Genomic DNA, 144,179 nt, shown 5'->3' on the forward strand with positions numbered 1-144,179 from the left:
AGGTTTGGTATTAGAAGCATTGAGATATCAAGTCTCATGGTATAAGAAGGGTCTCAGAATTGGAATGGGAAGGAGTTGGATATCACACCTCAAGTTATAGGAAGGGTCTCAGGATTGGAATGGGAAGGAGTTTGATATCACATCTCATGCCATAGTATGGGTCTCAGGTTTGGTAGAAGCATTGGGATATCACATCTCATGCTATCGGAAGGGTATCAGTATTGGATTTGGAAGAAGTTGGATATCCCATCTCATGCTATAGGAAGGGTCTCAGGTTGGAATGGGAAGGAGTTGGATATCACATTTCATGTTATAGGAAGGGTCTCAGGATTGGAATGGGAAGGACTTGGATATCATATCTCATGCTATAGGACGGGTCTCAGGTTTGTTATTAGAATCATTGAGATATCATATTGCATGCTGTAGGAAGGGTCTAAGGATTGGAATGGGAAGGACTTGGATATCACATCTCATGCTATAGATAGGCTCTTAGGTTTGGAATGGGAAGGAGTTGGATATCACATTTCATGTTATAGGAAGGGTCTCAGGATTGGAATGGGAAGGACTTGGATATCATATCTCATGCTATAGGACGGGTCTCAGGTTTGTTATTAGAATCATTGAGATATCATATTGCATGCTGTAGGAAGGGTCTAAGGATTGGAATGGGAAGGACTTGGATATCACATCTCATGCTATAGATAGGCTCTTAGGTTTGGAAAGGGAAGGAGTTGGATATCACATTTCATGTTAGAGGAAGGATCTCAGGTTTGGTATTAGAAGCATTGAGATATCACATCTCATGCTATAGGAAGGGTCTCAGGATTGGAATGGGAAGTAGTTGGATATCACATCTCATGCTATAGGAAGGGTCTCAGGTTTGGTATAAGCATTGAGATATCACATCTCATGCTATAGGACGGGTCTCAGGATTGGAATGGAAGGAGTTGGATATCACATCTCATGTTATAGGAAGGATCTCAGGTTTGGTATTAGAAGCATTGAGACATCACATCTCATGCTATAGGAAGGGTCTCAGGGTTGGAATGGGAAGGAGTTGGATATCACATCTCATCCAATAGGAAGGGTCTCAGGTTTGGAATGGGAAGGAATTGGATATCACATCTCATGTTATAGGAAGGATCTCAGGTTTGGTATTAGAAGCATTGAGATATCACATCTCATGCTATAGGAAGGGTCTCAGGATTGGAATGTGAAGGATTTGGATATCACATCTCATGCTAAAGGAAGGGTCTCAGGTTTGGTAGAAGCATTGAGATATCAGGTCTCTGCTATCGGAAGGGTCTCAGGATTGGATTGGGAAGGAGTTGGATATCCCTTCTCATGCTATAGGAAGGGTCTCAGGATTGGAATGGGAAGGATTTGGATATCACATCTCTTGCTATAGGAAGGGTCTCAGGATTGGAATGGGTAGGAGTTGGATATTACTTTCTTGCTATAGGAAGGGTCTCATGTTTGGAATGGGAAGCAGTTGGATATCACATATGCTATAGTTAGTGTCTCAGGTTTGGAACGGGAAGGAGTTGGATATCACATCTCATGTTATAGGAAGGGTCTCAGGTTTGGTATAAGCATTGAGATATCACATCTCTGCTATCGGAAGCGGCTCAGGATTGGAATGGGAAGGAGTTGGATATCCCATCTCATGTTATAGGAGGAGTCTCTGGTTTGGTATTAGAATCATTGAAATATCACATCGCATGCTGTAGGAAGGGTCTAAGGATTGGAATGGGATGGACTTGGATATCACATCTCATGCTATAGGTAGGCTCTCAGGTTTGGTATAAGCATTGAGATATCACATCTCATGCTATAGGAAGGGTCTCAGGATTGGAATGGGAAGGAATTGGATATCACATCTCATGCTATAGGAAGGGTCTCAGATTTGGTATAAGCATTGAGATATCACATCTCATGCTAAAGGAAGGGTCTCAGGATTGGAATGGGAAGGAGTTGTATATGACATCTCAGGCCATAGGAAGGGTCTCAGGTTTGGTATAAGCATTGAGATATCACATCTCTGCTATCGGAAGGGTCTCAGGATTGGAATGGGAAGGAGTTGGATATCCCATCTCATGTTATAGGAATGGTCTCAGGTTTGGTATTAGAAGCATAGAGATATCACATCTCATGCTATAGGAAGGGTCTCAGGATTGGAATGGGAAGGACTTGGATGTCACATCTCATGCTATAGGGAGGGTCTCAAGTTTGATATTAGAAGCGTTGAGATAACAAATCTCATGATATCGGAAGGGTCTCAGGATTGGAATGGGAAGGAGTTGGATATCACATCTCATGATAAAGGAAGGGTCTAAGGTTTGGAAGGGGAAGGATTTGGATATCACATCTCATGTTATAGGACGGGTCTCAGGTTTGGTATTAGAAGCATTGAGATATCAAGTCTCATGGTATAAGAAGGGTCTCAGAATTGGAATGGGAAGGAGTTGGATATCACACCTCAAGCTATGGGAAGGGTCTCAGGATTGGAATGGGAAGGAGTTTGATATCACATCTCATGCCATAGTATGGGTCTCAGGTTTGGTAGAAGCATTGGGATATCACATCTCATGCTATCGGAAGGGTATCAGTATTAGATTTGGAAGAAGTTGGATATCCCATCTCATGCTATAGGAAGGGTCTCAGGTTGGAATGGGAAGGAGTTGGATATCACATTTCATGTTATAGGAAGGGTCTCAGGATTGGAATGGGAAGGACTTGGATATCATATCTCATGCTATAGGACGGGTCTCAGGTTTGTTATTAGAATCATTGAGATATCATATTGCATGCCGTAGGAAGGGTCTTAGGATTGGAATGGGAAGGACTTGGATATCACATCTCATGCTATAGATAGGCTCTTAGGTTTGGAAAGGGAAGGAGTTGGATATCACATTTCATGTTAGAGGAAGGATCTCAAGTTTGGTATTAGAAGCATTGAGATATCACATCTCATGCTATAGGAAGGGTCTCAGGATTGGAATGGGAAGTAGTTGGATATCACATCTCATGCTATAGGAAGGGTCTCAGGTTTGGTATAAGCATGGAGATATCACATCTCATGCTATAGGACGGGTCTCAGGATTGGAATGGAAGGAGTTGGATATCACATCTCATGTTATAGGAAGGATCTCAGGTTTGGTATTAGAAGCATTGAGACATCACATCTCATGCTATAGGAAGGGTCTCAGGGTTGGAATGGGAAGGAGTTGGATATCACATCTCATCCAATAGGAAGGGTCTCAGGTTTGGAATGGGAAGGAATTGGATATCACATCTCATATTATAGGAAGGATCTCAGGTTTGGTATTAGAAGCATTGAGATATCACATCTCATGCTATAGGAAGGGTCTCAGGATTGGAATGTGAAGGATTTGGATATCACATCTCATGCTAAAGGAAGGGTCTCAGGTTTGGTAGAAGCATTGAGATATCACGTCTCTGCTATCGGAAGGGTCTCAGGATTGGATTGGGAAGGAGTTGGATATCCCTTCTCATGCTATAGGAAGGGTCTCAGGATTTGAATGGGAAGGAGTTGGATATCACAACTCATGTTATAGGGAGGGTCTCAAGTTTGATATTAGAAGCATTGAGATAACAAATCTCATGATATCGGAAGGGTCTCAGGATTGGAATGGGAAGGAGTTGGATATCACATCTCATGATAAAGGAAGGGTCTAAGGTTTGGAAGGGGAAAGATTTGGATATCACCTCATGTTATAGGACGGGTCTCAGGTTTGGTATTAGAAGCATTGAGATATCAAGTCTCATGGCATAGGAAGGGTCTCAGAATTGGAATGGGAAGGAGTTGGATATCACATCTCAAGCTATAGGAAGAGTCTCAGGATTGGAATGGGAATGAGTTTGATATCACATCTCATGCCATAGTATGGGTCTCAGGTTTGGTAGAAGCATTGGGATATCACAATTCATGCTATTGGAAGGGTATCAGTATTGGATTTGGAAGGAGTTGGATATCCCATCTCATGCTATAGGAAGGGTCTCAGGTTGGAATGGGAAGGAGTTGGATATCACATTTCATGTTATAGGAAGGGTCTCAGGATTGGAATGGGAAGGACTTGGATATCATATCTCATGCTATAGGAAAGCTCTCAGGTTTGGAAGGGGAAGGAGTTGGATATCACATTTCATGTTAGAGGAAGGATCTCAGGTTTGGTATTAGAGGCCTTGAGATATCACATCTCATGCTATAGGAAGGGTCTCAGGTTTGAAAGGGGAAGGAGTTGGATATCCAATCTCATGTTATAGGACTGGTCTCAGGTTTGGTATTAGAAGCATTGAGATATCACATCGCATGCTGTAGGAAGGTTCTCAGGTTTGGTATTCCAAATCTGAGACCCTTCCTATAGCATGAGATGTGATATCCAACTCCTTCCCATTCCAATCCTGAGACCCTTCCTATAGCATGAGATGTGATGTCTCAATGCTTCTAATACCAAACCTGAGATCCTTCCTATAACATGAGATGTGATATCCAACTCCTTCCCATTCCAATCCTGAGACCCTTCCTATAGCATGAGATGTGATGTCTCAATGCTTCTAATACCAAACCTGAGAACCTTCCTACAGCATGCAATGTGATATCTCAATGCTTCTAATACCAAACCTGAGACCAGTCCTATAACATGAGATTGGATATCCAACTCCTTCCCCTTCCAAACCTGAGACCCTTCCTATAGCATGAGATGTGATATCCAACTTCTTCCCATTCCAATCCTGAGACCCTTCCTATAACATGAGATGTGATGTCTCAATGCTTCTAATACCAAACCGGAGATCTTTCCTATAACATGAGATGTGATATCCAACTCCTTCCCATTCCAATCCTGAAACCCTTCCTATAGCATGAGATGTGCTATCTCAATGCTTATACCAAACCTGAGACCCTTCCTAAAGCTTGAGATGTGATATCCAACTCCTTCCCATTCCAATCCTGAGACCCTTCCAATAGCATGAGATGTGATATCTCAAGGCCTCTAATACCAAACCTGAGATCCTTCCTCTAACATGAAATGTGATATCCAACTCCTTCCCCTTCCAAACCTGAGAGCCTTCCTATAGCATGAGATATGATATCCAAGTCATTCCCATTCCAATCCTGAGACCCTTCCTATAACATGAAATGTGATATCCAACTCCTTCCCATTCCAACCTGAGACCCTTCCTATAGCATGAGATGGGATATCCAACTCCTTCCAAATCCAATACTGATACCCTTCCAATAGCATGAGATGTGATATCCCTATGCTTCTACCAAACCTGAGACCCATACTATGGCATGAGATGTGATATCAAACTCCTTCCCATTCCAATTCTGAGACCCTTCCTATGCCATGAGACTTGATATCTTAATGCTTCTAATACCAAACCTGAGACCCGTCCTATAACATGAGATGTGATATCCAGATCTTTCCCCTTCCAAACCTTAGACCCTTCCTTTATCATGAGATGTGATATCCAACTCCTTCCCATTCCAATCCTGAGACCCTTCCGATATCATGAGATTTGTTATCTCAATGCTTCTAATATCAAACTTGAGACCCTCCCTATAGCATGAGATGTGACATCCAAGTCCTCCCCATTCCAATCCTGAGACCCTTCCTATAGCATGAGATGTGATATCTCAATGCTTCTAATACCAAACCTGAGACTCTTCCTATAACATGAGATGGGATATCCAACTCCTTCCCATTCCAATCCTGAGACCCTTCCGATAGCAGAGATGTGATATCTCAATGCTTATACCAATCCTGAGACCCTTCCTATGGCCTGAGATGTCATATACAACTCCTTCCCAATCCAATCCTGAGACCCTTCCTATAGCATGAGATGTGATATCTCAATGCTTATACCAAATCTGAGACCCTTCCTATAGCATGAGATAGGATATCCAACTCCTTCCAAATCCAATACTGATACCCTTCCAATAGCATGAGATGTGATATCCCAATGCTTCTACCAAACCTGAGACCTATACTATAGCATGAGATGGGATATTCAACTCCTTCCAAATCCAATACTGATACCCTTCCAATAGCATGTGATGTGATATCCCAATGCTTCTACCAAACCTGAGACCCATACTATGGCATGAGATGTGATATCAAACTCATTCCCATTCCAATCCTGAGACTCTTCCTATAGCTTGAGATGTGATATCCAACTCCTTCCCATTCCAATTCTGAGACCCTACCTATGCCATGAGACTTGATATCTCAATGCTTCTAATACCAAACCTGAGACCCGTCCTATAACATGAGATGTGATATCCAAATCTTTCCCCTTCCAAACCTTAGACCCTTCCATTATCATGAGATGTGATATCCAACTCCTTCCCATTCCAATCCTGAGACCCTTCCGATATCATGAGATTTGTTATCTCAATGCTTCTAATATCAAACTTGAGACCCTCCCTATAGCATGAGATGTGACATCCAAGTCCTCCCCATTCCAATCCTGAGACCCTTCCTATAGCATGAGATGTGATATCTCAATGCTTCAAATCCCAAACCTGAGACCCTTCCTATAACATGAGATGTGATTTCCAAATCCTTCCCCTTCCAAACCTGAGACCCTCCCTTTAGCATGAGATGTGATATACAACTCCTTCCCATTCCAATTCTGAGACCCTTCTGATAGCATGAGATGTGATATCTCAATGCCTCTAATACCAAACCTGAGATCCTATCTCTAACATGAAATGTGATATCCATCTCCTTCCCTTTCCAAACCTGAGACCCTGCCTATAGCATGAGATGTGATATCCAAGTCCTTCCCATTCCAATCCTGAGACCCTTTCTATAGCATGTGATGTGATATCTCAATGCTTATACCACACCTGAGACCCTTCCGATGGCATGAGATGTCATATACAACTCCTTCCCATTCCAATCCTGAGACCCTTCCTATAGCATGAGATGTGATATCTCAATGCATATACCAAACCTGAGACCCTTCCTATAGCATGAGATGTGATATCCAACTTCTTCCCATTCCAATCCTGAGACCCTTCCTATAACATGAGATGTGATGTCTCAATGCTTCTAATACCAAACCTGAGATATTTCCTATAATATGAGATGTGATATCCAACTCCTTCCCATTCCAATCCTGAGACCCTTCCTATAGCATGAGATGTGATATCTCAATGCTTATACCAAACCTGAGACCCTTCCTATAGCTTGAGATGTGATATCCAACTCCTTCCCATTCCAATCCAGAGACCCTTCCTATAGCATGAGATGTGATATCTCAAGGCCTCTAATACCAAACCTGAGATCCTTCCTCTAACATGAAATGTGATATCCAACTCCTTCCCCTTCCAAACCTGAGAGCCTTCCTATAGCATGAGATATGATATCCAAGTCCTTCCCATTCCAATCCTGAGACACTTCCTATAACATGAGATGTGATTTCTCAATGCTTCTAATACCAAACATGAGATATTTCCTATAATATGAGATGTGATATCCAACTCCTTCCCATTCCAATCCTGAGACCCTTCCTATAGCATGAGATGTGATAGCTCAATGCTTATACCAAACCTGAGACCCTTCCTATAGCTTGAGATGTGATATCCAACTCCTTCCCATTCCAATCCAGAGACCCTTCCTATAGCATGAGATGTGATATCTCAAGGCCTCTAATACCAAACCTGAGATCCTTCCTCTAACATGAAATGTGATATCCAACTCCTTCCCCTTCCAAACCTGAGAGCCTTCCTATAGCATGAGATATGATATCCAACTCGTTCCCATTCCAACCTGAGACCCTTCCTATAGCATGAGATGGGATATCCAACTCCTTCCAAATCCAATACTGATACCCTTCCGATAGCATGAGATGTGGATGTGATATCCCAATGCTTCTACCAAACCTGAGACCCATACTATGGCATGAGATGTGATATCAAACTCCTTCCCATTCCAATCCTGAGGCCCTTCCTATAGCTTGAGGTGTGATATCCACTTCCTTCCCATTCCAATTCTGAGACCCTTCTTATACCATGAGACTTGATATCTCAATGCTTCTAATACCAAACCTGAGACCCGTCCTATAACATGAGATGTGATATCCAAATCCTTCCCCTTCCAAACCTCAGACCCTTCCTTTATCATGAGATGTGATATCCAACTCCTTCCCATTCCAATCCTGAGACCCTTCCGATATCATGAGATTTGCTATCTCAATGCTTCTAATATCAAACTTGAGACCCTCCCTATAGCATGAGATGTGACATCCAAGTCCTTCCCATTCCAATCCTGAGACCCTTCCTATAGCATGAGATTTGATATCTCTATGCTTCTAATACCAAACCTGAGACCCTTCCTATAACATGAGATGGGATATCCAACTCCTTCCCATTCCAATCCTGAGACCCTTCCGATAGCAGAGATGTGATATCTCAATGCTTATACCAAACCTGAGACCCTTCCTATGGCCTGGGATGTCATATACAACTCCTTCCCATTCCAATCCTGAGACCCTTCCTATAGCATGAGATGTGATATCTCAATGCATATACCAAATCTGAGACCCTTCCTATAGCATGAGATGTGATATCCAATTCCTTCCCATTCCAATCCTGAGACCCTTCTTATAGCATGAGATGTGATATCTCAATGCTTATACCAAACCTGAGAGCCTACCTATAGCATGAGATGTGATAACCAAGTCCATCCCATTCCAATCCTTAGACCCTTCCTACAGCATGCGATGTGATATCTCAATGATTCTAATACCAAACCAGAGACTCGTCCTATAACATGAGATGGGATATCCAACTCCTTCCCATTCCAATCCTGAGCCACTTCCGATAGCAGAGATGTGATATCTCAATGCTTATACCAAACCTGAGACCCTTCCTATAACATGAGATGTGATATCCAACTCCTTCCCGTTCCAAACCTGAGACACTAACTATAGCATATGTGATATCCAACTTCTTCCCATTCCAAACATGAGACCCTTCCTATAGCAAGAAAGTAATATCCAACTCCTACCCATTCCAATCCTGAGACCCTTCCTATAGCAAGAGATGTGATATCCAAATCCTTCCCATTCCAATCCTGAGACCCTTCCTATTACATGAGATGTGATATCCAACTCCTTCCCATTCCAACCTGAGACACTTCCTATAGCATGAGAGGGGATATCCAACTCCTTCCCAATCCAATCCTGAGACCCTTCCGATAGCAGAGATGTGATATCTCAATGCTTATACCAAACCTGAGACCCTTCCTATAGCATGAGAAGGGATATCCAACTCCTTCCCAATCCAATCCTGAGACCCTTCCGATAGCAGAGACGTGATATCTCAATGCTTCTACCAAACCTGAGACCCTTCCTTTAGCATGAGATGTGATATCCAAATCCTTCACATTCCAATCCTGAGACCCTTCCTATAGCATGAGAAGGGATATCTCAATGCTTCTAATACCAAACCTGAGATCCTTCCTATAACATGAGATGTGATATCCAATTCCTTCCCATTCCAATCCTGAGACCCTTCCGATAGCAGAGATGTGATATCTCAATGCTTATACCAAACCTGAGACCCTTCCTATGGCCTGAGATGTCATATACAACTCCTTCCCATTCCAATCCTGAGACCCTTCCTATAGAATGAGATGTGATATCTCAATGCTTATACCAAATCTGAGACTCTTCCTATAGCATGAGATGTGATATCCAACTCCTTCCCATTCCAATCCTGAGACCCTTCCTATAGCATGAGATGTGATGTCTCAATGCTTCTAATACCAAACCTGAGATCCTTCCTATAACATGAGATGTGATATCCAACTCCTTCCCATTCCAATCCTGAGACCCTTATGAAAGCATGAGATGTGATATCTCAATGCTTCTAATACCAAACCTGAGATCCTTCCTACAACATGAGATGTGATTTCCAAATCCTTCCCCTTCCAAACCTGAGACCCTCCCTTTAGCATGAGATGTGATATCCAACTCCTTCCCATTCCAATCCTGAGACCCTTCTGATAGCATGAGATGTGATATCTCAATGCCTCTAATACCAAACCTGAGATCCTACCTCTAACATGAAATGTGATATCCATCTCATTCCCTTTCCAAACCTGACACCCTGCCTATAGCATGAGATGTGATATCCAAGTCCTTCCCATTCCAATCCTGAGACCCTTCCTATAGCATGTGATGTGATATCTCAATGCTTACACCAAACCTGAGACCCTTCCTATGGCATGAGATGTCATATACAACTCCTTCCCATTCCAATCCTGAGACCCTTCCTATAGCATGAGATGTGATATCTCAATGCTAATACCAAAACTGAGACCTTTCCTATAACATGAGATGTGATATCCAACTCCTTCCCATTCCAATCCTGAGACCCTTCCTATAGCATGAGATGTGATATCACAATGCTTATACCAAACCTGAGACCGTTCCTATAGCTTGAGATGTGATATCCAACTCCTTCCCATTCCAATCCTGAGACCCTTCCTATAGCATGAGATGTGATATCTCAAGGCCTCTAATACCAAACCTGAGATCCTACCTCTAACATGAAATGTGATATCCAACTCCTTCCCCTTCCAAACCTGAGAGCCTTCCTATAGCATGGGATATGATATCCAAGTCCTTCCCTTTCCAATCCTGAGACCCTTCCTATAACATGAAATGTGATATCCAACTCCTTCCCATTCCAACCTGAGACCCTTCCTATATCATGAGATGGGATATCTCAATGCTTCTAATACCAAACCTGAGACTCTTCCTATAACATGAGATGGGATATCCAACTCCTTCCCATTCCAATCCTAAGACCCTTTCGATAGCAGAGATGTGATATCTCAATGCTTATACCAAACCTGAGACCCTTCCTACGGCATGAGATGTCATATACAACTCCTTCCCATTCCAATCCTGAGACCCTTCCTATAACACGAGATGTGATATCTCAATGCTTATACCAAACCTGAGACCCTTCCTCTAGCATGAGATGTGATATCCAACTCCTTCCCATTCCAATCCTGAGACCCTTCCTATAGCATGAGATGTGATATCCAACTCCTTCCCATTCCAATCCTGAGACCCTTCCTATAGCCTGAGATCTGATATCTCAATGCCTCTAATACCAAACCTGAGATCCTTCCTCTAACATGAAATGTGATATCCAACTCCTTCCCTTTCCAAACCTGAGAGCCTATCTATAGCATGAGATGTGATATCCAAGTCCTTCCCATTCCAATCCTGAGACACTTCCGATAGCAGAGATGTGATATCTCAATGCTTATACCAAACCTGAGACCCTTCCTATAACATGAGATGTGATATCCAACTCCTTCCCGTTCCAAACCTGAGACCCTTCCTTTAGCATGAGATGTGATATCCAGCTCCTTCCCATTCCAATCCTGAGACACTTCCGATAGCATGCGATGTGATATCTCAATGCTTCTAATATCAAAACTGAGACCCTCCCTATAGCATGATATGTGATATCTAAGTCCTTCCCATTCCAATCCTGAGACCCTTCCTATAGCATGAGATGTGATATCTCAATGCTTCTACCAAACCTGAGACCCTTCCTTTAGCATGAGATGTGATAACCAACTCCTTCCCATTCCAATCCTGAGACCCTTCCTATAGCATGAGATGTGATATCGCAATACTTCTAATACCAAACCTGAGATCCTTCCGATAACATGAGATGTGATATCCAAATCCTTCCCCTTCCAAACCTGAGACCCTCCCTTTAGCATGAGATGTGATATCCAACTCCTTCCCATTCCAATCCTGAGAACCTTCTGATAGCATGAGATGTGATATCTCAATGCTTCTATACCAAACCTGAGATCCTTCCGATAGCATGAGATGTGATATCTCAATGCTTCTAATACCAAACCTGAGATCCTTCCTATAAAATGAGATGTGATATCCAAATCCTTCCCCTTCCAAACCTGAGACCCTCCCTTTAGCATGAGATGTGACATCCAACTCCTTCCCATTCCAAACCTGAGAGCCTTCCTATAGCATGAGATGTGATATCCAAGTCCTTCTAATTCCAATAATGAGTTGGATATCACATCTCATATTATAGGAAGGGTCTTAGGATTGGAATGGGAAGAAGTTGGATATCACATCTCATGCTATAGGAAGGGTCTCAGGTTTGGTATAAGCATTGAGATATCACATCTCATGCTATAGGAAGGGTCTCAGGATTGGAATGGGAAGGAGTTGTATATGACATCTCATGCCATAGGAAGGGTCTCAGGTTTGGTATAAGTATTGAGATATCACATCACATGCTATAGGAAGGGTCTCAGGATTGGAATGGGAAGGACTTGAATATCACATCTCATGCTATAGGCAGGGTCTCAGGTTTGGAAAGGGAAGGAGATGGATATCACATTTCATGTTAGAGGTAGGATCTCAGGTTTGGAATTAGAGGCATTGAGATATCACATCTCATGCTATCAGAAGGGTCTCAGGATTGGAATGGGAAGGAGTTGTATATCACATCTCATGCTAAAGGGATGGTCTCAGGTTTGGTAGGGGAAGGATTTGGAAATCACATCTCATGTTATAGGAAGGATCTCAGGTTTGGTATTAGAAGCATTGAGATATCACATCTCATGCTATCGGAAGTATCTCAGGTTTGGTATTAGAGGCATTGAGATATCACATCTCATGCTATCATAAGGGTCTCAGGATTGGAATGGGAAGGAGTTGGATATCACATCTCATGTTATAGGAAGGATCTCAGGTTTGGTATTAGAAGCATTGAGATATCACATCTCATGCTATAGGAAGGGTCTCAGGATTGGAATGGGAAGGAGTTGGATATCACATCTCATGCTATAGGAAGGGTCTCAGATTTGGTATAAGCATTGAGATATCACATCTCATGCTATAGGAAGGGTCTCAGGATTGGAATGGGAAGGAGTTGGATATCACATCTCATGCTATAGGAAGGGTCTCAGGTTTGGAACGGGAAGGAGTTAGATATCACATCTCATGTTATAGGAAGAGTCTCAGGTTTGGTATAAGCATTGAGATATCACATCTCTGCTATCGAAGGTGTCTCAGGATTGGGATGGGAAGGAATTGGATATCACATCTCATGCTATAGGAAGGGTATCAGGTTTGGAACGGGAAGGAGTTGGATATCCCATCTCATGTTATAGGACAGGTCTCAGGTTTGATATTAGAAGCATTGAGATATCATATCTCTGCTATTGGAAGGGTCTCAGGATTGGAATGGGAAGGACTTGGATATCAGAATTCATGTTATAGGAAGGGTCTCAGGTTTGGTATTAAAAGCATTGAGATATCACATCTCATGCTATAGGAAGGGTCTCAGGATTGAAATGGGAAGGACTTGGATATCACATCTCATGTTATAGGAAGGGTCTCAGGTTTGGTATTAGAAGCATTGAGATATCACATCTCATGCTATAGGAAGGGTCTCAGGAATGGAATGGGAAGGACTTGGATATCACATCTCATGATAAAGGAAGGGTCTAAGGTTTGGAAGGGGAAGGATTTGGATATCACATCTCATGTTATTGGACCGGTCTCAGGTTTGGTATTAGAAGCATTGAGATATCAAGTCTCATGGTATAGGACGGGAGTTTGATATCACATCTCATGCCATGGTATGGGTCTCAGGTTTTGTAGAAGCATTGGGATATCACATCTCATGCTATCGGAAGGGTATCAGGATTGGTTTTGGAAGGAGTTGGATATCCCATCTCATGCTATAGGAAGGGTCTCAGGTTGGAATGGGAAGGAGTTGGATATGACATCTCATGTTATAGGAAGGGTTTTAGGATTGGAATGGGAAGGACTTGGATATCACATCTCATGCTGTAGGAAGGCTCTCAGGTTTGGAAAGGGAAGGAGTTGGATATCACATTTCATGTTAGAGGTAGGATCTCAGGTTTGGTATTAGAGGCATTGAGATATCACATCTCATGCTATCAGAAGGGTATCAGGATTGGAATGGGAAGGAGTTGGATATCACATCTCATGCTAAAGGGAGGGTCTCAGGTTCAGAAGGGGAAGGATTTGGATATCACATCTCATGTTATAGGAAGGATCTCAGGTTTGGTATTAGAAGCATTGAGATATCACATCTCATGCTATCGGAAGGATCTCAGGTTTGGTATTAGAAGCATTGAGATATCACATCTCATGCTATAGGAAGGGTCTCAGGATTGGAATGGGAAGGAGTTGGATATCACATCTCATGATAAAGGAAGGGTCTAAGGTTTGGAAGGGGAAGGATTTGGATATCACATCTCATGTTATAGGACGGGTCTCAGGTTTGGTATTAGAAGCATTGAGATATCAAGTCTCATGGTATAGGAGGGGTCTCAGAATTGGAATGGGAAGGAGGTGGATATCACATCTCAAGCTATAGGAAGGGTCTCAGGATTGGAATGGGAAGGAGTTTGATGTCACATCTTATGCCATAGTATGGGTCTCAGGTTTGGTAGAAGCATTGGGATATCACATCTCATGCTATTGGAAGGGTATCAGTATTGGATTTGGAAGGAGTTGGATATCCCATCTCATGCTATAGGAAGGGTCTCAGGTTGGAATGGGAAGAAGTTGGATATCACATTTCATGTTATAGGAAGGGTCTCAGGATTGGAATGGGAAGGACTTGGATATCATATCTCATGCTAAAGGAAGGCTCTCAGGTTTGGAAGGGGAAGGAGTTGGATATCACATTTCATGTTAGAGGAAGGATCTCAGGTTTGGTATTAGAGGCCTTGAGATATCACATCTCATGCTATAGGAAGGGTCTCAGGATTGGAATGGGAAGGAGTTGGATATCACATCTCAAGCTATAGGAAGGGTCTCAGGTTTGGTATAAACATTGAGATATCACATCTCATGCTATAGGAAGGGTCTCAGGATTGGAATGGGAAGGAGTTGGATATCACATCTCATGTTATAGGAAAGATCTCAGGTTTGGTATTAGAAGCATTGAGACATCACATCTCATGTTATAGGAAGGGTCTTAGGATTGGAATGGGAAGAAGTTGGATATCACATCTCATGCTATAGGAAGGGTCTCAGGTTTGGTATAAGCATTGAGATATCACATCTCATGCTATAGGAAGGGTCTCATGATTGGAATGGGAAGGAGTTGTATATGACATCTCATGCCATAGGAAGGGTCTCAGGTTTGGTATAAGCATTGAGATATCACATCACATTCTATATGAAGGGTCTCAGGATTGGAATGGGAAGGACTTGGATATCACATCTCATGCTATAGGCAGGGTCTCAGGTTTGGAAAGGGAAGGAGATGGATATCACATTTCATGTTAGAGGTAGGATCTCAGGTTTGGTATTATAGGCATTGAGATATCACATCTCATGCTATCAGAAGGGTCTCAGGATTGGAATGGGAAGGAGTTGTATATCACATCTCATGCTAAAGGGAGGGTCTCAGATTTGGAAGGGGAAGGATTTGGAGATCACATTTCATGTTATAGGAAGGATCTCAGGTTTGGTATTAGAAGCATTGAGATATCACATCTCATGCTATCGGAAGTATCTCAGGTTTGGTATTAGAGGCATTGAGATATCACATCTCATGCTATCATAAGGGTCTCAGGATTGGAATGGGAAGGAGTTGGATATCACATCTCTTGTTATAGGAAGGATCTCAGGTTTGGTATTAGAAGCATTGAGATATCACATCTCATGCTATAGGAAGGGTCTCAGGATTGGAATGGGAAGGAGTTGGATATCACATCTCATGCTATAGGAAGGGTCTCAGATTTGGTATAAGCATTGAGATATCACATCTCATGCTATAGGAAGGGTCTCAGGATTGGAATGGGAAGGAGTTGGATATCACATCTCATGCTATAGGAAGGGTCTCAGGTTTGGAACGGAAAGGAGTTAGATATCACATCTCATGTTATAGGAAGAGTCTCAGGTTTGGTATAAGCATTGAGATATCACATCTCTGCTATCGGAGGTGTCTCAGGATTGGGATGTGAAGGAATTGGATATCACATCTCATGCTATAGGAAGGGTATCAGGTTTGGAACGGGAAGGAGTTGGATATCCCATCTCATGTTATAGGACAGGTCTCAGGTTTGATATTAGAAGCATTGAGATATCACATCTCTGCTATTGGAAGGGTCTCAGGATTGGAATGGGAAGGACTTGGATATCAGAATTCATGTTATAGGAAGGGTCTCAGGTTTGGTATTAGAAGCATTGAGATATCACATCTCATGCTATAGGAAGGGTCTCAGGATTGAAATGGGAAGGACTTGGATATCACATCTCATGTTATAGGAAGGGTCTCAGGTTTGTTATTAGAAGCATTGAGATATCACATCTCATGCTATAGGAAGGGTCTCAGGAATGGAATGGGAAGGACTTGGATATCACATCTCATGATAAAGGAAGGGTCTAACGTTTGGAAGGGGAAGGATTTGGATATCACATCTCATGTTATTGGACCGGTCTCAGGTTTGGTATTAGAAGCATTGAGATATCAAGTCTCATGGTATGGGACGGGAGTTTGATATCACATTTCATGCCATGGTATGGGTATCAGGTTTTGTAGAAGCATTGGGATATCACATCTCATGCTATCGGAAGGGTATCAGGATTGGATTTGGAAGGAGTTGGATATCCCATCTCATGCTATAGGAAGGGTATCAGGTTGGAATGGGAAGGAGTTGGATATGACATCTCATGTTATAGGAAGGGTCTCAGGATTGGAATGGGAAGGACTTGGATATCACATCTCATGCTGTAGGAAGGCTCTCAGGTTTGGAAAGGGAAGGAGTTGGATATCACATTTCATGTTAGAGGTAGGATCTCAGGTTTGGTATTAGAGGCATTGAGATATCACATCTCATGCTATCAGAAGGGTATCAGGATTGGAATGAGAAGGAGTTGGATATCACATCTCATGCTAAAGGGAGGGTCTCAGGTTCGGAAGGGGAAGGATTTGGATATCACATCTCATGTTATAGGAAGTATCTCAGGTTTGGTATTAGAAGCATTGAGATATCACATCTCATGCTATCGGAAGGATCTCAGGTTTGGTATTAGAAGCATTGAGATATCACATCTCATGCTATAGGAAGGGTCTCAGGATTGGAATGGGAAGGAGTTGGATATCACATCTCATGTTATAGGAAGGATCTCAGGTTTGGTATTAGAAGCATTGAGATATCACATCTCATGCTATAGGACTGGTCTCAGGATTGGAATGGGAAGGAGTTGGATATCACATCTCATGCTAAAGGAAGGGTCTCAGTTTTGGTAGAAGCATTGAGATTTCACATATCATGCTATAGGAAGGGTCTCAGGATTGGAATGGGAAGGAATTGTATATCACATCTCATGCTAAAGGGAGGGTCTCAGGTTTGGAAGGGGAAGGATTTGGAAATCACATCTCATGTTATAGGAAGGATCTCAGGTTTGGTATTAGAAGCATTGAGATATCACATCTCATGCTATCGGAAGTATCTCAGGTTTGGTATTAGAGGCATTGAGATATCACATCTCATGCTATCATAAGGGTCTCAGGATTGGAATGGGAAGGAGTTGGATATCACATCTCTTGTTATAGGAAGGATCTCAGGTTTGGTATTAGAAGCATTGAGATATCACATCTCATGCTATAGGAAGGGTCTCAGGATTGGAATGGGAAGGAGTTGGATATCACATCTCATGCTATAGGAAGGGTCTCAGATTTGGTATAAGCATTGAGATATCACATCTCATGCTATAGGAAGGGTCTCAGGATTGGAACGGAAAGGAGTTAGATATCACATCTCATGTTATAGGAAGAGTCTCAGGTTTGGTATAAGCATTGAGATATCACATCTCTGCTATCGGAGGTGTCTCAGGATTGGGATGGGAAGGAATTGGATATCACATCTCATGCTATAGGAAGGGTATCAGGTTTGGAACTGGAAGGAGTTGGATATCACATCTCATGCTATAGGAAGGGTCTCAGGTTTGGAACGGAAAGGAGTTAGATATCACATCTCATGTTATAGGAAGAGTCTCAGGTTTGGTATAAGCATTGAGATATCACATCTCTGCTATCGGAGGTGTCTCAGGATTGGGATGGGAAGGAATTGGATATCACATCTCATGCTATAGGAAGGGTATCAGGTTTGGAACGGGAAGGAGTTGGATATCCCATCTCATGTTATAGGACAGGTCTCAGGTTTGATATTAGAAGCATTGAGATATCACATCTCTGCTATTGGAAGGGTCTCAGGATTGGAATGGGAAGGACTTGGATATCAGAATTCATGTTATAGGAAGGGTCTCAGGTTTGGTATTAGAAGCATTGAGATATCACATCTCATGCTATAGGAAGGGTCTCAGGATTGAAATGGGAAGGACTTGGATATCACATCTCATGTTATAGGAAGGGTCTCAGGTTTGGTATTAGAAGCATTAAGATATCACATCTCATGCTATAGGAAGGGTCTCAGGAATGGAATGGGAAGGACTTGGATATCAAATCTCATGATAAAGGAAGGGTCTAAGGTTTGGAAGGGGAAGGATTTGGATATCACATCTCATGTTATTGGACCGGTCTCAGGTTTGGTATTAGAAGCATTGAGATATCACATCTCATGCTATCGGAAGGATCTCAGGTTTGGTATTAGAAGCATTGAGATATCACATCTCATGCTATAGGAAGGGTCTCAGGATTGGAATGGGAAGGAGTTGGATATCACATCTCTTGTTATAGGAAGGATCTCAGGTTTGGTATTAGAAGCATTGAGATATCACATCTCATGCTATAGGACTGGTCTCAGGATTGGAATGGGAAGGAGTTGGATATCACATCTCATGCTAAAGGAAGGGTCTCAGTTTTGGTAGAAGCATTGAGATTTCACATATCATGCTATAGGAAGGGTCTCAGGATTGGAATGGGAAGGAGTTGGATATCACATCTCATGCTATAGGAAGGGTCTCAGGTTTGGTATAAGCATTGAGATATCACATCTCATGCTAAAGGGAGGGTCTCAGGTTCGGAAGGGGAAGGATTTGGATATCACATCTCATGTTATAGGAAGTATCTCAGGTTTGGTATTAGAAGCATTGAGATATCACATCTCATGCTATCGGAAGGATCTCAGGTTTGGTATTAGAAGCATTGAGATATCACATCTCATGCTATAGGAAGGGTCTCAGGATTGGAATGGGAAGGAGTTGGATATCACATCTCATGTTATAGGAAGGATCTCAGGTTTGGTATTAGAAGCATTGAGATATCACATCTCATGCTATAGGACTGGTCTCAGGATTGGAATGGGAAGGAGTTGGATATCACATCTCATGCTAAAGGAAGGGTCTCAGTTTTGGTAGAAGCATTGAGATTTCACATATCATGCTATAGGAAGGGTCTCAGGATTGGAATGGGAAGGAGTTGGATATCACATCTCATGCTATAGGAAGGGTCTCAGGTTTGGTATAAGCATTGAGATATCACATCTCTGCTATCGGAAGGGTCTCAGGATTGGAATGGGAAGGACTTAGATATCACATCTCATGCTATAAGGAGGGTCTCAGTATTGATATTAGAAGCATTGAGATATCACATCTCAAGCTGTCGGAAGGGTCTCAGGATTGGAATGGGAAGGAGTTGGATATCACATCTCATGCTATAGGAAGGGTCTCAGGTTAGGAACGGGAAGGAGTTGGATATCACATCTCATGTTATAGGAAGAGTCTCATGCTAAGACCTGATAGACCCTTCCTATAACATGAGATGGGAATATCCAACTCCTTCCCATTCCAATCCTGAGACCCTTCCGATAGCAGAGATGTGATATCTCAATGCTTATACCAAACCTGAGACCCTTCCTATAGCATGAGATGTGATATCCAACTCCTTCCCATTCCAATACTGAGACCCTTCCTATAGCATGAGATGTGATATCTCAATGCTTCTAATATCAAACTTGAGACCCTCCCTATAGCATGAGATGTGATATCCAAGTCCTTCCCATTCCAATCCTGAGACACTTCCTATAGCATGAGATGTGATATCTCAATGCTTCTAATACCAAACCTGAGACTCTTCCTATAACATGAGATGGGATATCCAACTCCTTCCCATTACAATCCTGAGACCCTTCCGAAAGCAGAGATGTGATATCTCAATGCTTATACCAAACCTGAGACCCTTCCTATGGCATGAGATGTCATATACAGATCCTTCCCATTCCAATCCTGAGACCCTTCCTATAGCATGAGATGTGATATCTCAATGCTTATACCAAACCTAAAACCCTTCCTATAGCATGAGATGTGATATCCAACTCCTTCCCATTCCAATCCTGAGACCATTCCTATAGCATGAGATGTGATATCCAATGGCTCTAATATCAAACCTGAGATCCTTCCTCTAACATTAAATGTGATATCCAACTCCTTCCCTTTCCAAACCTGAGAGCCTACCTATAGCATGAGATGTGATATCCAAGTCCTTCCCATTCCAATCCTTAGACCCTTCCTACAGCATGCAATATGATATCTCAATGATTCTAATAACAAACCTGAGACCCTTCCTATAACATGAGATGGGAATATCCAACTCCTTCTCATTCCAATCCTGAGACCCTTCCGATAGCAAACATGTGATATCTCAATGCTTATACCAAACCTGAGATCCTTCTTATAACATGAGATGTGATATCCAACTCCTTCCCATTCCAATCCTGAGACACTTCCTATAGCATGAGATGTGATATCTCACTGCTTATACCAAACCTGAGACCCTTCCTATAGCATGAGATGTGATATCCAAGTCCTTCCCATTCCAATCCTGAGACACTTCCTATAGCATGAGATGTGATATCTCAATGCTTCTAATACCAAACCTGAGACTCTTCCTATAACATGAGATGGGATATCCAACTCCTTCCCATTACAATCCTGAGACCCTTCCGAAAGCAGAGATGTGATATCTCAATGCTTATACCAAACCTGAGACCCTTCCTATGGCATGAGATGTCATATACAGATCCTTCCCATTCCAATCCTGAGACCCTTCCTATAGCATGAGATGTGATATCTCAATGCTTATACCAAACCTAAAACCCTTCCTATAGCATGAGATGTGATATCCAACTCCTTCCCATTCCAATCCTGAGACCCTTCCTATAGCATGAGATGTGATATCCAATGGCTCTAATATCAAACCTGAGATCCTTCCTCTAACATTAAATGTGATATCCAACTCCTTCCCTTTCCAAACCTGAGAGCCTACCTATAGCATGAGATGTGATATCCAAGTCCTTCCATTCCAATCCTTAGACCCTTCCTACAGCATGCAATATGATATCTCAATGATTCTAATAACAAACCTGAGACCCGTCCTATAACATGAGATGTGATATCCAACTCCTTCCCATTCCAATCCTGAGACACTTCCGATAGCAGAGATGTGATATCTCAATGCTTCTAATACCAAACATGTGACCAGTCCTATAACATGAGATGGGATATCCAACTCCTTCCCGTTCCAAACCTGAGACCCTTCCTATAGCATGAGATGTGATATCCAACTCCTTCCCATCCCAATCCTGAGACACTTCCGATTGCAGAGATTTGATATCTCAATGCTTATACCAAACCTGAGACTCTTCCTATAACATGAGATGTGATATCCAACTCCTTCCCGTTCCAAACCTGAGACCCTTCCTATAGCATGAGATGTGATATCCAACTCCTTCCCATTCCAATCCTGAGACCCTTATGATAGCATGAGATGTGATATCTCAATGCCTCTAATACCAAATCTGAGATTCTTCCGATAGCATGAGATGTGATATCTCAATGCTTCTTATACCAAACCTGAGATCCTTCCTATAACATGAGATGTGATATCCAAATCCTTCCCCTTCCAAACCTGAGACCCTCCCTTTAGCATGAGATGTGATATCCAACTCCTTCCCATTCCAACCTGAGACCCTTCCTATAGCATGAGATGGGATATCCAACTCCTTGGAATTCCAATCCTGATACCCTTCCGATAGCATGAGATTTGATATCCCAATGCTTATACCAAACCTGAGACCCATACTATGGCATGAGATGTGATATCAAACTCCTTCCCATTCCAATCCTGAGACCCTTCCTATAGCTTGAGATGTGATATCCAACTCCTTCCCATTCCAATTCTGAGACCCTTCCTATACCATGAGACTTGATATCTCAATGCTTCTAATACCAAACCTGAGACCCGTCCTATAACATGAGATGTGATATCCAAATCCTTCCCCTTCCAAACCTTAGACCCTTCCTTTATCATGAGATGTGATATCCAACTCCTTCCCATTCCAATCCTGAGACCCTTCCGATATCATGAGATGTGATATCTCAATGCTTCTAATATCAAACTCGAGACCCTCCCTATAGCATGAGATGTGATATCCAACTCCTTCCCATTCCAATCCTGAGACCCTTCCGATAGCAAACATGTGATATCTCAATGCTTATACCAAACCTGAGATCCTTCCTATAACATGAGATGTGATATCCAACTCCTTCCCATTCCAATCCTGAGACACTTCCTATAGCATGAGATGTGATATCTCACTGCTTATACCAAACCTGAGACCCTTCCTATAGCATGAGATGTGATATCCAACTCCTTCCCATTCCAATCCTGAGACCCTTCCTATAGCATGAGATGTGATATCTCAATGCTTCTAATATCAAACTTGAGACCCTCCCTATAGCATGAGATGTGATATCCAAGTCCTTCCCATTCCAATCTTGAGACACTTCCTATAGCATGAGATGTGATATCTCAATGCTTCTAATACCAAACCTGAGACTCTTCCTATAACATGAGATGGGATATCCAACTCCTTCCCATTGCAATCCTGAGACCCTTCCGATAGCAGAGATGTGATATCTCAATGCTTATACCAAACCTGAGACCCTTCCTATGGCCTGAGATGTCATATACAACTCCTTCCCATTCCAATCCTGAGACCCTTCCTTTAGCATGAGATGTGATATCTCAATGCTTATACCAAATCTGAGACCCTTCCTATAGCATGAGATTTGATATCCAAATCCTTCCCATTCCAATCCTGAGACCCTTCCTATAGCATGAGATGTGATATCTCAATGCTTATACCAAACCTGAGAGCCTACCTATAGCATGAGATGTGATATCCAAGTCCATCCCATTCCAATCCTTAGACCCTTCCTACAGCATGCGATGTGATATCTCAATGATTCTAATACCAAACCAGAGACTCTTACTATAACATGAGATGGGATATCCAACTCCTTCCCATTCCAATCCTGAGCCGCTTTCGATAGCAGAGATGTGATATCTCAATGCTTATACCAAACCTGAGACCCTTCCTATAACATGAGATGTGATATCCAACTCCTTCCCGTTCCAAACCTGAGACACTAACTATAGCATATGTGATATCCAACTCCTTCCCATTCCAAACATGAGACCCTTCCTATAGCAAGAAAGTAATATCCAACTCCTACCCATTCCAATCCTGAGACCCTTCCTATAGCAAGAGATGTGATATCCAAATCCTTCCCATTCCAATCCTGAGACCCTTCCTATAACATGAGATGTGATATCCAACTCCTTCCCATTCCAACCTGAGACACTTCCTATAGCATGAGAAGGGATATCCAACTCCTTCCCAATCCAATCCTGAGACCCTTCCGATAGCAGAGATGTGATATTTCAATGCTTATACCAAACCTGAGACCCTTCCTATGGCATGAGATGTGATATCCAACTCCTTGCCATTCAAATCCTGAGACCCTTCCTATAGCATGAGAAGGGATATCCAACTCCTTCCCAATCCAATCCTGCGACCCTTCCGATAGCAGAGACGTGATATCTCAATGCTTCTACCAAACCTGAGACCCTTCCTTTAGCATGAGATGTGATATCCAAATCCTTCACATTCCAATCCTGAGACCCTTCCTATAGCATGAGATGTGATATCTCAACGCTTCTAATACCAAACCTGAGATCCTTCCTATAACATGAGATGTGATATCCAATTCCTTCCCATTCCAAACCTGAGACCCTTCCTATTGGATGAGATGTGATATCCAACTCCTTCCCATTCCAACCCTGAGACCCTTCCTATAGCATGAGATGTGATGTCTCAATGCTTCTAATACCAAACCTGAGATCCTTCCTATAACATGAGATGTGATATCCAACTCCTTCCATTCCAATCCTGAGACCCGTCCTATAGCATGAGATGTGATATCTCAATGCTTATACTAAACCTGAGACCCTTCCTATAGCATGAGATGTGATATCCAACTACTTCCCATTCCAATCCTGAGACCCTTCCTATAGCATGAGATGTGATATCTCAATGCTTCTAATACCAAACCTGAGATCCTTCCTCTAACATGAAATGTGATATCCAACTCCTTCCCTTTCCAAACCTAAGAGCCTATCTATAGCATGAGATGTGATATCCAAGTCCTTCCCATTCCAACCCTTAGACCCTTCCTACAGCATGCAATATGATATCTCAATGATTCTAATAACAAACCTGAGACCCGTCCTATAACATGAGATGTGATATCCAACTCCTTCCCATTCCAATCCTGAGACACTTCCGATAGCAGAGATGTGATATCTCAATGCTTATACCAAACCTGAGACCCTTCCTTTAGCATGAGATGTGATATCCAGCTCCTTCCCATTCCAATCCTGAGACACTTCCGATAGCATGAGATGTGATATCTCAATGCTTCTAATATCAAAACTGAGACCCTCCCTATAGCATGATATGTGATATCTAAGTCCTTCCCATTCCAATCCTGAGACACTCCCTATAGCATGAGATGTGATATCCAACTCTTTCCCATTCCAATCCTGAGACCCTTCCTATAGCATGAGACATGATATCTCAATACTTCTAATACCAAACGTGAGATCCTTCCGATAACATGAGATGTGATATCCAAATCCTTCCCCGTCCAAACCTGAGACCCTCCCTTTAGCATGAGATGTGATATCCAACTCCTTCCCATTCCAATCCTGAGACCCTTCTGATAGCATGAGATGTGATATCTCAATGCTTCTAATACCAAACCTGAGATCCTTCCGATAGCATGAGATGTGATATCTCAATGCTTCTAATACCAAACCTGAGATCCTTCCTATAACATGAGATGTGATATCCAAATCCTTCCCCTTCCAAACCTGAGACCCTCCCTTTAGCATGAGATGTGATATCCAACTCCTTCCCATTCCATTCCTGAGACCCTTCTGATAGCATGAGATGTGATATCTCAATGCCTCTAATACCAAACCTGAGATCCTACCTCTAACATGAAATGTGATATCCAACTCTTTCCCCTTCCAAACCTGAGAGCCTTCATATAGCATGAGATGTGATATCCAAGTCCTTCCCATTCCAATCCTGAGACCCTTCCTATAGCTTGAGATGTGATATCCAACTCCTTCCCATTCCAATTCTGAGACCCTTCCTATACTCTGAGACTTGATATCTCAATGCTTCTAATACCAAACCTGAGACCCGTAATATAACATGAGATGTGATATCCAAATCCTTCCCCTTCCAAACCTTAGACCCTTCCTTTATCATGAGATGTGATATCCAACTCCTTCCCATTCCAATCCTGAGACCCTTCCGATATCATGAGATGTGATATCTCAAAGCTTCTAATATCAAACTTGAGACCCTCCCTATAGCATGAGATGTGATATCCAAGTCCTTCCCATTCCAATCCTGAGACCCTTCCTATAGCATGAGATGTGATATCTCAATGCTTCTAATACCAAACCTGAGACCCTTCCTATAACATGAGATGGGAATATCCAACTCCTTCCCATTCCAATCCTGAGACCCTTCCGATAGCAGAGATGTGATATCTCAATGCTTATACCAAACCTGAGACCCTTCCTATGGCATGAGATGTGATATCCAACTCCTTGCCATTCAAATCCTGAGACCCTTCCTATAGCATGAGAAGGGATATCCAACTCCTTCCCAATCCAATCCTGAGACCCTTCCGATAGCAGAGACGTGATATCTCAATGCTTCTACCAAACCTGAGACCCTTCCTTTAGCATGAGATGTGATATCCAAATCCTTCACATTCCAATCCTGAGACCCTTCCTATAGCATGAGATGTGATATCTCAATGCTTCTAATACCAAACCTGAGATCCTTCCTATAACATGAGATGTGATATCCAATTCCTTCCCATTCCAAACCTGAGACCCTTCCTATTGGATGAGATGTGATATCCAACTCCTTCCCATTCCAACCCTGAGACCCTTCCTATAGCATGAGATGTGATGTCTCAATGCTTCTAATACCAAACCTGAGATCCTTCCTATAACATGAGATGTGATATCCAACTCCTTCCATTCCAATCCTGAGACCTGTCCTATAGCATGAGATGTGATATCTCAATGCTTATACCAAACCTGAGACCCTTCCTATAGCATGAGATGTGATATCCAACTACTTCCCATTCCAATCCTGAGACCCTTCATATAGCATGAGATGTGATATCTCAATGCTTCTAATACCAAACCTGAGATCCTTCCTCTAACATGAAATGTGATATCCAACTCCTTCCCTTTCCAAACCTAAGAGCCTATCTATAGCATGAGATGTGATATCCAAGTCCTTCCCATTCCAATCCTTAGACCCTTCCTACAGCATGCAATATGATATCTCAATGATTCTAATAACAAACCTGAGACCCGTCCTATAGCATGAGATATGATATCCAAGTCCTTCCCATTCCAATCCTGAGACCCTTCCTATAACATGAAATGTAATATCCAACTCCTTCCCATTCCAACCTGAGACCCTTCCTATAGCATGAGATGGGATATCCAACTTCTTCCAAATCCAATACTGATACCCTTCCGATAGCATGAGATGTGATATCCCAATGCTTCTACCAAACCTGAGACCCATACTATGGCATGAGATGTGATATCAAACTCCTTCCCATTCCAATCCTGAGACCCTTCCTATAGCTTGAGGTGTGATATCCATCTCCTTCCCATTCCAATTCTGAGACCCTTCTTATACCATGAGACTTGATATCTCAATGCTTCTAATACCAAACCTGAGACCCGTCCTATAACATGAGATGTGATATCCAAACCCTTCCCCTTCCAAACCTTAGACCCTTCCTTTATCATGAGATGTGATATCCAACTCCTTCCCATTCCAATCCTGAGACCCTTCCGATATCATGAGATTTGTTATCTCAATGCTTCTAATATCAAACTTGAGACCCTCCCTATAGCATGAGATGTGACATCCAAGTCCTTCCCATTCCAATCCTGAGACCCTTCCTATAACATGAGATGTGATATCCAACTCCTTCCCATTCCAACCTGAGACACTTCCTATAGCATGAGAAGGGATATCTAACTCCTTCCCAATCCAATCCTGAGACCCTTCCGATAGCAGAGATGTGATATCTCAATGCTTATACCAAACCTGAGACCCTTCCTATGGCATGAGATGTGATATCCAACTCCTTGCCATTCAAATCCTGAGACCCTTCCTATAGCATGAGATGAGATATCTCTATGCTTATAATACCAAACCTGAGACCCTTCCTATAACATGAGATGGGATATCCAACTCCTTCCCATTCCAATCCTGAGACCCTTCCGATAGCAGAGATGTGATATCTCAATGCTTATACCAAACCTGAGAACCTTCCTATGGCCTGAGATGTCATATACAACTCCTTCCCATTCCAATCCTGAGACCCTTCCTTTAGCATGAGATGTGATATCTCAATGCTTATACCAAATCTGAGACCCTTCCTATAGCATGAGATGTGATATCCAATTCCTTCCCATTCCAATCCTGAGACCCTTCCTATAGCATGAGATGTGATATCTCAATGCTTATACCAAACCTGAGAGCCTACCTATAGCATGAGATGTGATATCCAAGTCCATCCCATTCCAATCCTTAGACCCTTCCTACAGCATGCGATGTGATATCTCAATGATTCTAATACCAAACCAGAGACTCTTCCTATAACATGAGATGGGATATCCAACTCCTTCCCATTCCAATCCTGAGCCGCTTCCGATAGCAGAGATGTGATATCTCAATGCTTATACCAAACCTGAGACCCTTCCTATAACATGAGATGTGATATCCAACTCCTTCCCATTCCAAACCTGAGACAATAACTATAGCATATGTGATATCCAACTCCTTCCCATTCCAAACATGAGACCCTTCCTATAGCAAGAAAGTAATATCCAACTCCTACCCATTCCAATCCTGAGACCCTTCCTATAGCAAGAGATGTGATATCCAAATCCTTCCCATTCCAATCCTGAGACCCTTCCTATAACATGAGATGTGATATCCAACTCCTTCCCATTCCAACCTGAGACACTTCCTATAGCATGAGAAGGGATATCCAACTCCTTCCCAATCCAATCCTGAGACCCTTCCGATAGCAGAGATGTGATATCTCAATGCTTATACCAAACCTGAGACCCTTTCTATGGCATGAGATGTGATATCCAACTCCTTCCCAATCCAATCCTGAGACCCTTCCGATAGCAGAGACATGATATCTCAATGCTTCTACCAAACCTGAGACCCTTCCTTTAGCATGAGATGTGATATCCAAATCCTTCACATTCCAATCCTGAGACCCTTCCTATAGCATGAGATGTGATATCTCAATGCTTCTAATACCAAACCTGAGATCCTTCCTATAACATGAGATGTGATATCCAATTCCTTCCCATTCCAAACCTGAGACCCTTCCTATTGGATGAGATGTGATATCCAACTCCTTCCCATTCCAACCCTGAGACCCTTCCTATAGCATGAGATGTGATGTCTCAATGCTTCTAATACCAAACCTGAGATCCTTCCTATAACATGAGATGTGATATCCAACTCCTTCCATTCCAATCCTGAGACCCGTCCTATAGCATGAGATGTGATATCTCAATGCTTATACCAAACCTGAGACCCTTCCTATAGCATGAGATGTGATATCCAACTGCTTCCCATTCCAATCCTGAGACCCTTCCTATAGCATGAGATGTGATATCTCAATGCTTCTAATACCAAACCTGAGATCCTTCCTCTAACATGAAATGTGATATCCAACTCCTTCCCTTTCCAAACCTAAGAGCCTATCTATAGCATGAGATGTGATATCCAAGTCCTTCCCATTCCAACCCTTAGACCCTTCCTACAGCATGCAATATGATATCTCAATGATTCTAATAACAAACCTGAGACCCGTCCTATAACATGAGATGGGATATCCAACTCCTTCCCATTCCAATCCTGAGACACTTCCGATAGCAGAGATGTGATATCTCAATGCTTATACCAAACCTGAGACCCTTCCTATAACATGAGATGTGATATCCAAATCCTTCCCGTTCCAAACCTGAGACCCTTCCTTTAGCATGAGATGTGATATCCAGCACCTTCCCATTCCAATCCTGAGACACTTCCTATAGCATGAGATGTGATATCTCAATGCTTCTAATATCAAAACTGAGACCCTCCCTATAGCATGATATGTGATATCCAACTCCTTCCCATTCCAATCCTGAGACCCTTCCCATAGCATGAGATATGATATCTCAATACTTCTAATACCAAACGTGAGACCCTCCCTTTAGCATGAGATGTGATATCCAACTCCTTCCTATTCCAATCCTGAGACTCTTCTGATAGCATGAGATGTGATATCTCAATGCTTCTAATACCAAACCTGAGATCCTTCCGATAGCATGAGATGTGATATCTCAATGCTTCTACCAAACCTGAGACCCTTCCTTTAGCATGAGATGTGATATCCAAATCCTTCACATTCCAATCCTGAGACCCTTCCTATAGCATGAGATGTGATATCTCAATGCTTCTAATACCAAACCTGAGATCCTTCCTATAACATGAGATGTGATATCCAATTCCTTCCCATTCCAAACCTGAGACCCTTCCTATTGGATGAGATGTGATATCCAACTCCTTCCCATTCCAACCCTGAGACCCTTCCTATAGCATGAGATGTGATGTCTCAATGCTTCTAATACCAAACCTGAGATCCTTCCTATAACATGAGATGTGATATCCAACTCCTTCCATTCCAATCCTGAGACCCGTCCTATAGCATGAGATGTGATATCTCAATGCTTCTAATACCAAACCTCAGATCCTTCCTCTAACATGAAATGTGATATCCAACTCCTTCCCTTTCCAAACCTAAGAGCCTATCTATAGCATGAGATGTGATATCCAAGTCCTTCCCATTCCAACCCTTAGACCCTTCCTACAGCATGCAATATGATATCTCAATGATTCTAATAACAAACCTGAGACCCGTCCTATAACATGAGATGGGATATCCAACTCCTTCCCATTCCAATCCTGAGACACTTCCGATAGCAGAGATGTGATATCTCAATGCTTATACCAAACCTGAGACCCTTCCTATAACATGAGATGTGATATCCAAATCCTTCCTGTTCCAAACCTGAGACCCTTCCTTTAGCATGAGATGTGATATCCAGCACCTTCCCATTCCAATCCTGAGACACTTCCTATAGCATGAGATGTGATATCTCAATGCTTCTAATATCAAAACTGAGACCCTCCCTATAGCATGATATGTGATATCTAAGTCCTTCCCATTCCAATCCTGAGACCCTCCCTATAGCATGAGATGTGATATCCAACTCCTTCCCATTCCAATCCTGAGACCCTTCCTATAGCATGAGATATGATATCTCAATACTTCTAATACCAAACGTGAGATCCTTCCGATAACATGAGATGTGATATCCAAATCCTTCCCCTTCCAATCCTGAGACCCTCCCTTTAGCATGAGATGTGATATCCAACTCCTTCCTATTCCAATCCTGAGACCCTTCCTATAGCATGAGATGTGATATCTCAATGCTTCTAATACCAAACCTGAGATCCTTCCTCTAACATGAAATGTGATATCCAACTCCTTCCCTTTCCAAACCTAAGAGCCTATCTATAGCATGAGATGTGATATCCAAGTCCTTCCCATTCCAACCCTTAGACCCTTCCTACAGCATGCAATATGATATCTCAATGATTCTAATAACAAACCTGAGACCCGTCCTATAACATGAGATGGGATATCCAACTCCTTCCCATTCCAATCCTGAGACACTTCCGATAGCAGAGATGTGATATCTCAATGCTTATACCAAACCTGAGACCCTTCCTATAACATGAGATGTGATATCCAAATCCTTCCCGTTCCAAACCTGAGACCCTTCCTTTAGCATGAGATGTGATATCCAGCACCTTCCCATTCCAATCCTGAGGCACTTCCTATAGCATGAGATGTGATATCGCAATGCTTCTAATATCAAAACTGAGACCTCCCTATAGCATGATATGTGATATCTAAGTCCTTCCCATTCCAATCCTGAGACCCTCCCTATAGCATGAGATGTGATATCCAACTCCTTCCCATTCCAATCCTGAGACCCTTCCTATAGCATGAGATATGATATCTCAATACTTCTAATACCAAACGTGAGATCCTTCCGATAACATGAGATGTGATATGCAAATCCTTCCCCTTCCAATCCTGAGACCCTCCCTTTAGCATGAGATGTGATATCCAACTCCTTCCTATTCCAATCCTGAGACCCTTCCTATAGCATGAGATGTGATATCTCAATGCTTCTAATACCAAACCTGAGATCCTTCCTCTAACATGAAATGTGATATCCAACTCCTTCCCTTTCCAAACCTAAGAGCCTATCTATAGCATGAGATGTGATATCCAAGTCCTTCCCATTCCAACCCTTAGACCCTTCCTACAGCATGCAATATGATATCTCAATGATTCTAATAACAAACCTGAGACCCGTCCTATAACATGAGATGGGATATCCAACTCCTTCCCATTCCAATCCTGAGACACTTCCGATAGCAGAGATGTGATATCTCAATGCTTATACCAAACCTGAGACCCTTCCTATAACATGAGATGTGATATCCAAATCCTTCCCGTTCCAAACCTGAGACCCTTCCTTTAGCATGAGATGTGATATCCAGCACCTTCCCATTCCAATCCTGAGGCACTTCCTATAGCATGAGATGTGATATCTCAATGCTTCTAATATCAAAACTGAGACCCTCCCTATAGCATGATATGTGATATCTAAGTCCTTCCCATTCCAATCCTGAGACCCTCCCTATAGCATGAGATGTGATATCCAACTCCATCCCATTCCAATCCTGAGACCCTTCCTATAGCATGAGATATGATATCTCAATACTTCTAATACCAAACGTGAGATCCTTCCGATAACATGAGATGTGATATGCAAATCCTTCCCCTTCCAATCCTGAGACCCTCCCTTTAGCATGAGATGTGATATCCAACTCCTTCCTATTCCAATCCTGAGACTCTTCTGATAGCATGAGATGTGATATCTCAATGCTTCTAATACCAAACCTGAGATCCTTCCGATAGCATGAGATGTGATATCTCAATGCTTCTAATACGAAACCTGAGATCCTTCCTATAACATGAGATGTGATATCCAAATCCTTCCCCTTCCAAACCTGAGACCCTCCCTTTAGCATGAGATGTGATATCCAACTCCTTCCCATTCCATTCCTGAGACCCTTCTGATAGCATGAGATGTGATATCTCAATGCCTCCAATACCAAACCTGAGATCCTACCTCTAACATGAAATGTGATATCCAACTCTTTCCCCTTCCAAACCTGGGAGCCTTCCTATAGCATGAGATGTGATATCCAAGTCCTTCCCATTCCAATCCTGAGACCCTTCCTATAGCTTGAGATGTGATATCCAACTCCTTCCCATTCCAATTCTGAGACCCTTCCTATACTATGAGACTTGATATCTCAATGCTTCTAATACAAACGTGAGACCCGTAATATAACATGAGATGTGATATCCAAATCCTTCCCCTTCCAAACCTTAGACCCTTCCTTTATCATGAGATGTGATATCCAACTCCTTCCCATTCCAATCCTGAGACCCTTCCGATATCATGAGATGTGATATCTCAAAGCTTCTAATATCAAACTTGAGACCCTCCCTATAGCATGAGATGTGATATCCAAGTCCTTCCCATTCCAATCCTGAGCCCCTTCCTATAGCATGAGATGTGATATCTCAATGCTTCTAATACCAAACCTGAGACCCTTCCTATAACATGAGATGGGAATATCCAACTCCTTCCCATTCCAATCCTGAGACCCTTCCGATAGCAGAGATGTGATATCTCAATGCTTATACCAAACCTGAGATCCTTCCTATAACATGAGATGTGATATCCAACTCCTTCCCATTCCAATCCTGAGACACTTCCTATAGCATGAGATGTGATATCTCACTGCTTATACCAAACCTGAGACCCTTCCCATAGCATGAGATGTGATATCCAACTCCTTCCCATTCCAATCCTGAGACCCTTCCTATAGCATGAGATATGATATCTCAATACTTCTAATACCAAACGTGAGATCCTTCCGATAACATGAGATGTGATATCCAAATCCTTCCCCTTCCAAACCTGAGACCCTCCCTTTAGCATGAGATGTGATATCCAACTCCTTCCCATTCCAATCCTGAGACCCTTCTGATAGCATGAGATGTGATATCTCAATGCTTCTAATACCAAACCTGAGATCCTTCCGATAGCATGAGATGTGATATCTCAATGCTTCTAATACCAAACCTGAGATCCTTCCGATAGCATGAGATGTGATATCTCAATGCTTCTAATACCAAACCTGAGATCCTTCCTATAACATGAGATGTGATATCCAAATCCTTCCCCTTCCAAACCTGAGACCCTCCCTTTAGCATGAGATGTGATATCCAACTCCTTCCCATTCCATTCCTGAGACCCTTCTGATAGCATGAGATGTGATATCTCAATGCCTCTAATACCAAACCTGAGATCCTACCTCTAACATGAAATGTGATATCCCACTCTTTCCCCTTCCAAACCTGAGAGCCTTCCTATAGCATGAGATGTGATATCCAAGTCCTTCCCATTCCAATCCTGAGACCCTTCCTATAGCTTGATATGTGATATCCAACTCCTTCCCATTCCAATTCTGAGACCCTTCCTATACTATGAGACTTGATATCTCAATGCTTCTAATACAAACGTGAGACGCGTAATATAACATGAGATGTGATATCCAAATCCTTCCCCTTCCAAACCTTAGACCCTTCCTTTATCATGAGATGTGATATCCAACTCCTTCCCATTCCAATCCTGAGACCCTTCCGATATCATGAGATGTGATATCTCAAAGCTTCTAATATCAAACTTGAGACCCTCCCTATAGCATGAGATGTGATATCCAAGTCCTTCCCATTCCAATCCTGAGACCCTTCCTATAGCATGAGATGTGATATCTCAATGCTTCTAATACCAAACCTGAGACCCTTCCTATTACATGAGATGGGAATATCCAACTCCTTCCCATTCCAATCCTGAGACCCTTCCGATAGCAGAGATGTGATATCTCAATGCTTATACCAAACCTGAGACCCTTCGTATGGCATGAGATGTGATATCCAACTCCTTGCCATTCAAATCCTGAGACCCTTCCTATAGCATGAGAAGGGATATCCAACTCCTTCCCAATCCAATCCTGAGACCCTTCCGATAGCAGAGACGTGATATCTCAATGCTTCTACCAAACCTGAGACCCTTCCTTTAGCATGAGATGTGATATCCAAATCCTTCACATTCCAATCCTGAGACCCTTCCTATAGCATGAGATGTGATATCTCAATGCTTCTAATACCAAACCTGAGATCCTTCCTATAACATGAGATGTGATATCCAATTCCTTCCCATTCCAAACCTGAGACCCTTCCTATTGGATGAGTTGTGATATCCAACTCCTTCCCATTCCAACCCTGAGACCCTTCCTATAGCATGAGATGTGATGTCTCAATGATTCTAATACCAAACCTGAGATCCTTCCTATAACATGAGATGTGATATCCAACTCCTTAAATTCCAATCCTGAGACCCGTCCTATAGCATGAGATGTGATATCTCAATGCTTATACCAAACCTGAGACCCTTCCTATAGCATGAGATGTGATATCCAACTACTTCCCATTCCAATCCTGAGACCCTTCCTATAGCATGAGATGTGATATCTCAATGCTTCTAATACCAAACCTGAGATCCTTCCTCTAACATGAAATGTGATATCCAACTCCTTCCCTTTCCAAACCTAAGAGCCTATCTATAGCATGAGATGTGATATCCAGGTCCTTCCTATTCCAATCCTTAGACCCTTCCTACAGCATGCAATATGATATCTCAATGATTCTAATAACAAACCTGAGACCCGTCCTATAGCATGAGATATGATATCCAAGTCCTTCCCATTCCAATCCTGAGACCCTTCCTATAACATGAAATGTGATATCCAACTCCTTCCCATTCCAACCTGAGACCCTTCCTATAGCATGAGATGGGATATCCAACTTCTTCAAAATCCGATACTGATACCCTTCCGATAGCATGAGATGTGATATCCAAGTCCTTCCCATTCCAATCCTGAGACCCTTCCTATAGCTTGAAGTGTGATATCCAACTCCTTCCCATTCCAATTCTGAGATCCTTCTTATACCATGAGACTTGATATCTCAATGCTTCTAATACCAAACCTGAGACCCGTCCTATAACATGAGATGTGATATCCAAATCCTTCCCCTTCCAAACCTTAGACCCTCCCTATAGCATGAGATGTGACATCCAAGTCCTTCCCATTCCAATCCTGAGACCCTTCCTATAACATGAGATGTGATATCCAACTCCTTCCCATTCCAACCTGAGACACTTCCTATAGCATGAGAAGGGATATCTAACTCCTTCCCAATCCAATCCTGAGACCCTTCCGATAGCAGAGATGTGATATCTCAATGCTTATACCAAACCTGAGACCCTTCCTATGGCATTAGATGTGATATCCAACTCCTTGCCATTCAAATCCTGAGACCCTTCCTATAGCATGAGATGTGATATCTCTATGCTTCTAATACCAAACCTGAGACCCTTCCTATAACATGAGATGGGATATCCAACTCCTTCCCATTCCAATCCTGAGACCCTTCCGATAGCAGAGATGTGATATCTCAATGCTTATACCAAACCTGAGAACCTTCCTATGGCCTGAGATGTCATATACAACTCCTTCCCATTCCAATCCTGAGACCCTTCCTTTAGCATGAGATGTGATATCTCCATGCTTATACCAAATCTGAGACCCTTCCTATAGCATGAGATGTGATATCCAATTCCTTCCCATTCCAATCCTGAGACCCTTCCTATAGCATGAGATGTGATATCTCAATGCTTATACCAAACCTGAGAGCCTACCTATAGCATGAGATGTGATATCCAAGTCCATCCCATTCCAATCCTTAGACCCTTCCTACAGCATGCGATGTGATATCTCAATGATTCTAATACCAAACCAGAGACTCTTCCTAAAACATGAGATGGGATATCCAACTCCTTCCCATTCCAATCCTGAGCCGCTTCCGATAGCAGAGATGTGATATCTCAATGCTTATACCAAACCTGAGACCCTTCCTATAACATGAGATGTGATATCCAACTCCTTCCCGTTCCAAACCTGAGACACTAACTATAGCATATGTGATATCCAACTCCTTCCCATTCCAAACATGAGACCCTTCCTATAGCAAGAAAGTAATATCCATCTCCTACCCATTCCAATCCTGAGACCCTTCCTATAGCAAGAGATGTGATATCCAAATCCTTCCCATTCCAATCCTGAGACCCTTCCTATAACATGAGATGTGATATCCAACTCCTTCCCATTCCAACCTGAGACACTTCCTATAGCATGAGAAGGGATATCCAACTCCTTCCCAATCCAATCCTGAGACCCTTCCGATAGCAGAGATGTGATATCTCAATGCTTATACCAAACCTGAGACCCTTCCTATGGCATGAGATGTGATATCCAACTCCTTCCCAATCCAATCCTGAGACCCTTCCGATAGCAGAGACGTGATATCTCAATGCTTCTACCAAACCTGAGACCCTTCCTTTAGCATGAGATGTGATATCCAAATCCTTCACATTCCAATCCTGAGACCCTTCCTATAGCATGAGATGTGATATCTCAATGCTTCTAATACCAAACCTGAGATCCTTCCTATAACATGAGATGTGATATCCAATTCCTTCCCATTCCAAACCTGAGACCCTTCCTATTGGATGAGATGTGATATCCAACTCCTTCCCATTCCAACCCTGAGACCCTTCCTATAGCATGAGATGTGATGTCTCAATGCTTCTAATACCAAACCTGAGATCCTTCCTATAACATGAGATGTGATATCCAACTCCTTCCATTCCAATCCTGAGACCCGTCCTATAGCATGAGATGTGATATCTCAATGCTTCTAATACCAAACCTCAGATCCTTCCTCTAACATGAAATGTGATATCCAACTCCTTCCCTTTCCAAACCTAAGAGCCTATCTATAGCATGAGATGTGATATCCAAGTCCTTCCCATTCCAACCCTTAGACCCTTCCTACAGCATGCAATATGATATCTCAATGATTCTAATAGCAAACCTGAGACCCGTCCTATAACATGAGATGGGATATCCAACTCCTTCCCATTCCAATCCTGAGACACTTCCGATAGCAGAGATGTGATATCTCAATGCTTATACCAAACCTGAGACCCTTCCTATAACATGAGATGTGATATCCAAATCCTTCCTGTTCCAAACCTGAGACCCTTCCTTTAGCATGAGATGTGATATCCAGCACCTTCCCATTCCAATCCTGAGACACTTCCTATAGCATGAGATGTGATATCTCAATGCTTCTAATATCAAAACTGAGACCCTCCCTATAGCATGATATGTGATATCTAAGTCCTTCCCATTCCAATCCTGAGACCCTCCCTATAGCATGAGATGTGATATCCAACTCCTTCCCATTCCAATCCTGAGACCCTTCCTATAGCATGAGATATGATATCTCAATACTTCTAATACCAAACGTGAGATCCTTCCGATAACATGAGATGTGATATCCAAATCCTTCCCCTTCCAATCCTGAGACCCTCCCTTTAGCATGAGATGTGATATCCAACTCCTTCCTATTCCAATCCTGAGACCCTTCCTATAGCATGAGATGTGATATCTCAATGCTTCTAATACCAAACCTGAGATCCTTCCTCTAACATGAAATGTGATATCCAACTCCTTCCCTTTCCAAACCTAAGAGCCTATCTATAGCATGAGATGTGATATCCAAGTCCTTCCCATTCCAATCCTTAGACCCTTCCTACAGCATGCAATATGATATCTCAATGATTCTAATAACAAACCTGAGACCCGTCCTATAACATGAGATGGGATATCCAACTCCTTCCCATTCCAATCCTGAGACACTTCCGATAGCAGAGATGTGATATCTCAATGCTTATACCAAACCTGAGACCCTTCCTATAACATGAGATGTGATATCCAAATCCTTCCCGTTCCAAACCTGAGACCCTTCCTTTAGCATGAGATGTGATATCCAGCACCTTCCCATTCCAATCCTGAGGCACTTCCTATAGCATGAGATGTGATATCGCAATGCTTCTAATATCAAAACTGAGACCCTCCCTATAGCATGATATGTGATATCTAAGTCCTTCCCATTCCAATCCTGAGACCCTCCCTATAGCATGAGATGTGATATCCAACTCCTTCCCATTCCAATCCTGAGACCCTTCCTATAGCATGAGATATGATATCTCAATACTTCTAATACCAAACGTGAGATCCTTCCGATAACATGAGATGTGATATGCAAATCCTTCCCCTTCCAATCCTGAGACCCTCCCTTTAGCATGAGATGTGATATCCAACTCCTTCCTATTCCAATCCTGAGACCCTTCCTATAGCATGAGATGTGATATCTCAATGCTTCTAATACCAAACCTGAGATCCTTCCTCTAACATGAAATGTGATATCCAACTCCTTCCCTTTCCAAACCTAAGAGCCTATCTATAGCATGAGATGTGATATCCAAGTCCTTCCCATTCCAACCCTTAGACCCTTCCTACAGCATGCAATATGATTTCTCAATGATTCTAATAACAAACCTGAGACCCGTCCTATAACATGAGATGGGATATCCAACTCCTTCCCATTCCAATCCTGAGACACTTCCGATAGCAGAGATGTGATATCTCAATGCTTATACCAAACCTGAGACCCTTCCTATAACATGAGATGTGATATCCAAATCCTTCCCGTTCCAAACCTGAGACCCTTCCTTTAGCATGAGATGTGATATCCAGCACCTTCCCATTCCAATCCTGAGGCACTTCCTATAGCATGAGATGTGATATCTCAATGCTTCTAATATCAAAACTGAGACCCTCCCTATAGCATGATATGTGATATCTAAGTCCTTCCCATTCCAATCCTGAGACCCTCCCTATAGCATGAGATGTGATATCCAACTCCATCCCATTCCAATCCTGAGACCCTTCCTATAGCATGAGATATGATATCTCAATACTTCTAATACCAAACGTGAGATCCTTCCGATAACATGAGATGTGATATGCAAATCCTTCCCCTTCCAATCCTGAGACCCTCCCTTTAGCATGAGATGTGATATCCAACTCCTTCCTATTCCAATCCTGAGACTCTTCTGATAGCATGAGATGTGATATCTCAATGCTTCTAATACCAAACCTGAGATCCTTCCGATAGCATGAGATGTGATATCTCAATGCTTCTAATACCAAACCTGAGATCCTTCCTATAACATGAGATGTGATATCCAAATCCTTCCCCTTCCAAACCTGAGACCCTCCCTTTAGCATGAGATGTGATATCCAACTCCTTCCCATTCCATTCCTGAGACCCTTCTGATAGCATGAGATGTGATATCTCAATGCCTCTAATACCAAACCTGAGATCCTACCTCTAACATGAAATGTGATATCCAACTCTTTCCCCTTCCAAACCTGGGAGCCTTCCTATAGCATGAGATGTGATATCCAAGTCCTTCCCATTCCAATCCTGAGACCCTTCCTATAGCTTGAGATGTGATATCCAACTCCTTCCCATTCCAATTCTGAGACCCTTCCTATACTATGAGACTTGATATCTCAATGCTTCTAATACAAACGTGAGACCCGTAATATAACATGAGATGTGATATCCAAATCCTTCCCCTTCCAAACCTTAGACCCTTCCTTTATCATGAGATGTGATATCCAACTCCTTCCCATTCCAATCCTGAGACCCTTCCGATATCATGAGATGTGATATCTCAAAGCTTCTAATATCAAACTTGAGACCCTCCCTATAGCATGAGATGTGATATCCAAGTCCTTCCCATTCCAATCCTGAGACCCTTCCTATAGCATGAGATGTGATATCTCAATGCTTCTAATACAAACGTGAGACCCGTAATATAACATGAGATGTGATATCCAAATCCTTCCCCTTCCAAACCTTAGACCCTTCCTTTATCATGAGATGTGATATCCAACTCCTTCCCATTCCAATCCTGAGACCCTTCCGATATCATGAGATGTGATATCTCAAAGCTTCTAATATCAAACTTGAGACCCTCCCTATAGCATGAGATGTGATATCCAAGTCCTTCCCATTCCAATCCTGAGACCCTTCCTATAGCATGAGATGTGATATCTCAATGCTTCTAATACCAAACCTGAGACCCTTCCTATAACATGAGATGGGAATATCCAACTCCTTCCCATTCCAATCCTGAGACCCTTCCGATAGCAGAGATGTGATATCTCAATGCTTATACCAAACCTGAGATCCTTCCTATAACATGAGATGTGATATCCAACTCCTTCCCATTCCAATCCTGAGACACTTCCTATAGCATGAGATGTGATATCTCACTGCTTATACCAAACCTGAGACCCTTCCCATAGCATGAGATGTGATATCCAACTCCTTCCCATTCCAATCCTGAGACCCTTCCTATAGCATGAGATATGATATCTCAATACTTCTAATACCAAACGTGAGATCCTTCCGATAACATGAGATGTGATATCCAAATCCTTCCCCTTCCAAACCTGAGACCCTCCCTTTAGCATGAGATGTGATATCCAACTCCTTCCCATTCCAATCCTGAGACCCTTCTGATAGCATGAGATGTGATATCTCAATGCTTCTAATACCAAACCTGAGATCCTTCCGATAGCATGAGATGTGATATCTCAATGCTTCTAATACCAAACCTGAGATCCTTCCGATAGCATGAGATGTGATATCTCAATGCTTCTAATACCAAACCTGAGATCCTTCCTATAACATGAGATGTGATATCCAAATCCTTCCCCTTCCAAACCTGAGACCCTCCCTTTAGCATGAGATGTGATATCCAAGTCCTTCCCATTCCATTCCTGAGACCCTTCTGATAGCATGAGATGTGATATCTCAATGCCTCTAATACCAAACCTGAGATCCTACCTCTAACATGAAATGTGATATCCAACTCTTTCCCCTTCCAAACCTGAGAGCCTTCCTATAGCATGAGATGTGATATCCAAGTCCTTCCCATTCCAATCCTGAGACCCTTCCTATAGCTTGATATGTGATATCCAACTCCTTCCCATTCCAATTCTGAGACCCTTCCTATACTATGAGACTTGATATCTCAATGCTTCTAATACAAACGTGAGACGCGTAATATAACATGAGATGTGATATCCATATCCTTCCCCTTCCAAACCTTAGACCCTTCCTTTATCATGAGATGTGATATCCAACTCCTTCCCATTCCAATCCTGAGACCCTTCCGATATCATGAGATGTGATATCTCAAAGCTTCTAATATCAAACTTGAGACCCTCCCTATAGCATGAGATGTGATATCCAAGTCCTTCCCATTCCAATCCTGAGACCCTTCCTATAGCATGAGATGTGATATCTCAATGCTTCTAATACCAAACCTGAGACCCTTCCTATTACATGAGATGGGAATATCCAACTCCTTCCCATTCCAATCCTGAGACCCTTCCGATAGCAGAGATGTGATATCTCAATGCTTATACCAAACCTGAGACCCTTCGTATGGCATGAGATGTGATATCCAACTCCTTGCCATTCAAATCCTGAGACCCTTCCTATAGCATGAGAAGGGATATCCAACTCCTTCCCAATCCAATCCTGAGACCCTTCCGATAGCAGAGACGTGATATCTCAATGCTTCTACCAAACCTGAGACCCTTCCTTTAGCATGAGATGTGATATCCAAATCCTTCACATTCCAATCCTGAGACCCTTCCTATAGCATGAGATGTGATATCTCAATGCTTCTAATACCAAACCTGAGATCCTTCCTATAACATGAGATGTGATATCCAATTCCTTCCCATTCCAAACCTGAGACCCTTCCTATTGGATGAGTTGTGATATCCAACTCCTTCCCATTCCAACCCTGAGACCCTTCCTATAGCATGAGATGTGATGTCTCAATGATTCTAATACCAAACCTGAGATCCTTCCTATAACATGAGATGTGATATCCAACTCCTTCCATTCCAATCCTGAGACCCGTCCTATAGCATGAGATGTGATATCTCAATGCTTATACCAAACCTGAGACCCTTCCTATAGCATGAGATGTGATATCCAACTACTTCCCATTCCAATCCTGAGACCCTTCCTATAGCATGAGATGTGATATCTCAATGCTTCTAATACCAAACCTGAGATCCTTCCTCTAACATGAAATGTGATATCCAACTCCTTCCCTTTCCAAACCTAAGAGCCTATCTATAGCATGAGATGTGATATCCAGGTCCTTCCTATTCCAATCCTTAGACCCTTCCTACAGCATGCAATATGATATCTCAATGATTCTAATAACAAACCTGAGACCCGTCCTATAGCATGAGATATGATATCCAAGTCCTTCCCATTCCAATCCTGAGACCCTTCCTATAACATGAAATGTGATATCCAACTCCTTCCCATTCCAACCTGAGACCCTTCCTATAGCATGAGATGGGATATCCAACTTCTTCAAAATCCGATACTGATACCCTTCCGATAGCATGAGATGTGATATCCCAATGCTTCTACCAAACCTGAGACCCATACTATGGCATGAGATGTGATATCAAACTCCTTCCCATTCCAATCCTGAGACCCTTCCTATAGCTTGAGGTGTGATATCCAACTCCTTCCCATTCCAATTCTGAGACCCTTCTTATACCATGAGACTTGATATCTCAATGCTTCTAATACCAAAACTGAGACCCGTCCTATAACATGAGATGTGATATCCAAATCCTTCCCCTTCCAAACCTTAGACCCTTCCTTTATCATGAGATGTGGTATCCAACTCCTTCCCATTCCAATCCTGAGACCCTTCCGATATCATGAGATTTGTTATCTCAATGCTTTTATATCAAACTTGAGATCCTCCCTATAGCATGAGATGTGACATCCAAGTCCTTCCCATTCCAATCCTGAGACCCTTCCTATAGCATGAGATGTGATATCTCTATGCTTCTAATACCAAACCTGAGACCCTTCCTATAACATGAGATGGGATATCCAACTCCTTCCCATTCCAATCCTGAGACCCTTCCGATAGCAGAGATGTGATATCTCAATGCTTATACCAAACCTGAGACCCTTCCTATGGCCTGAGATGTCATATACAACTCCTTCCCATTCCAATCCTGAGACCCTTCCTTTAGCATGAGATGTGATATCTCAATGCTTATACCAAATCTGAGACCCTTCCTATAGCATGAGATGTGATATCCAAATCCTTCCCATTCCAATCCTGAGACCCTTCCTATAGCATGAGATGTGATATCTCAATGCTTATACCAAACCTGAGAGCCTACCTATAGCATGAGATGTGATATCCAAGTCCATCCCATTCCAATCCTTAGACCCTTCCTACAGCATGCGATGTGATATCTCAATGATTCTAATACCAAACCAGAGACTCTTACTATAACATGAGATGGGATATCCAACTCCTTCCCATTCCAATCCTGGGCCGCTTCCGATAGCAGAGATGTGATATCTCAATGCTTATACCAAACCTGAGACCCTTCCTATAACATGAGATGTGATATCCAACTCCTTCCCGTTCCAAACCTGAGACACTAACTATAGCATATGTGATATCCAACTCCTTCCCATTCCAAACATGAGACCCTTCCTATAGAAAGAAAGTAATATCCAACTCCTACCCATTCCAATCCTGAGACCCTTCCTATAGCAAGAGATGTGATATCCAAATCCTTCCCATTCCAATCCTGAGACCCTTCCTATAACATGAGATGTGATATCCAACTCCTTCCCATTCCAACCTGAGACACTTCCTATAGCATGAGAAGGGATATCCAACTCCTTCCCAATCCAATCCTGAGACCCTTCCGATAGCAGAGATGTGATATCTCAATGCTTATACCAAACCTGAGACCCTTCCTATGGCATGAGATGTGATATCCAACTCCTTGCCATTCAAATCCTGAGACCCTTCCTATAGCATGAGAAGGGATATCCAACTCCTTCCCAATCCAATCCTGCGACCCTTCCGATAGCAGAGACGTGATATCTCAATGCTTCTACCAAACCTGAGACCCTTCCTTTAGCATGAGATGTGATATCCAAATCCTTCACATTCCAATCCTGAGACCCTTCCTATAGCATGAGATGTGATATCTCAATGCTTCTAATACCAAACCTGAGATCCTTCCTATAACATGAGATGTGATATCCAATTCCTTCCCATTCCAAACCTGAGACCCTTCCTATTGGATGAGATGTGATATCCAACTCCTTCCCATTCCAACCCTGAGACCCTTCCTATAGCATGAGATGTGATGTCTCAATGCTTCTAATACCAAACCTGAGATCCTTCCTATAACATGAGATGTGATATCCAACTCCTTCCATTCCAATCCTGAGACCCGTCCTATAGCATGAGATGTGATATCTCAATGCTTATACTAAACCTGAGACCCTTCCTATAGCATGAGATGTGATATCCAACTACTTCCCATTCCAATCCTGAGACCCTTCATATAGCATGAGATGTGATATCTCAATGCTTCTAATACCAAACCTGAGATCCTTCCTCTAACATGAAATGTGATATCCAACTCCTTCCCTTTCCAAACCTAAGAGCCTATCTATAGCATGAGATGTGATATCCAAGTCCTTCCCATTCCAACCCTTAGACCCTTCCTACAGCATGCAATATGATATCTCAACGATTCTAATAACAAACCTGAGACCCGTCCTATAACATGAGATGTGATATCCAACTCCTTCCCATTCCAATCCTGAGACACTTCCGATAGCAGAGATGTGATATCTCAATGCTTATACCAAACCTGAGACCCTTCCTATAACATGAGATGTGATATCCAAATCCTTCCCGTTCCAAACCTGAGACCCTTCCTTTAGCATGAGATGTGATATCCAGCTCCTTCCCATTCCAATCCTGAGACACTTCCGATAGCATGAGATGTGATATCTCAATGCTTCTAATATCAAAACTGAGACCCTCCCTATAGCATGATATGTGATATCTAAGTCCTTCCCATTCCAATCCTGAGACACTCCCTATAGCATGAGATGTGATATCCAACTCTTTCCCATTCCAATCCTGAGACCCTTCCTATAGCATGAGATATGATATCTCAATACTTCTAATACCAAACGTGAGATCCTTCCGATAACATGAGATGTGATATCCAAATCCTTCCCCTTCCAAACCTGAGACCCTCCCTTTAGCATGAGATGTGATATCCAACTCCTTCCCATTCCAATCCTGAGACCCTTCTGATAGCATGAGATTTGATATCTCAATGCTTCTAATACCAAACCTGAGATCCTTCCGATAGCATGAGATGTGATATCTCAATGCTTCTAATACCAAACCTGAGATCCTTCCTATAACATGAGATGTGATATCCAAATCCTTCCCCTTCCAAACCTGAGACCCTCCCTTTAGCATGAGATGTGATATCCAACTCCTTCCCATTCCATTCCTGAGACCCTTCTGATAGCATGAGATGTGATATCTCAATGCCTCTAATACCAAACCTGAGATCCTACCTCTAACATGAAATGTGATATCCAACTCTTTCCCCTTCCAAACCTGAGAGCCTTCCTATAGCATGAGATGTGATATCCAAGTCCTTCCCATTCCAATCCTGAGACCCTTCCTATAGCTTGAGATGTGATATCCAACTCCTTCCCATTCCAATTCTGAGACCCTTCCTATACTCTGAGACTTGATATCTCAATGCTTCTAATACCAAACCTGAGACCCGTAATATAACATGAGATGTGATATCCAAATCCTTCCCCTTCCAAACCTTAGACCCTTCCTTTATCATGAGATGTGATATCCAACTCCTTCCCATTCCAATCCTGAGACCCTTCCGATATCATGAGATGTGATATCTCAAAGCTTCTAATATCAAACTTGAGACCCTCCCTATAGCATGAGATGTGATATCCAAGTCCTTCCCATTCCAATCCTGAGACCCTTCCTATAGCATGAGATGTGATATCTCAATGCTTCTAATACCAAACCTGAGACCCTTCCTATAACATGAGATGGGAATATCCAACTCCTTCCCATTCCAATCCTGAGACCCTTCCGATAGCAGAGATGTGATATCTCAATGCTTATACCAAACCTGAGACCCTTCCTATGGCATGAGATGTGATATCCAACTCCTTGCCATTCAAATCCTGAGACCCTTCCTATAGCATGAGAAGGGATATCCAACTCCTTCCCAATCCAATCCTGAGACCCTTCCGATAGCAGAGACGTGATATCTCAATGCTTCTACCAAACCTGAGACCCTTCCTTTAGCATGAGATGTGATATCCAAATCCTTCACATTCCAATCCTGAGACCCTTCCTATAGCATGAGATGTGATATCTCAATGCTTCTAATACCAAACCTGAGATCCTTCCTATAACATGAGATGTGATATCCAATTCCTTCCCATTCCAAACCTGAGACCCTTCCTATTGGATGAGATGTGATATCCAACTCCTTCCCATTCCAACCCTGAGACCCTTCCTATAGCATGAGATGTGATGTCTCAATGCTTCTAATACCAAACCTGAGATCCTTCCTATAACATGAGATGTGATATCCAACTCCTTCCATTCCAATCCTGAGACCTGTCCTATAGCATGAGATGTGATATCTCAATGCTTATACCAAACCTGAGACCCTTCCTATAGCATGAGATGTGATATCCAACTACTTCCCATTCCAATCCTGAGACCCTTCATATAGCATGAGATGTGATATCTCAATGCTTCTAATACCAAACCTGAGATCCTTCCTCTAACATGAAATGTGATATCCAACTCCTTCCCTTTCCAAACCTAAGAGCCTATCTATAGCATGAGATGTGATATCCAAGTCCTTCCCATTCCAATCCTTAGACCCTTCCTACAGCATGCAATATGATATCTCAATGATTCTAATAACAAACCTGAGACCCGTCCTATAGCATGAGATATGATATCCAAGTCCTTCCCATTCCAATCCTGAGACTCTTCCTATAACATGAAATGTGATATCCAACTCCTTCCCATTCCAACCTGAGACCCTTCCTATAGCATGAGATGGGATATCCAACTTCTTCCAAATCCAATACTGATACCCTTCCGATAGCATGAGATGTGATATCCCAATGCTTCTACCAAACCTGAGACCCATACTATGGCATGAGATGTGATATCAAACTCCTTCCCATTCCAATCCTGAGACACTTCCTATAGCTTGAGGTGTGATATCCAACTCCTTCCCATTCCAATTCTGAGACCCTTCTTATACCATGAGACTTGATATCTCAATGCTTCTAATACCAAACCTGAGACCCGTCCTATAACATGAGATGTGATATCCAAATCCTTCCCCTTCCAAACCTTAGACCCTTCCTTTATCATGAGATGTGATATCCAACTCCTTCCCATTCCAATCCTGAGACCCTTCCGATATCATGAGATTTGTTATCTCAATGCTTCTAATATCAAACTTGAGACCCTCCCTATAGCATGAGATGTGACATCCAAGTCCTTCCCATTCCAATCCTGAGACCCTTCCTATAACATGAGATGTGATATCCAACTCCTTCCCATTCCAACCTGAGACACTTCCTATAGCATGAGAAGGGATATCTAACTCCTTCCCAATCCAATCCTGAGACCCTTCCGATAGCAGAGATGTGATATCTCAATGCTTATACCAAACCTGAGACCCTTCCTATGGCATGAGATGTGATATCCAACTCCTTGCCATTCAAATCCTGAGACCCTTCCTCTAGCATGAGATGTGATATCTCTATGCTTCTAATACCAAACCTGAGACCCTTCCTATAACATGAGATGGGATATCCAACTCCTTCCCATTCCAATCCTGAGACCCTTCCGATAGCAGAGATGTGATATCTCAATGCTTATACCAAACCTGAGAACCTTCCTATGGCCTGAGATGTCATATACAACTCCTTCCCATTCCAATCCTGAGACCCTTCCTTTAGCATGAGATGTGATATCTCAATGCTTATACCAAATCTGAGACCCTTCCTATAGCATGAGATGTGATATCCAATTCCTTCCCATTCCAATCCTGAGACCCTTCCTATAGCATGAGATGTGATATCTCAATGCTTATACCAAACCTGAGAGCCTACCTATAGCATGAGATGTGATATCCAAGTCCATCCCATTCCAATCCTTAGACCCTTCCTACAGCATGCAATGTGATATCTCAATGATTCTAATACCAAACCAGAGACTCTTCCTATAACATGAGATGGGATATCCAACTCCTTCCCATTCCAATCCTGAGCCGCTTCCGATAGCAGAGATGTGATATCTCAATGCTTATACCAAACCTGAGACCCTTCCTATAACATGAGATGTGATATCCAACTCCTTCCCGTTCCAAACCTGAGACACTAACTTTAGCATATGTGATATCCAACTCCTTCCCATTCCAAACATGAGACCCTTCCTATAGCATGAAAGTAATATCCAACTCCTACCCATTCCAATCCTGAGACCCTTCCTATAGCAAGAGGTGTGATATCCAAATCCTTCCCATTCCAATCCTGAGACCCTTCCTATAACATGAGATGTGATATCCAACTCCTTCCCATTCCAACCTGAGACACTTCCTATAGCATGAGAAGGGATATCCAACTCCTTCCCAATCCAATCCTGAGACCCTTCCGATAGCAGAGATGTCACATCTCAATGCTTATACCAAACCTGAGACCCTTCCTATGGCATGAGATGTGATATCCAACTCCTTCCCAATCCAATCCTGAGACCCTTCCGATAGCAGAGACGTGATATCTCAATGCTTCTACCAAACCTGAGACCCTTCCTTTAGCATGAGATGTGATATCCAAATCCTTCACATTCCAATCCTGAGACCCTTCCTATAGCATGAGATGTGATATCTCAATGCTTCTAATACCAAACCTGAGATCCTTCCTATAACATGAGATGTGATATCCAATTCCTTCCCATTCCAAACCTGAGACCCTTCCTATTGGATGAGATGTGATATCCAACTCCTTCCCATTCCAACCCTGAGACCCTTCCTATAGCATGAGATGTGATGTCTCAATGCTTCTAATACCAAACCTGAGATCCTTCCTATAACATGAGATGTGATATCCAACTCCTTCCATTCCAATCCTGAGACCCGTCCTATAGCATGAGATGTGATATCTCAATGCTTATACCAAACCTGAGACCCTTCCTATCGCATGAGATGTGATATCCAACTGCTTCCCATTCCAATCCTGAGACCCTTCCTATAGCATGAGATGTGATATCTCAATGCTTCTAATACCAAACCTGAGATCCTTCCTCTAACATGAAATGTGATATCCAACTCCTTCCCTTTCCAAACCTAAGAGCCTATCTATATAGCATGAGATGTGATATCCAACTCCTTCCCATTCCAACCTGAGACACTTCCTATAGCATGAGAAGGGATATCCAACTCCTTCCCAATCCAATCCTGAGACCCTTCCGATAGCAGAGATGTGACATCTCAATGCTTATACCAAACCTGAGACCCTTCCTATGGCATGAGATGTGATATCCAACTCATTCCCAATCCAATCCTGAGACCCTTCCGATAGCAGAGACGTGATATCTCAATGCCTCTACCAAACCTGAGACCCTTCCTTTAGCATGAGATGTGATATCCAAATCCTTCACATTCCAATCCTGAGACCCTTCCTATAGCATGAGATGTGATATCTCAATGCTTCTAATACCAAACCTGAGATCCTTCCTATAACATGAGATGTGATATCCAATTCCTTCCCATTCCAAACCTGAGACCCTTCCTATTGGATGAGATGTGATATCCAACTCCTTCCCATTCCAACCCTGAGACTCTTCCTATAGCATGAGATGTGATGTCTCAATGCTTCTAATACCAAACCTGAGATCCTTCCTATAACATGAGATGTGATATCCAACTCCTTCCATTCCAATCCTGAGACCCGTCCTATAGCATGAGATGTGATATCTCAATGCTTATACCAAACCTGAGACCCTTCCTATCGCATGAGATGTGATATCCAACTGCTTCCCATTCCAATCCTGAGACCCTTCCTATAGCATGAGATGTGATATCTCAATGCTTCTAATACCAAACCTGAGATCCTTCCTCTAACATGAAATGTGATATCCAACTCCTTCCCTTTCCAAACCTAAGAGCCTATCTATAGCATGAGATGTGATATCCAAGTCCTTCCCATTCCAACCCTTAGACCCTTCCTACAGCATGCAATATGATATCTCAATGATTCTAATAACAAACCTGAGACCCGTCCTATAACATGAGATGGGATATCCAACTCCTTCCCATTCCAATCCTGAGACACTTCCGATAGCAGAGATGTGATATCTCAATGCTTATACCAAACCTGAGACCCTTCCTATAACATGAGATGTGATATCCAAATCCTTCCCGTTCCAAACCTGAGATCCTTCCTTTAGCATGAGATGTGATATCCAGCACCTTCCCATTCCAATCCTGAGACACTTCCTATAGCATGAGATGTGATATCTCAATGCTTCTAATATCAAAACTGAGACCCTCCCTATAGCATGATATGTGATATCTAAATCCTTCCCATTCCAATCCTGAGACCCTCCCTATAGCATGAGATGTGATATCCAACTCCTTCCCATTCCAATCCTGAGACCCTTCCTATAGCATGAGATATGATATCTCAATACTTCTAATACCAAACGTGAGATCCTTCCGATAACATGAGATGTAATATCCAAATCCTTCCCCTTCCAATCCTGAGACCCTCCCTTTAGCATGAGATGTGATATCCAACTCCTTCCTATTCCAATCCTGAGACTCTTCTGATAGCATGAGATGTGATATCTCAATGCTTCTAATACCAAACCTGAGATCCTTCCGATAGCATGAGATGTGATATCTCAATGCTTCTAATACCAAACCTGAGATCCTTCCTATAACATGAGATGTGATATCCAAATCCTTCCCCTTCCAAACCTGAGACCCTCCCTTTAGCATGAGATGTGATATCCAACTCCTTCCCATTCCATTCCTGAGACCCTTCTGATAGCATGAGATGTGATATCTCAATGCCTCTAATACCAAACCTGAGATCCTACTTCTAACATGAAATGTGATATCCAACTCTTTCCCCTTCCAAACCTGAGAGCCTTCCTATAGCATGAGATGTGATATCCAAGTCCTTCCCATTCCAATCCTGAGACCCTTCCTATAGCTTGAGATGTGATATCCAACTCCTTCCCATTCCAATTCTGAGACCCTTCCTATACTATGAGACTTGATATCTCAATGCTTCTAATACAAACGTGAGACCCGTAATATAACATGAGATGTGATATCCAAATCCTTCCCCTTCCAAACCTTAGACCCTTCCTTTATCATGAGATGTGATATCCAACTCCTTCCCATTCCAATCCTGAGACCCTTCCGATATCATGAGATGTGATATCTCAAAGCTTCTAATATCAAACTTGAGACCCTCCCTATAGCATGAGATGTGATATCCAAGTCCTTCCCATTTGAATCCTGAGACCCTTCCTATAGCATGAGATGTGATATCTCAATGCTTCTAATACCAAACCTGAGACCCTTCCTATAACATGAGATGGGAATATCCAACTCCTTCCCATTCCAATCCTGAGACCCTTCCGATAGCAGAGATGTGATATCTCAATGCTTATACCAAACCTGAGATCCTTCCTATAACATGAGATGTGATATCCAACTCCTTCCCATTCCAATCCTGAGACACTTCCTATAGCATGAGATGTGATATCTCACTGCTTATACCAAACCTGAGACCCTTCCCATAGCATGAGATGTGATATCCAACTCCTTCCCATTCCAATCCTCAGACCCTTCCTATAGCATGAGATGTGATATCTCAATGCTTCTAATATAAAACTTGAGACCCTACCTATAGCATGAGATGTGATATCCAAGTCCTTCCCATTACAATCCTGAGACACTTCCTATAGCATGAGATGTGATATCCAACTCCTTCCCATTCCAATCCTGAGACCCTTCCTATAGCATGAGATATGATATCTCAATACTTCTAATACCAAACGTGAGATCCTTCCGATAACATGAGATGTGATATCCAAATCCTTCCCCTTCCAAACCTGAGACCCTCCCTTTAGCATGAGATGTGATATCCAACTCCTTCCCATTCCAATCCTGAGACCCTTCTGATAGCATGAGATGTGATATCTCAATGCTTCTAATACCAAACCTGAGATCCTTCCGATAGCATGAGATGTGATATCTCAATGCTTCTAATACCAAACCTGAGATCCTTCCTATAACATGAGATGTGATATCCAAATCCTTCCCCTTCCAAACCTGAGACCCTCCCTTTAGCATGAGATGTGATATCCAACTCCTTCCCATTCCATTCCCGAGACCCTTCTGATAGCATGAGATGTGATATCTCAATGCCTCTAATACCAAACCTGAGATCCTACCTCTAACATGAAATGTGATATCCAACTCTTTCCCCTTCCAAACCTGAGAGCCTTCCTATAGCATGAGATGTGATATCCAAGTCCTTCCCATTCCAATCCTGAGACCCTTCCTATAGCTTGAAATGTGATATCCACCTCCTTCCCATTCCAATTCTGAGACCCTTCCTATACTCTGAGACTTGATATCTCAATGCTTCTAATACCAAACCTGAGACCCGTAATATAACATGAGATGTGATATCCAAATCCTTCCCCTTCCAAACCTTAGACCCTTCCTTTATCATGAGATGTGATATCCAACTCCTTCCCATTCCAATCCTGAGACCCTTCCGATATCATGAGATGTGATATCTCAAAGCTTCTAATATCAAACTTGAGACCCTCCCTATAGCATGAGATGTGATATCCAAGTCCTTCCCATTCCAATCCTGAGACCCTTCCTATAGCATGAGATGTGATATCTCAATGCTTCTAAAACCAAACCTGAGACCCTTCCTATTACATGAGATGGGAATATCCAACTCCTTCGCATACCAATCCTGAGACCCTTCCGATAGCAGAGATGTGATATCTCAATGCTTATACCAAACCTGAGACCCTTCCTATGGCATGAGATGTCATATACAACTCCTTCCCATTCCAATCCTGAGACCCCTCCTATAGCATGAGATGTGATATCTCAATGCTTATACCAAACCTGAGACCCTTCCTATAGCATGAGATGTGATATTCAACTTCTTCCCATTCCAATCCTAAGACCCTTCCTATAACATGAGATGTGATGTCTCAATGCTTCTAATACCAAACCTGAGATCTTTCCTATAACATGAGATGTGATATCCAACTCCTTCCCATTCCAATCCTGAGACCCTTCCTATAGCATGAGATGTGATATCTCAATGCTTATACCAAACCTGAGACCCTTCCTATAGCTTGAGATGTGATATCCAACTCCTTCCCATTCCAATCCTGAGACCCTTCCTATAGCATGAGATGTGATATCTCAAGGCCTCTAATATCAAACCTGAGATCCTTCCTCTAACATGAAATGTGATATCCAACTCCTTCCCCTTCCAAACCTGAGAGCCTTCCTATAGCATGAGATATGATATCCAAGTCCTTCACATTCCAATCCTGAGACCCTTCCTATAACATGAAATGTGATATCCAACTCCTTCCCATTCCAACCTGAGACCCTTCCTATAGCATGAGATGGGATATCCAACTCCTTCCAAATCCAATACTGATACCCTTCCAATAGCATGAGATGTGATATCCCAATGCTTCTACCAAACCTGAGACCCATACTATGGCATAAGATGTGACATCAAACTCCTTCCCATTCCAATCCTGCGACCCTTCCTATAGCTTGAGATGTGATATCCAACTCCTTCCCATTCCAATTCTGAGACCCTTCCTATACCATGAGACTTGATATCTCAATGCTTCTAATACCAAACCTGAGACCCGTCCTATAACATGAGATGTGATATCCAAATCCTTCCCCTTCCAAACCTTAGACCCTTCCTTTATCATGAGATGTGATATCCAACTCCTTCCCATTCCAATCCTGAGACCCTTCCTATAGCATGAGATGTGATATCTCAATGCTTCTAATACCAAACCTGAGATCCTTCCGATAGCATGAGATGTGATATCTCAATGCTTCTAATACCAAACCTGAGATCCTTCCTATAACATGAGATGTGATATCCAAATCCTTCCCCTTCCGAACCTGAGACCCTCCCTTTAGCATGAGATGTGATATCCAACTCCTTCCCATTCCAATCCTGATACCCTTCTGATAGCATGAGATGTGATATCTCAATGCCTCTAATACCAAACCTGAGATCCTACCTCTAACATGAAATGTGATATCCAACTCCTTCCCTTTCCAAACCTGAGAGCCTTCCTACAGCATGAGATGTGATATCCAAGTCCTTCCCATTCCAATCCTAAAACCCTTCCTATAACATGAGATGTCATATCCAACTCCTTCCCATTCCAACCTGAGACCCTTCCTATAGCATGAGATGGGATATCCAACTCCTTCCAAAACCAATCCTGATACCCTTCCGATAGCATGAGATGTGATATCCCAATGCTTCTACAAAACCTGAGACCCATACCATGGCATGAGATGTGATATCAAACTCCCGTCCTATACCATGAGACTTGATATCTCAATGCTTCTAATACCAAACCTGAGACCGGTCCAATAACATGAGATGTGATATCCAAATCCTTCCCCTTCCAAACCTTAGACCCTTCCTTTATCATGAGATGTGATATCCAAGTCCTTCCCATTCCATTCCTGAGACCCTTCCTATAGCATGAGATGTGATATCTCAATGCTTCTAATACCAAACCTGAGACCCTTCCTATAACATGAGATGTGATATCCAAGTCCTTCCCATTTCAATCCTGAGACCCTTCCTATAGCATGAGATGTGATATCTCAATGCTTCTAATACCAAACCTGAGACCCTTCCTATAACATGAATTCTGATATCCAAGTCCTTCCCATTCCAATCCTGAGACCCTTCCAATAGCAGAGATGTGATATCTCAATGCTTCTAATATCAAACCTGAGACCTGTCCTATAACATGAGATGGGATATCCAACTCCTTCCCATTTGTAGGGTATTTTGTGGAGATTTGGGGCCTGACGGTATTTTATTACCGCCGAAAAATAACTTAGCAATAATCACTCTTTGTATTCAGATTTGGCCATGTGCAACAATAATACAATGGACATGCATTATTTCAGCACCCAGATCTGCATATTTGGTATACGTGGTTGGTGGTATTTTGGTGAGAATAATTCCCTTGTTTTATTTGTGGCCCCAATGTCCAGAATCCCTTATCTTTGCTTAGATTTTTCGTGTGATCACTAGAGAGACCTCAGACCTGCATTCTAGGAATACCACATTTTCCAGTGATAGTGTTGGTGTGCCACCATGGGCGAACTCACTGACTTATTTACGACAGAGAGCTATATGTGGTAGTCTTGTGGTAATTTCCACTACCTTATATACGGTAGGGAGCTATGTTCAGAGAGTCTCTCTTCCCGTTGGCTCATGTACCTCCAACAAGCTATGCTACAGTCACTCACAATTATTCATACTGATTTTGACATGCACACATCTGTCTTAAAATGACCATTGCACTGTTTAAAAATCTCCCCACATCATCAGCATTGTAATGGTAAACAATAAACATCACCCGTCTGTTTTCAAATATTTTTCTGTATTATAAAAGTTGTATTTAAACCCGATCTCATTCTTTACAGAAATAAAATGGTACAGTCAAAGCATTGTCTGTGACACACTGCAAAGATAGTGGCGGAGAACATAACTCAAATTGCAACATTAACACTTGATTAAGACACGCACAGGAATCCTACACTGACTGCATATTACCGTACACACTCAGCTCCCACACTTCTCATTACCTTATCTTTTTAGTTGTTCTCTTTGTGAATGTGGCTCTCTTGGATTAACTCCAGCAAAAAGGAACGCTTGCCTTCTCAAACCGGGGTCATTGCCTGGAATTCTCAGCTTTTGCAGATAGGAATGCCTCAGCCAGTGGAAAGGTCCTTCTTTCAGCTCTCCCCAATCTCGACTGCAGCAGGACACAGGAATCTGCATTCAGTCAGGAGCAGCACAGCCAGGTCTTCTCCCCAATAGTGCAGAAAGATGTCTCTGTCTTTTTCCCTGATACTGCCCACTAAAACTTTCCTCTCAGCCCTCTGTATGACGTGTCCCAATGAAATCCATCATCTCTCATCCTCCTACTCTTCAACAATAGCTTTGCTTATACATTTGCAATTGTTGCAAATCTGACTTCCTTCTTCCTGCAGTTACTGTGCACAAAAACACGGAGAATCAGGCAGAGAAGAGAAGAAAAAAATCTGCACACGCATTTAAATGGTTTTCAGAGTATGCCTAATTCTGCAGTGGAGAACACATTTTATTAGTGGGTTATGTTAAATAAGGTTTTATTAGTCAGGTTAATTGTTAATAGGTTAGCTGTTAATTTTCAAATGTGTCTCTAGCAATATAGGCATTTCAGGTGAAAAATAGTGTGCATTTTTAAATGAGCACGTGTGCTTTTAACTGTAAAAATAGATTTGCATCTTATATGTTAAAATCGTTTTTGACTGAATAGCCTGTCTTTCCTTGTTAATCTGGTAACCCATATAGCAATGCACCGCACCCTTGTGGTGGTGCTGCAAAAAAAATGTGCTACTTGTGCAGTATTACTGTACTCTGTACTGTAACACGCCAAATATCCTTACATATACCCTCCTTTTGTTTTTAGAACTTGGCTATAATCCAAGCCAATTCCTAAAAACAACTTGTTCTATTTTTTTTTACAATATAGCAATCCAACAAAATGAATATTCATGTGCATCAATGAAAATTTGCAATCAACATTTCATCTGAGTCCATCAGTTCATAAAATGTTCCACATTTGCCTTCTCAGTGGAAGTGGCATTACTTTAAGTTTAAATTTTCCAAGTCAATTAAAAACAATGAAATAAAACAACTAACTAAAACAAATAAGTAATATAACAAGTTAAAATAAATAATTAAAATAATAAATACGTGGAACTTCATATGCCGGAACTTTTGCTTTGTCTCTTTTGGTATGTCCCGACCAGCGATGTTATTCGGTCCATTCGAGTACTCTTTCATCTTGGCAATCTTGAATCCACAGTAGTCATCTCTTTTGGCATTCCGGTTATTTTGTCTTCACCTCCACCTGGAGGCAGGCATCTTTTGGTCTTCATCCAGGGGACTCCAGGACTCCATCGTCTCCCGTGGCCTCTGATCCCGGAACCTCCGACCAAATAATGTTAATTGTCTAAATCAAAATAGAAAATAAACAGATTAAGTACATAGCACAATACTAACTTCATCCTTTTGCCAAAAATAAAACATGCTTGGTAAAAATATTTCGTTTTTTTTTTCTTTCTTCTGAAATTAAACACAAGTTAAAAGAAAACAAACACATATAAAACAGCATTCAATATTTAATACACTTTCTCTCTGCACACCAACCACGAGCTTCCGTTATATGTGCATTTATTTATTTATTTATTTATTTATTTATTTATATTATATATTTTTACATATATTACAGTGTTTATGTGCCATCATAACAATCAACTTTTTTTTAACTTCTTTGTCACTGCCTCCTGATTACACCCATTTATTTTCTCCTTTTTTGTTCAAGGGACTTTATCTGTCTCTACATGCTCAAGCTGCCTGATCTCATGTCTGGGATGGCATGGTTTGATTTGATTTACATGGACAAACTGCTCTATTGCTGTTTCACCTTCATTTTTCAAAATTTTATACACTACAGGAGAGACCTTATCTATAATCCGAAATGGCCCCTGCCAGGCCGCTAGAAATTTAGAATTTTTCTGTTTACTTTTTCCAAAATGAAACTTGTACACCTGATCCCCTACACTGTATTCCTTTACTGATGTCTTTTTATCATAATATGACTTTGCACTGTCAGCAGCTCTTTCCAGATTTCTCTGCACAAAAGCAAATGCATGTTGCAAATGCCTCCTCAGTTCATCAATATATTCATGAACTGTGGATGCACTCACTAGAGTTTGCTCATGTGTTCTGTATAGTAGGTGTTGTGGTAACACCATTTTCCTACCTGTCAAGACCTCATGGGGGATAACACCTGTTGCTTTGGCAGGAGTCGACCTGATTGCCATCAGAACCAACGGTAAACGTAAATCCCAGCTGGAACCTGCTTCTGCCACAAATTTCTTTAAAATATCCACAACAGACCTATTGCTTCTTTCAACTGTACCTGAAGACGCCGCCCGATATGCGATATGTAGTTTCCTTTTTACACCTAGTATTTGCCATACCTTACTCATTAGAGTACTTGTGAAATGACTTCCTCTGTCTGACTCAATTCTTTGTGGCAACCCAAACCTTGAGAACACATGGTTCACCAGTAATGTGGCTGCTGTTTGCGCACTACAATCTGGTGCAGGAATGCACTCAATCCACTTCAACATCAAACATACCACACTCAAAATATAACGGTGTCCCCTGCTCGACCTTTTTAAAGGACCTACATAGTCTATTTGCAAATCTGACCATGGGAGAGTTAGGCCTCTTTTCATCAATGGTGCTCTATGCATTGGTGAAGCAGGTTTAAATTGGGCGCATACTAGACATCCTCTAGTATATAATTCCACATCTTGGGACATATGTGGCCAGTAAGCATAATCTTTTAGTATTTCTAATGTTTTTTGTGAACCTCTATGGCCTGCAGTTATGGCATCATGTGCATGGTGTAGCATTAGTCCTCTGAATGAAAGGGGTACTACCCACTGTATTTGCCCTGTTATGGACTCTCTAATCATGAGTCCATCCTGTAATCTAATTCGTGTTTTGTTCTTTAATAACACCCTCAACTCTTCTTTTCCCATACAATCATTTTCTGTTAAAGGATTTTGTTCAGGATCTATCAAATGATTATAATAGATTCCCAAAATTTGATCATTCTTTTGTGCCTCAATCAAATCTTGGTCTGGCGTGTCATGACTCCACTGCACCACCGGTTGATCTATCTCCTTTGGTGCTTTAGAACGTGTCACTGCATCAATTTGTATTTCACCCATTAAATAATCAATATGTAGCAATTCTCCCATCACAGCCCCAATCTTAGCCAGATGGTCTGCCCTATCATTTCCCTCCTTATCCTCTCCTGGTGTTTTTAAATGCCCACGAATTTTTCTCCAGTATATTGTTAAATTATTTTCTGACACCAATTTGTCTCTGGCTTGTTTCATTTTTCCATGTTTAAGTGGCTTTTTGTTGTATGTAACCATGCCTCTTGCTTTCCAACCAGGCAAATACTCCACAAAGCTATTCCGTGCATAGTCAGAATCAGTCACCAGGACAATTTCACTGAATTTTTTATCAACTGCAGTAGCAATTGCTTTATAGATGGCTGCCAATTCCGCCACCTGACTGCTCCTATCTCCAATCCTCATCCCTATACTAGGAACGCCTTCACATTTCAACCAGACATTTCCTATTCCTGCCACTAATTGTTTATTACTGTCATTTTCAATGTGAAAAGCACAACCATCCACATATACAGTTGGCAAATCCTTGCATGTTTTTTCATCAAAAGCTTTGTGTGGTGATTGTTCAAATTCCTGTAAACTAGCTTCCACTTCCATTTCATTTGGTATTTGTTCAGCTGCACAGTCATGTAAGTCAGCTAACCCTTGAGCAATTGGGCTCTTTTTATTTTGTCCATATCTTACTTCTACGGGAAAACCTTGTAATGCCAGCGTCCATGAAGTGATTCTGGATTGCGCTAGATTGCCTGATCTAATTCTTTTACTCTCTAAAAATTGCAAAGGTTGATGATTTGTTTCAATAATCACCTTTTCTCCCTGAACAATGGGGCGAAAATGTTGTAGCGCCCACACAGTGGTTAATAGGGCCTTCTCACATTCATTAAATTTCATTTCAACTTGGGAAAATGCCTTACTTGCATATGCAATGGTTTTGGGATTCGAATCGTGTTTTTGTGATAACACTGCTGACATACAATGTTCAGAAAAGCCTATTTCTATAAAGAAATCCCTGTCCTTTATGGGGTATGCTAAACATGGTGCCTTTACAAGACATTCCTTCAATCTAGCCACTGCATCAGACTGCTCTCTTTCCCATCTCCAGGGAGTATTTAGTTTAAGCAGTTTAGTCAATGGTTGAGTGATTTCTGCATAATTCTCAATGAACTTTCTGTTATAGCCTGTCATCCCTAATAAACTTTTTACTCCTTTCACATTTTTAGGATCTTTTAATCTTTGTATGGCCTCTATTTTCTTCCTTTGTGGATTTAGCCCATGTTCAGTCACTTCATGCCCTAGAAAGTTCACTTTTTTCTTGCACCATTGTGCTTTTTGCAAAGATACTTTGGCGCCTGCTTTCTGCAATTGGCCAAGCACATGTCTTATTTCATCAAAATGGCTTTTAAGGTTTTCATTTTTTATCAGGACATCATCCTCATAAACTAGTGTTCCTCTTTCCGCTGCATCCGGCATGGCCTTTCTCAAAAATATGCCAAATTCACTCCCACTATTGATGTACCCGAACGGAGCTCTAAGCCAGGCATATCGAGTCCTGTCAAATGTAAAGGAAAATAGGTGTTGTATCTCCTCTGCCAATGGCACACACCAATATCCAGATGTGAGATCTAACGTGGTAAATACATTTGAACCATGTATCTGAGCTAGGCCCTGATCAATGAATGGTAGTGGCCATCTAGATACTGGTACTCTTTTATTTAACTCTCTTAAGTCTGCACACAGCCGCCATTGACCATTTGGCTTTAACACACCTAAAATAGGCGTATTGGATGTGCTATGAATGGGCCTGATTATTCCCCGTGATTCCAAATTTTTAATAATCTCTGCCAATGATTCTAAACATGCCAGCGGTAGTCTATACTGGCGTACAAACACTGGATTTCTGCTACAACCTTCTGGTAGTGTGGCCACATGTAAATCAGTTAAACCACAATCATAAGCATCTTTTGCAAATACATCCTTAAACTCCATAAATATTTCCCTCAGGTCGTCTCTATCCTTATCGCTGTCGCATGCATCCGCTAAGGAGATCTGCTCTTCTACCATTCTGGAAAATTCTGGAAACTCTTCTGGTAAAGGAATCTCAGCGCTTTCCTCTAACTGTGTGGCTGTGTCTTTTTGTAGAGCTGCCACTTTTAAATATTTTGGCATATCAGCTTCCACTTCAATGGGCTGATTTCCTGTTTCATTTTCATTTAAATTAAATATTATGCAATCCTCTTGATGGCAGCACACTGTCTCATTTGAATCATAAGGATACACAGAATGAATTTTAAATATTCCTTTGGGCTGAGAGTCCAGGTGTTCTGGCAACTCGCCCTTGGCATCTACATATTTTTCAGGAATATTCCCAATCACCATGTTATTTAAATCTGCCGTATAATGTGATTTTTGTATGGCCATTCCTAATGGGGAGTTTTCCTCTAAATGAATATCCTGACAACCTTTATTATTTACCATGATTTTTACAGATCCCTCACCAATGTCTACCAATGGAATGTATTCATAATCCAGGCCTTGCTGTTTTATGGATTCATTCAGGCATACAAATGCATCAGAGCCTTTCATCTGCTGCCCATTTTTGCATTTCAGTGTTATTGCAAACTGTTTTGTAAATGCAGGAATAATAGTATCTTTCCTTATTTGTAATTCGATGGCATAAGGAACCAGTTGTGCACAATGATAAGCCCTTCTTTTGTCTTCAAATTCAGGTGCCGGCCCACCTAGGCGTGACCATATTTTTTGATTAAGGAAATCTAACACCATACACATTCTGTGCATGATGTCATTGCCCATGTAAAATTCATTTTGTGCTCCATTCACTATCCATACATTATGGTAAATTGTTTTCTGCCCAATGCTAATTTTAAGCATGCATCTGCCTGCAATTCGGTTTTCAAAGTCTGGACTGTCCAACCCAGAAACATATTGGTTTTCAATCCTAAATTTCGGGATTTCTTCCCTCTCCATAATTTTTTGCAACAATTTCTCATTAATGAAACTCCTTTCATGTTCAAGTGCTAAAGTGGCTTTTATTGTTTTAAGATAATCATTTATACCAACGTGAACCCATGGTTGCTCATCTTCCATGTGTATTTCTGCCAGAGTGGTAATGTGTTTTTCTGAATCTGTTTTAGGAACAATATTCTGTTTGCATGTATTCTCTTTTAAGTAGAAACGTAATGTGTGCTCATCTATGGCAGTCTGCCAATCTTTCCTTGGGTCCAAGTATATTTGTACAGGTAGTTTTTCATTGTCGCTCTGATCTTTGTCTTGACACATTAATATAACAGTGACACTAGGTATGCAGCTATTCTGGAGATATACCTCCACAGCATCATTTGTTTTGGCAACGGTGTGACATTCATTTATATTGCTGTTTTGTGATTTTAGTTTCTTAGGCCTCAATGGTTTTTTGGTTAAGGACCACAGCACTCCATTCACCCCATCTATGAGAGGAGACAATCTTTTCAGGCAATCTGTCCCCATCAGAAATGGAATTTCACAAATAGATGTGATCAATACCTCTTGTTTCATTCTGTGCTTTCCTATTTTTATGTCAACCTCAGTTACACCTATGATGGGCACCTCCTCCCCATTAAAGTTATGCACTGGGCCTTGATTTGCCTTCACTGTGATCTGACTCTGTGGAGGCCTCCCTTCATTGATACTCTTTACCAGCTCCTTGGACATAATTGTGGCCTGTGCGCCAGTGTCAATCATAGCAAAGGTGTGGCACTTTTCTTCTACAGTGATGGGTGCATAATATCTGTCCTCAACTTCCTCTAATACACATAAGAAATGTGAATTCTTACTGATTTCAGGGCTCACCTTTCTCAGGTCTTTTTCACTTTTGGCTAAGCACATTGGTAAATGAAAAGACATTTTTCCCTCCTTTTTACCCATTTCTGTGCGAGATATTTTATTCATTTCTCCATGTTCAGAGGTTTTTTGGAGTGTGGCCACTGTTCGACCATCCATCTGGGTAGCATCAGAGACCACATTACAATCCTCCAACTGAACATGTGTAACAACATCATTCAGCAATTTGTCATTTTTTAATTCTGTGCATTTGTGATCATTTAGTGTAATACCAGCCCTTTCAGCCTCTTCAAAAATATGTGGCTCAAAGAATTCTTCAGGTGATTGACTTGTACCCTCCTTGTGAGTATTTCCTTTTTCTGTCTGTGTTTGGTCATTGTTTTGATTGCCCAGGGAAGGAGCTATGGCATCCCCACTTACTCCCTGTTCACTGGTATTCCCCATGCATGAGTCATTTTTCTTAAATCTGTTCCTTTGTTCTTTTGGAATTCCTAATGTTTCTTTTTCATTTGTGCAAATCTTTACTGTTTTATTTAGCTCTAAGTTAAACCGTACCTCTTTTTTAGAAGTATTTGCACTTTCTGTCACAATTTCATTTACTGGTACTTTCATTTTTAATCCATTAGGCATCTCAGAGTCGTTATGTGTTAAGACGGATTTCTGAACTCTGTCCTGGTGGCGCAGAGGTTCAGAAGGCCAACCTAATTACTTGGAACAGGGTAACCTCTGGACAAGCCAGACCAATCAAGGTAGCGATCGCGGCGGTCAAGACTAGGTCTCAAGAGGGGTGAGGGTGACTGAAAGCCCGCAATGAGCACACAAAGCAAGAGCGCTTACAAACTACTCCAAACAGTTGTTTATATCAAAAATAGATACACATTTATTATAAGGCCTTGAAACTAATAACTACAGTAAAAGCAGCAATATACAACGATATTAAACCAACACATACACTATCCACCCAATATATATACAGAATACACAGTTTCACAGCATTAGCAGCACGAAATATGTTATCCACCTGCAGGGGAAGGAAAACAGGCAGTGCGAACCAATGCGTGTGATATGTCCGCCTTCTGAGGCCCCTAACTGGATGGTAGTCCAATCCCTACGAAGAGTGGAGCCTAGCGCTCAAAAGTACCTGCACACGCCGGTGCCAATGGGCAGAAGGTGAAGCTCTTCGGAGGACGTTGAACAGCTCTGTAGGGAGCTCTAATGAAGGAGAACACGGTCCGCGACTCTAGCGCAGCCTCCACTGTGAGGCAGAAGCAGGGCGCGAGTACGGACAAGGGGTGCTGTATTCACAGCGGGGAAAAGCAAGGGGCACTGCAGGAGGGCGACCAGATCCTAGCTAATCTACTCACCGGTCCCCGAAGCAAGCAGGCCCGAGCTTCTCCTCGATAGATGCAGCTTCTGGCAGGTTCTGAAGAGCAGGGAACGTCTCGTCGTCGTGCAGAGTAAAAAGACGTCCCGATCGAAGAAACAAGCACAGTTTTGTCGCCACAGCAGGGCAACGGAACGGCCGGGTGTATTCAAGCCAAACGAGCACTGCTCACCTCTAGCTTAGGACTGCTAAGCAAACGAAGCGTGTGAGCATGCCCCGGACTCAGAATACCACCCAACCTGTCGGCGATTACAGAGCAGGCCTCCTTAGTAAGCTGGTCAGTCAACTGGATGGCCCAGAGACACTTCCGAAGGCTTACAGCAGGAGTTGATGAAGGTGCCGGGAATAGCTGGTCCTGCTATTCCAATAGGTCGAAGCGCCAGTACAGGCCTTCTTGTTCGATCTTAGGTGGAAAGGGCTTCACCGGACGACAGCAATGAGGAGCAGAAGTTCTTCAGGGGGTCACCAGCGATTCCTCGGTCCAGCCTCGTGTTCGCAGGATACTTGGCTCCTGTATCCCTGGGTTCGTAAGAACTCAGGAGATCGACATGGTAGTGGTGTTTCCAGCTCCCTCTTATCCACGGTTCCCTTCGCGCCAAAACGGAGGGGAGCCAATGGGAGATCCGCTCATCAACACACATACCATACGTGGACCAATCACGGACCACAGTGGTCCCAGGCATTCACACCACCCTAGACTCTCTGGCACCCAGGATGTGTATTGGGACCAGACAGCCCAGCCCACATCCTGGGGGCACTCAAACGACATGTAGAAGCCCGCGAAAGCAACCGTGTTTCGCGGGAAACTACATGCCCAAATAAGGAAGGCCCCGGGTCGCCTGACCCGGGGGAAGGTAAAGGGAGCAAGACGGACAGTGGACGAGACAAAGGAGCCTCGTGGTCCGGCCATTTTGGGTAGCCGGGCCACCCTTTTGTGTTCGCGGCAAAAAGGTGCTCAGAACGGCAAAAGGAGCTCAAAATAAACCAAATGATCGCTGCCACCAGCCCAGTCCCTGAATGACTTGCACCGATCCAAAAACCATCCTACAAGAGTGTCTAGGGTCTGTAGAAGGCTAGAGACCCAAGAGAGCTGTAACTTAGCTTACAGTGCCCTCTTGTGTCGTGTTGCACTAAAATGGCGACACGATAAAAGAAACTACGGGAAACAGCGTTCCCCGGTACTGACTGTCTTAAGGGCATGTCAGTTTCCCCGTAAGAAAGGAGCGAAAGCCCAGAGGAGTACGGCAGAAGGCTGTACTTCTCTGGCAAAGTCAAGAAAACAGGTTGAAAACAATAGCAAAAAGTTTAGGGGTTGCCACATGGAAGGAAAGTTCCCTACAATAACGAAATCTTTCCTAACACTCGCCCCTCCCAGACTATGGACAGGGGGAACTAATCCACCCCTGGATGAGTCTCTTGTTCAGGTCGGTAAAACATTCTGGACAACCCATCAGCATTGCTATGTTGGACACCTGGCCTATGCTCAATAGTGAAGTCGAAGCCTTGTAGACTTATGGACCACCTAAGCAACTTTGGATTCTCCCCCTTCATGTTCATTAGCCACTTTAACGGCTTATGGTCAGTCTGCACAGTGAAGTGGGTCCCATAGAGGTAGGGCCGCAGCTTCCTTAGGGCCCACACAACAGAGAAACATTCTTTCTCTACCGTGGACCATCTGAGCTCTCTGTCCTTAAGCTGGCGACTAATAAAACCGATAGGGTGTTCCTTACCCTTCTCATCTACTTGTGATAGTACAGCTCCTATCCCAGTGTCAGAGGCATCCGTCTGCACGATAAAAGGTCTTTGATAATCAGGGGCCCTGAGCACAGGGGCCTGGCACAAGGAGTCTTTCAAGCCATTGAAGGCCTTCTCACACTCGTCAGTCCAAGTTACCTTCTTGGGTTTCTTCGGAGTTGTGAGGGCAGTCAGAGGAGCAGCTATGGTGCCATAGTCTGCCACAAAATTGCGGTAATAACCCGTGAGTCCTAAGACGGCTCTCACTTGGGTTTGCGTAGTGGGGGTAGGCCAGTCTTGTACCGCTGGTACCTTACTGGATAGAGGCTGTCTCCTCCCTCCACCTACTTCATGTCCAAGGCAAACCACTGAGCCTTGTCCATTTTGGTGAGGGGCCACTCGGACACCCTCAAAAGAGCTTTCTGAAGGACTGCTTTGGAACAGGTCAGGGAGAGGTTCAGACTCCTCTTCCTCAACGTCTGAAGCCAATAGCAGTGCTGCGATTTCGCCGCTTGGGACGAAAGCCTTCAGCCTATTCACGTGAAACACTTTTAGAGCCTGTCCAGGCCTTCCAAGGTCCACTGAATAGCTAACCTCACCCAGGGGCTCCACCACTGGGTAAGGGCCTGACCATTTGTCCTGTAAAGCTCGAGGCCTTATGGGATTCACGATCAGGACTTGCTGGCCATGTGTAAAGTTGATGAGGGAAGCTTTCTGGTCGTACCAATGTTTCACCAGCGCTTGCCCTGCCTTCAATTTAGCACTAGCCAAGCCCATCAGAAGTACCATCCGTTTTCTGAGCCCTAGCACATAATCAACTACATTGGTAGTAACAGGGGGAGTGGGCATCTCCCATCCCTCCTTGACAATGGCTAAGGGTCCCCGTACGGGATGACCGAACAGAAGTTCGAAGGGGCTGAAGCCAACACCCTCCTGTGGTACCTCTCGGTAGGCAAACAGCAAGCATGAAACAAGAAGATCCCATTTTCTTCTCTGAGGCTCCTCCAGAGCCCCAATCATGCTTTTTAACGTCCTGTTAAGACGCCCCCCCAGACCATCGGTCTGGGGGCGGTATGCAGAAGAGAACCTGTAGGTGACCCCACATTCTTTCCACATAGCCTGCCTATACTTCGACATAAAGTTGCTGCCATGATCCGACACAACTTCTTTAGGGAAGCCAACCCTAGTAAACATGCCGAGTAAAGCTTCTGCAACTGGCTTGGCAGTTACAGTTGTAAATGGGACGGCCTCAGGATACCTGGTTGCATGGTCGACCAGCACCAGGATAAACCTATTGCCTGAGGATGTTTGCGGGTCAAGGGGACCAACCATGTCGATCCCTACCCTTTCAAATGGTACCCCCACAACTGGGAGCGGTACCAACGGAGCTTGGATTGTCGCGCCAACCTTACCAGACAACTGGCAGGAGGCACAACTCCTGCAGTGACTTTCTACTTGCACCCCCATCTTGGGCCAGTAGAAGTGCATGGATAACCTTTGCTTGGTCCTCCTCATACCAAGGTGACCAGCAAGGTGAACGACATGCGCCAACTGCAGGAGGAAGGGCCTAACAGCAAGGGAAACCACCAACCTCCTATGGTCTCCTTCTGTAGACTCTGTGGGCTCACTATACAGGAGTCCACCTTCCTGGTAAATCCTTTGCAACCCAGGAGGTTCACCCTCAAGCTGGGAGCAGGCCTGTCTCCTTAGGCCTTCCAGAGATGGGCACTCACGTTGGCCCTTACTGAAGTCGTCCCTATCAGGACCTCCTTCAACTAACAAGTCTTTTAGTTCAGGATGGTCGTTGGGGTCGAACACTTCAGGCATCGCCACCTCCTCGTCAGGCTCGGGCGATTGACCAACTCCCTCCACCGCAGTGGTAGGCGAGCTCGGGGGAATATTCTCTTTCCCCCGTCGGGACTTGTTGACTCCTTTCGCCTTGGGTTTCCCCTTCGGCTGGGGCGGCGTATTGGACTTGGCCAATGCTGCCCGTGCTTGAGACCGTGTGTAGGGTCTTTCGGCAGTGTCTCCTACGAGCCCTAGAGCTCTGAGATCATTGCCCAACAAGACCTTTCCCGGGACGTTTCTCTGAATGCTCACTGGAATCCTAACTGCTGTACCATTTAAAGTTAGATTAACAGGGATCACGGGAAACATACGGAGGGGGCCGTCAGCCAACTTAGTGGGCATCAGAGTAGCTCTGGCAACTTCCTCTGAGTCTACCAAGGTAGAATCCACTACAGTTCGACTGCACCCACTATCCCTAAGAGCTGGAGTATCCACTCCATTGATCAGCACACTGTCTTTAAAGTAGTGCTTGGTATTATCCGGAATCCTAGCATACGCCTCTGCGACTTTAGGCTCCCAGGAACCCAGGGACACTAAAACTACCTCAGCCTCTATTCCGCTGGGAAATGAGTCTGAGGAGAAGGATGCTCCTGTAATCTCTTCTTCCTCGTAGGAGGAGAAGGCCAGATTAGCGGAGTGGACCCCCAAAGGTCTAACCTTACAACGGGGATCCCCCTTCACATGGTCAGTTGCTCCACAAGAAAAACAAGCCCCATTGGGTCTGTTTACGTAGGGAGGCTTATTATAACCAGAGTTCTGTTTCGGAGGCGAACCTCCGCTACCCTGTGAGTTCTCGGATGGCTTACCCTTATTTTTCTTTTCGTGGCCCTTATGGGAAGAAGATTTAGCAGATTCCCCACCCTCCACATCTTTGGACTTTTTCCCTTCCTCCTGCTTACCAGGATGAGTTTTGTCCTTATGGGACACTCGATGTGACACCCATAAGTCTGCTGCAATGGCCAGCTTCTTAGGATCTATCTCCTTCGAATCGGCCAAATGCTGCTTAAGCTCCGGGGAAGAAGAAGCAAAAATGTGTTCCAGCATGACCAGATTGATCATGCCTTCGAAGGTAGAAACCTTATAACCTTCAACCCAGCCAGTCAAGTTTTTCAGGGACTCAGCTACATACGACACCCAAGTACCACCTTCCTTTTTCTTATACTCTCTAAACCTTTTCAAATATTGGGTCGGAGTCTTCCCAAACTTTAAAATGAGAGTCTGCTTCAACATTGCAAAATCAGCGCGCTCAGCCTTCGACATTTCCATAATGGCACTGCAACCAGAATGGGGCAGTCTGCTGAGTAACCATGCAATCTTATCCGCATTATCAACCTCTTGAACCTCGCATGCATACTCAAACGCATTTAACCAGTCCATAATGTCATTTCGTTCCTCATACACACTGAGCAGATCTTTTGGAAACCGTGGATGAGAGGAAGCCCCAGAACCATGTCCAGGACCCTTGGACCCATTTGCGAACTGAAGCTTGGCCAGTTCCAACTGGTGATCCCTGTCTTTTTGTTTTTCTGCCTGGTCGATTTTCAGTTTGGCTATGCTGAATTCAAGCTCCTGCTGCCTAAACCGCAGCTCTTGCTTCTTGAATTCAAGCATAGCCTCCCCATCAACACTGGCAGAGGAAACGTTAGACATTACATCCTCCCTGTCCTCGTGGTCGTGATGGATCAGTGCAGCGGCAGAACCGTCGGTTCTGCCAGTGAGAGCAGCCCCACCACCTTCTGCACTGTCCTCGGAAGTTATAGCGTCAAGCTGCGCTTCTTGCCACGCCACGATTCTCTGGATCATTTCCAATTTAGTGCCTTGAGAGGAAACCCCTCTCTCCGCACACATCTTCTTCAATGTTTCAGATTTCGAAGCATTTAAGGTTAATAAAGTATTCGTTTCCATACTGTCGATAGGACTATGGCCTTTTTAACGTTATATTCAATACTTTACTGCGTGTCCTGGTTGGAATAACCTGAAAACGCCTTAGCTCGTGCGCAACACTGGATACCTTCAGTCGTATCCCACCGCTGTACACCAATTTGTTAAGACGGATTTCTGAACTCTGTCCTGGTGGCGCAGAGGTTCAGAAGGCCAACCTAATTACTTGGAACAGGGTAACCTCTGGACAAGCCAGACCAATCAAGGTAGCGATCGCGGCGGTCAAGACTAGGTCTCAAGAGGGGTGAGGGTGACTGAAAGCCCGCAATGAGCACACAAAGCAAGAGCGCTTACAAACTACTCCAAACAGTTGTTTATATCAAAAATAGATACACATTTATTATAAGGCCTTGAAACTAATAACTACAGTAAAAGCAGCAATATACAACGATATTAAACCAACACATACACTATCCACCCAATATATATACAGAATACACAGTTTCACAGCATTAGCAGCACGAAATATGTTATCCACCTGCAGGGGAAGGAAAACAGGCAGTGCGAACCAATGCGTGTGATATGTCCGCCTTCTGAGGCCCCTAACTGGATGGTAGTCCAATCCCTACGAAGAGTGGAGCCTAGCGCTCAAAAGTACCTGCACACGCCGGTGCCAATGGGCAGAAGGTGAAGCTCTTCGGAGGACGTTGAACAGCTCTGTAGGGAGCTCTAATGAAGGAGAACACGGTCCGCGACTCTAGCGCAGCCTCCACTGTGAGGCAGAAGCAGGGCGCGAGTACGGACAAGGGGTGCTGTATTCACAGCGGGGAAAAGCAAGGGGCACTGCAGGAGGGCGACCAGATCCTAGCTAATCTACTCACCGGTCCCCGAAGCAAGCAGGCCCGAGCTTCTCCTCGATAGATGCAGCTTCTGGCAGGTTCTGAAGAGCAGGGAACGTCTCGTCGTCGTGCAGAGTAAAAAGACGTCCCGATCGAAGAAACAAGCACAGTTTTGTCGCCACAGCAGGGCAACGGAACGGCCGGGTGTATTCAAGCCAAACGAGCACTGCTCACCTCTAGCTTAGGACTGCTAAGCAAACGAAGCGTGTGAGCATGCCCCGGACTCAGAATACCACCCAACCTGTCGGCGATTACAGAGCAGGCCTCCTTAGTAAGCTGGTCAGTCAACTGGATGGCCCAGAGACACTTCCGAAGGCTTACAGCAGGAGTTGATGAAGGTGCCGGGAATAGCTGGTCCTGCTATTCCAATAGGTCGAAGCGCCAGTACAGGCCTTCTTGTTCGATCTTAGGTGGAAAGGGCTTCACCGGACGACAGCAATGAGGAGCAGAAGTTCTTCAGGGGGTCACCAGCGATTCCTCGGTCCAGCCTCGTGTTCGCAGGATACTTGGCTCCTGTATCCCTGGGTTCGTAAGAACTCAGGAGATCGACATGGTAGTGGTGTTTCCAGCTCCCTCTTATCCACGGTTCCCTTCGCGCCAAAACGGAGGGGAGCCAATGGGAGATCCGCTCATCAACACACATACCATACGTGGACCAATCACGGACCACAGTGGTCCCAGGCATTCACACCACCCTAGACTCTCTGGCACCCAGGATGTGTATTGGGACCAGACAGCCCAGCCCACATCCTGGGGGCACTCAAACGACATGTAGAAGCCCGCGAAAGCAACCGTGTTTCGCGGGAAACTACATGCCCAAATAAGGAAGGCCCCGGGTCGCCTGACCCGGGGGAAGGTAAAGGGAGCAAGACGGACAGTGGACGAGACAAAGGAGCCTCGTGGTCCGGCCATTTTGGGTAGCCGGGCCACCCTTTTGTGTTCGCGGCAAAAAGGTGCTCAGAACGGCAAAAGGAGCTCAAAATAAACCAAATGATCGCTGCCACCAGCCCAGTCCCTGAATGACTTGCACCGATCCAAAAACCATCCTACAAGAGTGTCTAGGGTCTGTAGAAGGCTAGAGACCCAAGAGAGCTGTAACTTAGCTTACAGTGCCCTCTTGTGTCGTGTTGCACTAAAATGGCGACACGATAAAAGAAACTACGGGAAACAGCGTTCCCCGGTACTGACTGTCTTAAGGGCATGTCAGTTTCCCCGTAAGAAAGGAGCGAAAGCCCAGAGGAGTACGGCAGAAGGCTGTACTTCTCTGGCAAAGTCAAGAAAACAGGTTGAAAACAATAGCAAAAAGTTTAGGGGTTGCCACATGGAAGGAAAGTTCCCTACAATAACGAAATCTTTCCTAACATTATGCAATATTATATCAGAGCAATCTGTCATTTTGGCACTGCAGTTATCATGAGTACTTAGTCACTTTTCGGAAGCCCCCCGGTCATTGCTATGGCCATCAGCCCCCTCTTTGGAAGGTTGTTTTTGCGCTGTATAGAGTTTTCCTATTTGCTCAGCTAACATTTTCACTTGGGCCTCAAGGCACTGGAACCTTTCCATCTCTCTAGGATCCTCTTTCTGTGGCCTAGGTCGATATTGGTTGTTTTCCCCCTGATTGGATCTATTCTGATACCTCTCAGGTGATTGATACCGGTTGGGATGGTTTCTGAACTCTTGATTCATTTGTGGAGGGGAGCGGGTTGCACCCATCCTTTGATTATAGTCCCTTGGTGGGGAATCATTGTACTGGCGTGGACTGTAGTTCACGTTTTGCCTCATGTCCTGTCTCTCAGATTGTGGGTACTGGCCCCTATGTTGATTTCCATTATCAGTAAATCGATCCACATATCGGGGCCTATCCTGATTACCATATATCATGGTGTTGGGATCAAACCTACTCTGTGTCCCCAATGACTGGTAGGGACCATCATTTCTTTGATCTTGATTTTGTCTCTGGTTATTGTTCATACCTGCCATATCAGACCGGTATCTTACCCGGGGTCTATCCCCTAAGTACCTAGGGCTGATGTAGCTCTCTCTACTACTAGGATCATGTGTTTGGAACATTGGTACAGGAAATGGCGATCTTTGTTGATTACCCCTTTGCTCAGGTGTCACATTTTTACCTTGACTTTGAGCAGACTCAAGGGACATTTTGGCTGACCTGATTTCCATTACTGTGGCTGAGGGTTCTTTAGATTTAGGCCTAGTATCTTTCATTTTATCACTTTCTCTACCCTGACAATAGAGTACCTCATATAGCTTGGTGCTTTGATGTACAATCCATTCAAGAGACTTGTCACGGTCAAATTCACGGACCAATTGGGATATGATGTCTTTCTGTAGCCCATAGAAGTATGCAGTTTTAAACTCATTGGAATTTGAGTCAAAAGATACATCAAAGTGAGAGAATGCTCTTTTTAAGTCTTGTAAAAATTGGCGAGGGGATGTATTAGGTCCAGCAGTAATTGTGTACGCGACTTTCTTTGCCTCCTGCAATGACTGAAAAGGAGAAAAATGACACCTAATTTCTTTTTCAAACTCCAGCCATGTCATATTCTGCTGTTCATTTAATCCCCTTATGATGCTGGCCGTCGGGGCATCTAAAGTTAAATGAAAATATTGTCTGTACTGTTCCTTAGGTATCTGGAGTGCTTTAAAAATGTCATGCACCGCTTCTAAGTGATCCTCAATGCAGCATTCACCTCCCTTTTTAAATGGTTTGATCAGGGCTTTAATGGATTTCATTATTTTTATGGGGCTACTTGTTGCAATACATGGAATGGCACTATTTTGTGAGTCAATCCTGTTTTCAGGTGTATGAGATTGGTGACTGCCCCCAATGGGAGTATCAAATCCCCCAAGGGCGCTGCAACCAAGTTCAGTCACCGGCCCAGTCACTGGGGCACTAGCTCTTTGGGCAGAGCTAGAATTCACCTCCACTCCATTGAATGTGGTACCCTGCCGCCTCTCCTGGGACCTGGGAATGCACATTTGCTGTTCTAAGTCCTTACACTTTTTAAGGAGTCTGGTTGCTTCATTCTGCAAATAATTATTTTCATCGCTCATTTTATTAATCGCCTCCTGCATGTCACACATTTGCATTTGGCATTCATTGAACTCTTTATTTCTTTTGTCTCTTTCTTGGATCATTTTAATCATTTCTTGTTCTGCACTCTGGAGATCACCTTCTTTTTCGCAATGTTCTTTTTGTAAAATCTGCATTTTATCCTGCCTAATGTGATCCACTAAGGCTTTTAAGTGTGTCAATTCTTGCTCACTATCTTCAAATTGTTTCTTGCTTTTGGATAACTGAGTATCAAAGTCTCTGCATTTTAATTGCATGTCTTTTTGGCATACATCCAATTCTGCTCTCAACATTTCCTGATTTTTACTTGCCCCCTCTAATTCAGTCTTTAACCTGTTAATTAGCTGAGTATCATTCTCTTGCATTCGCAGGGACTTGTTTAAAATAAACCATATTTTGCCGCATAGCCGTATTAAACAGTCTTTCTCTGCACTTTTATCGGCTGCATTCAATAATCTTGTAAGGCAGACCTGAATTATGCTGCCTTCTGCAAAAATATTGTCCAGTTTTTCTTTCTGCACCTCACCCTGAAGGCGGTTACTCCATTCTAACGTGCTATTCGAAGACCAATTCCCATGTGCAAATAACTTTGCCTCTAAATATTGCACTAGATCTGAGAATGTGGTTTCCCTTTGTGACATTCTGGAATTCGTTTTTAGTGGCACACTGCTATTATAAAATGGGTTCCCTTTAATGTGCAAATGGCAGTGTGAGACACGCTTGCCACGCCCAGTAGGTACTCTATGATCACTTTCCCGGCCAACGCACCATAAATATGTAGGGTATTTTGTGGAGATTTGGGGCCTGACGGTATTTTATTACCGCCGAAAAATAACTTAGCAATAATCACTCTTTGTATTCAGATTTGGCCATGTGCAACAATAATACAATGGACATGCATTATTTCAGCACCCAGATCTGCATATTTGGTATACGTGGTTGGTGGTATTTTGGTGAGAATAATTCCCTTGTTTTATTTGTGGCCCCAATGTCCAGAATCCCTTATCTTTGCTTAGATTTTTCGTGTGATCACTAGAGAGACCTCAGACCTGCATTCTAGGAATACCACATTTTCCAGTGATAGTGTTGGTGTGCCACCATGGGCGAACTCACTGACTTATTTACGACAGAGAGCTATATGTGGTAGTCTTGTGGTAATTTCCACTACCTTATATACGGTAGGGAGCTATGTTCAGAGAGTCTCTCTTCCCGTTGGCTCATGTACCTCCAACAAGCTATGCTACAGTCACTCACAATTATTCATACTGATTTTGACATGCACACATCTGTCTTAAAATGACCATTGCACTGTTTAAAAATCTCCCCACATCATCAGCATTGTAAGGGTAAACAATAAACATCACCCGTCTGTTTTCAAATATTTTTCTGTATTATAAAAGTTGTATTTAAACCCGATCTCATTATTTACAGAAATAAAATGGTACAGTCAAAGCATTGTCTGTGACACACTGCAAAGATAGTGGCGGAGAACATAACTCAAATTGCAACATTAACACTTGATTAAGACACGCACAGGAATCCTACACTGACTGCATATTACCGTACACACTCAGCTCCCACACTTCTCATTACCTTATCTTTTTAGTTGTTCTCTTTGTGAATGTGGCTCTCTTGGATTAACTCCAGCAAAAAGGAACGCTTGCCTTCTCAAACCGGGGTCATTGCCTGGAATTCTCAGCTTTTGCAGATAGGAATGCCTCAGCCAGTGGAAGGGTCCTTCTTTCAGCTCTCCCCAATCTCGACTGCAGCAGGACACAGGAATCTGCATTCAGTCAGGAGCAGCACAGCCAGGTCTTCTCCCCAATAGTGCAGAAAGATGTCTCTGTCTTTTTCCCTGATACTGCCCACTAAAACTTTCCTCTCAGCCCTCTGTATGACGTGTCCCAATGAAATCCATCATCTCTCATCCTCCTACTCTTCAACAATAGCTTTGCTTATACATTTGCAATTGTTGCAAATCTGACTTCCTTCTTCCTGCAGTTACTGTGCACAAAAACACGGAGAATCAGGCAGAGAAGAGAAGAAAAAAATCTGCACACGCATTTAAATGGTTTTCAGAGTATGCCTAATTCTGCAGTGGAGAACACATTTTATTAGTGGGTTATGTTAAATAAGGTTTTATTAGTCAGGTTAATTGTTAATAGGTTAGCTGTTAATTTTCAAATGTGTCTCTAGCAATATAGGCATTTCAGGTGAAAAATAGTGTGCATTTTTAAATGAGCACGTGTGCTTTTAACTGTAAAAATAGATTTGCATCTTATATGTTAAAATCGTTTTTGACTGAATAGCCTGTCTTTCCTTGTTAATCTGGTAACCCATATAGCAATGCATCGCACCCTTGTGGTGGTGCTGCAAAAAAAATGTGCTACTTGTGCAGTATTATTGTACTCTGTACTGTAACACGCCAAATATCCTTACATATACCAAACCTGATACCCTTCCTATAGCATGAGATGTGATATCCAATTCCTTCCCATCCCAATCCTGAGACACCTCCGATAGCAGAGATGTGATATCTCAATGCTTATACCAAACCTGAGACTCTTCCTATAACATGAGATGTGATATCTAACTCCTTCCCGTTCCAAACCTGAGACCCTTCCTATAGCATGAGATGTGATATCCAACTCCTTCCCATTCCAATCCTGAGACCCTTCCTATAGCCTGAGATGTGATATCTCAATGCTTATACTGAATCTGAGACCCTTCCTATAGCATGAGATGTGATATCCAACTCCTTCCCATTCCAATCCTGAGACCCTTATGATAGCATGAGATGTGATATCTCAATGCCTCTAATACCAAACCTGAGATACTTCCGATAGCATGAGATGTGATATCTCAATGCTTCTAATACCAAACCTGAGATCCTTCCTATAACATGAGATGTGATTTCCAAATCCTTCCCCTACCAAACCTGAGACCATCCCTTTAGCATGAGATGTGATATACAACTCCTTCCCATTCCAATCCTGAGACCCTTCTGATAGCATGAGATGTGATATCTCAATGCCTCTAATACCAAACCTGAGATCCTACCTCTAACATGAAATGTGATATCCATCTCCTTCCCTTTCCAAACCTGAGACCCTGCCTATAGCATGAGATGTGATATTCAAGTCCTTCCCATTCCAATCCTGAGACCCTTCCTATAGCATGTGATGTGATACCTCAATACTTATACCAAACCTGAGACCCTTCCTATGGCATGAGATGTCATATACAACTCCTTCCCATTCCAATCCTGAGACCCTTCCTATAGCATGAGATCTGATATCTCAATGCTTATACCAAACCTGAGACCCTTCCTATAGCATGAGATGTGATATCCAACTTCTTCCCATTCCAATCCTAAGACCCTTCCTATAACATGAGATGTGATGTCTCAATGCTTCTAATACCAAACCTGAGATCTTTCCTATAATATGAGATGTGATATCCAACTCCTTCCCATTCCAATCCTGAGACCCTTCCTATAGCATGAGATGTGATATCTCAATGCTTATACCAAACCTGAGACCCTTCCTATAGCTTGAGATGTGATATCGAACTCCTTCCCATTCCAATCCCGAGACCCTTCCTATAGCATGAGATGTGATATCTCAAGGCCTCTAATACCAAACCTGAGATCCTTCCTCTAACATGAAATGTGATATCCAACTCCTTCCCCTTCCAAACCTGAGAGCCTTCCTATAGCATGAGATATGATATCCAAGTCCTTCCCATTCCAATCCTGAGACCCTTCCTATAACATGAAATGTGATATCCAACTCCTTCCAAATCCAATACTGATACCCCTCCAATAGCATGCGATGTGATATCCCAATGCTTCTACCAAACCTGAGACCCATACTATGGCATAAGATGTGGTATCAAACGCCTTCCCTTTCCAATCCTGAGACCCTTCCTATAGCTTGAGATGTGATATCCAACTCCTTCCCACTCCAATTCTGAGACCCTTCCTATACCATGAGACTTGATATCTCAATGCTTCTAATATCAAACATGAGACCCGTCCTATAACATGAGATGTGATATCCAAATCCTTCCCCTTGCAAACCTTAGACCCTTCCTTTATCATGAGATGTGATATCCAACTCCTTCCCATTCCAATCCTGAGACCCTTCCGATATCATGAGATTTGTTATCTCAATGCTTCTAATATCAAACTTGAGACCCTCCCTATAGCATGAGATGTGACATCCAAGTCCTCCCCATTCCAATCCTGAGACCCTTCCTATAGCATAAGATGTGATATCTCAATGCTTCTAATACCAAACCTGAGACCCTTCCTATAACATGAGATGGGATATCCAACTCCTTCCCATTCCAATCCTGAGACCCTTCCGATAGCAGAGATGTGATATCTCAATGCGTATACCAACCTGAGACCCTTCCTATAACATGAGATGTGATATCCAACTCCTTCCCATTCCAAACCTGAGACCCTTCCTATAGCATATGTGATATCCAACTCCTTCCAATTCCAAACATGAGACCCTTCCCATAGCAAGAATGTAATATCCAACTCCTTCCCATTCCAATCCTGAGACCATTCCTATAGCATGAGATGTGATATCTCAATGCTTCTAATACCAAACCTGAGATCCTTCCTATGACATGAGATGTGCTATCCAATTCCTTCCCATTCCAAACCTGAGACCCTTCCTACAGCATGCAATGTGATATCTCAATGCTTCTAATACCAAACCTGAGACCAGTCCTATAACATGAGATGGGATATCCAACTCCTTCCCGTTCCAATCCTGAGACACTTCCGATTGCAGAGATTTGATATCTCAATGTTTATACCAAACCTGAGACTCTTCCTATAACATGAGATGTGATATCCAACTCCTTCCCGTTCCAAACCTGAGACCCTTCCTATAGCATGAGATGTGATATCCAAATCCTTCCCATCCCAATCCTGAGACACTTCCAATTGCAGAGATGTGATATCTCAATGCTTATACCAAACCTGAGACTCTTCCTATAACACGAGATGTGATATCCAACTCCTTCCCGTTCCAAACCTGAGACCCTTCCTATAGCATGAGATGTGATATCCAACTCCTTCCCATTCCAATCCTGAGACCTTTCCAATAGCATGAGATGTGATATCTCAATGCCTCTAATACCAAACCTGAGATCCTTCCTATAACATGTGATGTGATATTCAAATCCTTCCCCTTCCAAACCTGAGACCCTCCCTTTAGCATGAGATGTGATATACAACTCCTTCCCATTCCAATCCTGAGACCCTTCTGATAGCATGAGATGTGATATCTCAATGCTTCTAGTACCAAACCTGAGATCCTTCCTATAACATGAGATGTGATATCCAACTCCTTCCCATTCCAATCCTGAGACCCTTCCGATATCATGAGATTTGTTATCTCAATGCTTCTAATATCAAACTTGAGACCCTCCCTATAGCATGAGATGTGACATCCAAGTCCTTCCCATTCCAATCCTGAGACCCTTCCTATAGCATGAGATGTGATATCTCAATGCTTCTAATACCAAACCTGAGACCTCATGCTAAAGGGAGGGTCTCAGGTTTGAAAGGGGAAGGATTTGGATATCACATCTCATGTTATAGGAAGGATCTCAGGATTGGTATTAGAAGCATTGAGATATCACATCTCATGCTATCGGAAGGATCTCAGGTTTGGTATTAGAAGCATTGAGATATCACATCTCATGCTATCGGAAGGATCTCAGGTTTGGCATTAGAAGCATTGAGATATCACATCTCATGCTATAGCAAGGGTCTCAGGTTTTGAACGGGAAGGAGTTGGATATCCCATCTCATGTTATAGGACTGGTCTCAGGTTTGGTATTAGAAGCATTGAGATATCACATTGCATGTTGTAGGAAGGGTCTCAGGTTTAGAATGGGATGGAATTGGATATCACATCTCATGTCATAGGAAGGATCTCAGGTTTGGTATTAGAAGCATTGAGATATCACATCTCATGCTATAGGAATGGTCTCAGGATTGGAATGGGAAGGAGTTGGATATTACATTCTTGCTATAGGAAGGGTCTCATGTTTGGAATGGGAAGGAGTTGGATATCACATATGGTATAGGAAGGGTCTCAGGTTTGGAACGGGAAGGAGTTGGATATCACATCTCATGTTGTAGGAAGCGTCTCAGGTTTGATATAAGCATTGAGATATCACATCTCTGCTATCGGAAGTGTCTCAGGATTGGAATGGGAAGAAGTTGGATATCCCATCTCATGTTATAGGATGGGTCTCAGGTTTGTTATTAGAATCATTGAGATATCATATTGCATGCTGTAGGAAGGGTCTAAGGATTGGAATGGGAAGGACTTGGATATCACATCTCATGCTATAGGTAGGCTCTCAGGTTTGGAAAGGGAAGGCGTTGGATATCACATCTCATGCTATAGGAAGGGTCTCAGGATTGGAATGGGAAGGAGTTGGATATCACATCTCATGCTATAGGAAGGGTCTCAGATTTGGTATAAGCATTGAGATATCACATCTCTGCTATCGGAAGGGTCTCAGGATTGGAATGGGAAGGACTTAGATATCACATCTCATGCTATAGGGAGGTCTCAGTATTGATATTAGAAGCATTGAGATATCACATCTCAAGCTATCGGAAGGGTCTCAGGATTGGAATGGGAAGGAGTTGGATATCACATCTCATGCTATAGGAAGGGTCTCAGGTTAGGAACGGGAAGGAGTTGGATATCACATCTCATGTTATAGGAAGAGTCTCATGCTAAGACCTGATAGACCCTTCCTATAACATGAGATGGGAATATCCAACTCCTTCTCATTCCAATCCTGAGACCCTTCCCATAGCAGAGATGTGATATCTCAATGCTTATACCAAACCTGAGACCCTTCCTATAGCATGAGATGTGATATCCAACTCCTTCCCATTCCAATACTGAGACCCTTCCTATAGCATGAGATGTGATATCTCAATGCTTCTAATATCAAACTTGAGACCCTCCCTATAGCATGAGATGTGATATCCAAGTCCTTCCCATTCCAATCCTGAGACACTTCCTATAGCATGAGATGTGATATCTCAATGCTTCTAATACCAAACCTGAGACTCTTCCTATAACATGAGATGGGATATCCAACTCCTTCCCATTACAATCCTGAGACCCTTCCGAAAGCAGAGATGTGATATCTCAATGCTTATACCAAACCTGAGACCCTTCCTATGGCATGAGACGTCATATACAGATCCTTCCCATTCCAATCCTGAGACCATTCCTATAGCATGAGATGTGATATCCAATGGTTTTAATATCAAACCTGAGATCCTTCCTCTAACATTAAATGTGATATCCAACTCCTTCCCTTTCCAAACCTGAGAGCCTACCTATAGCATGAGATGTGATATCCAAGTCCTTCCCATTCCAATCCTTAGACCCTTCCTACAGCATGCAATATGATATCTCAATGATTCTAATAACAAACCTGAGACCCGTCCTATAACATGAGATGTGATATCCAACTCCTTCCCATTCCAATCCTGAGACACTTCCGATAGCAGAGATGTGATATCTCAATGCTTCTAATACCAAACCTGAGACCAGTCCTATAACATGAGATGGGATATCCAACTCCTTCCCGTTCCAAACCTGAGACCCTTCCTATAGCATGAGATGTGATATCCAACTCCTTCCCATCCCAATCCTGAGACACTTCCGATTGCAGAGATTTGATATCTCAATGCTTATACCAAACCTGAGACTCTTCCTATAACATGAGATGTGATATCCAACTCCTTCCCATTCCAAACCTGAGACCCTTCCTATAGCATGAGATGTGATATCCAACTCCTTCCCATTCCAATCCTGAGACCCTTATGATAGCATGAGATGTGATATCTCAATGCCTCTAATACCAAATCTGAGATTTTTCCGATAGCATGAGATGTGATATCTCAATGCTTCTTATACCAAACCTGAGATCCTTCCTATAACATGAGATGTGATATCCAAATCCTTCCCCTTCCAAACCTGAAACCCTACCTTTAGCATGAGATGTGATATCCAACTCCTTCCCATTCCAACCTGAGACCCTTCCTATAGCATGAGATGGGATATCCAACTCCTTGGAATTCCAATCCTGATACCCTTCCGATAGCATGAGATTTGATATCCCAATGCTTATACCAAACCTGAGACCCATACTATGGCATGAGATGTGATATCAAACTCCTTCCCATTCTAATCCTGAAATCCTGAGACCCTTCCTATAGCTTGAGATGTGATATCCAACTCCTTCCCATTCCAATTCTGAGACCCTTCCTATACCATGAGACTTGATATCTCAATGCTTCTAATACCAAACCTGAGACCTGTCCTATAACATGAGATGTGATATCCAAATCCTTCCCCTTCCAAACCTTAGACCCTTCCTTTATCATGAGATGTGATATCCAACTCCTTCCCATTCCAATCCTGAGACCCTTCCGATATCATGAGATGTGATATCTCAATGCTTCTAATATCAAACTCGAGACCCTCCCTATAGCATGAGATGTGATATCCAAGTCCTTCCCATTCCAATCCTGAGACCCTTCCTATAGCATGAGATGTGATGTCTCAATGCTTCTAATACCAAACCTGAGACCCTTCCTATAACATGAGATGGGAATATCCAACTCCTTCCCATTATAATCCTGAGACCCTTCCGATAGCAAACATGTGATATCTCAATGCTTATACCAAACCTGAGATCCTTCCTATAACATGAGATGTGATATCCAACTCCTTCCCATTCCAATCCTGAGACACTTCCTATAGCATGAGATGTGATATCTCACTGCTTATACCAAACCTGAGACCCTTCCTATAGCATGAGATGTGATATCCAAGTCCTTCCCATTCCAATCCTGAGACACTTCCTATAGCATGAGATGTGATATCTCAATGCTTCTAATACCAAACCTGAGACCCTTCCTATGGCATGAGATGTCATATACAGATCCTTCCCATTCCAATCCTGAGACCCTTCCTATAGCATGAGATGTGATATCTCAATGCTTATACCAAACCTAAAACCCTTCCTATAGCATGAGATGTGATATCCAACTCCTTCCTATTCCAATCCTGAGACCCTTCCTATAGCATGAGATGTGATATCCAATGGCTCTAATATCAAACCTGAGATCCTTCCTCTAACATTAAATGTGATATCCAACTCCTTCCCTTTCCAAACCTGAGAGCCTACCTATAGCATGAGATGTGATATCCAAGTCCTTCCATTCCAATCCTTAGACCCTTCCTACAGCATGCAATATGATATCTCAATGATTCTAATAACAAACCTGAGACCCGTCCTATAACATGAGATGTGATATCCAACTCCTTTCCATTCCAATCCTGAGACACTTCCGATAGCAGAGATGTGATATCTCAATGCTTCTAATACCAAACCTGAGATCAGTCCTATAACATGAGATGGGATATCCAACTCCTTCCCGTTCCAAACCTGAGACCCTTCCTATAGCATGAGTTGTGATATCCAACTCCTTCCCATCCCAATCCTGAGACACTTCCGATTGCAGAGATTTGATATCTCAATGCTTATACCAAACCTGAGACTCTTCCTATAACATGAGATGTGATATCCAACTCCTTCCCGTTCCAAACCTGAGACCCTTCCTATAGCATGAGATGTGATATCCAACTCCTTCCCATTCCAATCCTGAGACCCTTATGATAGCATGAGATGTGATATCTCAATGCCTCTAATACCAAATCTGAGATTCTTCCGATAGCATGAGATGTGATATCTCAATGCTTCTTATACCAAACCTGAGATCCTTCCTATAACATGAGATGTGATATCCAAATCCTTCCCCTTCCAGACCTGAGACCCTCCCTTTAGCATGAGATGTGATATCCAACTCCTTCCCATTCTAACCTGAGACCCTTCCTATAGCATGAGATGGGATATCCAACTCCTTGGAATTCCAATCCTGATACCCTTCCGATAGCATGAGATTTGATATCCCAATGTTTATACCAAACCTGAGACCCATACTATGGCATGAGATGTGATATCAAACTCCTTCCCATTCCAATCCTGAGACCCTTCCTATAGCTTGAGATGTGATATCCAACTCCTTCCCATTCCAATTCTGAGACCCTTCCTATACCATGAGACTTGATATCTCAATGCTTCTAATACCAAACCTGAGACCCGTCCTATAACATGAGATGTGATATCCAAATCCTTCCCCTTCCAAACCTTAGACCCTTCCTTTATCATGAGATGTGATATCCAACTCCTTCCCATTCCAATCCTGAGACCCTTCCGATATCATGAGATGTGATATCTCAATGCTTCTAATATCAAACTCGAGACCCTCCCTATAGCATGAGATGTGATATCCAAGTCCTTCCAATTCCAATCCTGAGACCCTTCCTATAGCATGAGATGTGATGTCTCAATGCTTCTAATACCAAACCTGAGACCCTTCCTATAACATGAGATGGGAATATCCAACTCCTTCCCATTCCAATCCTGAGACCCTTCCGAAAGCAGAGATGTGATATCTCAATGCTTATACCAAACCTGAGACCCTTCCTATGGCATGAGATGTCATATACAGATCCTTCCCATTCCAATCCTGAGACCCTTCCTATAGCATGAGATGTGATATCTCAATGCTTATACCAAACCTAAAACCCTTCCTATAGCATGAGATGTGATATCCAACTCCTTCCCATTCCAATCCTGAGACCATTCCTATAGCATGAGATGTGATATCCAATGGCTCTAATATCAAACCTGAGATCCTTCCTCTAACATTAAATGTGATATCCAACTCCTTCCCTTTCCAAACCTGAGAGCCTACCTATAGCATGAGATGTGATATCCAAGTCCTTCCCATTCCAATCCTTAGACCCTTCCTACAGCATGCAATATGATATCTCAATGATTCTAATAACAAACCTGAGACCCGTCCTATAACATGAGATGTGATATCCAACTCCTTCCCATTCCAATCCTGAGACACTTCCGATAGCAGAGATGTGATATCTCAATGCTTCTAATACCAAACCTGAGACCAGTCCTATAACATGAGATGGGATATCCAACTCCTTCCCGTTCCAAACCTGAGACCCTTCCTATAGCATGAGATGTGATATCCAACTCCTTCCCATCCCAATCCTGAGACACTTCCGATTGCAGAGATTTGATATCTCAATGCTTATACCAAACCTGAGACTCTTCCTATAACATGAGATGTGATATCCAACTCCTTCCCATTCCAAACCTGAGACCCTTCCTATAGCATGAGATGTGATCTCCAACTCCTTCCCATTCCAATCCTGAGACCCTTATGATAGCATGAGATGTGATATCTCAATGCCTCTAATACCAAATCTGAGATTCTTCCGATAGCATGAGATGTGATATCTCAATGCTTCTTATACCAAACCTGAGATCCTTCCTATAACATGAGATGTGATATCCAAATCCTTCCCCTTCCAAACCTGAGACCCTCCCTTTAGCATGAGATGTGATATCCAACTCCTTCCCATTCCAACCTGAGACCCTTCCTATAGCATGAGATGGGATATCCAACTCCTTGGAATTCCAATCCTGATACCCTTCCGATAGCATGAGATTTGATATCCCAATGCTTATACCAAACCTGAGACCCATACTATGGCATGAGATGTGATATCAAACTCCTTCCCATTCTAATCCTGAAATCCTGAGACCCTTCCTATAGCTTGAGATGTGATATCCAACTCCTTCCCATTCCAATTCTGAGACCCTTCCTATACCATGAGACTTGATATCTCAATGCTTCTAATACCAAACCTGAGACCTGTCCTATAACATGAGATGTGATATCCAAATCCTTCCCCTTCCAAACCTTAGACCCTTCCTTTATCATGAGATGTGATATCCAACTCCTTCCCATTCCAATCCTGAGACCCTTCCGATATCATGAGATGTGATATCTCAATGCTTCTAATATCAAACTCGAGACCCTCCCTATAGCATGAGATGTGATATCCAAGTCCTTCCCATTCCAATCCTGAGACCCTTCCTATAGCATGAGATGTGATGTCTCAATGCTTCTAATACCAAACCTGAGACCCTTCCTATAACATGAGATGGGAATATCCAACTCCTTCCCATTATAATCCTGAGACCCTTCCGATAGCAAACATGTGATATCTCAATGCTTATACCAAACCTGAGATCCTTCCTATAACATGAGATGTGATATCCAACTCCTTCCCATTCCAATCCTGAGACACTTCCTATAGCATGAGATGTGATATCTCACTGCTTATACCAAACCTGAGACCCTTCCTATAGCATGAGATGTGATATCCAAGTCCTTCCCATTCCAATCCTGAGACACTTCCTATAGCATGAGATGTGATATCTCAATGCTTCTAATACCAAACCTGAGACCCTTCCTATGGCATGAGATGTCATATACAGATCCTTCCCATTCCAATCCTGAGACCCTTCCTATAGCATGAGATGTCATATCTCAATGCTTATACCAAACCTAAAACCCTTCCTATAGCATGAGATGTGATATCCAACTCCTTCCCATTCCAATCCTGAGACCCTTCCTAGCATGAGATGTGATATCCAATGGCTCTAATATCAAACCTGAGATCCTTCCTCTAACATTAAATGTGATATCCAACTCCTTCCCTTTCCAAACCTGAGAGCCTACCTATAGCATGAGATGTGATATCCAAGTCCTTCCATTCCAATCCTTAGACCCTTCCTACAGCATGCAATATGATATCTCAATGATTCTAATAACAAACCTGAGACCCGTCCTATAACATGAGATGTGATATCCAACTCCTTCCCATTCCAATCCTGAGACACTTCCGATAGCAGAGATGTGATATCTCAATGCTTCTAATACCAAACCTGAGACCAGTCCTATAACATGAGATGGGATATCCAACTCCTTCCCGTTCCAAACCTGAGACCCTTCCTATAGCATGAGATGTGATATCCAACTCCTTCCCATCCCAATCCTGAGACACTTCCGATTGCAGAGATTTGATATCTCAATGCTTATACCAAACCTGAGACTCTTCCTATAACATGAGATGTGATATCCAACTCCTTCCCGTTCCAAACCTGAGACCCTTCCTATAGCATGAGATGTGATATCCAACTCCTTCCCATTCCAATCCTGAGACCCTTATGATAGCATGAGATGTGATATCTCAATGCCTCTAATACCAAATCTGAGATTCTTCCGATAGCATGAGATGTGATATCTCAATGCTTCTTATACCAAACCTGAGATCCTTCCTATAACATGAGATGTGATATCCAAATCCTTCCCCTTCCAAACCTGAGACCCTCCCTTTAGCATGAGATGTGATATCCAACTCCTTCCCATTCCAACCTGAGACCCTTCCTATAGCATGAGATGGGATATCCAACTCCTTGGAATTCCAATCCTGATACCCTTCCGATAGCATGAGATTTGATATCCCAATGCTTATACCAAACCTGAGACCCATACTATGGCATGAGATGTGATATCAAACTCCTTCCCATTCCAATCCTGAGACCCTTCCTATAGCTTGAGATGTGATATCCAACTCCTTCCCATTCCAATTCTGAGACCCTTCCTATACCATGAGACTTGATATCTCAATGCTTCTAATACCAAACCTGAGACCCGTCCTATAACATGAGATGTGATATCCAAATCCTTCCCCTTCCAAACCTTAGACCCTTCCTTTATCATGAGATGTGATATCCAACTCCTTCCCTTTCCAATCCTGAGACCCTTCCGATATCATGAGATGTGATATCTCAATGCTTCTAATATCAAACTCGAGACCCTCCCTATAGCATGAGATGTGATATCCAAGTCCTTCCCATTCCAATCCTGAGACCCTTCCTATAGCATGAGATGTGATATCTCAATGCTTCTAATACCAAACCTGAGACCCTTCCTATAACATGAGATGGGAATATCCAACTCCTTCCCATTCCAATCCTGAGACCCTTCCGATAGCAAACATGTGATATCTCAATGCTTATACCAAACCTGAGATCCTTCCTATAACATGAGATGTGATATCCAACTCCTTCCCATTCCAATCCTGAGACACTTCCTATAGCATGAGATGTGATATCTCACTGCTTATACCAAACCTGAGACCCTTCCTATAGAATGAGATGTGATATCCAACTCCTTCCCATTCCAATCCTGAGACCCTTCCTATAGCATGAGATGTGATATCTCAATGCTTCTAATATCAAACTTGAGACCCTCCCTATAGCATGAGATGTGATATCCAAGTCCTTCCCATTCCAATCTTGAGACACTTCCTATAGCATGAGATGTGATATCTCAATGCTTCTAATACCAAAGCTGAGACTCTTCCTATAACATGAGATGGGATATCCAACTCTTTCCCATTGCAATCCTGAGACCCTTCCGATAGCAGAGATGTGATATCTCAATGCTTATACCAAACCTGAGACCCTTCCTACGGCATGAGATGTCATATACAACTCCTTCCCATTCCAATCCTGAGACCCTTCCTATAGCATGAGATGTGATATCTCAATGCTTATACCAAACCTGAGACCCTTCCTATAGCATGAGATGTGATATCCAACTCCTTCCCATTCCAATCCTGAGACCCTTCCTATAGCATGAGATGTGATGTCTAAATGCTTCTAATACCAAACCTGAGATCCTTCCTATAACATGAGATGTGAAATCCAACTCCTTCCATTCCAATCCTGAGACCCTTCCTATAGCATGAGATGTGATACCTCAATGCTTATACTAAACCTGAGACCCTTCCTTTAGCATGAGATGTGATATCCAACTCCTTCCCATTCCAATCCTGAGACCCTTCCTATAGCATGAGATGTGATATCTCAATGCCTCTAATACCAAACCTGAGATCCTTCCTCTAACATGAAATGTGATATCCAACTCCTTCCCTTTCCAAACCTGAGAGCCTATCCATAGCATGAGATGTGATATCCAAGTCCTTCCCATTCCAATCCTTAGACCCTTCCTACAGCATGCAATAACACTACTCACTTCAGACCTGGGAACGCCAAGTGTACGAATCATGTGAGAGTGACAAGGACTCGATATACTACACAACCTGGCGGCGGTTACAGAGCAAGACTCCTGTGTAGGCTGGTCAGTCTGCTGGATGGCCCAGAGACGCTTCCGAAGGCTTACTAGCAGGAGATGGTGAAAATGCCGAGAATAGCTGTCCCCGCTATTCCAAGGGTCGAAGTACCAGTACAGGCCTTCTGGTTCGATCAAAGGTGAAAAGGGTTTCACAAGGCGACAGCAGTGCAGAGGAGCAGTCCTTCAGCGGGTCACCAGCGATTCCTCGGTTCAGCCTCTTGGTTGCAGGATACTTGGCTCCTGTATTCCTTCGTTCGTGAGAACTCAGGAGATCGACATGGTAGTGGTGTTTCCAGCCCCCTCTTATCCACGGTTCCCTTCGCGCCAAAACGGAGGGGACCCAATGGGAGATCCGCTCATCAACACTCACACCATTCGTGGACCTATCACGGACCACGGTGGTCCCAGGCATTCACACCACCCTAGACTCTCTGGCACCCAGGATGTGTATTGGGACCAGACATCCCAGCCCACATCCTGGAGGCACACACAAGACATGTAGAAGCCTGCGAAAGCATCTGTGTTTCGCGGGAAAGCACATGCCCAAATAAGGAAGGCCCCAGGTCGGCTCGACCTGGGGAAGGTGAAGGGAGCAAGACGGTCAGCGGACAGGACAAAGGAGCCTCGTGGTCTGGCCATTTTGGGATCTAGGCCACCATTTTGGGTTAAGCGCGAGAAACGCGCTTAGCACGCCAAAAGGATCTCAAAACACAAGAAACGATCGCTGCCACCATTCCCGTCCGTGAATCACTTGCACCGATCAGTTACAATCCTGAAAGAGTATCTAGGGCCTGTAGAAGGCTAGAGACCCAAGAGAGCAGTAACTTAGCTTACAGTGCCCTCTTGTGTCATGTTGCACGAAAGCTGCAACATGATACAAGAAACTACGGAAACCAGCGTTTCCTGGTACTGACTGTCTTAAGGGCATGACAGTTTCCCCGTAAGAAAGGAGCGAAAGCCCAGAGGAGTGCGGCAGAAGGCTGCACTTCTCGGGCCAAGTCGAGAACAAGGTGAAAAACAACAGCAAAAAGTTTAGGGGTTGCCACATGGAAGGAAAATTACCTACAATTACGAAATCTTTCCTAACACTCGCCCCTCCCAGACTATGGACAGGGGGAACTAATCCACCCCTGGATGAGTCTCTTGTTCAGGTCGGTTAAACATTCTCCACAACCCATCAGCATTGCTATGTTGGACACCTGGCCTATGCTCAATAGTGAAGTCGAAGCCTTGTAGACTTATGGACCACCTAAGCAACTTTGGATTCTCCCCCTTCATGTTTATTAGCCACTTTAAGGGCTTATGGTCAGTTTGCACAGTGAAGTGGGTCCCATAGAGGTAGGGCCTCAGCTTCCTTAGGGCCCACACAACAGAGAAACATTCTTTCTCTACCGTAGACCATCTGAGCTCTCTGTCCTTAAACTGGCGACTAATAAAACCAATAGGGTGTTCCTTACCCTTCTCATCTACTTGCGATAGTACAGCTCCTATCCCAGTGTCAGAGGCGTCCGTCTGCACGATAAAAGGTCTTTGATAATCAGGGGCCCTGAGGACAGGGGCCTGGCACAAGGAGTCTTTTAAGCCATTGAAGGCCTTCTCACACTCGTCGGTCCAAGTTACCTTCTTGGGTTTCTTCAGAGTTGTGAGGGCAGTCAGAGGGGCAGCTATGGTGCCATAGTCTGCCACAAAATTGCGGTAATACCCCGTGAGTCCTAAGAAGGCTCTCACTTGGGTTTGTGTAGTGGGGGTAGGCCAGTCTTGTACTGCTTGTACTTTACTGGGTAGAGGCTGTATCCTCCCTCCACCTACTTCATGTCCAAGGTAAAACACTGAGCCTTGTCCAATCTGGCGTTTACTAGCCTTTATGGTCAAGTGTGCTTTCTGAAGAGCCTGGAGCACAATCCCGAGGTGTTTCACATGGTCAGGTGGCACTGAAAACTGCTATATCGTCCAGATATGCAAGACAGAATTTGTCCAACCCATTCAAAACATGATGCACAAGCCTCTGGAAAGTGGCAGGTGCATTCTTCAACCCGAACGGCATTACCCGGAATTGGTAAAGGCCGTCTGGAGTAGAAAACGCTGTCTTCTCCTTTGCATGTTCTGCTAAAGCTATTTGCCAATAGCCAGCAGTGAGGTCAAACGTGCTGAGGTACTTGGAGGCACCCAAAGTATCCACCAGCTCATCTGTTCGAGGCAAGGGGTGTGCATCTGTCTTGGTGACAGCATTCAGAGCCCTGTAATCCACACAGAACCTCAATTCAGAAGTGCCTGCCTTTGGAACGAAAACCACAGGGCTGGACCAAGGACTACTAGAGGGTTCAATCACCCCAAGGTCTAACATCTTGTTGACCTCGGTCTTAATATAAGACCGTACTTTGTCTGACATCCTGTATCCCCTACTTTTGGTAGGTACACTGTCTCCTGTGTCTATGTTATGTTTGCACCAACGTGTCAAACCAGGCGACTGTGAAAACAGGGGGGAAAACTGCCTAAGCAAACTTTTCACCTCAGCCTGCTGATCAGAAGTCAGGTGAGGGGCCACTCGGACACCCTCAAAGGAGCTATCTGAAGGACCGCTTTGGAACAGGTCGGGGAGAGGTTCAGACTCCTCTTCCTCAACATCTGAAGCCAGTAACAGTGCTGCGATTTTGACTCTTGGGACGAAAGCCTTCAGCCTATTCACGTGAAACACTTTTGGAGCCTGTCCAGGCCTTCCAAGGTCCACTAAATAGTTAACCTCACCCAGGGGCTCCACCACTGTGTAAGGGCCTGACCATTTGTCCTGTAAAGCTCAAGGCCTTATGGGATTCATGATCAGGACTTGCTGACCAGGTGTAAAGTTGATGAGGGAAGCTTTCTGGTCGTACCAATGTTTCACCAGCGCTTGTACTGCCTTCAATTTATCACTAGCCAAGCCCATCAGAAGTACCATCCGTTTTCTGAGCCCTAGCACATAATCAACTACGTTGGTAGTAACAGGGGGAGTGGGCATCTCCCATCCCTCTTTGACTATGGCTAAGGGTCCCCGTACAGGATGACCAAACAGAAGTTTGAAGGGGCTGAAGCCAACACCCTCCTGTGGTACCTCTCGGTAGGCAAACAGTAAGCATGGTAAAAGAAGATAATACCAAACCTGAGATCCTACCTCTAACATGAAATGAGATATCCAACTCTTTCCCCTTCCAAACCTGAGAGCCTTCCTATAGCATGAGATGTGATATCCAAGTCCTTCCCATTCCAATACTGAGACCCTTCCTATAGCTTGAGATGTGATATCCAACTCCTTCCCATTCCAATTCTGAGACCCTTCCTATAGCATGAGATGTGATATCTCAATGCTTATACCAAACCTGAGAGCCTACCTATAGCATGAGATGTGATATCCAAGTCCATCCCATTCCAATCCTTAGACCCTTCCTACAGCATGCGATGTGATATCTCAATGATTCTAATACCAAACCAGAGACTCTTCCTATAACATGAGATGGGATATCCAACTCCTTCCCATTCCAATTCTGAGACCCTTCCTATACTATGAGACTTGATATCTCAATGCTTCTAATACCAAACCTGAGACCCGTAATATAACATGAGATGTGATATCCAAATCCTTCCCCTTCCAAACCTTAGACCCTTCCTTTATCATGAGATGTGATATCCAACTCCTTCCCATTCCAATCCTGAGACCCTTCCGATATCATGAGATGTGATATCTCAAAGCTTCTAATATCAAACTTGAGACCCTCCCTATAGCATGAGATGTGATATCCAAGTCCTTCCCATTCCAATCCTGAGACCCTTCCTATAGCATGAGATGTGATATCTCAATGCTTCTAATACCAAACCTGAGACCCTTCCTATAACATGAGATGGGAATATCCAACTCCTTCCCATTCCAATCTTGAGACCCTTCCGATAGCAGAGATGTGATATCTCAATGCTTATACCAAACCTGAGATCCTTCCTATAACATGAGATGTGATATCCAACTCCTTCCCATTCCAATCCTGAGACACTTCCTATAGCATGAGATGTGATATCTCACTGCTTATACCAAACCTGAGACCCTTCCCATAGCAGGAGATGTGATATCCAACTCCTTTCCATTCCAATCCTCAGACCCTTCCTATAGCATGAGATGTGATATCTCAATGCTTCTAATGTCAAACTTGAGACCCTACCTATAGCATGAGATGTGATTCCAAGTCCTTCCCATTCCAATCCTAAGACACTTCCTATAGCATGAGATTTGATATCTCAATGCTTCTAATACCAAACTTGAGACTCTTCCTATAACATGAGATGGGATATCCAACTCCTTCCCATTCCAATCCTGAGACCCTTTTGATAGCAGAGATGTGATATCTCAATGTTTATACCAAACCTGAGACCCTTCCTACGGCATGAGATGTCATATTCAACTCCTTCCCATTCCAATCCTGAGACCCTTCCTATAGCATGAGATTTGATATCCAACTCCTTCCCATTCCAATCCTGAGACCCTTCCTATAGCATGAGATGTGATGTCTCAATGCTTCTAATACCAAACCTGAGATCCTTCCTATAACATGAGATGTGATATCCAACTCCTTCCATTCCAATCCTGAGACCCTTCCTATAGCATGAGATGTGATATCTCAATGCTTATACCAAACCTGAGACCCTTCCTATAGCATGAGATGTGATATCCAACTCCTTCCCATTCCAATCCTGAGACCCTTCCTATAGCATGAGATGTGATATCTCAATGCTTCTAATACCAAACCTGAGATCCTTCCTCTAACATGAAATGTGAGATCCAACTCCTTCCCTTTCCAAACCTAAGAGCCTATCTATACCATGAGATGTGATATCCAAGTCCTTCACATTCCAACCCTTAGACCCTTCCTACAGCATGCAATATGATATCTCAATGATTCCAATAACAAACCTGAGACCCGTCCTATAACATGAGATGGGATATCCAACTCCTTCCCATTCCAATCCTGAGACACTTCCGATAGCAGAGATGTGATATCTCAATGTTTATACCAAACCTGAGACTCTTCCTATAACATGAGATGGGATATCCAACTCCTTCCCATTCCAATCCTGAGACCCTTTTGATAGCAGAGATGTGATATCTCAATGTTTATTCCAAACCTGAGACCCTTCCTACGGCATGAGATGTCATATTCAACTCCTTCCCATTCCAATCCTGAGACCCTTCCTTTAGCATGAGATGTGATATCCAGCTCCTTCCCATTCCAATCCTGAGACACTTCCGATAGCATGAGATGTGATATCTCAATGCTTCTAATATCAAAACTGAGACCCTCCCTATAGCATGATATGTGATATCTAAGTCCTTCCCATTCCAATCCTGAGACCCTTCCTATAGCATGAGATGTGATATCTCAATGCTTCTACCAAACCTGAGACCCTTCCTTTAGCATGAGATGTGATATCCAACTCCTTCCCATTCCAATCCTGAGACCCTTCCTATAGCATGAGATGTGATATCTCAATACTTCTAATACCAAACCTGAGATCCTTCCGATAACATGAGATGTGATATCTCAATACTTCTAATACCAAACCTGAGATCCATCCTATAACATGAGATGTGATATCCAACTCCTTCCCTTTCCAAACCTGAGAGCCGTTCTATAGCATGAGATGTGATATCCAGGTCCTTCCCATTCCAATCCTTAGACCCTTCCTACAGCATGCAATATGATATCTCAACGCTTATACCAAACCTGAGAACCTTCCTATGGCCTGAGATGTCATGGCCTGAGATGTCATATACAACTCCTTCCCATTCCAATCCTGAGACCCTTCCTTTAGCATGAGATGTGATATCTCAATGCTTATACCAAATCTGAGACCCTTCCTATAGCATGAGATGTGATATCCAATTCCTTCCCATTCCAATCCTGAGACCCTCCCTATAGCATGAGATGTGATATCTCAATGCTTATACCAAACCTGAGAGCCTACCTATAACATGAGATGTGATATCCAAGTCCATCCCATTCCAATCCTTAGACCCTTCCTACAGCATGCGATGTGATATCTCAATGATTCTAATACCAAACCAGAGTCTCTTCCTATAACATGAGATGGGATATCCAACTCCTTCCCATTCCAATCCTGAGCCGCTTCCGATAGCAGAGATGTGATATCTCAATGCTTATACCAAACCTGAGACCCTTCCTATAACATGAGATGGGATATCCAACTCCTTCCCGTTCCAAACCTGAGACACTAACTATAGCATATGTGATATCCAACTCCTTCCCATTCCAAACATGAGACGCTTCCTATAGCAAGAAAGTAATATCCAACTCCTACCCATTCCAATCCTGAGACCCTTCCTATAGCAAGAGATGTGATATCCAAATCCTTCCCATTCCAATCCTGAGACCCTTCCTATAACATGAGATGTGATATCCAACTCCTTCCCATTCCAACCTGAGACACTTCCTAAAGCATGAGAAGGGATATCCAACTCCTTCCCAATCCAATCCTGAGACCCTTCCGATAGCAGAGATCTGATATCTCAATGCTTATACCAAACCTGAGACCCTTCCTATGGCATGAGATGTGATATCCAACTCCTTGCCATTCAAATCCTGAGACCCTTCCTATAGCATGAGAAGGGATATCCAACTCCTTCCCAATCCAATCCTGAGACCCTTCCGATAGCAGCGACGTGATATCTCAATGCTTCTACCAAACCTGAGACCCTTCCTTTAGCATGAGATGTGATATCCAAATCCTTCACATTCCAATCCTGAGACCCTTCCTATAGCCTGAGATGTGATATCTCAATGCTTCTAATACCAAACCTGAGATCCTTCCTATAACATGAGATGTGATATCCAATTCCTTCCCATTCCAAACCTGAGACCCTTCCTATTGGATGAGATGTGATATCCAACTCCTACCCATTCCAACCCTGAGACCCTTCCTATAGCATGAGATGTGATGTCTCAATGCGTCTAATACCAAACCTGAGATCCTTCCTATAACATGAGATGTGATATCCAACTCCTTCCATTCCAATCCTGAGACCCGTCCTATAGCATGAGATGTGATATCTCAATGCTTATACCAAACCTGAGACCCTTCCTATAGCATGAGATGTGATATCCAACTGCTTCCCATTCCAATCCTGAGACCCTTCCTATAGCATGAGATGTGATATCTCAATGCTTCTAATACCAAACCTGAGATCCTTCCTCTAACATGAAATGTGATATCCAACTCCTTCCCTTTCCAAACCTAAGAGCCTATCTATAGCATGAGATGTGATATCCAAGTCCTTCACATTCCAACCCTTAGACCCTTCCTACAGCATGCAATATGATATCTCAATGATTCTAATAACAAACCTGAGACCCGTCCTATAACATGAGATGGGATATCCAACTCCTTCCCATTCCAATCCTGAGACACTTCCGATAGCAGAGATGTGATATCTCAATGCTTATACCAAACCTGAGACCCTTCCTATAACATGAGATGTGATATCCAAATCCTTCCCGTTCCAAACCTGAGACCCTTCCTTTAGCATGAGATGTGATATCCAGCTCCTTCCCATTCCAATCCTGAGACACTTCCGATAGCATGAGATGTGATATCTCAATGCTTCTAATATCAAAACTGAGACCCTCCCTATAGCATGATATGTGATATCTAAGTCCTTCCCATTCCAATCCTGAGACCCTCCCTATAGCATGAGATGTGATATCCAACTCCTTCCCATTCCAATCCTGAGACCCTTCCTATAGCATGAGATATGATATCTCAATACTTCTAATACCAAACGTGAGATCCTTCCGATAACATGAGATGTGATATCCAAATCCTTCCCCTTCCAAACCTGAGACCCTCCCTTTAGCATGAAATGTGATATCCAACTCCTTCCTATTCCAATCCTGAGACTCTTCTGATAGCATGAGATGTGATATCTCAATGCTTCTAATACCAAACCTGAGATCCTTCCGATAGCATGAGATGTGATATCTCAATGCTTCTAATACCAAACCTGAGATCCTTCCTATAACATGAGATGTGATATCCAAATCCTTCCCCTTCCAAACCTGAGACCCTCCCTTTAGCATGAGATGTGATATCTAACTCCTTCCCATTCCATTCCTGAGACCCTTCTGATAGCAAGAGATGTGATATCTCAATGCCTCTAATACCAAACCTGAGATCCTACCTCTAACATGAAATGAGATATCCAACTCTTTCCCCTTCCAAACCTGAGAGCCTTCCTATAGCATGAGATGTGATATCCAAGTCCTTCCCATTCCAATACTGAGACCCTTCCTACAGCTTGAGATGTGATATCTCAATGCTTATACCAAACCTGAGAGCCTACCTATAGCATGAGATGTGATATCCAAGTCCATCCCATTCCAATCCTTAGACCCTTCCTACAGCATGCGATGTGATATCTCAATGATTCTAATACCAAACCAGAGACTCTTCCTATAACATGAGATGGGATATCCAACTCCTTCCCATTCCAATTCTGAGACCCTTCCTATACTATGAGACTTGATATCTCAATGCTTCTAATACCAAACCTGAGACCCGTAATATAACATGAGATGTGATATCCAAATCCTTCCCCTTCCAAACCTTAGACCCTTCCTTTATCATGAGATGTGATATCCAACTCCTTCCCATTCCAATCCTGAGACCCTTCCGATATCATGAGATGTGATATCTCAAAGCTTCTAATATCAAACTTGAGACCCTCCCTATAGCATGAGATGTGATATCCAAGTCCTTCCCATTCCAATCCTGAGACCCTTCCTTTATCATGAGATGTGATATCCAACTCCTTCCCATTCCAATCCTGAGACCCTTCCGATATCATGAGATGTGATATCTCAAAGCTTCTAATATCAAACTTGAGACCCTCCCTATAGCATGAGATGTGATATCCAAGTCCTTCCCATTCCAATCCTGAGACCCTTCCTATAGCATGAGATGTGATATCTCAATGCTTCTAATACCAAACCTGAGACCCTTCCTATAACATGAGATGGGAATATCCAACTCCTTCCCATTCCAATCTTGAGACCCTTCCGATAGCAGAGATGTGATATCTCAATGCTTATACCACACCTGAGATCCTTCCTATAACATGAGATGTGATATCCAACTCCTTCCCATTCCAATCCTGAGACACTTCCTATAGCATGAGATGTGATATCTCACTGCTTATACCAAACCTGAGACCCTTCCCATAGCAGGAGATGTGATATCCAACTCCTTCCCATTCCAATCCTCAGACCCTTCCTATAGCATGAGATGTGATATCTCAATGCTTCTAATGTCAAACTTGAGACCCTACCTATAGCATGAGATGTGATATCCAAGTCCTTCCCATTCCAATCCTGAGACACTTCCTATAGCATGAGATGTGATATCTCAATGCTTCTAATACCAAACCTGAGACTCTTCCTATAACAAGAGATGGGATATCCAACTCCTTCCAATTCCAATCCTGAGACCCTTTTGATAGCAGAGATGTGATATCTCAATGTTTATACCAAACCTGAGACCCTTCCTACGGCATGAGATGTCATATTCAACTCCTTCCCATTCCAATCCTGAGACCCTTCCTATAGCATGAGATTTGATATCCAACTCCTTCCCATTCCAATCCTGAGACCCTTCCTATAGCATGAGATGTGGTCTCAATGCTTCTAATACCAAACCTGAGATCCTTCCTATAACATGAGATGTGATATCCAACTCCTTCTATTCCAATCCTGAGACCCTTCCGATAGCAATGATGTGATATCTCAATGCTTATACCAAACCTGAGACCCTTCCTATGGCATGAGATGTGATATCCAACTCCTTGCCATTCAAATCCTGAGACCCTTCCTATAGCATGAGATGTGATATCTCTATGCTTCTAATACCAAACCTGAGACCCTTCCTATAACATGAGATGGGATATCCAACTCCTTCCCATTCCAATCCTGAGACCCTTCCGATAGCAGAGATGTGATATCTCAATGCTTATACCAAACCTGAGAACCTTCCTATGGCCTGAGATGTCATATACAACTCCTTCCCATTCCAATCCTGAGACCCTTCCTTTAGCATGAGATGTGATATCTCAATGCTTATACCAAATCTGAGACCCTTCCTATGGCATGAGATGTGATATCCAACTCCTTGCCATTCAAATCCTGAGACCCTTCCTATAGCATGAGATGTGCTATCTCTATGCTTCTAATACCAAACCTGAGACCCTTCCTATAACATGAGATGGGATATCCAACTCCTTCCCATTCCAATCCTGAGACCCTTCCGATAGCAGAGATGTGATATCTCAATGCTTATACCAAACCTGAGAACCTTCCTATGGCCTGAGATGTCATATACAACTCCTTCCCATTCCAATCCTGAGACCCTTCCTTTAGCATGAGATGTGATATCTCCATGCTTATACCAAATCTGAGACCCTTCCTATAGCATGAGATGTGATATCCAATTCCTTCCCATTCCAATCCTGAGACCCTTCCTATAGCATGAGATGTGATATCTCAATGCTTATACCAAACCTGAGAGCCTACCTATAGCATGAGATGTGATATCCAAGTCCATCCCATTCCAATCCTTAGACCCTTCCTACAGCATGCGATGTGATATCTCAATGATTCTAATACCAAACCAGAGACTCTTCCTATAACATGAGATGGGATATCCAACTCCTTCCCATTCCAATCCTGAGCCGCTTCCGATAGCAGAGATGTGATATCTCAATGCTTATACCAAACCTGAGACCCTTCCTATAACATGAGATGTGATATCCAACTCCTTCCCATTCCAAACATGAGACCCTTCCTATAGCAAGAAAGTAATATCCATCTCCTACCCATTCCAATCCTGAGACCCTTCCTATAGCAAGAGATGTGATATCCAAATCCTTCCCATTCCAATCCTGAGACCCTTCCTATAACATGAGATGTGAGATCCAACTCCTTCCCATTCCAACCTGAGACACTTCCTATAGCATGAGAAGGGATATCCAACTCCTTCCCAATCCAATCCTGAGACCCTCCCGATAGCAGAGATGTGATATCTCAATGCTTATACCAAACCTGAGACCCTTCCTATGGCATGAGATGTGATATCCAACTCCTTCCCAATCCAATCCTGAGACCCTTCCGATAGCAGAGACGTGATATCTCAATGCTTCTACCAAACCTGAGACCCTTCCTTTAGCATGAGATGTGATATCCAAATCCTTCACATTCCAATCCTGAGACCCTTCCTATAGCATGAGATGTGATATCTCAATGCTTCTAATACCAAACCTGAGATCCTTCCTATAACATGAGATGTGATATCCAATTCCTTCCCATTCCAAACCTGAGACCCTTCCTATTGGATGAGATGTGATATCCAACTCCTTCCCATTCCAACCCTGAGACCCTTCCTATAGCATGAGATGTGATGTCTCAATGCTTCTAATACCAAACCTGAGATCCTTCCTATAACATGAGATGTGATATCCAACTCCTTCCATTCCAATCCTGAGACCCGTCCTATAGCATGAGATGTGATATCTCAATGCTTCTAATACCAAACCTCAGATCCTTCCTCTAACATGAAATGTGATATCCAACTCCTTCCCTTTCCAAACCTAAGAGCCTATCTATAGCATGAGATGTGATATCCAAGTCCTTCCCATTCCAACCCTTAGACCCTTCCTACAGCATGCAATATGATATCTCAATGATTCTAATAACAAACCTGAGACCCGTCCTATAACATGAGATGGGATATCCAACTCCTTCCCATTCCAATCCTGAGACACTTCCGATAGCAGAGATGTGATATCTCAATGCTTATACCAAACCTGAGACCCTTCCTATAACATGAGATGTGATATCCAAATCCTTCCTGTTCCAAACCTGAGACCCTTCCTTTAGCATGAGATGTGATATCCAGCACCTTCCCATTCCAATCCTGAGACACTTCCTATAGCATGAGATGTGATATCTCAATGCTTCTAATATCAAAACTGAGACCCTCCCTGTAGCATGATATGTGATATCTAAGTCCTTCCCATTCCAATCCTGAGACCCTCCCTATAGCATGAGATGTGATATCCAACTCCTTCCCATTCCAATCCTGAGACCCTTCCTATAGCATGAGATATGATATCTCAATACTTCTAATACCAAACGTGAGATCCTTCCGATAACATGAGATGTGATATGCAAATCCTTCCCCTTCCAATCCTGAGACCCTCCCTTTAGCATGAGATGTGATATCCAACTCCTTCCTATTCCAATCCTGAGACCCTTCCTATAGCATGAGATGTGATATCTCAATGCTTCTAATACCAAACCTGAGATCCTTCCTCTAACATGAAATGTGATATCCAACTCCTTCCCTTTCCAAACCTAAGAGCCTATCTATAGCATGAGATGTGATATCCAAGTCCTTCCCATTCCAACCCTTAGACCCTTCCTACAGCATGCAATATGATATCTCAATGATTCTAATAACAAACCTGAGACCCGTCCTATAACATGAGATGGGATATCCAACTCCTTCCCATTCCAATCCTGAGACACTTCCGATAGCAGAGATGTGATATCTCAATGCTTATACCAAACCTGAGACCCTTCCTATAACATGAGATGTGATATCCAAATCCTTCCCGTTCCAAACCTGAGACCCTTCCTTTAGCATGAGATGTGATATCCAGCACCTTCCCATTCCAATCCTGAGGCACTTCCTATAGCATGAGATGTGATATCTCAATGCTTCTAATATCAAAACTGAGACCCTCCCTATAGCATGATATGTGATATCTAAGTCCTTCCCATTCCAATCCTGAGACCCTCCCTATAGCATGAGATGTGATATCCAACTCCTTCCCATTCCAATCCTGAGACCCTTCCTATAGCATGAGATATGATATCTCAATACTTCTAATACCAAACGTGAGATCCTTCCGATAACATGAGATGTGATATGCAAATCCTTCCCCTTCCAATCCTGAGACCCTCCCTTTAGCATGAGATGTGATATCCAACTCCTTCCTATTCCAATCCTGAGACTCTTCTGATAGCATGAGATGTGATATCTCAATGCTTCTAATACCAAACCTGAGATCCTTCCGATAGCATGAGATGTGATATCTCAATGCTTCTAATACCAAACCTGAGATCCTTCCTATAACATGAGATGTGATATCCAAATCCTTCCCCTTCCAAACCTGAGACCCTCCCTTTAGCATGAGATGTGATATCCAACTCCTTCCCATTCCATTCCTGAGACCCTTCTGATAGCATGAGATGTGATATCTCAATGCCTCTAATACCAAACCTGAGATCCTACCTCTAACATGAAATGTGATATCCAACTCTTTCCCCTTCCAAACCTGGGAGCCTTCCTATAGCATGAGATGTGATATCCAAGTCCTTCCCATTCCAATCCTGAGACCCTTCCTATAGCTTGAGATGTGATATCCAACTCCTTCCCATTCCAATTCTGAGACCCTTCCTATACTATGAGACTTGATATCTCAATGCTTCTAATACAAACGTGAGACCCGTAATATAACATGAGATGTGATATCCAAATCCTTCCCCTTCCAAACCTTAGACCGTTCCTTTATCATGAGATGTGATATCCAACTCCTTCCCATTCCAATCCTGAGACCCTTCCGATATCATGAGATGTGATATCTCAAAGCTTCTAATATCAAACTTGAGACCCTCCCTATAGCATGAGATGTGATATCCAAGTCCTTCCCATTCCAATCCTGAGACCCTTCCTATAGCATGAGATGTGATATCTCAATGCTTCTAATACCAAACCTGAGACCCTTCCTATAACATGAGATGGGAATATCCAACTCCTTCCCATTCCAATCCTGAGACCCTTCCGATAGCAGAGATGTGATATCTCAATGCTTATACCAAACCTGAGATCCTTCCTATAACATGAGATGTGATATCCAACCCCTTCCCATTCCAATCCTGAGACACTTCCTATAGCATGAGATGTGATATCTCACTGCTTATACCAAACTTGAGACCATTCCCATAGCATGAGATGTGATATCCAACTCCTTCCCATTCCAATCCTCAGACCCTTCCTATAGCATGAGATGTGATATCCAACTCCTTCCCATTCCAATCCTGAGACCCTTCCTATAGCATTAGATATGATATCTCAATACTTCTAATACCAAACGTGAGATCCTTCCGATAACATGAGATGTGATATCCAAATCCTTCCCCTTCCAAACCTGAGACCCTCCCTTTAGCATGAGATGTGATATCCAACTCCTTCCCATTCCAATCCTGAGACCCTTCTGATAGCATGAGATGTGATATCTCAATGCTTCTAATACCAAACCTGAGATCCTTCCGATAGCATGAGATGTGATATCTCAATGCTTCTAATACCAAACCTGAGATCCTTCCGATAGCATGAGATGTGATATCTCAATGCTTCTAATACCAAACCTGAGATCCTTCCTATAACATGAGATGTGATATCCAAATCCTTCCCCTTCCAAACCTGAGACCCTCCCTTTAGCATGAGATGTGATATCCAACTCCTTCCCATTCCATTCCTGAGACCCTTCTGATAGCATGAGATGTGATATCTCAATGCCTCTAATACCAAACCTGAGATCCTACCTCTAACATGAAATGTGATATCCAACTCTTTCCCCTTCCAAACCTGAGAGCCTTCCTATAGCATGAGATGTGATATCTCAATGCTTCTAATACCAAACCTGAGATCCTTCCTATAACATGAGATGTGATATCCAAATCCTTCCCCTTCCAAACCTGAGACCCTCCCTTTAGCATGAGATGTGATATCCAACTCCTTCCCATTCCATTCCTGAGACCCTTCTGATAGCATGAGATGTGATATCTCAATGCCTCTAATACCAAACCTGAGATCCTACCTCTAACATGAAATGTGATATCCAACTCTTTCCCCTTCCAAACCTGAGAGCCTTCCTATAGCATGAGATGTGATATCCAAGTCCTTCCCATTCCAATCCTGAGACCCTTCCTATAGCTTGAGATGTGATATCCAACTACTTCCCATTCCAATTCTGAGACCCTTCCTATACTATGAGACTTGATATCTCAATGCTTCTAATACAAACGTGAGACGCGTAATATAACATGAGATGTGATATCCAAATCCTTCCCCTTCCAAACCTTAGACCCTTCCTTTATCATGAGATGTGATATCCAACTCCTTCCCATTCCAATCCTGAGACCCTTCCGATATCATGAGATGTGATATCTCAAAGCTTCTAATATCAAACTTGAGACCCTCCCTATAGCATGAGATGTGATATCCAAGTCCTTCCCATTCCAATCCTGAGACCCTTCCTATAGCATGAGATGTGATATCTCAATGCTTCTAATACCAAACCTGAGACCCTTCCTATTACATGAGATGGGAATATCCAACTCCTTCCCATTCCAATCCTGAGACCCTTCCGATAGCAGAGATGTGATATCTCAATGCTTATACCAAACCTGAGACCCTTCGTATGGCATGAGATGTGATATCCAACTCCTTGCCATTCAAATCCTGAGACCCTTCCTATAGCATGAGAAGGGATATCCAACTCCTTCCCAATCCAATCCTGAGACCCTTCCGATAGCAGAGACGTGATATCTCAATGCTTCTACCAAACCTGAGACCCTTCCTTTAGCATGAGATGTGATATCCAAATCCTTCACATTCCAATCCTGAGACCCTTCCTATAGCATGAGATGTGATATCTCAATGCTTCTAATACCAAACCTGAGATCCTTCCTATAACATGAGATGTGATATCCAATTCCTTCCCATTCCAAACCTGAGACCCTTCCTATTGGATGAGTTGTGATATCCAACTCCTTCCCATTCCAACCCTGAGACCCTTCCTATAGCATGAGATGTGATGTCTCAATGATTCTAATACCAAACCTGAGATCCTTCCTATAACATGAGATGTGATATCCAACTCCTTCCATTCCAATCCTGAGACCCGTCCTATAGCATGAGATGTGATATCTCAATGCTTATACCAAACCTGAGACCCTTCCTATAGCATGAGATGTGATATCCAACTACTTCCCATTCCAATCCTGAGACCCTTCCTATAGCATGAGATGTGATATCTCAATGCTTCTAATACCAAACCTGAGATCCTTCCTCTAACATGAAATGTGATATACAACTCCTTCCCTTTCCAAACCTAAGAGCCTATCTATTGCATGAGATGTGATATCCAGGTCCTTCCTATTCCAATCCTTAGACCCTTCCTACAGCATGCAATATGATATCTCAATGATTCTAATAACAAACCTGAGACCCGTCCTATAGCATGAGATATGATATCCAAGTCCTTCCCATTCCAATCCTGAGACCCTTCCTATAACATGAAATGTGATATCCAACTCCTTCCCATTCCAACCTGAGACCCTTCCTATAGCATGAGATGGGATATCCAACTTCTTCAAAATCCGATACTGATACCCTTCCGATAGCATGAGATGTGATATCCCAATGCTTCTACCAAACCTGAGACCCATACTATGGCATGAGATGTGATATCAAACTCCTTCCCATTCCAATCCTGAGACCCTTCCTATAGCTTGAGGTGTGATATCCAACTCCTTCCCATTCCAATTCTGAGACCCTTCTTATACCATGAGACTTGATATCTCAATGCTTCTAATACCAAACCTGAGACCCGTCCTATAACATGAGATGTGATATCCAAATCCTTCCCCTTCCAAACCTTAGACCCTTCCTTTATCATGAGATGTGGTATCCAACTCCTTCCCATTCCAATCCTGAGACCCTTCCGATATCATGAGATTTGTTATCTCAATGCTTTTATATCAAACTTGAGATCCTCCCTATAGCATGAGATGTGACATCCAAGTCCTTCCCATTCCAATCCTGAGACCCTTCCTATAGCATGAGATGTGATATCTCTATGCTTCTAATACCAAACCTGAGACCCTTCCTATAACATGAGATGGGATATCCAACTCCTTCCCATTCCAATCCTGAGACCCTTCCGATAGCAGAGATGTGATATCTCAATGCTTATACCAAACCTGAGACCCTTCCTATGGCCTGAGATGTCATATACAACTCCTTCCCATTCCAATCCTGAGACCCTTCCTTTAGCATGAGATGTGATATCTCAATGCTTATACCAAATCTGAGACCCTTCCTATAGCATGAGATGTGATATCCAAATCCTTCCCATTCCAATCCTGAGACCCTTCCTATAGCATGAGATGTGATATCTCAATGCTTATACCAAACCTGAGAGCCTACCTATAGCATGAGATGTGATATCCAAGTCCATCCCATTCCAATCCTTAGACCCTTCCTACAGCATGCGATGTGATATCTCAATGATTCTAATACCAAACCAGAGACTCTTACTATAACATGAGATGGGATATCCAACTCCTTCCCATTCCAATCCTGGGCCGCTTCCGATAGCAGAGATGTGATATCTCAATGCTTATACCAAACCTGAGACCCTTCCTATAACATGAGATGTGATATCCAACTCCTTCCCGTTCCAAACCTGAGACACTAACTATAGCATATGTGATATCCAACTCCTTCCCATTCCAAACATGAGACCCTTCCTATAGAAAGAAAGTAATATCCAACTCCTACCCATTCCAATCCTGAGACCCTTCCTATAGCAAGAGATGTGATATCCAAATCCTTCCCATTCCAATCCTGAGACCCTTCCTATAACATGAGATGTGATATCCAACTCCTTCCCATTCCAACCTGAGACACTTCCTATAGCATGAGAAGGGATATCCAACTCCTTCCCAATCCAATCCTGCGACCCTTCCGATAGCAGAGACGTGATATCTCAATGCTTCTACCAAACCTGAGACCCTTCCTTTAGCATTAGATGTGATATCCAAATCCTTCACATTCCAATCCTGAGACCCTTCCTATAGCATGAGATGTGATATCTCAATGCTTCTAATACCAAACCTGAGATCCTTCCTATAACATGAGATGTGATATCCAATTCCTTCCCATTCCAAACCTGAGACCCTTCCTATTGGATGAGATGTGATATCCAACTCCTTCCCATTCCAACCCTGAGACCCTTCCTATAGCATGAGATGTGATGTCTCAATGCTTCTAATACCAAACCTGAGATCCTTCCTATAACATGAGATGTGATATCCAACTCCTTCCATTCCAATCCTGAGACCCGTCCTATAGCATGAGATGTGATATCTCAATGCTTATACTAAACCTGAGACCCTTCCTATAGCATGAGATGTGATATCCAACTACTTCCCATTCCAATCCTGAGACCCTTCATATAGCATGAGATGTGATATCTCAATGCTTCTAATACCAAACCTGAGATCCTTCCTCTAACATGAAATGTGATATCCAACTCCTTCCCTTTCCAAACCTAAGAGCCTATCTATAGCATGAGATGTGATATCCAAGTCCTTCCCATTCCAACCCTTAGACCCTTCTTACAGCATGCAATATGATATCTCAACGATTCTAATAACAAACCTGAGACCCGTCCTATAACATGAGATGTGATATCCAACTCCTTCCCATTCCAATCCTGAGACACTTCTGATAGCAGAGATGTGATATCTCAATGCTTATACCAAACATGAGACCCTTCCTATAACATGAGATGTGATATCCAAATCCTTCCCGTTCCAAACCTGAGACCCTTCCTTTAGCATGAGATGTGATATCCAGCTCCTTCCCATTCCAATCCTGAGACACTTCCGATAGCATGAGATGTGATATCTCAATGCTTCTAATATCAAAACTGAGACCCTCCCTATAGCATGATATGTGATATCTAAGTCCTTCCCATTCCAATCCTGAGACACTCCCTATAGCATGAGATGTGATATCCAACTCTTTCCCATTCCAATCCTGAGACCCTTCCTATAGCATGAGATATGATATCTCAATACTTCTAATACCAAACGTGAGATCCTTCCGATAACATGAGATGTGATATCCAAATCCTTCCCCTTCCAAACCTGAGACCCTCCCTTTAGCATGAGATGTGATATCCAACTCCTTCCCATTCCAATCCTGAGACCCTTCTGATAGCATGAGATTTGATATCTCAATGCTTCTAATACCAAACCTGAGATCCTTCCGATAGCATGAGATGTGATATCTCAATGCTCCTAATACCAAACCTGAGATCCTTCCTATAACATGAGATGTGATATCCAAATCCTTCCCCTTCCAAACCTGAGACCCTCCCTTTAGCATGAGATGTGATATCCAACTCCTTCCCATTCCATTCCTGAGACCCTTCTGATAGCATGAGATGTGATATCTCAATGCCTCTAATACCAAACCGGAGATCCTACCTCTAACATGAAATGTGATATCCAACTCTTTCCCCTTCCAAACCTGAGAGCCTTCCTATAGCATGAGATGTGATATCCAAGTCCTTCCCATTCCAATCCTGAGACCCTTCCTATAGCTTGAGATGTGATATCCAACTCCTTCCCATTCCAATTCTGAGACCCTTCCTATACTCTGAGACTTGATATCTCAATGCTTCTAATACCAAACCTGAGACCCGTAATATAACATGAGATGTGATATCCAAATCCTTCCCCTTCCAAACCTTAGACCCTTCCTTTATCATGAGATGTGATATCCAACTCCTTCCCATTCCAATCCTGAGACTCTTCCGATATCATGAGATGTGATATCTCAAAGCTTCTAATATCAAACTTGAGACCCTCCCTATAGCATGAGATGTGATATCCAAGTCCTTCCCATTCCAATCCTGAGACCCTTCCTATAGCATGAGATGTGATATCTCAATGCTTCTAATACCAAACCTGAGACCCTTCCTATAACATGAGATGGGAATATCCAACTCCTTCCCATTCCAATCCTGAGACCCTTCCGATAGCAGAGATGTGATATCTCAATGCTTATACCAAACCTGAGACCCTTCCTATGGCATGAGATGTGATATCCAACTCCTTGCCATTCAAATCCTGAGACCCTTCCTATAGCATGAGAAGGGATATCCAACTCCTTCCCAATCCAATCCTGAGACCCTTCCGATAGCAGAGACGTGATATCTCAATGCTTCTACCAAACCTGAGACCCTTCCTTTAGCATGAGATGTGATATCCAAATCCTTCACATTCCAATCCTGAGACCCTTCCTATAGCATGAGATGTGATATCCAATTCCTTCCCATTCCAAACCTGAGACCCTTCCTATTGGATGAGATGTGATATCCAACTCCTTCCCATTCCAACCCTGAGACCCTTCCTATAGCATGAGATGTGATGTCTCAATGCTTCTAATACCAAACCTGAGATCCTTCCTATAACATGAGATGTGATATCCAACTCCTTCCATTCCAATCCTGAGACCTGTCCTATAGCATGAGATGTGATATCTCAATGCTTATACCAAACCTGAGACCCTTCCTATAGCATGAGATGTGATATCCAACTACTTCCCATTCCAATCCTGAGACCCTTCATATAGCATGAGATGTGATATCTCAATGCTTCTAATACCAAACCTGAGATCCTTCCTCTAACATGAAATGTGATATCCAACTCCTTCCCTTTCCAAACCTAAGAGCCTATCTATAGCATGAGATGTGATATCCAAGTCCTTCCCATTCCAATCCTTAGACCCTTCCTACAGCATGCAATATGATATCTCAATGATTCTAATAACAAACCTGAGACCCGTCCTATAGCATGAGATATGATATCCAAGTCCTTCCCATTCCAATCCTGAGACCCTTCCTATAACATGAAATGTGATATCCAACTCCTTCCCATTCCAACCTGAGACCCTTCCTATAGCATGAGATGGGATATCCAACTTCTTCCAAATCCAATACTGATACCCTTCCGATAGCATGAGATGTGATATCCCAATGCTTCTACCAAACCTGAGACCCATACTATGGCATGAGATGTGATATCAAACTCCTTCCCATTCCAATCCTGAGACACTTCCTATAGCTTGAGGTGTGATATCCAACTCCTTCCCATTCCAATTCTGAGACCCTTCTTATACCATGAGACTTGATATCTCAATGCTTCTAATACCAAACCTGAGACCCGTCCTATAACATGAGATGTGATATCCAAATCCTTCCCCTTCCAAACCTTAGACCCTTCCTTTATCATGAGATGTGATATCCAACTCCTTCCCATTCCAATCCTGAGACCCTTCCGATATCATGAGATTTGTTATCTCAATGCTTCTAATATCAAACTTGAGACCCTCCCTATAGCATGAGATGTGACATCCAAGTCCTTCCCATTCCAATCCTGAGACCCTTCCTATAACATGAGATGTGATATCCAACTCCTTCCCATTCCAACCTGAGACACTTCCTATAGCATGAGAAGGGATATCTAACTCCTTCCCAATCCAATCCTGAGACCCTTCCGATAGCAGAGATGTGATATCTCAATGCTTATACCAAACCTGAGACCCTTCCTATGGCATGAGATGTGATATCCAACTCCTTGCCATTCAAATCCTGAGACCCTTCCTATAGCATGAGATGTGATATCTCTATGCTTCTAATACCAAACCTGAGACCCTTCCTATAACATGAGATGGGATATCCAACTCCTTCCCATTCCAATCCTGAGACCCTTCCGATAGCAGAGATGTGATATCTCAATGCTTATACCAAACCTGAGAACCGTCCTATGGCCTGAGATGTCATATACAACTCCTTCCCATTCCAATCCTGAGACCCTTCCTTTAGCATGAGATGTGATATCTCAATGCTTATACCAAATCTGAGACCCTTCCTATAGCATGAGATGTGATATCCAATTCCTTCCCATTCCAATCCTGAGACCCTTCCTATAGCATGAGATGTGATATCTCAATGCTTATACCAAACCTGAGAGCCTACCTATAGCATGAGATGTGATATCCAAGTCCATCCCATTCCAATCCTTAGACCCTTCCTACAGCATGCGATGTGATATCTCAATGATTCTAATACCAAACCAGAGACTCTTCCTATAACATGAGATGGGATATCCAACTCCTTCCCATTCCAATCCTGAGCCGCTTCCGATAGCAGAGATGTGATATCTCAATGCTTATACCAAACCTGAGACCCTTCCTATAACATGAGATGTGATATCCAACTCCTTCCCGTTCCAAACCTGAGACACTAACTATAGCATATGTGATATCCAACTCCTTCCCATTCCAAACATGAGACCCTTCCTATAGCATGAAAGTAATATCCAACTCCTACCCATTCCAATCCTGAGACCCTTCCTATAGCAAGAGGTGTGATATCCAAATCCTTCCCATTCCAATCCTGAGACCCTTCCTATAACATGAGATGTGATATCCAACTCCTTCCCATTCCAACCTGAGACACTTCCTATAGCATGAGAAGGGATATCCAACTCCTTCCCAATCCAATCCTGAGACCCTTCCGATAGCAGAGATGTGACATCTCAATGCTTATACCAAACCTGAGACCCTTCCTATGGCATGAGATGTGATATCCAACTCCTTCCCAATCCAATCCTGAGACCCTTCCGATAGCAGAGACGTGATATCTCAATGCTTCTACCAAACCTGAGACCCTTCCTTTAGCATGAGATGTGATATCCAAATCCTTCACATTCCAATCCTGAGACCCTTCCTATAGCATGAGATGTGATATCTCAATGCTTCTAATACCAAACCTGAGATCCTTCCTATAACATGAGATGTGATATCCAATTCCTTCCCATTCCAAACCTGAGACCCTTCCTATTGGATGAGATGTGATATCCAACACCTTCCGATTCCAACCCTGTGACCCTTCCTATAGCATGAGATGTGATGTCTCAATGCTTCTAATACCAAACCTGAGATCCTTCCTATAACATGAGATGTGATATCCAACTCCTTCCATTCCAATCCTGAGACCCGTCCTATAGCATGAGATGTGATATCTCAATGCTTATACCAAACCTGAGACCCTTCCCATCGCATGAGATGTGATATCCAACTGCTTCCCATTCCAATCCTGAGACCCTTCCTATAGCATGAGATGTGATATCTCAATGCTTCTAATACCAAACCTGAGATCCTTCCTCTAACATGAAATGTGATATCCAACTCCTTCCCTTTCCAAACCTAAGAGCCTATCTATATAGCATGAGATGTGATATCCAACTCCTTCCCATTCCAACCTGAGACACTTCCTATAGCATGAGAAGGGATATCCAACTCCTTCCCAATCCAATCCTGAGACCCTTTCCGATAGCAGAGATGTGACATCTCAATGCTTATACCAAACCTGAGACCCTTCCTATGGCATGAGATGTGATATCCAACTCCTTCCCAATCCAATCCTGAGACCCTTCCGATAGCAGAGACGTGATATCTCAATGCTTCTACCAAACCTGAGACCCTTCCTTTAGCATGAGATGTGATATCCAAATCCTTCACATTCCAATCCTGAGACCCTTCCTATAGCATGAGATGTGATATCTCAATGCTTCTAATACCAAACCTGAGATCCTTCCTATAACATGAGATGTGATATCCAATTCCTTCCCATTCCAAACCTGAGACCCTTCCTATTGGATGAGATGTGATATCCAACTCCTTCCCATTCCAACCCTGAGACTCTTCCTATAGCATGAGATGTGATGTCTCAATGCTTCTAATACCAAACCTGAGATCCTTCCTATAACATGAGATGTGATATCCAACTCCTTCCATTCCAATCCTGAGACCCGTCCTATAGCATGAGATGTGATATCTCAATGCTTATACCAAACCTGAGACCCTTCCTATCGCATGAGATGTGATATCCAACTGCTTCCCATTCCAATCCTGAGACCCTTCCTATAGCATGAGATGTGATATCTCAATGCTTCTAATACCAAACCTGAGATCCTTCCTCTAACATGAAATGTGATATCCAACTCCTTCCCTTTCCAAACCTAAGAGCCTATCTATAGCATGAGATGTGATATCCAAGTCCTTCCCATTCCAACCCTTAGACCCTTCCTACAGCATGCAATATGATATCTCAATGATTCTAATAACAAACCTGAGACCCGTCCTATAACATGAGATGGGATATCCAACTCCTTCCCATTCCAATCCTGAGACACTTCCGATAGCAGAGATGTGATATCTCAATGCTTATACCAAACCTGAGACCCTTCCTATAACATGAGATGTGATATCCAAATCCTTCCCGTTCCAAACCTGAGATCCTTCCTTTAGCATGAGATGTGATATCCAGCACCTTCCCATTCCAATCCTGAGACACTTCCTATAGCATGAGATGTGATATCTCAATGCTTCTAATATCAAAACTGAGACCCTCCCTATAGCATGATATGTGATATCTAAATCCTTCCCATTCCATTCCTGAGACCCTTCTGATAGCATGAGATGTGATATCTCAATGCCTCTAATACCAAACCTGAGATCCTACCTCTAACATGAAATGTGATATCCAACTCTTTCCCCTTCCAAACCTGAGAGCCTTCCTATAGCATGAGATGTGATATCCAAGTCCTTCCCATTCCAATCCTGAGACCCTTCCTATAGCTTGAGATGTGATATCCAACTCCTTCCCATTCCAATTCTGAGACCCTTCCTATACTATGAGACTTGATATCTCAATGCTTCTAATACAAACGTGAGACCCGTAATATAACATGAGATGTGATATCCAAATCCTTCCCCTTCCAAACCTTAGACCCTTCCTTTATCATGAGATGTGATATCCAACTCCTTCCCATTCCAATCCTGAGACCCTTCCGATATCATGAGATGTGATATCTCAAAGCTTCTAATATCAAACTTGAGACCCTCCCTATAGCATGAGATGTGATATCCAAGTCCTTCCCATTCCAATCCTGAGACCCTTCCTATAGCATGAGATGTGATATCTCAATGCTTCTAATACCAAACCTGAGACCCTTCCTATAACATGAGATGGGAATATCCAACTCCTTCCCATTCCAATCCTGAGACCCTTCCGATAGCAGAGATGTGATATCTCAATGCTTATACCAAACCTGAGATCCTTCCTATAACATGAGATGTGATATCCAACTCCTTCCCATTCCAATCCTGAGACACTTCCTATAGCATGAGATGTGATATCTCACTGCTTATACCAAACCTGAGACCCTTCCCATAGCATGAGATGTGATATCCAACTCCTTCCCATTCCAATCCTCAGACCCTTCCTATAGCATGAGATGTGATATCTCAATGCTTCTAATATAAAACTTGAGACCCTACCTATAGCATGAGATGTGATATCCAAGTCCTTCCCATTACAATCCTGAGACACTTCCTATAGCATGAGATGTGATATCCAACTCCTTCCCATTCCAATCCTGAGACCCTTCCTATAGCATGAGATATGATATCTCAATACTTCTAATACCAAACGTGAGATCCTTCCGATAACATGAGATGTGATATCCAAATCCTTCCCCTTCCAAACCTGAGACCCTCCCTTTAGCATGAGATGTAATATCCAACTCCTTCCAATTCCAATCCTGAGACCCTTCTGATAGCATGAGATGTGATATCTCAATGCTTCTAATACCAAACCTGAGATCCTTCCGATAGCATGAGATGTGATATCTCAATGCTTCTAATACCAAACCTGAGATCCTTCCTATAACATGAGATGTGATATCCAAATCCTTCCCCTTCCAAACCTGAGACCCTTCCTTTAGCATGAGATGTGATATCCAACTCCTTCCCATTCCATTCCCGAGACCCTTCTGATAGCATGAGATGTGATATCTCAATGCCTCTAATACCAAACCTGAGATCCTACCTCTAACATGAAATGTGATATCCAACTCTTTCCCCTTCCAAACCTGAGAGCCTTCCTATAGCATGAGATGTGATATCCAAGTCCTTCCCATTCCAATCCTGAGACCCTTCCTATAGCTTGAAATGTGATATCCACCTCCTTCCCATTCCAATTCTGAGACCCTTCCTATACTCTGAGACTTGATATCTCAATGCTTCTAATACCAAACCTGAGACCCGTAATATAACATGAGATGTGATATCCAAATCCTTCCCCTTCCAAACATTAGACCCTTCCTTTATCATGAGATGTGATATCCAACTCCTTCCCATTCCAATCCTGAGACCCTTCCGATATCATGAGATGTGATATCTCAAAGCTTCTAATATCAAACTTGAGACCCTCCCTATAGCATGAGATGTGATATCCAAGTCCTTCCCATTCCAATCCTGAGACCCTTCCTATAGCATGAGATGTGATATCTCAATGCTTCTAAAACCAAACCTGAGACCCTTCCTATTACATGAGATGGGAATATCCAACTCCTTCGCATACCAATCCTGAGACCCTTCCGATAGCAGAGATGTGATATCTCAATGCTTATACCAAACCTGAGACCCTTCCTATGGCATGAGATGTCATATACAACTCCTTCCCATTCCAATCCTGAGACCCCTCCTATAGCATGAGATGTGATATCTCAATGCTTATACCAAACCTGAGACCCTTCCTATAGCATGAGATGTGATATTCAACTTCTTCCCATTCCAATCCTAAGACCCTTCCTATAACATGAGATGTGATGTCTCAATGCTTCTAATACCAAACCTGAGATCTTTCCTATAACATGAGATGTGATATCCAACTCCTTCCCATTCCAATCCTGAGACCCTTCCTATAGCATGAGATGTGATATCTCAATGCTTATACCAAACCTGAGACCCTTCCTATAGCTTGAGATGTGATATCCAACTCCTTCCCATTCCAATCCTGAGACCCTTCCTATAGCATGAGATGTGATATCTCAAGGCCTCTAATATCAAACCTGAGATCCTTCCTCTAACATGAAATGTGATATCCAACTCCTTCCCCTTCCAAACCTGAGAGCCTTCCTATAGCATGAGATATGATATCCAAGTCCTTCACATTCCAATCCTGAGACCCTTCCTATAACATGAAATGTGATATCCAACTCCTTCCCATTCCAACCTGAGACCCTTCCTATAGCATGAGATGGGATATCCAACTCCTTCCAAATCCAATACTGATACCCTTCCAATAGCATGAGATGTGATATCCCAATGCTTCTACCAAACCTGAGACCCATACTATGGCATAAGATGTGACATCAAACTCCTTCCCATTCCAATCCTGCGACCCTTCCTATAGCTTGAGATGTGATATCCAACTCCTTCCCATTCCAATTCTGAGACCCTTCCTATACCATGAGACTTGATATCTCAATGCTTCTAATACCAAACCTGAGACCCGTCCTATAACATGAGATGTGATATCCAAATCCTTCCCCTTCCAAACCTTAGACCCTTCCTTTATCATGAGATGTGATATCCAACTCCTTCCCATTCCAATCCTGAGACCCTTCCTATAGCATGAGATGTGATATCTCAATGCTTCTAATACCAAACCTGAGATCCTTCCGATAGCATGAGATGTGATATCTCAATGCTTCTAATACCAAACCTGAGATCCTTCCTATAACATGAGATGTGATATCCAAATCCTTCCCCTTCCGAACCTGAGACCCTCCCTTTAGCATGAGATGTGATATCCAACTCCTTCCCATTCCAATCTGATACCCTTCTGATAGCATGAGATGTGATATCTCAATGCCTCTAATACCAAACCTGAGATCCTACCTCTAACATGAAATGTGATATCCAACTCCTTCCCTTTCCAAACCTGAGAGCCTTCCTACAGCATGAGATGTGATATCCAAGTCCTTCCCATTCCAATCCTAAAACCCTTCCTATAACATGAGATGTCATATCCAACTCCTTCCCATTCCAACCTGAGACCCTTCCTATAGCATGAGATGGGATATCCAACTCCTTCCAAAACCAATCCTGATACCCTTCCGATAGCATGAGATGTGATATCCCAATGCTTCTACAAAACCTGAGACCCATACCATGGCATGAGATGTGATATCAAACTCCCGTCCTATACCATGAGACTTGATATCTCAATGCTTCTAATACCAAACCTGAGACCGGTCCAATAACATGAGATGTGATATCCAAATCCTTCCCCTTCCAAACCTTAGACCCTTCCTTTATCATGAGATGTGATATCCAAGTCCTTCCCATTCCATTCCTGAGACCCTTCCTATAGCATGAGATGTGATATCTCAATGCTTCTAATACCAAACCTGAGACCCTTCCTATAACATGAGATGTGATATCCAAGTCCTTCCCATTTCAATCCTGAGACCCTTCCTATAGCATGAGATGTGATATCTCAATGCTTCTAATACCAAACCTGAGACCCTTCCTATAACATGAATTCTGATATCCAAGTCCTTCCCATTCCAATCCTGAGACCCTTCCAATAGCAGAGATGTGATATCTCAATGCTTCTAATATCAAACCTGAGACCTGTCCTATAACATGAGATGGGATATCCAACTCCTTCCCATTTGTAGGGTATTTTGTGGAGATTTGGGGCCTGACGGTATTTTATTACCGCCGAAAAATAACTTAGCAATAATCACTCTTTGTATTCAGATTTGGCCATGTGCAACAATAATACAATGGACATGCATTATTTCAGCACCCAGATCTGCATATTTGGTATACGTGGTTGGTGGTATTTTGGTGAGAATAATTCCCTTGTTTTATTTGTGGCCCCAATGTCCAGAATCCCTTATCTTTGCTTAGATTTTTCGTGTGATCACTAGAGAGACCTCAGACCTGCATTCTAGGAATACCACATTTTCCAGTGATAGTGTTGGTGTGCCACCATGGGCGAACTCACTGACTTATTTACGACAGAGAGCTATATGTGGTAGTCTTGTGGTAATTTCCACTACCTTATATACGGTAGGGAGCTATGTTCAGAGAGTCTCTCTTCCCGTTGGCTCATGTACCTCCAACAAGCTATGCTACAGTCACTCACAATTATTCATACTGATTTTGACATGCACACATCTGTCTTAAAATGACCATTGCACTGTTTAAAAATCTCCCCACATCATCAGCATTGTAATGGTAAACAATAAACATCACCCGTCTGTTTTCAAATATTTTTCTGTATTATAAAAGTTGTATTTAAACCCGATCTCATTCTTTACAGAAATAAAATGGTACAGTCAAAGCATTGTCTGTGACACACTGCAAAGATAGTGGCGGAGAACATAACTCAAATTGCAACATTAACACTTGATTAAGACACGCACAGGAATCCTACACTGACTGCATATTACCGTACACACTCAGCTCCCACACTTCTCATTACCTTATCTTTTTAGTTGTTCTCTTTGTGAATGTGGCTCTCTTGGATTAACTCCAGCAAAAAGGAACGCTTGCCTTCTCAAACCGGGGTCATTGCCTGGAATTCTCAGCTTTTGCAGATAGGAATGCCTCAGCCAGTGGAAAGGTCCTTCTTTCAGCTCTCCCCAATCTCGACTGCAGCAGGACACAGGAATCTGCATTCAGTCAGGAGCAGCACAGCCAGGTCTTCTCCCCAATAGTGCAGAAAGATGTCTCTTTCTTTTTCCCTGATACTGCCCACTAAAACTTTCCTCTCAGCCCTCTGTATGACGTGTCCCAATGAAATCCATCATCTCTCATCCTCCTACTCTTCAACAATAGCTTTGCTTATACATTTGCAATTGTTGCAAATCTGACTTCCTTCTTCCTGCAGTTACTGTGCACAAAAACACGGAGAATCAGGCAGAGAAGAGAAGAAAAAAATCTGCACACGCATTTAAATGGTTTTCAGAGTATGCCTAATTCTGCAGTGGAGAACACATTTTATTAGTGGGTTATGTTGAATAAGGTTTTATTAGTCAGGTTAATTGTTAATAGGTTAGCTGTTAATTTTCAAATGTGTCTCTAGCAATATAGGCATTTCAGGTGAAAAATAGTGTGCATTTTTAAATGAGCACGTGTGCTTTTAACTGTAAAAATAGATTTGCATCTTATATGTTAAAATCGTTTTTGACTGAATAGCCTGTCTTTCCTTGTTAATCTGGTAACCCATATAGCAATGCACCGCACCCTTGTGGTGGTGCTGCAAAAAAAATGTGCTACTTGTGCAGTATTACTGTACTCTGTACTGTAACACGCCAAATATCCTTACATATACCCTCCTTTTGTTTTTAGAACTTGGCTATAATCCAAGCCAATTCCTAAAAACAACTTGTTCTATTTTTTTTTACAATATAGCAATCCAACAAAATGAATATTCATGTGCATCAATGAAAATTTGCAATCAACATTTCATCTGAGTCCATCAGTTCATAAAATGTTCCACATTTGCCTTCTCAGTGGAAGTGGCATTACTTTAAGTTTACATTTTCCAAGTCAATTAAAAACAATGAAATAAAACAACTAACTAAAACAAATAAGTAATATAACAAGTTAAAATAAATAATTAAAATAATAAATACGTGGAACTTCATATGCCGGAACTTTTGCTTTGTCTCTTTTGGTATGTCCCGACCAGCGATGTTATTCGGTCCATTCGAGTACTCTTTCATCTTGGCAATCTTGAATCCACAGTAGTCATCTCTTTTGGCATTCCGGTTATTTTGTCTTCACCTCCACCTGGAGGCAGGCATCTTTTGGTCTTCATCCAGGGGACTCCAGGACTCCATCGTCTCCCGTGGCCTCTGATCCCGGAACCTCCGACCAAATAATGTTAATTGTCTAAATCAAAATAGAAAATAAACAGATTAAGTACATAGCACAATACTAACTTCATCCTTTTGCCAAAAATAAAACATGCTTGGTAAAAATATTTCGTTTTTTTTTTCTTTCTTCTGAAATTAAACACAAGTTAAAAGAAAACAAACACATATAAAACAGCATTCAATATTTAATACACTTTCTCTCTGCACACCAACCACGAGCTTCCGTTATATGTGCATTTATTTATTTATTTATTTATTTATTTATTTATTTATTTATATTATATATTTTTACATATATTACAGTGTTTATGTGCCATCATAACAATCAACTTTTTTTTAACTTCTTTGTCACTGCCTCCTGATTACACCCATTTATTTTCTCCTTTTTTGTTCAAGGGACTTTATCTGTCTCTACATGCTCAAGCTGCCTGATCTCATGTCTGAGATGGCATGGTTTGATTTGATTTACATGGACAAACTGCTCTATTGCTGTTTCACCTTCATTTTTCAAAATTTTATACACTACAGGAGAGACCTTATCTATAATCCGAAATGGCCCCTGCCAGGCCGCTAGAAATTTAGAATTTTTCTGTTTACTTTTTCCAAAATGAAACTTGTACACCTGATCCCCTACACTGTATTCCTTTACTGATGTCTTTTTATCATAATATGACTTTGCACTGTCAGCAGCTCTTTCCAGATTTCTCTGCACAAAAGCAAATGCATGTTGCAAATGCCTCCTCAGTTCATCAATATATTCATGAACTGTGGATGCACTCACTAGAGTTTGCTCATGTGTTCTGTATAGTAGGTGTTGTGGTAACACCATTTTCCTACCTGTCAAGACCTCATGGGGGCTAACACCTGTTGCTTTGGCAGGAGTCGACCTGATTGCCATCAGAACCAACGGTAAACGTAAATCCCAGCTGGAACCTGCTTCTGCCACAAATTTCTTTAAAATATCCACAACAGACCTATTGCTTCTTTCAACTGTACCTGAAGACGCCGCCCGATATGCGATATGTAGTTTCCTTTTTACACCTAGTATTTGCCATACCTTACTCATTAGAGTACTTGTGAAATGACTTCCTCTGTCTGACTCAATTCTTTGTGGCAACCCAAACCTTGAGAACACATGGTTCACCAGTAATGTGGCTGCTGTTTGCGCACTACAATCTGGTGCAGGAATGCACTCAATCCACTTCAACATCAAACATACCACACTCAAAATATAACGGTGTCCCCTGCTCGACCTTTTTAAAGGACCTACATAGTCTATTTGCAAATCTGACCATGGGAGAGTTAGGCCTCTTTTCATCAATGGTGCTCTATGCATTGGTGAAGCAGGTTTAAATTGGGCGCATACTAGACATCCTCTAGTATATAATTCCACATCTTGGGACATATGTGGCCAGTAAGCATAATCTTTTAGTATTTCTAATGTTTTTTGTGAACCTCTATGGCCTGCAGTTATGGCATCATGTGCATGGTGTAGCATTAGTCCTCTGAATGAAAGGGGTACTACCCACTGTATTTGCCCTGTTATGGACTCTCTAATCATGAGTCCATCCTGTAATCTAATTCGTGTTTTGTTCTTTAATAACACCCTCAACTCTTCTTTTCCCATACAATCATTTTCTGTTAAAGGATTTTGTTCAGGATCTATCAAATGATTATAATAGATTCCCAAAATTTGATCATTCTTTTGTGCCTCAATCAAATCTTGGTCTGGCGTGTCATGACTCCACTGCACCACCGGTTGATCTATCTCCTTTGGTGCTTTAGAACGTGTCACTGCATCAATTTGTATTTCACCCATTAAATAATCAATATGTAGCAATTCTCCCATCACAGCCCCAATCTTAGCCAGATGGTCTGCCCTATCATTTCCCTCCTTATCCTCTCCTGGTGTTTTTAAATGCCCACGAATTTTTCTCCAGTATATTGTTAAATTATTTTCTGACACCAATTTGTCTATGGCTTGTATCATTTTTCCATGTTTAAGTGGCTTTTTGTTGTATGTAACCATGCCTCTTGCTTTCCAACCAGGCAAATACTCCACAAAGCTATTCCGTGCATAGTCAGAATCAGTCACCAGGACAATTTCACTGAATTTTTTATCAACTGCAGTAGCAATTGCTTTATAGATGGCTGCCAATTCCGCCACCTGACTGCTCCTATCTCCAATCCTCATCCCTATACTAGGAACGCCTTCACATTTCAACCAGACATTTCCTATTCCTGCCACTAATTGTTTATTACTGTCATTTTCAATGTGAAAAGCACAACCATCCACATATACAGTTGGCAAATCCTTGCATGTTTTTTCATCAAAAGCTTTGTGTGGTGATTGTTCAAATTCCTGTAAACTAGCTTCCACTTCCATTTCATTTGGTATTTGTTCAGCTGCACAGTCATGTAAGTCAGCTAACCCTTGAGCAATTGGGCTCTTTTTATTTTGTCCATATCTTACTTCTACGGGAAAACCTTGTAATGCCAGCGTCCATGAAGTGATTCTGGATTGCGCTAGATTGCCTGATCTAATTCTTTTACTCTCTAAAAATTGCAAAGGTTGATGATTTGTTTCAATAATCACCTTTTCTCCCTGAACAATGGGACGAAAATGTTGTAGCGCCCACACAGTGGTTAATAGGGCCTTCTCACATTCATTAAATTTCATTTCAACTTGGGAAAATGCCTTACTTGCATATGCAATGGTTTTGGGATTCGAATCGTGTTTTTGTGATAACACTGCTGACATACAATGTTCAGAAAAGCCTATTTCTATAAAGAAATCCCTGTCCTTTATGGGGTATGCTAAACATGGTGCCTTTACAAGACATTCCTTCAATCTAGCCACTGCATCAGACTGCTCTCTTTCCCATCTCCAGGGAGTATTTAGTTTAAGCAGTTTAGTCAATGGTTGAGTGATTTCTGCATAATTCTCAATGAACTTTCTGTTATAGCCTGTCATCCCTAATAAACTTTTTACTCCTTTCACATTTTTAGGATCTTTTAATCTTTGTATGGCCTCTATTTTCTTCCTTTGTGGATTTAGCCCATGTTCAGTCACTTCATGCCCTAGAAAGTTCACTTTTTTCTTGCACCATTGTGCTTTTTGCAAAGATACTTTGGCGCCTGCTTTCTGCAATTGGCCAAGCACATGTCTTATTTCATCAAAATGGCTTTTAAGGTTTTCATTTTTTATCAGGACATCATCCTCATAAACTATTGTTCCTCTTTCCGCTGCATCCGGCATGGCCTTTCTCAAAAATATGCCAAATTCACTCCCACTATTGATGTACCCGAACGGAGCTCTAAGCCAGGCATATTGAGTCCTGTCAAATGTAAAGGAAAATAGGTGTTGTATCTCCTCTGCCAATGGCACACACCAATATCCAGATGTGAGATCTAACGTGGTAAATACATTTGAACCATGTATCTGAGCTAGGCCCTGATCAATGAATGGTAGTGGCCATCTAGATACTGGTACTCTTTTATTTAACTCTCTTAAGTCTGCACACAGCCGCCATTGACCATTTGGCTTTAACACACCTAAAATAGGCGTATTGGATGTGCTATGAATGGGCCTGATTATTCCCCGTGATTCCAAATTTTTAATAATCTCTGCCAATGATTCTAAACATGCCAGCGGTAGTCTATACTGGCGTACAAACACTGGATTTCTGCTACAACCTCCTGGTAGTGTGGCCACATGTAAATCAGTTAAACCACAATCATAAGCATCTTTTGCAAATACATCCTTAAACTCCATAAATATTTCCCTCAGGTCGTCTCTATCCTTATCGCTGTCGCATGCATCCGCTAAGGAGATCTGCTCTTCTACCATTCTGGAAAATTCTGGAAACTCTTCTGGTAAAGGAATCTCAGCGCTTTCCTCTAACTGTGTGGCTGTGTCTTTTTGTAGAGCTGCCACTTTTAAATATTTTGGCATATCAGCTTCCACTTCAATGGGCTGATTTCCTGTTTCATTTTCATTTAAATTAAATATTATGCAATCCTCTTGATGGCAGCACACTGTCTCATTTGAATCATAAGGATACACAGAATGAATTTTAAATATTCCTTTGGGCTGAGAGTCCAGGTGTTCTGGCAACTCGCCCTTGGCATCTACATATTTTTCAGGAATATTCCCAATCACCATGTTATTTAAATCTGCCGTATAATGTGATTTTTGTATGGCCATTCCTAATGGGGAGTTTTCCTCTAAATGAATATCCTGACAACCTTTATTATTTACCATGATTTTTACAGATCCCTCACCAATGTCTACCAATGGAATGTATTCATAATCCAGGCCTTGCTGTTTTATGGATTCATTCAGGCATACAAATGCATCAGAGCCTTTCATCTGCTGCCCATTTTTGCATTTCAGTGTTATTGCAAACTGTTTTGTAAATGCAGGAATAATAGTATCTTTCCTTATTTGTAATTCGATGGCATAAGGAACCAGTTGTGCACAATGATAAGCCCTTCTTTTGTCTTCAAATTCAGGTGCCGGCCCACCTAGGCGTGACCATATTTTTTGATTAAGGAAATCTAATACCATACACATTCTGTGCATGATGTCATTGCCCATGTAAAATTCATTTTGTGCTCCATTCACTATCCATACATTATGGTAAATTGTTTTCTGCCCAATGCTAATTTTAAGCATGCATCTGCCTGCAATTCGGTTTTCAAAGTCTGGACTGTCCAACCCAGAAACATATTGGTTTTTAATCCTAAATTTCGGGATTTCTTCCCTCTCCATAATTTTTTGCAACAATTTCTCATTAATGAAACTCCTTTCATGTTCAAGCGCTAAAGTGGCTTTTATTGTTTTAAGATAATCATTTATACCAACGTGAACCCATGGTTGCTCATCTTCCATGTGTATTTCTGCCAGAGTGGTAATGTGTTTTTCTGAATCTGTTTTAGGAACAATATTCTGTTTGCATGTATTCTCTTTTAAGTAGAAACGTAATGTGTGCTCATCTATGGCAGTCTGCCAATCTTTCCTTGGGTCCAAGTATATTTGTACAGGTAGTTTTTCATTGTCGCTCTGATCTTTGTCTTGACACATTAATATAACAGTGACACTAGGTATGCAGCTATTCTGGAGATATACCTCCACAGCATCATTTGTTTTGGCAACGGTGTGACATTCATTTATATTGCTGTTTTGTGATTTTAGTTTCTTAGGCCTCAATGGTTTTTTGGTTAAGGACCACAGCACTCCATTCACCCCATCTATGAGAGGAGACAATCTTTTCAGGCAATCTGTCCCCATCAGAAATGGAATTTCACAAATAGATGTGATCAATACCTCTTGTTTCATTCTGTGCTTTCCTATTTTTATGTCAACCTCAGTTACACCTATGATGGGCACCTCCTCCCCATTAAAGTTATGCACTGGGCCTTGATTTGCCTTCTCTGTGATCTGACTCTGTGGAGGCCTCCCTTCATTGATACTCTTTACCAGCTCCTTGGACATAATTGTGGCCTGTGCGCCAGTGTCAATCATAGCAAAGGTGTGGCACTTTTCTTCTACAGTGATGGGTGCATAATATCTGTCCTCAACTTCCTCTAATACACATAAGAAATGTGAATTCTTACTGATTTCAGGGCTCACCTTTCTCAGGTTTTTTTCACTTTTGGCTAAGCACATTGGTAAATGAAAAGACATTTTTCCCTCCTTTTTACCCATTTCTGTGCGAGATATTTTATTCATTTCTCCATGTTCAGAGGTTTTTTGGAGTGTGGCCACTGTTCGCCCATCCATCTGGGTAGCATCAGAGACCACATTACAATCCTCCAACTGAACATGTGTAACAACATCATTCAGCAATTTGTCATTTTTTAATTCTGTGCATTTGTGATCATTTAGTGTAATACCAGCCCTTTCAGCCTCTTCAAAAATATGTGGCTCAAAGAATTCTTCAGGTGATTGACTTGTACCCTCCTTGTGAGTATTTCCTTTTTCTGTCTGTGTTTGGTCATTGTTTTGATTGCCCAGGGAAGGAGCTATGGCATCCCCACTTACTCCCTGTTCACTGGTATTCCCCATGCATGAGTCATTTTTCTTAAATCTGTTCCTTTGTTCTTTTGGAATTCCTAATGTTTCTTTTTCATTTGTGCAAATCTTTACTGTTTTATTTAGCTCTAAGTTAAACCGTACCTCTTTTTTAGAAGTATTTGCACTTTCTGTCACAATTTCATTTACTGGTACTTTCATTTTTAATCCATTAGGCATCTCAGAGTCGTTATGCAATATTATATCAGAGCAATCTGTCATTTTGGCACTGCAGTTATCATGAGTACTTAGTCACTTTTCGGAAGCCCCCCGGTCATTGCTATGGCCATCAGCCCCCTCTTTGGAAGGTTGTTTTTGCGCTGTATAGAGTTTTCCTATTTGCTCAGCTAACATTTTCACTTGGGCCTCAAGGCACTGGAACCTTTCCATCTCTCTAGGATCCTCTTTCTGTGGCCTAGGTCGATATTGGTTGTTTTCCCCCTGATTGGATCTATTCTGATACCTCTCAGGTGATTGATACCGGTTGGGATGGTTTCTGAACTCTTGATTCATTTGTGGAGGGGAGCGGGTTGCACCCATCCTTTGATTATAGTCCCTTGGTGGGGAATCATTGTACTGGCGTGGACTGTAGTTCACGTTTTGCCTCATGTCCTGTCTCTCAGATTGTGGGTACTGGCCCCTATGTTGATTTCCATTATCAGTAAATCGATCCACATATCGGGGCCTATCCTGATTACCATATATCATGGTGTTGGGATCAAACCTACTCTGTGTCCCCAATGACTGGTAGGGACCATCATTTCTTTGATCTTGATTTTGTCTCTGGTTATTGTTCATACCTGCCATATCAGACCGGTATCTTACCCGGGGTCTATCCCCTAAGTACCTAGGGCTGATGTAGCTCTCTTTACTACTAGGATCATGTGTTTGGAACATTGGTACAGGAAATGGCGATCTTTGTTGATTACCCCTTTGCTCAGGTGTCACATTTTTACCTTGACTTTGAGCAGACTCAAGGGACATTTTGGCTGACCTGATTTCCATTACTGTGGCTGAGGGTTCTTTAGATTTAGGCCTAGTATCTTTCATTTTATCACTTTCTCTACCCTGACAATAGAGTACCTCATATAGCTTGGTGCTTTGATGTACAATCCATTCAAGAGACTTGTCACGGTCAAATTCACGGACCAATTGGGATATGATGTCTTTCTGTAGCCCATAGAAGTATGCAGTTTTAAACTCATTGGAATTTGAGTCAAAAGATACATCAAAGTGAGAGAATGCTCTTTTTAAGTCTTGTAAAAATTGGCGAGGGGATGTATTAGGTCCAGCAGTAATTGTGTACGTGACTTTCTTTGCCTCCTGCAATGACTGAAAAGGAGAAAAATGACGCCTAATTTCTTTTTCAAACTCCAGCCATGTCATATTCTGCTGTTCATTAAATCCCCTTATGATGCTGGCCGTCGGGGCATCTAAAGTTAAATGAAAATATTGTCTGTACTGTTCCTTAGGTATCTGGAGTGCTTTAAAAATGTCATGCACCGCTTCTAAGTGATCCTCAATGCAGCATTCACCTCCCTTTTTAAATGGTTTGATCAGGGCTTTAATGGATTTCATTATTTTTATGGGGCTACTTGTTGCAATACATGGAATGGCACTATTTTGTGAGTCAATCCTGTTTTCAGGTGTATGAGATTGGTGACTGCCCCCAATGGGAGTATCAAATCCCCCAAGGGCGCTGCAACCAAGTTCAGTCACCGGCCCAGTCACTGGGGCACTAGCTCTTTGGGCAGAGCTAGAATTCACCTCCACTCCATTGAATGTGGTACCCTGCCGCCTCTCCTGGGACCTGGGAATGCACATTTGCTGTTCTAAGTCCTTACACTTTTTAAGGAGTCTGGTTGCTTCATTCTGCAAATAATTATTTTCATCGCTCATTTTATTAATCGCCTCCTGCATGTCACACATTTGCATTTGGCATTCATTGAACTCTTTATTTCTTTTGTCTCTTTCTTGGATCATTTTAATCATTTCTTGTTCTGCACTCTGGAGATCACCTTCTTTTTCGCAATGTTCTTTTTGTAAAATCTGCATTTCTGAAACAACCTCATCTTTATCCTGCCTAATGTGATCCACTAAGGCTTTTAAGTGTGTCAATTCTTGCTCACTATCTTCAAATTGTTTCTTGCTTTTGGATAACTGAGTATCAAAGTCTCTGCATTTTAATTGCATGTCTTTTTGGCATACATCCAATTCTGCTCTCAACATTTCCTGATTTTTACTTGCCCCCTCTAATTCAGTCTTTAACCTGTTAATTAGCTGAGTATCATTCTCTTGCATTCGCAGGGACTTGTTTAAAATAAACCATATTTTGCCGCATAGCCGTATTAAACAGTCTTTCTCTGCACTTTTATCGGCTGCATTCAATAATCTTGTAAGGCAGACCTGAATTATGCTGCCTTCTGCAAAAATATTGTCCAGTTTTTCTTTCTGCACCTCACCCTGAAGGCGGTTACTCCATTCTAACGTGCTATTCGAAGACCAATTCCCATGTGCAAATAACTTTGCCTCTAAATATTGCACTAGATCTGAGAATGTGGTTTCCCTTTGTGACATTCTGGAATTCGTTTTTAGTGGCACACTGCTATTATAAAATGGGTTCCCTTTAATGTGCAAATGGCAGTGTGAGACACGCTTGCCACGCCCAGTAGGTACTCTATGATCACTTTCCCGGCCAACGCACCATAAATATGTAGGGTATTTTGTGGAGATTTGGGGCCTGACGGTATTTTATTACCGCCGAAAAATAACTTAGCAATAATCACTCTTTGTATTCAGATTTGGCCATGTGCAACAATAATACAATGGACATGCATTATTTCAGCACCCAGATCTGCATATTTGGTATACGTGGTTGGTGGTATTTTGGTGAGAATAATTCCCTTGTTTTATTTGTGGCCCCAATGTCCAGAATCCCTTATCTTTGCTTAGATTTTTCGTGTGATCACTAGAGAGACCTCAGACCTGCATTCTAGGAATACCACATTTTCCAGTGATAGTGTTGGTGTGCCACCATGGGCGAACTCACTGACTTATTTACGACAGAGAGCTATATGTGGTAGTCTTGTGGTAATTTCCACTACCTTATATACGGTAGGGAGCTATGTTCAGAGAGTCTCTCTTCCCGTTGGCTCATGTACCTCCAACAAGCTATGCTACAGTCACTCACAATTATTCATACTGATTTTGACATGCACACATCTGTCTTAAAATGACCATTGCACTGTTTAAAAATCTCCCCACATCATCAGCATTGTAAGGGTAAACAATAAACATCACCCGTCTGTTTTCAAATATTTTTCTGTATTATAAAAGTTGTATTTAAACCCGATCTCATTCTTTACAGAAATAAAATGGTACAGTCAAAGCATTGTCTGTGACACACTGCAAAGATAGTGGCGGAGAACATAACTCAAATTGCAACATTAACACTTGATTAAGACACGCACAGGAATCCTACACTGACTGCATATTACCGTACACACTCAGCTCCCACACTTCTCATTACCTTATCTTTTTAGTTGTTCTCTTTGTGAATGTGGCTCTCTTGGATTAACTCCAGCAAAAAGGAACGCTTGCCTTCTCAAACCGGGGTCATTGCCTGGAATTCTCAGCTTTTGCAGATAGGAATGCCTCAGCCAGTGGAAGGGTCCTTCTTTCAGCTCTCCCCAATCTCGACTGCAGCAGGACACAGGAATCTGCATTCAGTCAGGAGCAGCACAGCCAGGTCTTCTCCCCAATAGTGCAGAAAGATGTCTCTGTCTTTTTCCCTGATACTGCCCACTAAAACTTTCCTCTCAGCCCTCTGTATGACGTGTCCCAATGAAATCCATCATCTCTCATCCTCCTACTCTTCAACAATAGCTTTGCTTATACATTTGCAATTGTTGCAAATCTGACTTCCTTCTTCCTGCAGTTACTGTGCACAAAAACACGGAGAATCAGGCAGAGAAGAGAAGAAAAAAATCTGCACACGCATTTAAATGGTTTTCAGAGTATGCCTAATTCTGCAGTGGAGAACACATTTTATTAGTGGGTTATGTTAAATAAGGTTTTATTAGTCAGGTTAATTGTTAATAGGTTAGCTGTTAATTTTCAAATGTGTCTCTAGCAATATAGGCATTTCAGGTGAAAAATAGTGTGCATTTTTAAATGAGCACGTGTGCTTTTAACTGTAAAAATAGATTTGCATCTTATATGTTAAAATCGTTTTTGACTGAATAGCCTGTCTTTCCTTGTTAATCTGGTAACCCATATAGCAATGCACCGCACCCTTGTGGTGGTGCTGCAAAAAAAATGTGCTACTTGTGCAGTATTACTGTACTCTGTACTGTAACACGCCAAATATCCTTACATATACCAAACCTGATACCCTTCCTATAGCATGAGATGTGATATCCAATTCCTTCCCATCCCAATCCTGAGACACCTCCGATAGCAGAGATGTGATATCTCAATGCTTATACCAAACCTGAGACTCTTCCTATAACATGAGATGTGATATCTAACTCCTTCCCGTTCCAAACCTGAGACCCTTCCTATAGCATGAGATGTGATATCCAACTCCTTCCCATTCCAATCCTGAGACCCTTCCTATAGCCTGAGATGTGATATCTCAATGCTTATACTGAATCTGAGACCCTTCCTATAGCATGAGATGTGATATCCAACTCCTTCCCATTCCAATCCTGAGACCCTTATGATAGCATGAGATGTGATATCTCAATGCCTCTAATACCAAACCTGAGATACTTCCGATAGCATGAGATGTGATATCTCAATGCTTCTAATACCAAACCTGAGATCCTTCCTATAACATGAGATGTGATTTCCAAATCCTTCCCCTACCAAACCTGAGACCATCCCTTTAGCATGACATGTGATATACAACTCCTTCCCATTCCAATCCTGAGACCCTTCTGATAGCATGAGATGTGATATCTCAATGCCTCTAATACCAAACCTGAGATCCTACCTCTAACATGAAATGTGATATCCATCTCCTTCCCTTTCCAAACCTGAGACCCTGCCTATAGCATGAGATGTGATATTCAAGTCCTTCCCATTCCAATCCTGAGACCCTTCCTATAGCATGTGATGTGATACCTCAATACTTATACCAAACCTGAGACCCTTCCTATGGCATGAGATGTCATATACAACTCCTTCCCATTCCAATCCTGAGACCCTTCCTATAGCATGAGATCTGATATCTCAATGCTTATACCAAACCTGAGACCCTTCCTATAGCATGAGATGTGATATCCAACTTCTTCCCATTCCAATCCTAAGACCCTTCCTATAACATGAGATGTGATGTCTCAATGCTTCTAATACCAAACCTGAGATCTTTCCTATAATATGAGATGTGATATCCAACTCCTTCCCATTCCAATCCTGAGACCCTTCCTATAGCATGAGATGTGATATCTCAATGCTTATACCAAACCTGAGACCCTTCCTATAGCTTGAGATGTGATATCGAACTCCTTCCCATTCCAATCCCGAGACCCTTCCTATAGCATGAGATGTGATATCTCAAGGCCTCTAATACCAAACCTGAGATCCTTCCTCTAACATGAAATGTGATATCCAACTCCTTCCCCTTCCAAACCTGAGAGCCTTCCTATAGCATGAGATATGATATCCAAGTCCTTCCCATTCCAATCCTGAGACCCTTCCTATAACATGAAATGTGATATCCAACTCCTTCCCATTCCAACCTGAGACCCTTCCTATAGCATGAGATGGGATATCCAACTCCTTCCAAATCCAATACTGATACCCTTCCAATAGCATGCGATGTGATATCCCAATGCTTCTACCAAACCTGAGACCCATACTATGGCATAAGATGTGGTATCAAACGCCTTCCCTTTCCAATCCTGAGACCCTTCCTATAGCTTGAGATGTGATATCCAACTCCTTCCCACTCCAATTCTGAGACCCTTCCTATACCATGAGACTTGATATCTCAATGCTTCTAATACCAAACATGAGACCCGTCCTATAACATGAGATGTGATATCCAAATCCTTCCCCTTCCAAACCTTAGACCCTTCCTTTATCATGAGATGTGATATCCAACTCCTTCCCATTCCAATCCTGAGACCCTTCCGATATCATGAGATTTGTTATCTCAATGCTTCTAATATCAAACTTGAGACCCTCCCTATAGCATGAGATGTGACATCCAAGTCCTCCCCATTCCAATCCTGAGACCCTTCCTATAGCATAAGATGTGATATCTCAATGCTTCTAATACCAAACCTGAGACCCTTCCTATAACATGAGATGGGATATCCAACTCCTTCCCATTCCAATCCTGAGACCCTTCCGATAGCAGAGATGTGATATCTCAATGCGTATACCAACCTGAGACCCTTCCTATAACATGAGATGTGATATCCAACTCCTTCCCATTCCAAACCTGAGACCCTTCCTATAGCATATGTGATATCCAACTCCTTCCAATTCCAAACATGAGACCCTTCCCATAGCAAGAATGTAATATCCAACTCCTTCCCATTCCAATCCTGAGACCATTCCTATAGCATGAGATGTGATATCTCAATGCTTCTAATACCAAACCTGAGATCCTTCCTATGACATGAGATGTGCTATCCAATTCCTTCCCATTCCAAACCTGAGACCCTTCCTACAGCATGCAATGTGATATCTCAATGCTTCTAATACCAAACCTGAGACCAGTCCTATAACATGAGATGGGATATCCAACTCCTTCCCGTTCCAATCCTGAGACACTTCCGATTGCAGAGATTTGATATCTCAATGCTTATACCAAACCTGAGACTCTTCCTATAACATGAGATGTGATATCCAACTCCTTCCCGTTCCAAACCTGAGACCCTTCCTATAACATGAGATGTGATATCCAAATCCTTCCCATCCCAATCCTGAGACACTTCCAATTGCAGAGATGTGATATCTCAATGCTTATACCAAACCTGAGACTCTTCCTATAACACGAGATGTGATATCCAACTCCTTCCCGTTCCAAACCTGAGACCCTTCCTATAGCATGAGATGTGATATCCAACTCCTTCCCATTCCAATCCTGAGACCTTTCCAATAGCATGAGATGTGATATCTCAATGCCTCTAATACCAAACCTGAGATCCTTCCTATAACATGTGATGTGATATTCAAATCCTTCCCCTTCCAAACCTGAGACCCTCCCTTTAGCATGAGATGTGATATACAACTCCTTCCCATTCCAATCCTGAGACCCTTCTGATAGCATGAGATGTGATATCTCAATGCCTCTAATACCAAACCTGAGATCCTACCTCTAACATGAAATGTGATATCCATCTCCTTCCCTTTCCAAACCTGAGACCCTGCCTTTAGCATGAGCTGTGATATCCAAGTCCTTCCCATTCCAATCATGAGACCCTTCCTATAGCATGTGATGTGATATCTCAATGCTTATACCAAACCTGAGACCCTTCTTATGGCATGAGATGTCATATACAACTCCTTCCCATTCCAATCCTGGGACCCTTCCTATAGCATGAGATGTGATATCTCAATGCTTATACCAAACCTGAGACCCTTCCTATAGCATGAGATGTGATATCTCAAGGCCTCTAATACCAAACCTGAGATCCTTCCTCTAACATGAGATGTGATATCCAACTCCTTCCCGTTCCAAACCTGAGACACTTCCTATAGCATATGTGATATCCAACTCCTTCCATTCCAAACATGAGACCCTTCCTATAGCAAGAATGTAATATCCAACTCCTACCCATTCCAATCCTGAGACCCTTCCTATAGCAAGAGATGTGATATCCAAATCCTTCCCATTCCAATCCTGAGACCCTTCCTATAACATGAGATGTGATATCCAACTCCTTCCCATTCCAACCTGAGACACTTCCTATAGCATGAGAAGGGATATCCAACTCCTTCGCAATCCAATCCGGAGACCCTTCCGATAGCAGAGATGTGATATCTCAATGCTTATACCAAACCTGAGACCCTTCCTATGGCATGATATGTGATATCCAACTCCTTGCCAATCAAATCCTGAGACCCTTTTATAGCATGGGAAGGGATATCCAACTCCTTCCCAATCCAATCCTGAGACCCTTCCGATAGCAGAGATGTGATATCTCAACGCTTCTACCAAACCTGAGACCCTTCCTTTAGCATGAGATGTGATATCCAAATCCTTCGCATTCCAATCCTGAGACCCTTCCTACAGCATGAGATGTGATATCTCAATGGTTCTAATACCAAACCTGAAATCCTTCCTATAACATGAGATGTGATATCCAATTCCTTCCCATTCCAAACCTGAGACCCTTCCCATAACATGAAATGTGATATCTCAAGGCCTCTAATACCAAACCTGAGATCCTTCCTCTAACATGAAATGTGATATCCAACTCCTTCCCATTCCAAACCTGAGACCCTTCCTATAACATGAAATGTGATATCCAACTCCATCCCATTCCAACCTGAGACCTTTCCTATAGCATGAGATGGGATATCCAACTCCTTCCAAATCCAATACTGATACCATTCCGATAGCATGAGATGTGATATCCCAATGCTTCTACCAAATCTGAGACCCATACTATGGCATGAGATGTGATATCAAACTCCTTCCCATTCCAATCCTGAGACCCTTCCTAAAGCTTGAGATGTGATATCCAATTTCTTCCCATTCCAATTCTGAGACCCTTCCTATACCATGAGACTTGATATCTCAATGCTTCTAATACCAAACCTGAGACCTGTCCTATAACATGAGATGTGATATCCAAATCCTTCCCCTTCCAAACCTTAGACCCTTCCTTTATCATGAGATGTGATATCCAACTCCTTCCCATTCCAATCCTGAGACCCTTCCGATATCATGAGATGTGATATCTCAATGCTTCTAATATCAAACTCGAGACCCTCCCTATAGCATGAGATGTGATATCCAAGTCCTTCCCATTCCAATCCTGAGACCCTTCCTATAGCATGAGATGTGATGTCTCAATGCTTCTAATACCAAACCTGAGACCCTTCCTATAACATGAGATGGGACTATCCAACTCCTTCCCATTATAATCCTCAGACCCTTCCGATAGCAAACATGTGATATCTCAATGCTTATACCAAACCTGAGATCCTTCCTATAACATGAGATGTGATATCCAACTCCTTCCCATTCCAATCCTGAGACACTTCCTATAGCATGAGATGTGATATCTCACTGCTTATACCAAACCTGAGACCCTTCCTATAGCATGAGATGTGATATCCAAGTTCTTCCCATTCCAATCCTGAGACACTTCCTATAGCATGAGATGTGATATCTCAATGCTTCTAATACCAAACCTGAGACCCTTCCTATGGCATGAGATGTCATATACAGATCCTTCCCATTCCAATCCTGAGACCCTTCCTATAGCATGAGATGTGATATCTCAATGCTTATACCAAACCTAAAACCCTTCCTATAGCATGAGATGTGATATCCAACTCCTTCCCATTCCAATCCTGAGACCCTTCCTATAGCATGAGATGTGATATCCAATGGCTCTAATATCAAACCTGAGATCCTTCCTCTAACATTAAATGTGATATCCAACTCCTTCCCTTTCCAAACCTGAGAGCCTACCTATAGCATGAGATGTGATATCCAAGTCCTTCCATTCCAATCCTTAGACCCTTCCTACAGCATGCAATTTGATATCTCAATGATTCTAATAACAAACCTGAGACCCGTCCTATAACATGAGATGTGATATCCAACTCCTTCCCATTCCAATCCTGAGACACTTCCGATAGCAGAGATGTGATATCTCAATGCTTCTAATACCAAACCTGAGATCAGTCCTATAACATGAGATGGGATATCCAACTCCTTCCTGTTCCAAACCTGAGACCCTTCCTATAGCATGAGTTGTGATATCCAACTCCTTCCCATCCCAATCCTGAGACACTTCCGATTGCAGAGATTTGATATCTCAATGCTTATACCAAACCTGAGACTCTTCCTATAACATGAGATGTGATATCCAACTCCTTCCCGTTCCAAACCTGAGACCCTTCCTATAGCATGAGATGTGATATCCAACTCCTTCCCATTCCAATCCTGAGACCCTTATGATAGCATGAGATGTGATATCTCAATGCCTCTAATACCAAATCTGAGATTCTTCCGATAGCATGAGATGTGATATCTCAATGCTTCTTATACCAAACCTGAGATCCTTCCTATAACATGAGATGTGATATCCAAATCCTTCCCCTTCCAAACCTGAGACCCTCCCTTTAGCATGAGATGTGATATCCAACTCCTTCCCATTCTAACCTGAGACCCTTCCTATAGCATGAGATGGGATATCCAACTCCTTGGAATTCCAATCCTGATACCCTTCCGATAGCATGAGATTTGATATCCCAATGCTTATACCAAACCTGAGACCCATACTATGGCATGAGATGTGATATCAAACTCCTTCCCATTCCAATCCTGAGACCCTTCCTATAGCTTGAGATGTGATATCCAACTCCTTCCCATTCCAATTCTGAGACCCTTCCTATACCATGAGACTTGATATCTCAATGCTTCTAATACCAAACCTGAGACCCGTCCTATAACATGAGATGTGATATCCAAATCCTTCCCCTTCCAAACCTTAGACCCTTCCTTTATCATGAGATGTGATATCCAACTCCTTCCCATTCCAATCCTGAGACCCTTCCGATATCATGAGATGTGATATCTCAATGCTTCTAATATCAAACTCGAGACCCTCCCTATAGCATGAGATGTGATATCCAAGTCCTTCCAATTCCAATCCTGAGACCCTTCCTATAGCATGAGATGTGATGTCTCAATGCTTCTAATACCAAACCTGAGACCCTTCCTATAACATGAGATGGGAATATCCAACTCCTTCCCATTCCAATCCTGAGACCCTTCCGAAAGCAGAGATGTGATATCTCAATGCTTATACCAAACCTGAGACCCTTCCTATGGCATGAGATGTCATATACAGATCCTTCCCATTCCAATCCTGAGACCCTTCCTATAGCATGAGATGTGATATCTCAATGCTTATACCAAACCTAAAACCCTTCCTATAGCATGAGATGTGATATCCAACTCCTTCCCATTCCAATTCTGAGACCATTCCTATAGCATGAGATGTGATATCCAATGGCTCTAATATCAAACCTGAGATCCTTCCTCTAACATTAAATGTGATATCCAACTCCTTCCCTTTCCAAACCTGAGAGCCTACCTATAGCATGAGATGTGATATCCAAGTCCTTCCCATTCCAATCCTTAGACCCTTCCTACAGCATGCAATATGATATCTCAATGATTCTAATAACAAACCTGAGACCCGTCCTATAACATGAGATGTGATATCCAACTCCTTCCCATTCCAATCCTGAGACACTTCCGATAGCAGAGATGTGATATCTCAATGCTTCTAATACCAAACCTGAGACCAGTCCTATAACATGAGATGGGATATCCAACTCCTTCCCGTTCCAAACCTGAGACCCTTCCTATAGCATGAGATGTGATATCCAACTCCTTCCCATCCCAATCCTGAGACACTTCCGATTGCAGAGATTTGATATCTCAATGCTTATACCAAACCTGAGACTCTTCCTATAACATGAGATGTGATATCCAACTCCTTCCCATTCCAAACCTGAGACCCTTCCTATAGCATGAGATGTGATCTCCAACTCCTTCCCATTCCAATCCTGAGACCCTTATGATAGCATGAGATGTGATATCTCAATGCCTCTAATACCAAATCTGAGATTCTTCCGATAGCATGAGATGTGATATCTCAATGCTTCTTATACCAAACCTGAGATCCTTCCTATAACATGAGATGTGATATCCAAATCCTTCCCCTTCCAAACCTGAGACACTCCCTTTAGCATGAGATGTGATATCCAACTCCTTCCCATTCCAACCTGAGACCCTTCCTATAGCATGAGATGGGATATCCAACTCCTTGGAATTCCAATCCTGATACCCTTCCGATAGCATGAGATTTGATATCCCAATGCTTATACCAAACCTGAGACCCATACTATGGCATGAGATGTGATATCAAACTCCTTCCCATTCTAATCCTGAAATCCTGAGACCCTTCCTATAGCTTGAGATGTGATATCCAACTCCTTCCCATTCCAATTCTGAGACCCTTCCTATACCATGAGACTTGATATCTCAATGCTTCTAATACCAAACCTGAGACCTGTCCTATAACATGAGATGTGATATCCAAATCCTTCCCCTTCCAAACCTTAGACCCTTCCTTTATCATGAGATGTGATATCCAACTCCTTCCCATTCCAATCCTGAGACCCTTCCGATAGCATGAGATGTGATATCTCAATGCTTCTAATATCAAACTCGAGACCCTCCCTATAGCATGAGATGTGATATCCAAGTCCTTCCCATTCCAATCCTGAGACCCTTCCTATAGCATGAGATGTGATGTCTCAATGCTTCTAATACCAAACCTGAGACCCTTCCTATAACATGAGATGGGAATATCCAACTCCTTCCCATTCCAAACCTGAGACCCTTCCTATAGCATGAGATGTGATCTCCAACTCCTTCCCATTCCAATCCTGAGACCCTTATGATAGCATGAGATGTGATATCTCAATGCCTCTAATACCAAATCTGAGATTCTTCCGATAGCATGAGATGTGATATCTCAATGCTTCTTATACCAAACCTGAGATCCTTCCTATAACATGAGATGTGATATCCAAATCCTTCCCCTTCCAAACCTGAGACACTCCCTTTAGCATGAGATGTGATATCCAACTCCTTCCCATTCCAACCTGAGACCCTTCCTATAGCATGAGATGGGATATCCAACTCCTTGGAATTCCAATCCTGATACCCTTCCGATAGCATGAGATTTGATATCCCAATGCTTATACCAAACCTGAGACCCATACTATGGCATGAGATGTGATATCAAACTCCTTCCCATTCTAATCCTGAAATCCTGAGACCCTTCCTATAGCTTGAGATGTGATATCCAACTCCTTCCCATTCCAATTCTGAGACCCTTCCTATACCATGAGACTTGATATCTCAATGCTTCTAATACCAAACCTGAGACCTGTCCTATAACATGAGATGTGATATCCAAATCCTTCCCCTTCCAAACCTTAGACCCTTCCTTTATCATGAGATGTGATATCCAACTCCTTCCCATTCCAATCCTGAGACCCTTCCGATAGCATGAGATGTGATATCTCAATGCTTCTAATATCAAACTCGAGACCCTCCCTATAGCATGAGATGTGATATCCAAGTCCTTCCCATTCCAATCCTGAGACCCTTCCTATAGCATGAGATGTGATGTCTCAATGCTTCTAATACCAAACCTGAGACCCTTCCTATAACATGAGATGGGAATATCCAACTCCTTCCCATTATAATCCTGAGACCCTTCCGATAGCAAACATGTGATATCTCAATGCTTATACCAAACCTGAGATCCTTCCTATAACATGAGATGTGATATCCAACTCCTTCCCATTCCAATCCTGAGACACTTCCTATAGCATGAGATGTGATATCTCACTGCTTATACCAAACCTGAGACCCTTCCTATAGCATGAGATGTGATATCCAAGTCCTTCCCATTCCAATCCTGAGACACTTCCTATAGCATGAGATGTGATATCTCAATGCTTCTAATACCAAACCTGAGACCCTTCCTATGGCATGAGATGTCATATACAGATCCTTCCCATTCCAATCCTGAGACCCTTCCTATAGCATGAGATGTCATGTCTCAATGCTTATACCAAACCTAAAACCCTTCCTATAGCATGAGATGTGATATCCAACTCCTTCCCATTCCAATCCTGAGACCCTTCCTAGCATGAGATGTGATATCCAATGGCTCTAATATCAAACCTGAGATCCTTCCTCTAACATTAAATGTGATATCCAACTCCTTCCCTTTCCAAACCTGAGAGCCTACCTATAGCATGAGATGTGATATCCAAGTCCTTCCATTCCAATCCTTAGACCCTTCCTACAGCATACAATATGATATCTCAATGATTCTAATAACAAACCTGAGACCCGTCCTATAACATGAGATGTGATATCCAACTCCTTCCCATTCCAATCCTGAGACACTTCCGATAGCAGAGATGTGATATCTCAATGCTTCTAATACCAAACCTGAGACCAGTCCTATAACATGAGATGGGATATCCAACTCCTTCCCGTTCCAAACCTGAGACCCTTCCTATAGCATGAGATGTGATATCCAACTCCTTCCCATCCCAATCCTGAGACACTTCCGATTGCAGAGATTTGATATCTCAATGCTTATACCAAACCTGAGACTCTTCCTATAACATGAGATGTGATATCCAACTCCTTCCCGTTCCAAACCTGAGACCCTTCCTATAGCATGAGATGTGATATCCAACTCCTTCCCATTCCAATCCTGAGACCCTTATGATAGCATGAGATGTGATATCTCAATGCCTCTAATACCAAATCTGAGATTCTTCCGATAGCATGAGATGTGATATCTCAATGCTTCTTATACCAAACCTGAGATCCTTCCTATAACATGAGATGTGATATCCAAATCCTTCCCCTTCCAAACCTGAGACCCTCCCTTTAGCATGAGATGTGATATCCATCTCCTTCCCATTCCAACCTGAGACCCTTCCTATAGCATGAGATGGGATATCCAACTCCTTGGAATTGCAATCCTGATACCCTTCCGATAGCATGAGATTTGATATCCCAATGCTTATACCAAACCTGAGACCCATACTATGGCATGAGATGTGATATCAAACTCCTTCCCATTCCAATCCTGAGACCCTTCCTATAGCTTGAGATGTGATATCCAACTCCTTCCCATTCCAATTCTGAGACCCTTCCTATACCATGAGACTTGATATCTCAATGCTTCTAATACCAAACCTGAGACCCGTCCTATAACATGAGATGTGATATCCAAATCCTTCCCCTTCCAAACCTTAGACCCTTCCTTTATCATGAGATGTGATATCCAACTCCTTCCCATTCCAATCCTGAGACCCTTCCGATATCATGAGATGTGATATCTCAATGCTTCTAATATCAAACTCGAGACCCTCCCTATAGCATGAGATGTGATATCCAAGTCCTTCCAATTCCAATCCTGAGACCCTTCCTATAGCATGAGATGTGATGTCTCAATGCTTCTAATACCAAACCTGAGACCCTTCCTATAACATGAGATGGGAATATCCAACTCCTTCCCATTCCAATCCTGAGACCCTTCCGAAAGCAGAGATGTGATATCTCAATGCTTATACCAAACCTGAGACCCTTCCTATGGCATGAGATGTCATATACAGATCCTTCCCATTCCAATCCTGAGACCCTTCCTATAGCATGAGATGTGATATCTCAATGCTTATACCAAACCTAAAACCCTTCCTATAGCATGAGATGTGATATCCAACTCCTTCCCATTCCAATTCTGAGACCATTCCTATAGCATGAGATGTGATATCCAATGGCTCTAATATCAAACCTGAGATCCTTCCTCTAACATTAAATGTGATATCCAACTCCTTCCCTTTCCAAACCTGAGAGCCTACCTATAGCATGAGATGTGATATCCAAGTCCTTCCCATTCCAATCCTTAGACCCTTCCTACAGCATGCAATATGATATCTCAATGATTCTAATAACAAACCTGAGACCCGTCCTATAACATGAGATGTGATATCCAACTCCTTCCCATTCCAATCCTGAGACACTTCCGATAGCAGAGATGTGATATCTCAATGCTTCTAATACCAAACCTGAGACCAGTCCTATAACATGAGATGGGATATCCAACTCCTTCCCGTTCCAAACCTGAGACCCTTCCTATAGCATGAGATGTGATATCCAACTCCTTCCCATCCCAATCCTGAGACACTTCCGATTGCAGAGATTTGATATCTCAATGCTTATACCAAACCTGAGACTCTTCCTATAACATGAGATGTGATATCCAACTCCTTCCCATTCCAAACCTGAGACCCTTCCTATAGCATGAGATGTGATCTCCAACTCCTTCCCATTCCAATCCTGAGACCCTTATGATAGCATGAGATGTGATATCTCAATGCCTCTAATACCAAATCTGAGATTCTTCCGATAGCATGAGATGTGATATCTCAATGCTTCTTATACCAAACCTGAGATCCTTCCTATAACATGAGATGTGATATCCAAATCCTTCCCCTTCCAAACCTGAGACCCTCCCTTTAGCATGAGATGTGATATCCAACTCCTTCCCATTCCAACCTGAGACCCTTCCTATAGCATGAGATGGGATATCCAACTCCTTGGAATTCCAATCCTGATACCCTTCCGATAGCATGAGATTTGATATCCCAATGCTTATTCCAAACCTGAGACCCATACTATGGCATGAGATGTGATATCAAACTCCTTCCCATTCTAATCCTGAAATCCTGAGACCCTTCCTATAGCTTGAGATGTGATATCCAACTCCTTCCCATTCCAATTCTGAGACCCTTCCTATACCATGAGACTTGATATCTCAATGCTTCTAATACCAAACCTGAGACCTGTCCTATAACATGAGATGTGATATCCAAATCCTTCCCCTTCCAAACCTTAGACCCTTCCTTTATCATGAGATGTGATATCCAACTCCTTCCCATTCCAATCCTGAGACCCTTCCGATATCATGAGATGTGATATCTCAATGCTTCTAATATCAAACTCGAGACCCTCCCTATAGCATGAGATGTGATATCCAAGTCCTTCCCATTCCAATCCTGAGACCCTTCCTATAGCATGAGATGTGATGTCTCAATGCTTCTAATACCAAACCTGAGACCCTTCCTATAACATGAGATGGGAATATCCAACTCCTTCCCATTATAATCCTGAGACCCTTCCGATAGCAAACATGTGATATCTCAATGCTTATACCAAACCTGAGATCCTTCCTATAACATGAGATGTGATATCCAACTCCTTCCCATTCCAATCCTGAGACATTTCCTATAGCATGAGATGTGATATCTCACTGCTTATACCAAACCTGAGACCCTTCCTATAGCATGAGATGTGATATCCAAGTCCTTCCCATTCCAATCCTGAGACACTTCCTATAGCATGAGATGTGATATCTCAATGCTTCTAATACCAAACCTGAGACCCTTCCTATGGCATGAGATGTCATATACAGATCCTTCCCATTCCAATCCTGAGACCCTTCCTATAGCATGAGATGTCATATCTCAATGCTTATACCAAACCTAAAACCCTTCCTATAGCATGAGATGTGATATCCAACTCCTTCCCATTCCAATCCTGAGACCCTTCCTAGCATGAGATGTGATATCCAATGGCTCTAATATCAAACCTGAGATCCTTCCTCTAACATTAAATGTGATATCCAACTCCTTCCCTTTCCAAACCTGAGAGCCTACCTATAGCATGAGATGTGATATCCAAGTCCTTCCATTCCAATCCTTAGACCCTTCCTACAGCATGCAATATGATATCTCAATGATTCTA

This window comes from Ambystoma mexicanum, unplaced genomic scaffold, assembly GCF_040938575.1.
Source record: "Ambystoma mexicanum isolate Mex_15411 unplaced genomic scaffold, UKY_AmexF1_1 Mex_scaf3, whole genome shotgun sequence".
In the NCBI taxonomy this organism is placed as follows: Eukaryota; Metazoa; Chordata; class Amphibia; order Caudata; family Ambystomatidae; genus Ambystoma; species Ambystoma mexicanum.